General features: G+C 40.4%; 4 protein-coding genes and 1 long non-coding RNA gene across 6 annotated transcripts; 2 read left to right on the top strand and 3 right to left on the bottom strand.

Annotated features, from left to right (window-relative positions):
- Nucleotides 1–22,132: 22,132 nt before the first annotated feature.
- On the top strand, nucleotides 22,133–24,341 carry SP9 (Sp9 transcription factor). The gene is made up of 2 exons (XM_076340759.1): nucleotides 22,133–22,225; nucleotides 22,989–24,341. The coding sequence occupies exons 1-2, from the start codon at nucleotides 22,205–22,207 to the stop codon at nucleotides 24,339–24,341; spliced, it is 1,374 nt and encodes a 457-aa protein (XP_076196874.1). The 5' UTR covers nucleotides 22,133–22,204.
- A 6,664-nt stretch (nucleotides 24,342–31,005) lies between these two features.
- On the bottom strand, nucleotides 31,006–56,093 carry CIRSR (corepressor of RBPJ and splicing regulator). The gene is made up of 10 exons (XM_076342589.1): nucleotides 55,946–56,093; nucleotides 55,001–55,095; nucleotides 54,379–54,452; nucleotides 53,182–53,195; nucleotides 53,029–53,084; nucleotides 52,624–52,672; nucleotides 52,299–52,416; nucleotides 36,474–36,580; nucleotides 34,924–35,009; nucleotides 31,006–32,574 (listed from the first exon to the last, which is right to left on the bottom strand). Exons 1-10 carry the CDS (start codon nucleotides 56,015–56,017, stop codon nucleotides 31,854–31,856), a joined length of 1,392 nt encoding a protein of 463 aa, XP_076198704.1. The 5' UTR covers nucleotides 56,018–56,093; the 3' UTR covers nucleotides 31,006–31,853.
- An 89-nt stretch (nucleotides 56,094–56,182) lies between these two features.
- SCRN3 (secernin 3) lies at nucleotides 56,183–63,615 on the top strand. Its single transcript, XM_076342588.1, has 7 exons — nucleotides 56,183–56,369; nucleotides 56,553–56,734; nucleotides 57,457–57,656; nucleotides 58,348–58,560; nucleotides 61,200–61,362; nucleotides 61,731–61,911; nucleotides 62,714–63,615. The coding sequence occupies exons 1-7, from the start codon at nucleotides 56,202–56,204 to the stop codon at nucleotides 62,867–62,869; spliced, it is 1,263 nt and encodes a 420-aa protein (XP_076198703.1). The 5' UTR covers nucleotides 56,183–56,201; the 3' UTR covers nucleotides 62,870–63,615.
- A 2,844-nt stretch (nucleotides 63,616–66,459) lies between these two features.
- GPR155 (G protein-coupled receptor 155) lies at nucleotides 66,460–97,468 on the bottom strand. 2 transcript variants are annotated; one of them, XM_076342586.1, is made up of 16 exons: nucleotides 97,311–97,468; nucleotides 91,011–91,516; nucleotides 85,461–85,860; nucleotides 83,923–84,088; nucleotides 82,496–82,651; nucleotides 81,299–81,382; nucleotides 79,851–79,971; nucleotides 78,469–78,553; nucleotides 78,297–78,387; nucleotides 76,940–77,189; nucleotides 76,180–76,281; nucleotides 74,298–74,431; nucleotides 72,663–72,758; nucleotides 71,585–71,649; nucleotides 70,684–70,821; nucleotides 66,460–68,511 (listed from the first exon to the last, which is right to left on the bottom strand). In XM_076342586.1, exons 2-16 carry the CDS (start codon nucleotides 91,468–91,470, stop codon nucleotides 68,289–68,291), a joined length of 2,571 nt encoding a protein of 856 aa, XP_076198701.1. In that variant the 5' UTR covers nucleotides 91,471–91,516; nucleotides 97,311–97,468; the 3' UTR covers nucleotides 66,460–68,288. The 2 variants fall into 2 exon arrangements, with proteins under 2 accessions (XP_076198701.1, XP_076198702.1); XM_076342587.1 differs by having other exon boundaries at nucleotides 68,482–68,564.
- Nucleotides 97,469–100,000: 2,532 nt separating this feature from the next.
- On the bottom strand, nucleotides 100,001–103,524 carry LOC143161654 (uncharacterized). Its single transcript, XR_012995568.1, has 3 exons — nucleotides 103,472–103,524; nucleotides 102,627–102,729; nucleotides 100,001–100,118 (listed from the first exon to the last, which is right to left on the bottom strand). It is a non-coding gene; the product is annotated as an uncharacterized LOC143161654 (long non-coding RNA).
- Between the last annotated feature and the right edge of the window lie 970 nt (nucleotides 103,525–104,494).

Raw genomic sequence — 104,494 nt, 5'->3', positions numbered from 1 at the left:
CATGATCACAGAAATCCTGTTGCCTCGCAATCCTATTATTTTTGTGGGTATAACCAAAGTATGACTTAACAGCGCGGATGCTTGGATACAGATTTCGCTAATACGGATTTCAGAACCCAAATAAATTCTGCACAGGGATTTTCAGCCAGAGTTTAACTACGGGCTGCCACTATGTAATTCCTGCCCCCCTGAAGAAACACGAGAGCGTGGCCTACCGCAAATAACCATTCTTCTGCCAAATCTAATCTACATCTTTATATACATTTATGCCAATATTTTATAACCCAGTCTCCCTTTTAAACCAAAACTCTGGCTTACAAAGTATTTTTGTTCCTCTCAATAGCTTTACTTAGATCATTACGTCTTTACTACAATGTAAAAGAAAGGGTAGTGCATTTACAGCCAGTGCAATGAGAACCCTCGAGTGGGGAAGACTACTGCTGATCATCTGTGGGAAGGCACTGAAATAACATCAGTGACCTGCTAGGAGAGGAAGGAAAAACGTGCAGCCACTCTTGTGTCCGATGCAAAACCTTTAATAGTTTAATTTGTTACATAAGTGAAACAGATCAATTGACTGTATCTCTGCGACACCGAAATTTTGCCTGTCACGAGGAATTTTCATAGGGAAGAGCAATCTTTATTGGGAAAGGTACTCGCTCGCTCTGCTTTCTCGCTAAGGGAGATCTTACGACATTTGACATGCCAGTTACAATTTACAGGACTCCTGACAATATCATCTGGGAAATTACACATTTGTGGTGGTCTTTTTTAGAAATCAGGTTCTTAAAGTGTGACCCCTTGTTTCTAACCGTAGGCGAGGTTTCATAACCAATCTGACGGGAAGTGAATACAGTTGTCAGCTGGTGGGGCAGAAATTTTTAATGTCAAGAATCCGAGGATCTCTGAAAGCTCCATAGCCTGTAGTAATGGCTGTCTAATATGAGTGTGTAGCGTAAGTAATTTGGGAAGAAAAGTTTATTTGCTGCCTGCACAGAGCTCTGACTGCCAACCTATATATAACTTTTTTTTTTTTTTCATTTCAAGGTGGGCAATAATATGTCTTTGCACATTATATGAACTCAAAGTGGAATATATTACTAAGGATTTGAGGTGCCTAGCTCTCTTAGACTGCTCGGAAAAAAAATCAAAGGCTGGTACCTGAAGATATATAAGATCCCTTTAAGACGTTTATAGATCATTTGATATCAGAAAATACTCTTCTCCTCCTACTTTCCTGAATATCTCATCTATAAACCATTGTTTTCAAAAAAATGTATGTGCTGGTAATTAATATTTCTATAGCTCTTTTTTAAGATTTATGTTGTGATTGTTTATCACATTTCCCATAATAATGTCTTTTGTGAATTCTGTTCACTTTTGTGAAGATCTCGTGATGCAATCTCCAACCTATTTAAAAGAAAATGCTTTGTGTGCCACTTTGTACTCGTGGTCGTTTGGAGTTCTATTTCAGCTTCATTAATATTGATGCAACTTGTCTCTCCACTCATTCCCAGCAGATTCTTTGAAATTAATCTTCAGCATTTGCTGCGATTTGTTTCTGTTTTGTGCTCCATCCCCGAGCCCAGCTCTTCTCTAGTTAATTTTGTTTTCTTTATTTTTATCCACTTGCTATGACTGTTCTCCTACTTGTGCCACTGTGGTGTGTCAGTCCTTTATGGGATCCCTGTTTCGTCTCTGCCTTTCACTGTGATTTTCCGTCATTATGGCCCTCTTGAATAAAAATGTAGCCCTTGTTTCTGACAAAGTCCATGTTCCTTTTCTTTTCTTTCTGTGTGATTTTCCATCATTACAGTTCTTAAATTTCTTGAATAATGATATATACTATGAACAAATGCATGGAGCAGTAATGGCTTCATCAGTGTTTTCTAAAATATATCTGCAGCTTTTAGAGCATACAGTGCTACAGCAGAGTCTGTGCCATGTTTGTAAAAGCATGATTTTAAAAGTGTATTTTGTAGCCTATTGATGACTATGCCGCTCTGCATTAATAGTTTCCCTTCGTTCTAACATTATCTACTTCTCAGGATAGTGGTTCCAAAATGATATTGAAGTTGAGGAATAAGTATTAGCACTGCATATCTTTGAATAAAATGGTGAAAACATAATCACTTTGTGATGTTTACAGCAATACCACTATGTTATGGAAATAACAGGATTCGTTAGGCCTTTTACATGCAGGATGTATTAATAGGTTTTGGAATCCTTATTAAAATAAGTCAAGGTTTTAATTTGAAACAGTGTATCATAATAAACAAGTAATCAGAATAAATGCTTTAAAAATCTATCTGCAAAAATGTGATAAATGAAAAGTTGTACTTCAGTACTAATTAGTTACATTTGAGTTATGTCAAATACATGATGGAAACCAAAAGTGTGAAGACATTTAGACTTAAAATCTCAATGAATAATGTCAGTTCACTGATTTGAACAATGGAAATCTTTAATATGCCGTAATGTAAATTGGGGTAAAAATAGGGATCGAAATATGATAAAGTATTTCCTACCTTATTTGATAGTAATGGCACAGTAACTTAGTCCACAAAGTCCTTTGGTGATTGTAAAGGGGGAAAAAAGTTAATTACAAAACACTAACTAAGTATGTCAATGGCATTAGCTTTTTTTTTTTTTTTTTTTTTTTACATGCTCTGTTAAATGATATCCATTGGTGTTTCATTTTGGATGACAGATGGAAAGCTCAAAGGTCTCAAAGATCTGGAGTGGCTTGCAGAAGTAAACCATTGTTTCCAAAAACATTTGTAATGGTATTTACAATTGGCTACAGTCTTTCCCACCAAAATAAAGGGGGTTTTTTGGTTTTAATTAGCGAAAACCTGGATCCTATGTGCCCTGTTCTCTTCCATTTGAATTACAAGTCTCCAAATTTCTTGAAGTTCTCTAAGGGAGTGAAATGCTCCAGTTGGTGGCTCTGGCTCACAGCCCAGGGGCTGGGGACACTGCCCCCCTCCCACCAGGGCAGCTGGTGGCCTGGAGCAGGAGAGCCATCCGCAGAACTCCAGCCAGGCACTCAGTGTGACAGCAAGGCCAGCGCAAGCAGCATCCCCACAATACCTGAGCAAGAAGAGCAAAGCAGGTTTGGTAGCAGTAACCAGGATCAGCCAAAAGTCCCGTAATTGCCAGAAAAGCCCAGAGTGACAAAGCAGGTCTGTGGTCAAGCCAGGTAGCCAAGTAAAAATAGGTGGGAGATTGGATCACGAGACCTTCACAAAAGGCCACAGAACTAGGGGCAGGCACGCCTACAACCTCACACCTGAGTGTAAAGGTAGCTCTGGAGCACAGACAACAAGCCCCCAGTGAGGCTCTCTCTCACAGCACCCGAATCCCAGGTCACACCCCTGCACCGCATCAGAGCTGCCCCGAGTGCAGGCAGCCAAGCCCCTGGGCGGGCGGGAAGAGATTGCGGTGCCTTTATGCCTCACTCGGGGCCCTGACTCAAGCAGCTTTCAATAATTGATGCTCCTTACCTTGGTGCCTTGATTTAGCCTGAAACATACAGCTGAGAATGTTTATATATCCCATTCAGTTTATCTTCCAAGAACCAGTGACCGTTTAATAATGTTTGTATTAATGATTTCTTCTTACTACATTCCCTTACAACGCGAGCTTGGTACCTCAATGACAGCTATTGAGCTGCGCTGCTGGTTCAGTGAAAAGCCTTGGGAAGATCGCTAATTTATGATATGTATCTGCCAAATGATGATCCCATTCCAATTTTCTTCCCTCACAGTGTTTTGTAGGTTGGAATGCGTAGGTAGGTGGCCAAGTTTGAATAGCTGTGTTATGTTAGTTCAGTAATGATGAAGTGTCATTATTTTTGGCTAATGCTAAAGCGTAGCTGGTGTATGGCCTGACAGACACATCTGAAAGAGTTACAGCCTCTGGAAGAGAAATCTGCACAGTCACTTACAGGGCTGTGTCCAACCATTCTAACAAGAAGATAGAGATTGTTTTGCAGCACAAAGTGGGAGAAGACTTAATAGAATCAGTCACAGTTTTAGTGGTACCTCTGCTTCAATACCCAATTTATGTGAATTTGTACCCAATTTTCCAAAGTAGATGGTTGAGAACAATATTACTATTTTTTATCTTCCAGGTAAGGGTATTTATCTTTTCATTTTAGCTGGGATAAGTTATGCAGTCGCTTCTCAAATGCAAGTTTCAGTCCATCATTGAATAATAACTTGAATGATTGCCCCTCTTTTCTTAACCCTTAGATTGGAAACATACTTGCACAGTCTGAATCTGCAAGTTTCAGTCCTAATAGTTCTCTGTTTCAGAGAAGTACTGGCAAAACTAGTATTTGACCACTATCCCTATCAATCTCAATACATATCTCAGCCAAAAAGTTATAAAAGGTTTCAAATGTATCTAAGTTGTTTAACTCAGCAGACTCAGGGATAAAACTTCGTGATGAAGGTCTTGATTTTGTTACACAAAGAGCCAAGCAAAGCCATGCCTTGTTTTCAAATCAAAACGATAATGAAAATGCACAGAAGAAAAAAAGGCTCACAGGATAAAAAAACTGCAGTTAAAAATGAAGAAAATAAGTGATTAAGAATTTTGCCTCAATAGCCACTATACTTTAGAACAAAAACAGGAGCTCGCACGTTCATTGCTTATTTCACTGGAGAAAACTGGAAATCCAGATGACTCCACAGCTGAATCTTAGATACAATTAACCATTTTCACAGCAATTATCCACGATACTTTTCATGTTGGCTAATGCTTTCTGCATGATCCCAGCAGAAACACAGGCTACTTTTAAAGGCACTCAACAATCAAGAAAGATCAAGTCATTGAAAGTCCACCCCAATGCAAATCTCAATGCACTTACCAACTCACAGCATTTTCTCGTAGGAAACCGGTAATGATAGTCTGCCTATATTTTCTGCATATTTTTGAGCTGTTAGTGTGTGGCAACACAGGAGATCTCCTGTCAGCTCACTTTCAATCTCATGGGTCATATATTCAAGGGAATTAGCAACAGCAGCAGCAACATTTGCAAACTGATCTACTTGCAAGGCAGAGTAAGAACTCCTCTTGGTTCAGGCCAAAGGTGATCTCAAGTTTCTCCCGTTATTTCTTCTGTCATTTCTGGGTTTTTTTGTTCAGCACTTGGTGTATCACTGGAATTAGATGAGACTGAAATACCATTTGCCTCGGGATTCTTTTGAGCTTAAGATTCCCACTTCTCTGGAGAGATGTACTGTCAAGCACAAAATGCCTAAGAACAGCGTTCAGTCAGGAAAGAGATGATGGTCACTAGTGCCAGTATTCATCTCACTGCTGTGATAACACGAGGGGCTAGATGACCTCCACAGCATTGAAGCTGAAGTTATGTCTGCTGTCAGATCATCAGCTGTGCTAGTCACAAAAATATCTTTCATAGCCAGATTTGGTAAAAAACCCACATTGTTTGTATAGATCATATGCAAATCCCAACCACCTCCCCAGTCTAACCTGGAAGTATGAATGACAGAGCAGTCACGACGCAGTGTCCACTTCTCAAAGCTAGGAGAGGAATAAGACAATTAAAAACCTGAACTGGCCTCTTATCTAGCCTCGTTACCCTTAGCACTTGCTTGAATGCCTTCTGCCCAGTTGAGAAACATCAAGCTGTTTTAGAAACACCAAAGCAAGGGCTTTTGGGGAACAGCCAAAGCTCAGGGACCCTTTGGCACTCTCAGGGCTTAGAAAAGAAAATTTAGAAAGCTTCTCTAGTGTTTCAGAAAACTGCAGGATGAGTTAAAACCATTAATTGCACAATTACAGGTGATGTTCTGTGGATGAACTTAGTTTCTCAGCCATTTTGCACAGATTCTTTTAGAAATAATCCAAAGGTCCCAGCAGCCTGTGAATCACAAACACTGTCTGGGAGATGCTATGTCTAAGAGTATGCCGTGAACAAATGTAATCATTACATTTACAAAATAAATGTTTTCTGGTTTGGTTTTTTTTTTCCTTACTTCAGAGGTCAATTTCATATCAATATTATCTAGTACACAACATAGTATTATATGCTATGCACTGAGATTTTTTATAAAATAGTTTCAAAAGTAGTTTTACTTCTTTTATTTTCTCTACTTAAGGTGAAATAAATATGTATGCACTCAACATTCAGCCATCACAGAACTCAAAAATCCCCTGAAGTTGTGACTTTGACTTGAAAATAACAGGAACGTGTAGCGTTTTGAAGGAGGGAAGAAAGGTAAACCAATGACTTAATTTTTGGTTTTTGCATCTCTAAGGAGATCTGATAACTCCTCTTTCAAAATTTCAGCCTTCAATAAATTTATAAATATGCCTGGCTGCGGCTACAAGTGGGATGCAGAAACTGCAGGATACTGAAGCCACTCCCATAACATTTAAGCGAGGGTGTACATCAAACCAGGAGATTTATAGTAATCCCCTGCTATTAGACACACTTTTCCTGAAAGTGCGAGTTCCCCTATTAGCTGCTCAGCAGGGGACTCCATTTACCCTGCAAGCTTCCTGAAGTGGTCTGAGGCATGCAAAATGTTTAAATTTTGGGAGAACCACAAACAGCAATATCTCCAGAGTACAAAACATGACCTATTTTTTTAACTGCTCACAAAAAAAGACACGTCCAAAGTGACATGGATACAAATAGCTTAACTTGAACTTGCCTAGAGCCAGCTCTGTAAATCACACCCCGTAAGAAGGATTTGGTTGTGAAGCCTCGTCAGTTAAGTCAACAATCCATCAGGTGAAAAACTGATGCTCCAGTATCTGAGAGACCAGCCTCCTTGGAAAGAAGAAATTATAACAACAACGAGGCCGCCTCCGGCTTTGATTAGTCTTCCCGTACCTGACAAAGAGCCCGCTAGTAAAAAGCATTTTGTCAGCAACTTCAGTACTGCAGTTTTATATTCCTGTAATTCCTGGAGACTGCAAGAGTTAAGCGTTTTCAAAATACTTGATATCTTAAGGCTTTAAGGTCTTTCTCCCTTTTTCAGTGTGTACCTTTTAGCATTATTGACTGGAGAAATACCAGCCTACTTCATTTTGAAATGTGAAATTGCGATAGATTGTGAGCTGCGGTAGGTATGTGCTTCTACAGACTGGGAATTCACCCAGGGAAAGCACCTGGGAAAAAAAAAAAATCTCTTGATTGAAAAAGCCCTAAATACTGTTTCTTGTGGATACTCACTAAAATGTGTTTGTGCTTAAGAAGCTTGAGAGACTCTCTTGTTTAGCTGAGATTAAAGATGGTAATCTAAAGTCTCAAAACCCTGAATCACAAAAATTTGTCACATTCCTGCTTATAAAAATGTTCTATTAAAATCTTTATTATATTATCTCTGTGATGGGGTGAATGAACGCTAAAAAAGAAGTTCTGTAATTGATTCTGAAGTTAGATTCCAGGCATTAGATAATAATTTGACTAGGTATCAAGACATTTGATTATAAGGCTTTTATTTATTATTTACATTTTGTTTTCACAACATCTAGTTTCAACTCTTCTGAAAGAGATTAAATGGGGACTACTTTTAATTTTCATACCAACAACTGCAAAATAATCCTTGAGATTTAGTAATACCAATCCAGGAATACTTACAATTAAACAATTTGCAAATGTGGGCTACATATAATTAGTACGCCTTGCTGAATGAGCTCTTTTCTTCGCATTTTTAACAGTCATGGCTGTGTTGATCTGAAGACAGAATCGCTTTAGTGTCAATGTCCATTTTAGATAGTAGTGCACTGCTGAAAGCATATTCATATTGTAACCACTACCCATCACTAACAGAGAACTGCGTTTGGAAGGATTTTCCTCAAACTGATAGATCAAATGTGAAACTGCTCACAAATGCAGGTTAGGAGTCTTTTCCATTGTACATATCTCTGTGGCTACATACTCCTTCCAGCTATTATAAATGAAAAAAAAAGTTGAAATCAATAAGAACTACAGGTACACCTCATCTTCTGACAGTGTTACATCTGGACAGTTGCAGCATTGCACTGGCACGTTAAATGGCAACTTGCATATTCACAATGTTAATGTATTCACAGCAAATAGCTAATTAGTTTGCATTTTGCTTCCGTCATAGAAAAACTGATTTTTAAAAAAAAATAGCTGCTTTTGGCTTTTTTTTTTTCCCTTTGGCTTGTCCCAAAATAGAAATTAAAGTTACAAGTTTTTTCTGTTTGGAATTTAAAAGGTATATATGCAAATGAGGTATAGACTTACGATGCCAGAGTTGGGTAGGTCTTTTCTCCTTTTCATTTAATAAAATAAATACTTGTATGCAAACATCAGATCTCATCCCAAAGCTAATATATACAGCTAATATATAATTACTATGAGATTAGATGTGATCCTAATCTAGTAGTAATTAGGGTATAAATGAGGTGGGATTTTTGAATTAACCCTTCCCTGTAGGCCAGTTCAGTATCACTTCACGTCAGTTCAAGTCCTTTCATTGGAAAGACTCCAAATACATTAGTATTTTACTTCCTTGGACAGAGTAAAACTTCTTTTGGCAGAGTAAAGCTTCTTTTATCAGTAAAGTTTCAACATTTGAGAAGACTGTGAAACTATATAGGAATTTAACTACAGTCCAAGGTTCTGAGGCCCTGTGACTGTTTTCTGTCTGAGCATTGCTCTTCAAGACGGTTATACACTAGTTTCCCTGAGTTTGCTTAGTATTATTCATATGTTACTGTGTTAAGAAATTTGGCTAATATCCCCAAACTGTTCTCTGCTGGGAAGCCAATGTTAACCAAATCCAGCGTTCTGCAGACTCCCACACAATGTGGACATTTGAAGAACAAAGCAATGGTAACCAGAACTCCCTACACTGCTGAAGGAGCATCCTTTCCAACCACAAAGTTAGAGGAAAAGTTTTGGCGCAAGTAGAGACAACAGTTTAATATATTCCTAAAGAATAGTTTAATTGGCTTTGTATAACTATTTCCCTCCTGCTCAGATATTGGTATGCCGCCATTCCTATTCTCCTAACCATGTGGAACACATACTTTTCTGCCACATGTTAGATTTCATACTTTATATTATTTAAATACCACGGCACTGTGTGTTATTAATCAAAATCTAAATATTTTGGACCTGTTTGTTAAACAATTTTCTAGCATCAAAACCTTACAAAATCACAATCTGAGACACTCAGCTGCCTTGAAGCTCTCTTCAGAGAACACTTCAAAGAGGAAGCCTTTTGTAGAGGTCACTTAACTATATTCAACTCTATAAATGCAATGAAACATTTTTTGTTTTAAAAGTTAGAAAGAAAAAATGTTATGTAATTGTTTTAAATTGTTGGACTATTTAAAAAGTCATGTTAAAATAGTTAAGTTCTGTGATGAGACTTGTCTTATAACTTTTGACATGCATAAGCTATAAAGCATGCCTATTATTCATTTCAGAAATAGTTTTGGATACCTACACTGAATTAAACTGTCACAGTTGATGTAATTATTAAGCAAGATTATAGACCATGCTCAGAAGTTCAAATAGTGCCCATTTCAAAAGTCCCCTTGGTAGTTATGAGTCCTAGAGCAACCTACAATGACTGGTCACACCGGAGCAGGGTATGAAAGCTCTTTTTGTTTAAAGCTTGTCTTCTCAATCCTAGTTACAGCAGAGTGGTGTGAATGCAAGAGATTTTAGTTGTTAATAAATTTAATACATCTCATTAACATTTTTTACATGCACATACAACCAATATGGAGCATAAAAAAGGAGCATGTAGTACTTGTCACTTGATTTCAAAACTGCGGATTAGTTGCCTGTATGAAATGATCTCAGACTGAGTAACCCCGCTGCAGCAAATAAAATCTAGTGGACAGTTGTGTGGATGAACATTCTTAACATTATCAATCAAATTGCAGGCACCTATAGTACCGCTTTCACCCTTTTATATCAAGTGACGTGTGATCAAGGAGCGTTAGATCAACCCCGACATCGCTCTGTTGCTAAACCAGAAAGAGATACTCCAGCAGACAGTCTAATGCTGGACCTGCTGCATTCTTAAAAGTGGAATTAGCATTCTTAAAAGCAGAAATACATCAATGTAAATACACTGAAATGTGGGGGAAATTAATTTACTTACAGAAATATTTTCAGCTACACATTAGAAAAAAAAATCTGAACTACACAGGAAAAAATTGCTATCTATTCTGAATTTTAAATAGAGCAACAGGATTTGTGATGCTGTTTCCAACACTGCTGTTTTCAGGTTCGCTGAAATGTTTGATACCTTCACAAACCAAACAGAAGATTCGATCTTATGCTGGTAGTCTCACTGAAACCTTACGACCAGATAACCGCTTCATTTTACAATGTCATTTATGCTTGTGCAAATCTGGAATATCCTCTCTGGAATTAATTTAAACTACTCTTGTGAATGCAGATTTACAGAAAAGAGCATGGAAATTAAAGCACATTGTTTAGCACCACTTTTTACTTTTAAAGATTTAAAAATATTCTTTTTAGCTAGTACAAAGAAAACATGGGCACACAGGCATACATATGGCTGTACACACTTGCACACCTCCCCTAGAAAAGTAGCATGCCAGTATTAGCTGGCTAGCTGCTAGTCATTTTGATCCAGGTAATCAATATAGAAATAACATACAGTTAAATTTTCTTCTCCTCTGAGAAATTTTAGATAACAACATTGAAGTAATTCATGGAACCTTTTCTTATTCTGTGTTAACTGCTTAAAAAAAAAAATCGAATACCTTACACTAAAACATGGTTCTAGCTGATTATAAAATTATAAAAAGCTGGTTATAGAATAAGCCTCGCAAAAATAAATAGTTTTGTCCCTGTTTCCAGAAACAAGACGGTATTAGCAAATTATTAAATATAATAATCTGGACAAGTTTGCCACTGTCAAGTGCGTAGAGGGCCTGGAAAAGTGATTATTTCTTAGTCATGCAAATTACTTGAATCCAAAATAAAACTGCCAGTGTTTCTGGGGCAGCATCAATGTTTAAAGTGGATTCCTCTTCTTTCACTTTTTCCAATTTTTTTTATAGTAACTTTTGTTCGATCGTGATAAACCACTCTCATCTACAGCATTTACCTTAAGAGTTTAGCAAAATATGTACTATAGAATAGGGAAAAAAATACTGGCCTCCTAAAGGTTTTGTACCTCCTTTTTTCCTCCTTCTCCTTTTTTGTTTTTGTTGTTGCTACATATAAGTCTCTAAGGTCTATCTCTTGGTATTTGGTACACTATCGCTATGTTAAAGGAGAATTTTTACAGTTCCGTCTGATCTAGTTTTTCAAGTGTGGGACACATTCTGCTGACAGGTATCAAGTGCCTTGTCTCCTGGCAAATGATCATTTCTGAATCCCATCCTAACTGATATTTTCTCTTTGGGGATGGAAAAAAACCACAACATATTTTATAAAGCTCAAATTGGCCTTATCAAACAAAACATCTGCTAGATTTGTGAGTGACTTGTGACAGCAGGAGACATCAGCACCAGCCTCCCCAGTAGAAGTCACTGCAGTTAATGGAAGCTATTACGGAAGAATTCTGGCAAGAATATTTTTTTTTTCCAAACAACTAAAAAAAATTAAAAGAAATATATGTTATGTTGTTACGGTAACAGCTATTTGAAAAATACTGTAACAAAAGGCAATTGAATATCAAAGTACCAAGCTGCTAGTTTGACTATTTGGTTTTCTTTTTAAGCAGTTTATTTACAGAGATCCCTTCCTTCTTCCTTATGCAGCCACAAGTGTGAGTGTGCATGCTCAGGTAAGACACCATCTGCAAATAGTTTGTGTTTGTAGAATTTCAGTCTTGGAGCTGCATAACTCCAGATACTGCAGATTTTTTACACATCACTAGAACATCCAGTGTTATATGGGCTGAGTCCCTCCCTCACATGGCAATAAAACCACATTTTGTAGCATTTCCAGTCTGCACTTTTGGCACAAAGAGGTGTTGCTGCACTCCTGTTGCTTCATGCGATATGGGTAGCCTCTTTGCAGGTACCACAGCTACTCCCTGGAAAAGTGCAGTATCGCGTCTCTGCGGTCTGGGAATCAGCACCTTCCCAGCTGCTGGGAAAACAGGGTTCCAAAACAGCCTCAGGAGTTAAAGCAGAACGCAGCAGCATACTTTTCCAAAGCCTGCAATTGTATTTTGCACTTTACAATTTTTCAGAAAATTTTCTCTGAATGAACACAAGTTTCTACATGCACTAACTTCAACATCTTACTTTGAATAGGAGCATGTAGTCCTCACTCAGATAAAGCTTCTGTTGAAGTTAGTGCATAACAACTTGGGTAATGACTGAAAGGGCTGGCTACTTGATTTTACATACTGATGTATGTACAGTGATAATGTGAAAGAGCTGGAGGACACTGCCACCTCTTCCTCTTAGACCTGTGCTTTCAGCCATCGTGTTTACAGAAAAACAGACAAACAGCACACATTTTTGTGGTACTTGTCTCAGGCTGAACAAACCTAGGAGCTTTGCTAAATTTCCTCCAAACTGCATAATGGAGGATCAAGTTACACTGTGTAAGTACTGCACAGGAATTGTGAACATCCTATTTCTTAATACGGAGATGAGACTTTAGAAATGTGAAACTTGCATTTTGTTTCGCTGCTTTCAATCCCTCTGAGGTGTTTAACGGTCTGCGTTTACAGGGAGTCCCATTTTAATGAGAGTAACTAACACGGTTTATCTAACAGGATTACGAACGGGGGGGCGGGGCGATATGGATGTTGGCTTCTAGTTGTTTTGCTGTAACTGGGAATTTTGTAGTCACGTTGTTTTCTAAATAGACAAATGTTTGTTAGTGTCAACATTGAAAATTAGTCAAGTTTGTGTGCAATAAAACCCACGAGAAATATTAGATAGCAAAAATCCACAACAGCTTATTTTGCATCGCTTTGCAAAAGAGAAAGAGAGCTATCTGTTCTCTGCGACCATCCAAATTCAGTAACAATGTGCTATATAGGTCCGACTGACACTCATCTGTATATATGGGACTGCGTTGGGAAACTGAATGCAAATGGTGGTATTTTCTAACCCACCCAAAAATCCCTTGAGCATTTCAGACATTCCAGTCAAAGTGATTCTTTAATGTGGGACCTACTTACCACATTTGTTTTACATTAGAAAATGCTGTATAGGTTGTTTACATTTGGAAAAGTCAGTGGAGAGAGATTTCTGTAAGTGTTCTGAAAGAAAGATTGCACCGTCACTGCAACTAGGACAATTATGGACATACACCGGTAATAGCTGTTTAGAAAATGTTAGAAGCATTATTGTGGATAATAGGCATTCTTTTCTTAGCGTCGCCCTTGCCCAAGTTTCATTTTCCATTGGTGTTGTCCGCCTGGACTGCTTAAGACAGCTGTAGTCTTCTCATTTACATAAAGGTAACAAAAAGTTGACTGCTGGGTTGTCCCAGACCGAGTTCATCTGTACAAAGGTCTGAAACTGTGAGGGAATACCTAAAATGTCAGACATGTCCAGTATCTAGTGCTGCTGCGAATTATCACCTCTTCCAGGTCAGAAAGGCCAAAATAATTTCCAGCTCTATTTTTCTAAAAGCCATTTTCATTTAATCTGTCCTTTACAAATGGTAAATTTAATGAGAACTTCAGGAATAATTCAAACTAAAATTAAGAAAAAAACCCTTGATATATACGTATTCAATTCAAATGTATTTTAGTAAGCAACAACCTGGCCACTATTGAAATAGTTCAAGTACTATTGAAATAATAGGTATGTTCGCAAAGGAAACCTGCTTTCTTTTAAAGTGACTGTATGCATTATTTCAGCTTCTTCTGATAATAGCGCATTTAATACCAAGGCCAAGATGCAATCAATCTTTCTTGTTGGAAGAAGGTGTTATGTTGTACCGTATGCTCACATTCACCTAGCAGTTTCAATCCGCTAAGCAGCCTGAAGTTCAGCAGGGCTGCTGCTTGCCTGGCCTCCGCTGCATTCCTCTTGCCTGCTTCGCGGGGTGGGGGGGAGCGAAGGAGGTGAGAGTGGGACTGGGGAAAAGGAAGAGGTCTGTCTCTAAAGAGACACTGAATTAGACTGGAGTGAATAGTTGACATCCTCTGTAATTATACACACATTGAACTCTTTACAGTTGACTTAAGTTACTTCGCACTGCATTGGTGTGGCCCTCCGTATTGATTAAAAGCAGCATCTATTTACCTTAACAATAAATGTGGAGATTAGTAAAAGTTCACTTGATCACAATAAGAAGACTGATAATTAAAGGGCAATGCAACCCAGATGGAATGTAAGCGCCTGAAGCAGCATGTTAGGAAGCATAGGCTGCTTTTGTACAAGAGGGTATACATGTGTAGGTTAAGGCTTGCAGAAAGCCTTTCAAGTAGACAAGTTTTTGTGGAGATACTTAAGGTAGAGGAAGGCCAGAACCTATCCCGAGAAGGTTGGCCCAGCAATTCTCCTGGGCAAGATGACAAATACAAAGGTCTGGAAAAGGAAAAAGGCTTTAAAGCACAATGTGACTAAATGGACAATCTCTACAAAACCTTTGAAGGAGGCCTCCACATCTTTTATTCTTCTTTCGCATCTCCTCTATGAGGAAGAACAAGTTTAAGGTAAGCAGGACACACTGCTGGTTCTATGGGTTAAGATCTTGATGGCACAGGGTCTATAAGAAAGGGAAGAACTGGGTTTAGTATGTGACAGACTCAATAGAAACACTCCTCCTCTCATTATGGGATCTCCTATGGGGAAGGGGGAGGACAGCTCTTACTCCTATTGCATCTATCGTTCGGTTTACATGGTAGACATTGCGTTTTACTAATTGCTTTTTATCAATAAAACAAGCAGCTGATAACTAGAGAAGTAAGTGAATAGTCTCAATCCCACATGGACAACTTGGAAAATCAGATGCTGAAGTGTCTGTATCTGCGCTTTGTAACAAAAGGGTGTTCGTATCAGTTGATAGGACTTGACACCCATCCCTTGTTTCTTTTCTTTGTACCGATATTGATGCGCTGTGTGCTTACCTCCTTGCAGAAAATGGCGTGACAAAATGTTGACTTTTGACAAGCATTGCAGTGACTTCCAGAGACCAGAATGTAGAAAACAGTAGACCAGATTGTTACTGAAACACAAGTGATAATTGGGATCTTAAATTAATAACATTCTCCCTCGTGTGATATCTCAAAATAAATTTCCAGCTGAACTAAAACTTACAAATGTTTTGGGGTTTTTTCTGACAAACACTGTCACCAGTTACACTGGTCCCATCAAAGTCCCATTTTAAAGAATGGCTTAGTTAGTTTACATGTGTGGGCTTTTTTCTTAGTAGTTTTAATTCAGAACATGTCAGAACTGTTTAACACCAAGCCAGAGATTCATTCAGTCACTTTGTAGCTATAGAGAAGACAGTAATTTTGCAGTGCTAAGTAGCAAGGTGAATAAGGTTAGCAAAAAGGCAAGGAAAATGTGAGAAACAGAGGCTGTCCATTGCATGAACGGCAAACCACGGTCCTATTCCTTCTGACCTGAATCTCTGTACCCCTAACAAATCGTTGGCAAGTGCAAAGCCACCAGCCTCTCCCAGCCCCTCACTTTGGGGCTGCCAGGAGGGATTTCTCAGGCGTGAGAAGTTCCCTGGGTCTTCTGAAAGGAGACAAATACAGACAGACCCAAGGCCTACAGGCCGGCTGCTCTGGCTTTGATAGCAGCTGACATTTTGTAATTTTTTCGTTGTAGAATGGTCAGAATAATTATCCACGGTGAAGAAGGCGGTGCGTAGCCCCTTCTTCCATCACCTAACACATCCCAGCCCACTCTCTGCTCCATAGCTGCCTTGGAACTTCCAGGGCTTGGTGGTTCTGTGCCCCTGAAGTCATTAAAAGGCTACAAAAAGCTACCCAAACACTTTGTTAAACACAGGTGTAAGCCACTGCTTTCCTCCTTGCGTTGCATATGCACAGCAGATTAGGGGCTTGTTTCGGAAGCAGTCAGGAATCTCTTTGTTTCCTTCTTTCAGGTACAAGGTGAATTAATCCGTTTGGAAACCGCCAAATCCACCCCTCCTCTCCTCTCCTCCCCCCATATGCCTGAATTCTTCCAGCCTACATCTCTTGACAATAAAGACAGATAAAGCTCGGATACCCTTCCAGAGGAAGGAATTGAGCCTGTTTCTTTGCATGTAAGTTTTCTAAATAAATCGCTTTTGTTGTTTAAAGCTGTGATGAATGGAGACACAGGGCCAGGTTGGTCGCTGGAACAGTACAATGGATGTAAGAAGGTTTTTTTTTTTCTTTGCCATATAAATCATTCACATTGTTTAAGGTACATTGATCAATCTAATGGCTTGTAATAGGCTCCTAATTGCCACTAGGAAAGTACTGCAAGCTTGCATTTGAACGTGAAATGGTTCATGATCTGAGCTGAAATTCACCTTAAGCCTGAGCTCCAGTAATTACAGAACACAGAAGGAGCACAATGAACGGCTCCCAGTCTTTCCTCGCCCTAATCCCAGGACAGGGGGAGGGGGGAGAGGGGAACATACGAATGGGGGGTCCAGCGTATTTTCCTCTTCCAAACCAGCAATTCATTAACGGGCGAAACCTGCAGGAGGATTTATTGGTCATTGTGGACCGAAGAGAACTTTGTAGTGTCAATCATCCCGCCTATTACGCTCCCACATATCTCTATCTGCAGATAGAGAGCTTGCTTAAATCACAGCCAACATTCTGAGTCACGCCGGGCTAAAAACGTGATGTAAAAAGCTAGGACGGTATCAGAAGGAGAAACGCGGGGACAGGACTCTTCCTTCTGTCGTGAGGATGCTCTGGTGAGGCACACGCCTGCTCGCCTGCTCTCCCGTCTGCCCGCACGCTGCTGCTGCCGCTGCTGCTGCTGCTGCTGCTGCTGCTGCTGCTGCTGCTGCTGCTTACCTTCGCCTCTGGCCAGCCCCGCCGGGAGAAGCCGTGGCAGCCGAGGAGCCGGGCGGGCGGAGACCCGCCGGGGTGGGACCGCTGCCGGAAGACTGCCAAGCCAGCGGCTGTGGCCGCGGCTCCTCTGCTTAAAATACGGACCTAATGACCAAGCCATCCGAGCTTCTTTAATAGACTCGTGTGAAAAGGTGGTTTCACGCTCTGCAAACGTGGGTCCAACCGCTTGCTAATTAAACTCCTTCTATTTAGAAACACCTTCATTTTAAGAAAGCTTTATGAACGCTAGCACCGGCTGAATTTCGAACCTGCTGCAGCCTGAGCTTGCCATGTCTAACCTGTGTATCATGACGGCACTGGAAAGCTTGTGAACCAAGAGAGAAAATCCTCGTACAATGTTCCTCATACAATGTTCCTCAGACTTTCCTACCAAGGCAGAAAACAAACCTCTGATGCTGTTGAATAACCTTCCAATAATTGTAGTCATTAAAATCATCATACAGTCTGCAGTCACCTTCCTTCCTTTGACACTAGTCTTTCCCTTGAATTGTTAACGTGTCTTCGGCTGAGATAAACAGAACAAGGGAGGTTTAAAATACACGGTCCAAATAAATTTGGCGGAAGAGAATTAGTTCCACAGACGCGTTTTTGACTGCGCTCAGTAGACGAGAGGATTTCTAAAACTACCGTGCAGATTTTTTAAACGCAGGGTAATATGGGTCGCCCTGTTACTCCTAAACAGTGTCACCTTAGAGATCGAGGGAAAGATGAAAGCCCAGCCTGATGCTCCACCTCGGGGCTCTGCGTGCAGGGGGCAGGAGGAGAGGGGAGCGCATTATGTACCAAACATCGTATGAAAGCTCAAGCAGAAATTGTTGGAGAGTGCCATAATTTTCATTTCCTTTCCATGATCTATTTGATCCCAGTGCTCATTCCCTTTTTATTAACTATAAAAGATTTCCTTCTGCTCAAAAGCTGCACTTCATCTTTACCCACAAATGAAAAACTCTACAGCAGAAAGAATTCAGTGGACTCAACAGGCACCACGGTCTGTATTTTAACACCATCTCTGTATACGCTTCCCCCTTTTAATACCTACTCTTGGGCAGAATAGTGGGGAAGCCTTTTCTTAACTGAAGTTATTAATTTATCGCCAGGTCCCCTTCTGCGTTGCTCTGATAATCAATGGTGGTTTCTAGATCATGTAAATGAAAACTGTAATTGAGGGAGAGAGCGGGGTTCGCACGGAAGTCGGGCTGCTAAAAAAAAAATTAAGAAATCTGGCAGGACGCAATTATGTGTCTCGGCGATGAGCAGTTTGCCTGTTTCCTGCCCACGTCCCTTCTGTTTGGCAGCAAATGAGGCTGCTTCTCTTGAACTTGGAGGGGTTTGCCCCTTTGCCACCCGTAACACCCATGTGTAAAACTCCGTGCCCCTCCTAGGACTCAGGGGAAATTGTACAGCAACCTTACATTCAACTGCTGTTAAATCGATTTATTTGGAAAATATTTGGCAGCTCTTTCCCAGAGCTCTGTTTGAACAGAAGAGCCATTCCATCTGACGCTCCTGAATATGAACCCAGGAGCCTCCCAATCAGCTTTAATGAACGAATTGTTTCCCAGCTTTACCTCCTAAAGACAGCAACTTTAGTAGTTGCACGGATCAAAAGGCACGCGTAAAGGGAAGATGGGAAACAATATTGTTCAAAGGAAGTGAACTGTTGCATTTAATTAGGCTATTCTTCTTTATTAGTATTCATATTGAGATTTTTTTTAAGATTTATGTTGATTTAACGGTAATGTATTTATGATGTAAATATATTCCGAGATGAAAACGTCACGGATCAATTGTAAAGGACCCGGATACATAATTTTAAAAAATCAGTTTCAGTTTATATGAGGTTCTCACCCCACTTTCGCTTCTTAGTCAGATTTGTTTATGCAGAATCGACATTTAATAGTGCTAATTGCACTCCAGTTAAATTGCCCTGATTGCAGAAAGGGAAGCAATTTTCGTGCTCTCTGTCTGGGTTTGGAAGAAATTGTTTTATATTCACCTCTTTATAAAGAAGTGGAGATAAGGCACCGAGCCTTTGCACAAATTGCACTTATGGGCTGACTGGCAGCATTCAGGCGCTATAATAGAGCATTATTTGGCCGTTTTGAATAATGTAAAGCATTTGCTGAAAGCTATTCTCCTGAAAATTGCTTTAACTTTTAAAAGGGTGATGATTCACTCCAAACCAGGCCTTTGTTACATTGTCGTTATCCCCCCAAATGTTTTAAGTCAGCTCAACACTTTAGCATAACACACTGATCTTTGTTTAAAAACTCGATTTTTGGAGTATGAAAAAATCTGCCAGAAAATACTTGACCCCCTGAAGATTTGAGCAGCGTTCCCCCTTTCGCCGCCATTCGCTCAGCCTTTCCACCGCCTGCCTCGGTCCTGCGGATTTTGGTTACTTTTCCGATTACAAAGGGGGCGAGGAGATAGATGTGAGGCAGGCAGAGCCATCCGTCTGCCTCCCGGCACAACAGAAACCCCACTTTGCTGTGGGAGCGCAAGCGGGCAGCGGATGCCTTTACTCGCTGATGCAGAGGCAACATTTTCAAACGTCACGCTCTCGATCTGCCTTCCAGCTTATTTTATTTATGACTTTCCCCGAGGAGAGGGGAAAGACCCTCTCCCCCCGCCGCCCCGGGGTTGGCCAGAAGCGCCTCGCTGCCACTTGACGACCACCTCGGCAGGCTCCTGGGAAGGAGCGGGAGGAAGGAAGGAGGGGAGGAAGGAAGGGAGGGAGGAAGGAATGGAAGGGAGGAAGGAAAGGAAGGGGAGGAAGGGAGGAAGGAAGGGAGGGAGGAAGGCAGGGAAGAAGGGAAGAAGGGGAGGAAGGGGAGGAAGGGAGGAAGGGAGGAATGGAAGGGAGGAAGGCGGGAAGGGGAAGGGGAAGGGGAAGGGGAAGGGGAAGGGAAGGGAAGGGAAGGGAAGGGAAGGGAAGGGAAGGGAAGGGAAGGGAAGGGAAGGGAAGGGAAGGGAAGGGAAGGGAAGGGAAGGGAAGGGAAGGGAAGGGAAGGGAAGGGAAGGGAAGGGAAGGGAAGGGAAGGGAAGGGAAGGGAAGGGAAGGGAAAGGGAAGGGAAGGGAAGGGAAGGGAAGGGAAGGGTGGAAGGAAGGAAGGAAAGGGAGGAAGGGAGGGAGGGAAGGAGGAAGTAAGGGAGGGAGGGAGGGAGGGAGGGAGTCACCTGTTGGGCGATTGCTCCCGGGTGCCCCTGTCGGACTCCTCGCCTCGCCCGCGGGAGTTATGTCGCTCCCCCCGCCACCGCCTTTCAATCGCCTCCACCCGTCGAGCGTTACAGCCCCCCTGGGTAAAGCCGCCGCTTATGATCTGCTCCAGGCAGACCTTTCGGAGAGAGGGTTTGCAATGCGCTCCCCGGACCCCTGCGCTGGCTGCGAGTCAATGTGGAAAGCATTAAGCGCAGAACAGTATTTCCTCCTACTGCCCCGGCTCTGTTCAATACGCGGCGACAAAAAGACGAGCGCCCTTTGAAAATAGCCTTAGGCGTTTAAATAACAGATAATCTCCAGGGACATCCTTCCCTAGCGTGGCAGGCGTCCTGCAGATTGCATAACACAATGTACAACAAAACGCAGTGCCCGCCTTATTTAGGCACGGAAAAAAAATATATCAAAACAAGTCAAGAAAAGCGAAATCCCCTCAAACTCGCGGTTTCTCCATCTTGCTCCTTAGCGATGCCTATTTTGCATCTGCTAGGAGGTTTTACACTGGATGGCCGAGGCGGCACCGAGGAGAAGGAAATATTGACTCAAATGCAGAGCAAGCACCCGGCGTTGCTTGAACGCACTCGTATTTCTGGTTCAGAACTGTACCCAGCTGCGCTGGGGACGGCAGAAGCTGAGGGAAAAGCTCCTGCTCCCAGCCTCACAGAGACGGTCGCAATGATGAAAAGTTGCACGCCTATTGATCTTCCGCGGACACAGTACGGGCAAGTTCTAGCCAATTACTTACGAAGCCTCCAATAATTACAAATCAAAGGGACTAGCTTGCAAGACATTGAGGAGCCGAGGTTTGGACTTACATTTCGCACATGCAGAGAGCAGGTAAAGTCTCTGTCGCTCACTGGGCGTGTGGAGCGTGCACAGTACAGAGGCCACAGGCAAGTGCTGGGGAGGCTTATTCCAGCAGCGCCCTAGCACTGCTAGCAGGGAGCGAGCCTTCTGCCATTAGCAGCACTGTTTCCACGGGGGTATACGAGGCTTGAAAAACGTGCTGCAGGCTGCGAATTTGACTTCCAAAGTATTTTGCCGGGGATTACTCTGTGAAATAAAATCCTCTCTCTTAAGCGACGGGATGTCATATGCCCCTCGTCCCCCCTTCCCGCCCCGGTACGAGAGCAAAGGGATGCCTGTCGGTTCCCTGCCTTTGGAATTTTTTGGCGCTACATACAACTAAAAAGCCTCCTCAGTTCCTTTTGCAAAGAAAGTAAGAAATACGTTGTGCCCGGAATCACTTTTAGCATTTAGCAAAGCAAAACCAAAAAATCAACGTGTTTTCATAAAATGTCATCAGGCGCTGTTAGGTTATTCGTATCCAGCACGGACAGCTGCCCAATGGCCTGTAAGGGAAGCGAAGGGCCTGTTGAATAAAAGCAGTGCAGGTGCGGTTTACTGGACGCGAGGATCGCAGGTGACTGAGTAAGCAGCGGGGGATCTAACGCCTCCTGCACAGTTTACAGGCGACGGCGGAGCGGCGTCAGGCGTGACACCAGCCCTCCGCCGACGCTGACCCCCGCTCTCGACTCCTGCCCTCTGCGGCTCTCCCCGCTCCTCCCGCAGCCCGCCGGTGCCGGGGCAGCGTCACCCCGGCCGCACGTCTCCCGGCTTCTGTCGGCGGGAGTCACAACCCGGCGGGCGGCCGGGGTTTGTAGTTAATTGCGGCGCGATCGCCGCAGTCCGGAGCGGGGAGTTTTTTCCCCGCGCGCTGACTGGCACGCGCCCCGAGCCCCGGCGCCGGCACCTCCGCGCAGCCTGATTGGCTGCCGGGCCGCTCCGGCCCGCTCCGCCCGCGCCCTCATTGGGCGAGCGCCGCCGCCAGCGGTACTTCAAAGCGGGCGCTGCCCGCACTTAGGCAGAGTTTAGCCCCGCCGAGCCGGAGTGTCCTTAGTGCCGCCGGGCAGCGCGGGGCGCACACCGAGCGCCGTCCCCCTCGCCCCACCGCCCAGCCCAGGGACGTGCTATGGCTACGTCTATCCTCGGGGTAAGTCGGCACCGCGCGCTTCCGTGCGGCTTCTCGGCGGCGGTTCGCTGCCCTCTGGAAGAACTGTTGCTGCCGCCGCGTTGCGGCCGCCCCTCGTGCGGATCGCGCTGACCCGCGGGCGAGAGGTAATCCCGGCCCGCCTCGGGGGATTTCACTGCGGGTTTCCCATCGGGTCGTTCGCGAAGAGTTTAGTCTGAACACTGGCTTGGCCGGAGAGAAGTCGGGCCGCTTGTGCCTTGTTTTGTTTTCTAATTTGTGTTTCTGCTTTGTGGTTTTTCTCTTAACTCGAAGTGCTACGGTAGACTTCCAAAGATTTTTTGCTAGCTCGGCTTTGCGCGTGGCGCCGGTCGGAAGGCTCCGCGCCCCGCTTGCCTTTCTGCCATCTCGTTTTTCCGCCGCTCCTGCACGGTGGCTCGAGGAGGCGCCGCGTTTCGTTCCCACGGGATTTTTGGTTGACGGCGGTGGGCTCGAGCAGCCCGGCGCTGCGCGGGGCGTCCCGAGCCGCGCTCTCGGAACACGCGTGTCGCTCGTCCCCGCCGGGATCCGCTTCCGATGTAAATCCCTCGGGCGCCGAGGTCGGTCCCCGGCGGAAAACGAGTTGTGCCGAGCGGGGCAGGGCTGGAGCCTTCCTCCAAAATAAGAGAAAACTTTTCCCGCGGTGCCGCTCGTCGCGCCGCGGTTCCACCCGCGCCTCCGCGTCCCCGCGGGAGCCTGGCGAGGCGGCAGGGGTGAGGCTGACGGGCCGGCTTTGTCTCTCCCGCAGGAAGAGCCGAGATTTGGAACGACTCCCCTGGCCATGCTGGCCGCCACCTGCAACAAGATCGGCAACACCAGCCCCCTGACCACCCTGCCCGAGTCCAGCGCCTTCGCCAAAGGGGGCTTCCACCCCTGGAAACGCTCCACCTCCAGCTGCAACCTGGGCTCCAGCCTCTCGGGCTTCACGGTGGCCACGAGCAGGGGCTCCAGCGGACTGGCCAGCGGCACGGGCACCGCCAACAGCGCCTTCTGCCTGGCCTCCACCTCGCCCACCTCGTCGGCCTTCAGCAGCGACTACGGCGGCCTCTTCTCCAACTCGGCGGCGGCGGCGGGCGTGTCCCCGCAGGAGCCCGGCGGGCAGTCGGCCTTCATCTCCAAAGTGCACAGCTCGGCGGCCGAGAGCCTCTACCCGCGGGTGGGCATGGCGCACCCCTACGAGTCCTGGTACAAGTCGGGCTTCCACTCCACGCTCTCGGCGGGCGAGGTGGCCAACGGGGCGGCCTCCTCCTGGTGGGACGTGCACACCAACCCGGGCTCCTGGCTGGAGGTGCAGAACCCGGCGGGGGGGCTGCAGAGCTCGCTGCACTCGGGCGCCCCCCAGGCCTCGCTGCACTCCCAGCTGGGCACCTACAACCCCGACTTCAGCTCCCTCACCCACTCCGCCTTCAGCTCCACCGGCCTGGGCTCCACGGCCGCCTCGCACCTGCTCTCCACCAGCCAGCACCTGCTCACCCAGGAGGGCTTCAAGCCCGTGCTGCCCTCCTACACGGACTCCAGCGCGGCGGTGGCGGCGGCCAGCGCCATGATCTCGGGCGCCGCCGCCGCCGCCGGGGGCGGCTCGGCCCGCTCCGCCCGCCGCTACTCGGGCCGCGCCACCTGCGACTGCCCCAACTGCCAGGAGGCCGAGCGGCTGGGGCCGGCGGGGGCCAGCCTGCGGCGCAAGGGGCTGCACAGCTGCCACATCCCCGGCTGCGGCAAGGTGTACGGCAAGACCTCGCACCTGAAGGCGCACCTGCGCTGGCACACGGGCGAGCGGCCCTTCGTCTGCAACTGGCTCTTCTGCGGGAAGCGCTTCACCCGCTCCGACGAGCTGCAGCGGCACCTGCGGACTCACACGGGCGAGAAGCGCTTCGCCTGCCCCGTCTGCAACAAGCGCTTCATGCGCAGCGACCACCTGAGCAAACACATCAAAACGCACAACGGGGGCGGCGGGGGCAAAAAGGGCAGCGACAGCGACACGGACGCCAGCAACCTGGAGACGCCGCGCTCCGAGTCCCCCGACCTCATCCTGCACGAGGGGGTGGGCGCCGCCGCCCGCGCACCGGGCAAGGAACCTACCGCGGGGCCCGGCGACTCCTAGGGGCAGCGCCGCCCGGCCCGGCCCCGCGCCGCCGGCGAGCCCCCGGGAGCCGCCCGGACTCTGCTCCGCGCCGGCCGGAGGGACGCGAGCCGCCCCGCCGCGGGCGGCGCCCGGGGCCGCAGCGGTGGCGGGCGGGCCGGCGGACGGCGGGGCCGGAGAGGCGCGGCCCCCCCGACCCGCCCGGCCGGTAGGTACAAAGTGACACTTTCTTCCGTTTCCTCTTCCTTTTCTGTTGGAAGGAAAGCATCCTAAGAGAGGCTTAAGGTGAGAAATCAAGCTGCAAGTCCGAGACGGTTCCTCTGTATCTCATAAACATCTGTATAAATAGGGTTCAAAAAAGAGAAGAAAACAAAAAAAAAAAAAGAAAACCAGATCGTGTTCGCTTATTTTTCTTGTAAATGTTGATCTGATAGGGGGGTTGGGGATTTTTTTTTTTTATTGGTGAATTCCTGAAATTCAGGGAGGTTTTGGGGGTTTTGGTTCTTTTTTTTATTATTATTTTAAATTTCTGATGCACTTTGTGGAAGTCAGTATATATGTAAAAGATATTTAAAATGTTGAGTTAACATTTCACTCAAACACACGTAAGTTAAGGTCTCTTAAAGAAATTAAATGCGTTTATCTGTATGGAAAAAATCTTGACATATTTTCATTTTGGTATTATTAAAGGACTCTGAACAATATACTCGCGGGTTTGTTCTTCTTCGTGCCCCCTCCTTCCCCCCGCCCAGCCCTCGCAGGGGTCAGGTTTTTAGTGGGAGCCCCCGCATCCCCCCCCAGCCCTCCTTACAGTGACCGTGATTAAAAATACGGCAGGCAGTGATAGCCGGGTGGGGAAGGAACCGGCCCCCGAGCCAGCGGGGCTGAAGCGCTCCGGTCGCCCTTTTCAAACCGCCTTAGTTTTGGGGTTTTGTTTGTTTGGTTGGGGTTGTTTGTTTGTTTTTGAAACAAATTTAAACCGAGCCCGAGCCCCGCTAGACCAGCCGGGACCCACGCCGAGCCCTAGGCGCCTTTGGCGAAACCGGCCCCAAAATGGAGTGAAACCGACCTGTGCTGAGGAACTATTTATTTAATTTAAAAAGCGTTTAGCGCCACAAGGCTGCCTAGGTTGGGAGGTGATCTCGGGGGAATAAATCGCTAGAGTCAATACTCCGGAAAAGACATTTCATGCCTAAATGAAAATCTTGTTAAATGTTATTAATTTTGACTTAGAGCACACAGCAGCCCCCTGTGCCTTGTATTCCCTTATTAGGGATTCATGTCTTATCAAATATCTAATTAATCTCCTAGACATCATTTGTTCTGGCCAACTTTATCTCAGCTGGTCCGCGGGGAAAACTCCGAATATTCTCGGTGACAAAGCTCCCTTGAAGATCCTTTTAATTGTCCAAATTAACTGCACCAAATTTGCATGTCAAACGGTAAAGGGCAACCTGAGATAAAATGTAAACGTTTTAAAAGCCCCAAACTAAGCACTTGATTTGATAACTAGGCTTTTTAATGTTATGGAAGACAACTGCTCCTTTCCTTTTCAAAGACAGTTGATCTATGCAAATAGTGAATTGGAAATGCTTATGTCCCCATGCAGTCAAATGGTCCTTGCATGTTATTTGAATATCAGTGGCTCTGCTATTGAAAAGGTTCAAGGATGCTCTCTGACTTCTTTGTGATTACTCAGTGCAGCGTCTTATTCTGAAGAAAAAAAACTCAGGAATAATTAAAGGCTGGGCTAAGGCCTGGGAACACATTTGGGACAGGAATCTCATTTAGACAGGCTCTTTCAAAATAAGGCACAGTTAAATTGACCAGAAGGCAATTATTGAAATGAAAATTATTTTCACTCCCTTTGTCTCCTGACCACCAACCTAACAGCCACAGTATTTTTTTAAAGGCAAATTGTTAAATGAGATAATTGTGTTATTAAAAAAAAAGGGGGGGGGGGAAGGGAAAAAAAAGTTAATTTAGTCTGCCCGGTACAGATTGGAGGAATACAAATATTTTAATCCTCCATAAAACAGGGAATGCAAATAACATCAGGAAGCGGATTCTGCTGTCGGCCACCAACTGGAATAAAGACGTTGCGTTAAAGAAAATACATCTGCCGTGAATACTAATAACCGCGCCACTGTTGCACAAAAGCGGCCGGGCAGCGCCGACACCGCCTGTGCCCCGGGGAGGCGGCGGGAGCCCGGCGGGCCGTTCCGCGGACAGGGGCGAGGAAGCCCGCCGGGAGCCGCACCGCGCATCTGGCTGCCGGCAGCACCCTCCCCGGGAGCCGCTCCGGAATTTTTCTGGCCGAAAGCATCCCGGCAAGGTCCCTTTTCTCCCGCCCCCGCCCCGCCGGCGGCTGGGTGCCGGCAGGTTTGCCGGCGGGCAGGGGAGGGGAGAGGAGAGGAGGGGAGGGGAGGGCGGACAAGGGGAGCGGGCGAGGGGGACGTGCTCGGGCAGGGGTAAAATAAACAGCGGGCTGGCTCGCCGGGCGGCGGGACACGGCTCCCCTCCCTGCCGGCTGGTGTTGGGGTTGCGGAGGAATGCACCCGTGCGGGGTGCTGGGCAGAAGTCAGCTTTGTTTTCGATTTATAATAAAACACATCAAAGGAAACCATCCAGGTCCAGTTTCTGCCAGGCCGGGGTTACAATTCTCAGCTCAATGATCAAGGACCTCTTTGCATTGCCTTTGCCCCTTCGGGTCAGAAAACGTCCATCACTCACAGACTCCCCAGAAATGAAGAAGGGAGCAGCTCTGGGCCGCAGAGCCGGTTCGTTTAACCAGGAAAATAGAAAGCATGTCACCTTTTTAAAAATAAATGACACCATTCTTTCGTACATGTTGGCGATAATTATATGGTCTGGGGAACTTTTACACAAAGAAAAACTAAAGAACAGGCGGTGTGAGAACCGAAAAATAAATCCGATTTCACTTTTTGAATCCGTGGTTCAGCAGCAACTCTTTAGGGGGAAGACGCTAACCCGAGAGCAGGAAAGCACCGGGAAAGGGATTGCTGGCCTCCCGGGCTCCGGCGGGGAGGGAGGCCGAGGGCAGAGCCGGGCCCCCCGCCGCCTTGGCCCCGCTCGCCCCGGGCTCGCCCGTGAGCTGAGCCCAGCTCCCATTTACAGCTCGCTGGAGCAACCGCTTCCCGTTCCCACGCCTCGCGGACAGCAGCTTCACGCCGGCTCCTCGAGCCCGTTCAAACGCGGCTAAAAACCAGCCAGCGGCAGCAACCACAAACCGACGGGAAAAGGTAAAATGCCAGGAGAAATTATTCAGTGAACGTCGTTCGATCGCCGAGTCCCCGGTTCGCAGGAAGCGTGTCCCCTGCCCCCCGCGGCGAATCACAGCCCTAACGGCTCGTTTTACACTTAAAAGGTAACATTAACGTTTTTGTTCTAATGAGATAATATGTAAACACCCGATCCCGTGCCCGGACGGTTTCTTAATTGCGTCTTTCAATTCAAACGGAAACTTTATCTGCGGGAGCTGTAATTTATTTGCAGCCATTATCTGTTCGCCTCTCCCACCCTTCCAAAACGCAGATGAAGGGAGTCTGACGGAAAGCCCGCCCCTTTGGGTAATCGGTGCGCTAAGTGTTTATTTTAAGTGAGAGTAATTTAGCTACAAATTTCCTCAAGGAATAACATTCTTAACACATTAAAAAAAAAAAATCCAGCCTGAACACCGGGGTTTGCGGTCGCGCCTGGCGCTGCCCCGGCCCGGGCCGCACGGCGGCTCCTGGGCGCCATCTAGAGGCCCGCGCCGCTCCGCCGCTCCCGCGGCCAGGCGGCAGGCTCGGGGGCGCGGCCGGAGCCCGCCGCGGGGGCGGGGGCGCTGCGCGGGCCGGGCCGCGGCGAGCAGCCGGCGGCGGGAGCGCGGGGAGGCCGCGGCGGCTGGAGGGGGGCGGGAGCGGCGGGGCCGGGCCCCCGGGAGCGGGCGGGCGGGCGGACTGGCTGGCTGGGGTGAACTTCTGCGGGAGACGGCGGGGGCGGGACGGGCCCGCGGCGGCGGCAGCGCGCACCCACCTGAGGGGAGACGGCGGCGCGGCGGGGGCGCGGCGGAGCGGCCGGCTCGCGCTGTGCAGCTCCTCCGGGGCCGTCACCTGACCGGGCGGGTGGGCCCTCAACAGTTAATGCCGGCACCCCGCCGCGGGTGGGTCACCGCTCCCCGCCCACCGCGCGGCTCTGTGGGCCGGCCCCGCACCTGCGGCCGTCCGGGGGGCCGGGCGCGGCTCCCGGCGGGCACCCGCCGGCGGGCACCGGGCGAGACACCGCCGCCGCCTTCGCGCCGCTGTTTTAACACAAACCCGCGGCAGTGCCTATTTCCGAGATGTGCTAATTGCTACCTGGATGGCAGGGCGCGAAGTCCTTGTCCGTTTCCTAGTACAAAGTAGGTTGCTAGAAAATTTGAAATTGCCTTTCAGCCTAAAGCTGCCTTACCTGAATGTCATAATTACAGTAATTATGTACATCCAAATTACATGCTAATTAAATTAGAATCAAATCGTTCTAAATCGAAATCAAATGAGGTAGCGAGAATTAATCAATGACAACATAAATAGAGAGCTTCCTTCAGGGATATTTATTGTAACGATCCAAGCAGGAACCCGATCTGGAAGTCACCTGTTTATTTACTTTCGGAACAGTAATAATTTACGGTTCAGCATTAACTTTAAACGATCGGTTCCGCGGGGCGGCAGAGCTAAAGGGCGGCCCGGGAACACCCCCGCCTGAGGACGGAGGCTTTCCGCCGCCCACCTCCAGGCGAAGCCCTGGCCGCCCCGAGGGCCGCTCGACGGAGCCGGCGGGGGCGGGAGCCCGCCCTGCCCCGCCGCCGCCCTCAGCGCGGGGCCGAGCCCCTGCCCCAGCCCGCCGGGGCCGCGCGGCGGCGGAGCGGCCGCTCGTTAGAGCCGCCCGCCCGCGGGGAGCCGCCGGCCCTCCCTCGGCTCTAACTTCTCCCGCTCCGGCCCCGGGGAGCCCCAGCTCCTGCCCCCGGCGGAGGGCTGCGCCGCAGGGCCCCGTTCCTCCCCGTCAGGCTGAGGGAGCCACCTCACGGCGCCGCGGTCCCCGGCCGCGCAGCCCCGCCGTGCGGCGGAGGGTTAACCCTATTCCGCGTCTTCCACGAAAAAAAAACCCAGATGCTCTTACCGTCATCTGTGAACCGACAGCACCTCCTACAGGGCCCCGGCGCGCTCTGCCGAGCAGCCGCGCTGAGGGCCCGGGGCGGCGGCGTCCCGGGGCGGGCTGCCCCCGCCGGCCAGGGGGCGGGGCGGGGCGGGGCTCGCGGAGCCGCCCCGGGCGACGGCGCTGCTCTGCAGGTGACGCCGTGAGGGCTCTCACCGGGGTCCCGCGGCTTGTGCGGGGAAAGCCGCGGAAACATCGCCCCAGCGGCCCTCGCCCTTCTCCTTCTAATCGGGTTTTGAACCCACCGCCTTTTCCCGGCGCAACGCCGTCAGGCCCAAGGGTGGTGAAGGAGGCCCATCCCTTCCACAGCCAGACGCTAAGGGTCGCTCCGCGTACCGGTAAGGTGGAACAAACTGGCCTAAGGAAAGAACTGAGAGCAGTGAGCCTCTTCCTCCAAAGCTGCACCGACCTTCCCCGAGGCTGTCAGGGCTGCACTGAAAGCAGGAAAGGTGTCGCAAGGATGAGTGTTTTGTTTCAAAGCTCTTCAACAGAGAGATGCATCCAAAATGTCATTATTCTTCTGGTTTAGTTTTCATTCACAATGGCCATCTGTCACAATAACCCATGCCATTTGCCAGTCTTTTCCTATGCGAAAAGGCAAGATGTACGCAGCATACAGTTTAACTACATGCAAACGAATAAAATGCAGAGCCCACAGAAACACCTAGAACTGTAGATGTCGAGCTGTCCTTCCTTCTTCAGGTAGAAGTCAGTTGCATTGCAGTTGGCAAGACACTGGTGGGCAGATTCCTGTGCCACACACACAACAATCAGACAGACCCGTAAGCAAGAGACCTTTCTTTGGAGTAGAGGCACCTTCCAGTACTTGTCGGTTATTCCTCGTATCTTTCATGCTGCACTTAACATGATAATGTCCTACCAGAATAAGCCTTTTCCCCTCTCACATACTCTGTCAGTCCTCTTACGCAGAGGGATAATAAATTCTTCACAAGAGGTTTTGTTTAGATTGGTCGTACAGGTGTTTTGGCAGTCTCCTCCTGTTCTTTCTAAATCAGAGCTTCCACACGGACATTAATATAGGGCCTGACCCCACTGAATTGTGCGCGCCCTTTAACTCCCAGCTACTTCAGCAAGAACGCTGGGAGCAACCTAATGCAACCGCATTTAAGAGAAGATGATATCCCTTAATGGCTCACCCTTTCAAACTCATCCACATGCGCTTAAAAGATAAGCCAGGTCACTTCCACCATCTATTATACTCTGTGTGATATTGAAAAACTTCTGAGTGACCGTTTTAAGAAGTAGAAGTGGACTAGTAATACAAGAAAGCCCCATTTGTCCTGCGAGTGAGGAGAGGAAGAAAGTTGCTTGCTGGAATACTGAGTACGGTGATGCCTTTTCACCTGTCCACTAATAATGTACTTCATCTGCCACCCTGAAATGGCAGAGAAGCATTTCCTTTGCAGTAAAAACCTTGTGAAGTGTTGCCTTGTGCATTTGGACTGATTCAGAACTCTGGAGAAGGCAATTCTTACTGTTTTTAAAGAATAAGGTATTTTATTATTAAGTGCATCTTTATAACATGTGCAGAAAATGACCAACAATCATTAAAAAAAAAGTTTGTTTCATGAAAACAAAAGGATGACTATTTACATTAACTTTCTACCACAAACAATGAAATACCTGAAACAGTTGAGGCAGTAAATATTCTTTTCATGTCTTGAGAGATTATTGAACAATAACTTGACATTGTACTGACACATACCAACAGGGGTTCAAGATGTTTAGATAGCCCTGACCAAGTTGTACACTGCAGGAGGTCAAAAAATGTTGGCCACACGCTTATGTGAGCTATGTCTCTCTGTTGTTTTAACTCATGAAATTGGTCTCTTACAGGGAACTTTAGGAAAAATGCTTCAGGATGAAAAAAAACCCCACCCTCTACAATACAATGTTTTGATATCTGAAGCAGTGATTTTATCCAGAACTGTCTCAAACATTTGTTATCATTTAACACATCCCAGGACTCTTCCCAAATTACTCTCTGCTTCCCCTCACAATTGCATCTAAACAGAAATAATCACTGACAAAACAAAGAATGCTCTGAAATATTTTAAAACCCTAAAATTAGGTCTACGAATTACTGCATGTATACAAGAGGTATTTGCCAACAAGCATGTTTATACAGTAAGAAAAATACCATAACATTTATACCTAATTTACAAATATTCTAACATTATAGAAATGATGCTGTTGGCTTTATGTAGGAAATGCTAGTTACAGAGGTTGGAAAATGAACAGCAATACATAATTGAGCCCTTGTTAAAGGTATTCATCAAAAAATGGAGATGTTCTTGTTTGCACCTGTCCCCTACACTACCTATTTCTTTTCCTCTCTCTGCTTCTGCTGCGTCTGTTCCTTTCTCTGTGTTCCACTTTAGTGCACTTGTCCCCATAGCTCGCTCTACATTTTTTCTTCTCTCTGTGCACATCTGTGCTGGGGCTTCTGGTTCCATTTTTCCTGTGCCACGCTTCACCAGGGCTTTGACTTGGACTTTTTCGTATTTGCCTTTGCCTGGAACTGCTGTGACTTGTGCAAGGGCTTCTCCTGCTCCCCTCATCCATGCTTTGGCTTCTACCGTCCCTCTCCTTTCTTTCAGTCTCTCTCCTGTTGGTGCTATGGTATCTGCTTTTGGACTTTCTTTCCCCCTCACAGGGGCTCCATTTGTTGTTCTCCGCAGAATTATCTTGCTTTAAAAGTCTGTACTTCTCCCTATCTTTGTCCTTGTTACTGTGACTACTGGAGAGATCTTCATAAAGTTTTTCCTTCCTCGTCTTTGCCTTGCCTTCTGAATCGCTGCTGCTGCTCGCCTCTGAAAACTTGTCTTTTTTTCTTTTCTTAGAATACATCTTCTTTTGTGCGGCTTTCTCTCTGCTGTCAGTCTCGCTATCACTGCTGCTTCCTGAAGTCTCACTGGAGGATGAGGAAGAGGATCTCGCCTTATGTTTCTTGTGTTTACTTTTGCTTTTTTTCTTTTGCTGCTTTTTCTTCTTTCTGTCTTTCTTTTTCTTTTTCTTCTCCAGACGATCCAACTTCCTTTCATTTTCAAAATAGAAGAGTAGTGCAATCAGACTTGTTAGGATATTCTAAATTACAAAGCCATTGTCTTTTAAAGGTCACTACTTCTGATGACCTACACACTAAATACACTATTTTCCACAAAAACATGTTGAATTCCTCTCCTCTTTCAGCAAAGTATTATTTTTAAACTTCTAACCTGACGTTAACCATAGCAAGAATCCTCCTGTAATCCACAGCTGCTCCCTCAAAACAGGAAGAATATGTTTTTTTAATTCTTTAATTTAAAAAAAAATAAGTAAGATATGTCAATTTTGGCCTTGTAACTAGGAATAAATACATTCAGTAGTGCTTTTTTCCCTTTTCAGCCTGCTCTGGAGACTTCAGAAAATCATTGCTGCTTTTGTTTGTGCATTTTTATAAGAGATTTTGAAAATGAAAAAATGCAATTAGCATTCACTTTCTATTAATGATGGAAACTGAGACTCTAAAGCCTACGCCTCTGAGTTCTCCAGGCAAATAATACTGATCTTTTCAATAACCTCTTCTGTCACAACTAGAAATTTGCATTTTCTAGCCAGAAGTACAATATTCCATCATCCATTATGCACACGCATTCACTGCTATTTGACTGCTTTCACCTAGTTTTTATTTTGCTTTCTGTGTTTATTCTCAAAAAATTAGTGACTGAACAGTTAAACTACTTTCAGTGTATTAAAAAAAAAAAAATCCCTTCAGACTAGTAAAATCTAAAGGACCCAAATATTTACTGAACTTCAACTTTCAAAATATAAAGTATTATAATTTCATTGTGTTGGGCCAGCAGAAGTTCAAACAAAATACCGTTTTAAATTACTCAAACTACATACACATTCCTTACTTAAAAGGAATGTAAAATATGCCAACTATTTTCAGAAAATGATTTATTTTATATGCGAACACCATATGTACCTACCTACTCATGTACCTGCTTAGCCATTCACCTTTCTCCCCTCCTCCCACTCCCCGTATACAGAATGTCTTTTAACCTCAAAGGCCGTTTTAACTAGTGATATCTGTATGGGATCTACCAGGCAATAGTTAATAATTTTTAATTTTCCACATTTTCAGGTAATTTCAAGATAATGTTCCAAATTAACAGAGAAAAAAATGTAAGTCACCTGGCATACAAAATCAGTAGGACAGAAGCAAAGAATGAAAAGCTTATTAACTTTTTATTAGAACTACAAAACCATGGGGATCTCCCTCTGCTGGCTTGGCTGCTGGGCTGGTTCTGGCTGGGGCAGAGTTAATTTTCTTCACAGTAGCTTGTATGGGGCTATGTTTTGGATTTGTGCTGAAAACACTGTTGATAACACAGGGATGTTTTAGTTACTGCTGAGCAGTGCTGACACAGAGTCAAGGCCTTTTCTGCCTCTCACCCCACCCCACCACCGAGCAGGCTGGGGGTGCACAAGAAGCTGGGAGGGGACACAGCTGGGACAGCTGACCCCAACTGACCAAAGGGATATTCCACACCATATGATGTCATGCTCAGCATATAAAGCTGGGGAAAGAAGAGGGAAGGGGGGGATGTTCAGAGTGATGATGTTTTGTCTTCCCCAGTAACCATTACTCGTGATGGAGCCCTGCTTTCCTGGAGATGGCTGAACACCTGCCTGCCGATGGGAAGGAGTGAAAGAATTCCTTGTTTTGCTTTGCTTGTGTGCGTGGCTTTTACTTTACCTGTTAAACTGTCTTTATCTCAACCCACGAGTTTTCTCACTTTTACTCTTCCGATTCTCTCCCCCATCCCACCAGGGGGGGAGTGAGCGAGCGGCTGTGTGGGGCTTAGTTGCCGGCTGGGGTTAAACCACGACACTGCAGCAGCAAACTATAACCCCTGATCTGAGAGCAGTGTGGAGCTAGGGTAACCTTGGCCCTGAGGTGCAATGTCAGGTTCAGTTTAGCCGCACAGGAGAAGATAACAAACTTTGCCAAGTTGTAAACCAGTAAACAAGAACACAGAATTTTTAATCCTGGAAGAAGATACTGTAAACAATGGAGTGCAAAATAATATTTTAAAATAGCAACTAACAGCATCTTCAGTCAGCCAATTATTATTATTTCAGTATCCCAGTTAAATTGGAAATGAGCCACAGTGCAAAGGTATCACAACTAGATTAGAACAGCCAGATTAAAACAAAACTACCAGATTAAAAAACCATGCTGCGTAATGCCATTTGTGGTCAAGTGTATGTTAAACTAAGCTGATTTCTTCTGTACTGATGGTGCTAAATTATTCAATGGCATAGAAGAGTTACAGGGATAATCATGGAGTCAGAACTACTGGCGATACAGATCCCCTCCACTAGGTACCACACTTACCTTAGAAGTTTCTGTTTTTGTTTGGTTGACAGTGATTTTAAAAATTCAACTTCTGGATCATCATCTCCTTCACTTGCCACAAATTCCTAGGAAAATGTGGTAAGACATTAAGTTCTTATATAAAAATAATCTCTTCATTCAGATTTCTGTATTAAAAGCGATGCCTCTATCTACCTTATTTTTGCACAGGCACAAATATGTTTGTATTACTAAATCAGCTTAAGACTCTTTGGAAAGAGCAGCATACTCGCTACAAAGCGAAAAAACCTCCCACATTCTGTCTCAAACCTGAGTAGGTGTTATAATGTGAGGGTTATACAACAGGAGTTATTAGTAACACATGAAAAAATCACTGCTAGGGAAAGAAACATTTCTGAAATAGTTAATAAAAATGAGCCAATTTCGGAGCCCACATGATTCCCCAGGATAAGTCACTCCATTGTTACCATGCTTGGATGAATAGGTAAGATGCTAGTCCTGCTCAAACCCAGAGTAATTTAAGCAAATTACTTTTCTGTCTCGGTTTAGTCATTAGGAAAATGGGTATTAACACATCTACCTTACTGTTGTGTTATTAGTCTTTAAATGTTCATAAAGTATTCTAGCAATGCAAAATACTGTAATCATATAATCTACATACAGTAACGCAATCAGCAATAGCTACTTTGAAGACCCTGAATTCTTCAAATTATGTGCATCTGGTACACTACAGTTCTCCATCATGATGTTTTTAATTTTAGCCACACTCAGGAGGGGAAAGAAGACAAAAAGATTAAAAAGCTCTTCCAAAAAAACCCCACCACACCTAACATAAACCAAACATACTGATATCACTGTGATTCATTTAACAGTGCCCTATGCTACATTTTTCTGGGGTACATAGCTTTTTTAAATGCAAAGGTACACCCGCCTGTGGAGACACAATGAATTGTTGATTTACTCAAGATTTCCAGACCAGCTGAGGGCCGTCGTCCCCTCTTTACTAGTGGTTTGACTATCCTGCCATATGAACAAAGGTTATTTCATGGTGGCTCACTCAAGGAGCGCACATGAATTTTTCACTTTACATTTTTATTGAAGCACCTCAATTAGAAATGTACCCTGTGCAGTTTAAGTAAAGACAACTAAACGTTTTCACTCCCAGAAATAACAAATGTAACAATAGTCAATCAAGTAAAAAAATCTTCAGATATAGCATACATAATATAGTAATTATTTGTGCATACTTTCTCAAACTGCATCCAAAGGCTAGCATCGCATCAGAAGTGTGTGGCAAAACCCCTAACCATCCCCTTTATGAAAAATTCGATTTCTAGTCACCCAGAGGAGGGATTTAATTTATTATATATGGTTTTAAAAGAAGTAATTTATTATTCACCATTCTGACTAAAAAAAAGCTGGAAAACAGTAAGTTTTTGGACATTTTTCTACTGATACAGCTATTCAGCTTTCCTATGGATATGCATATTTGAAAACATTAAGTAGCAATTCACAAGCAATCACATTTAGATTTACAGACATTTTCAGCTTACTGGTAAAAAGATCATTACCTGCGATGGATCATTTGTGGTCAAGTTTCTCCCCAGTACATTTTGTTTCAGTGCAAACCCACTGTTTCTCATCTCCGCTATTAGCTCCGAGGGGTGCATTGATGGCCCTGTTCACAAAAATCACAGTTTGAATGTATCATTTATATCTCTCTACCTTTTTTGGACTCCACAGTAGGAATTCAGTTGAAGCTTTGTTAAGGAAAATCACAGCTAAATCAACTCAATAATCTTCTGCTGAGCAAATAATCAGATATGATTTTCTAAAACAGCAGTCTGGAGATTCAGAATAGCAAATAATTGCATTTTTCTTTAAGTACGAGGGGATTCTCTTATGTAACTTCATCATGTTGAAAACAATATATTTAGGTAAGTCTAGTAATATATTTTTATTATAGTAAAAAAGCACAGGAAACCTAAAGAAAGCACATTAAATAAGAATTTTAGGTGCCTCCTCTCCCCTAAAACAATGGCAAAACACTGTTCTAAATTGTCACTAATAAGGCATTTTTCATAACGACACAGATTTTTGAACTTAAACGTAGAACATAACCATTATTAGAAACTCAGTATACATATGGAAAATAAATAAATACATGAAAAAATTATCTATGTCCTTACTTATTCTAGGGACCCCCAAATATGCCGGGTCTCTAGGCTGTTATCTCCTCAGAGATTTCTGTTTTATCAGCTTAAAAAATACACTATATATTGCATTAGAGTAGGTGTTTGGGATTAGGCACGTTATCTTTCTTTGCAAACATCTAACAAGGAGCAAAATACAGGATGTATTTTGTATCATTCAGAGTTGACCGCATATTTATAAACCCTGTAATTCACTCTCTTGCTTTAATTGAATACCTGTGATCATCAAAACCTCGTGTACTTGTCTGATTAGGTACTTTTTCTTCACCCTAAACACACACTCTTTTATTAGGTCACTTTCAGTAAATTTCCTTACCAGTTCATTCACTAACCTTACTGTCAATGAATTAGCACTACTGTATAAGGTAAATCTAAATTAGAAGGAATGTAAAATAGAGCATGGAGCACACGATTACTATTACTTCAGTAAACTAACTGTAAATTATAAGATTAACTAGTCTTACGAAACACACTGATCCTGCTTTGTGGTTTTAAGAGTTTCTCAGTTGTGGAGATGGACAAAACTCACATTTTTAACACAGAAAAGTATGGAAAGTAAAGGGAAATTTTTACTATGGAAAATATATGGAAAGTAAAATAGCACTTTCTCAAAAAAATGTCAACTTCAACTTTTTCTTGGTTTTCCTGTATAATGCACTGCTTACAGAAACAAACAGGCCTATGTGTAAAGCAGGAAGGAAGAAGAAAAAACTTTGAAAATGGTTTAAGAAGCCCTTGCATTACTGACTTTCTTTTCACAAGTTCCTTATTTTGCCAGGCAAAATAATTTTCTAATGAGATACTTTCTCTTGCCTTTCCTGGAGTTTACATTTTTATTAAGTAGGGGGTTATGCCCCCCCCCCCCCCCCCATTTTACCAAAAGCGTTTTTTCTTTTTAGGTGTTACAGTGTAATTATAAGCTCACTGATAGTTAATAAATGTATATGGGCCCCAGTGTCTACATTTTTGCTTATTTCAAATTTAAAACCTTGCTCTGCTTGCCCAAATCTACTCTGGCTGGAACCGAAACCAGCATTAGACAGAAACCTAACAACAGAATTCGGTACCAGCTGATGTCTTGATTTGAAAAAGCTACATAAACCAGCCACACAATTCAGTCAAATACTAAACCAAAACCAAGCGCTGTATGAGGAAGCTGAATGGAGACAAAGTGTAGAGTCATGACAGAAGACTTCACCAAACCAAAGAAACGAAAACATTTGACCAGACTGAAGCCTGGAATCCCCCTGTTATTCAAAGGCAGTAAGAACCACTGCCTAACAAAGTAACCTAACTAATTTGCCAGATATTCCCTGCAGTGTCTCAGCATTGTACACATTTTGATGTGTATTGGATACCTAATTATTCTCATTAGCATGATTAGATAAATAGAGGATACAACTTGTCCAATTCTATACAGGATTTGCAAAAGAACTAAGACAGAAGCCCTAACTTTGTGGTTCCATACGAGGACTACGGGCAGAATCGAGACCAGAGAGGCATGAAGGCCTATCGGTCTTCAAAAGCACAGTTCAAAATTATTTTCTAGAAACAAACCTTTCAGGCATTCTTTGTGCATACCACTGGAAAGAGCTCAGCAAAATAATTTCCTCTTTTACATAAAAAGCTTATAATGAATGCACAATACTACTGATTTTTGTGCATTTGCGCCCAGTGGATGTCAGTTGTGCTGTAATGCACAGATCAATACAAGCGAACAAGAGGCCTGTCAGAGTGGCTGCTCAAGCTGGGATCCAACACGCAAACACATGCAAACTTTTGAGTTAGCTTCCATATGTTTTTTAGAGGTGAAATCAGCATTAGGTTTAAAAAATAAAAACACAGGTAAGATTAGAAGGAAAGCAAGCCAGGCTAAAAACACATTTATATGGTTTCCGTTTCCTTGTTTATTAATGACATCAAGGAGACATTCATAGCTCCATCTACAATATTTTAGTTGCAACGTGGTATTACCATGACAAGGACAGTTAACAAATCACCGTTATTCCTGTTTTGTGGATGTATACAGGTTACATCAAATGCACCTACAGAACCTTGAGAGTGGTTTATGAAATAAAGAATTTCTGATTTGGTCTCCCTTTAATTGTGGTGAGGGAAACAGTAATTTAGGTTCAGCCTAGCTTGTGAGGAGATGCGAGAATCTCCACGAAGCTTTATTGCGTACATTATTTTTACTGTAATTAAAGGTTTTAGAAAACACTAGGAAATGAGATTCAGAAAATAAACCAACCCCATAAATGAAAGTAGAGTCAAAACAACAGTCCTACTTCACAACCCTTCTGTGTGCAGACCCCAGGCAGGCACGACACAAGCACACTGTCCACTATGGTTGATTACAGAGGACTCTCTTGCAGCATGTGATCTTTGCAGTTTAAAAAACATTAATGTTTTTGAGAGAACAACACAGGTGAACCTGCTTACACTTTTTTTCTGAACAGCTGATGCCACTGAACTGCTGCTGCCCGATGCAGCAAGACCGCTTGCTAACTTTGTTCAGGTAGCAATGCTAGACCACAGTAGGGAGAAAACAATATCTGACCTGGGAACTCTAAAGAGACTGTTTTCTATCTGGTGACAAGTCCAGGCTGAGAACTTCAATTAAGATATTATATTTGACAATGGCTACACAGCTTAATAGCAAACCTTTATTACTATCTACTTTCTGCAACACAACAACAAGAATCAAGAAAATTTTTATTCTCATAATTAAACTCCTTTGCTTGGAACCAAATGCTTGGTGGCTTTCTTTTCCCATTCGTGCCTCAACAGACTGCTTTTGATTTATACTTTTAAGATTCTGGTAAGCAGGTCTGATTTTCTTTGAAATATCAGTGACATTTTGAGGTCTTCCAGGATTCCTGGGCACAGCTATTTTATGTGACAGCATTGAGGCTTGTAACACACTTCTTTTTGGGCTGCTTCTTCACAGAGTCTTAAAAGATGTAGATGCCTAAATGTGTGAGCAAACAATCGCATTCCCATTTCCACAGTATAAAATTAAGTAGGGGATTTCTCCTGGCTAATCCAAACGAGGGAGACAAAAACTGTGAAAGAAACCCCAAACACTGAACCTCACTGAGGTTTGAAAAACTCGACTTCTCAGAAGTGTCCTTGGCTTCCTTATTTAGGAGCTAAAGCTTAAATCTTGGAGCCACCAGTGTACTGGCTGGTAGAGGGCCTCTTCGTTTGGTGTGAATTGATCATGGAGTCCTGCTTGTTGGAGACGCGACTATGCCCAGCGTGATCAAATTTGGTTTGCCTGGTAAGCCAAAGAGGTAAATCTTTTCAGCCTGTCTTTGGCTTATGACTACACTTACGTCATCATCCTCCAAGATCTCCAGACAAAACAGTACTAAGTACTGATGGCCATATATCTTCATCTGGTTAAGTGCCAATTAAGTCATAAACTGTAAAACAGATGGTAAGATTGAGCTGAGAGGCTCTTAGTTGGCTAAAATCTTGGGAACTGATGTTAGCTAAGTATTCTTGAACAGCACCCATCAACTTGCAAAAAATCACGCCTACGTCAGGCATAGAAAAAGACTTTGTGTACTATGAAAACTGATGTCCTCATATATGCATTCCTTATGGACTTGTGAGACAGTCTGTGAAGAAGCTACCTGCGTGGTCTCATGCAGGTGAAAACATCTAGAGATGACACTATGCCATGAGTTGACAGAACGTTAGATATAGGAATCCTGTAAAAATAGCTGATTGCTATGACTTCTGACAACTAGTCTCTCAGCATTCTTCCATCAGCAAACTAAAAATAAGTTCAAAGTTACAACGTTTCATCATCTGTTTCTTATTCTTTCTGAAACAAGTCAAATACAGTACCTTGCTATTTTTGAATATGACTGTCAAACTTATTTTCTGGAATTTACATTTTGATAGGGAAAAAAAGAAAAGAAAAAAACCTTTAAAACTTTTCCCGATGACACTTGTTTAAAACTAAAACATTTATCTGCTTTAAAATTAATTCATAGTCTCGGAAAAGCTTTTTATCATACAGTAGAATTAATTGCATGCTGATATCATACTTATTTTTATGCATTAAGACAACTGACAACTTGTTAAGTCTTCTACAGCTACAGGTACTTAAAATTATATTAAGAGCTTACACAAAAGAGGCTCCATAGTTAAAGACCCACCAAAGGATTTTTAAAATATTTTTTCAGGGCCTTTATAATTCTCAAGAAACAGTGTTGTCAAGCAAATAGGCTACAGTTTCTGCCTGCTTCTTACTTCCCACAGAAGTTCTTGCTGCATTAATTCTCTCTGTTATCTTCTGTTTAAGGTACTATTTAAGGAAAAAAATCCAGATAGCTCAGTTGACTCAAAGAATTGGGGCACAAAATCTGGAAACTCAAACCATTCAATGAAGTGTGAAAAGAAGGATTTTAGCTTCACAAAGCACAACCTGAGTGCAACCTTAGCTTGACAGCTGTTGGTGCATCTTTACAATATTCGTACAACTAAATAAACAGCAGAGCTGTAAATAGATTTTTTTTTCTGAAGCGTATATGAGCATCAATTACACTGGATTGCAGAATGATATCATACTAGGATTTCTACAACATATTGTAAATTTGCTTTTTTTTATAACAAAGAACACTCCAATTTCTTACCACACTTAACTGAGATCAATTTAACAGAATCAGTTCTGCTTCTATTAAACAATCGAGGGGGGAATATAATTCTGGATTTCAATTACTTAAATGCCTAGCTTACAGCAAGGTCTCCCACCCTACATTACTACCCCCACTCCCATCCCAGAAACAAGAGAAACCTATAGCTGCAATTAATTTTCGATTCTGTCTGTACTTCTCTTGAAGCTACAAATACAGAGTGTATGTAACACACTGTTGTTGCCAGAATGTTTCCTCTAAGAGGGATGGGCGCAGGACTCCTCTTAGGAGAACAACGCTAGCTGTAACACACCATCTAGCAGGCCTCTATTAAAATGTCTAAAGCACATTTTTCAAATTATTCAATATTAGAGAACAGTATGCTAAAACCTCTTTTCATAACAACTGTGATTAAATACCACTTTTTCTGCAAGTTTCAGTGGCAGTAAGGACAGACCATAATGTTATGATTGCCAGTACCACCAAAAATAGCAGTTTTACTTCTATCTACTCATGATGCATAGTCTTGACAGTATCTGCTCAATTTATTGATAAAAGCTTTCACTACTGTCACCAGTGCAGACGAGCAAACTGAATTATTCTTTGCAGTCAACTAGTTTTAAATGGATTTTCATTGTGGAATACATACGGAAAGCAAAGAGATAAGAAGCAGTAATAGCGTAACCACTATTCCCACCTGTGGCAGGGGAAATTACAGTAACCAGTTGTACTTAGATAGTGGCTGCAGTTATGTATTGTTATGAAATGAAATAGACTACTCAATATAAAAGTTACTGAAAAAGACAGTAGATTCTTCATGGTGTCATTTTAATTACAACTTTTTTACCTTTATTTTAACTAATGCTCATTTTGTGTATCATCAAAACAGAACATTTAGAATAGGGCTTTTCTAGAGCTTGCCCTTCCTGAGAATGTGTTCTGGTGTGGGACATCTTTTAGGTTACAGATGTGATCATTTTAATCTAAAAATATCACCATCATCATACCATCAGACTTCTCCTGACTTGGTAATAGAGAGATAATTTACATGAACATAAATGTAAACAAAGCACACTGGCATATCTGCTATCAATTTGTCAGTATACATCACACTCAGTATACTCCACTCTACCATGTTTAAAAATTAATTTATGAATCAAGGTGTCATGGTTTAACCTCAGTTGGCAACCGAGCACCACACAGCTGCTCGCTCACACTCCCCCCCCGGTGGGATGGGGGAAAGAATCGGAAGGGCAAAAGTAAGAAAACTCGTGGCTCCAGATAAGAACAGTTTAATAATTGGGAAAAAAAAAAAAAAGAATAACGATGATGATGATGATGTAATGAAAAGGAAAACAACAGAGAGAGAAGAACAAAACCCAGGAAAAACAAGTGATGCAACCGCTCACCACCTGCCGACTGATGCCCAGCCAGTCCCCAAGCAGCGATCACTGCGCCCCGGCTGACTCCCCCCAGTTTATGTACTGAGCATGATGTCACATGGTGTGGAATGTCCCTTTGGCCAGTTTGGGTCAGCTGTCCTGGCTGTGCCCCCTCCCAGCTTCTTGTGCACCTCCAGCCTTCTCAGTCGGTAGAGCATGGGGAGCTGAAAAGTCCTTGATTTAGTGTAAGCACTGCTCAGCAACAACTAAAACATGAGTGTATCATCAACACTATTCTCATGCTAAATCCAAAACACAGCACTATGCCAACCATTAGGACGAAAATTAACTCTATCCCAGCTGAAACCAGGACACAAGGACAAGATAGGTTCAAGGCTTATCCTTTATTACTACATAATTTTTGTTAACAAAGTAGGCCTAAAGCATGTTGTCTTCATTCTTTCTTATATGCATCTTGGACAACACGAGGCCGTAACTCTTCCAAATTGAAATTTGATTTTCTACCTAACAGTGATACTAAAGCTATGCTCTGCTGTTGAAAAATAAATAAATAAATACTCCAGGGAGTTAGCAAACAGCTCTTTCACATTAACTAGGTTTTAGAAAACCATTCTGCTGGTGGGTTTTAGTTTAGCACACAATCACATGAAGGATGAATATACTCTGAATTCAGAATGCTGCCTTCTCTGGGTGGTAGCAAAGGCGTAACATGATACAAAGCTTTTTAGGTTTTGCTTTAAAAGAGAAACTAACTTTAAAATTAGCACAGACAGTTCCATCCATACATACATATACTTTTTCTGTGGTCTCCACAGAGTTTCAGACGTCTTTTTTTCATATAGCTTAAAAGGAAATTGAACAAAAATGGAAAAAAATTACAGACTGAGCCTAATCACACTGTATCATCTGTGAACTTTTATTGCTGTTGTGACAGAGATAAGGGTAGACACTTATTTATCCAAGGACAAAGAGCTATTATCAAAATTATGTGATCATGATCCTGGTCATGAAGAACATAGCAAATTTATGCTGCTTCCACTAATTCAGGATTGATCATTTTTTACTAATAACTTTTTCATCTATTTCAGAGATGACTGCATTCAGACCGTATTTACACTTCAAAGCAACTGCTGCAGTTGGCATTGAGAGAAATCAATGAATAAAAAAACCTCTGGCTTTTAATTAGCTCTTCTTCAGAGGGTCTGCAGTTTAACTGAATTTAACACTTTAGCACAGAATTTTAGTATAACTTGCCATGTTTTTGTCATAGGGTATTTCAGAGAATCCTGAGTTTCCTTTTTACTTTTTTTGAGTAGTAAAAACAATTTAATATTATCAAACTGCTATAGGAATCCATATTTATTGCTTACATGCCAAGCACAAGACTTCTAATAGAAATCTGTATTTTATGCATTCACACCAAATACAGCGGCTTCTGAAACATAAATGGAGGATTATTCTAAAATGTGACAGTTCTTAAACTATGTGAAGATTTAGTTAAGGTTCCCACTGTTCACAATCAAAGGTCTCAGCTGCAGATCATAAAGGAAGGTTTCATACACTGTATATTTCTACAGATGACCATTTATACAAATACTCTCATTTATACAAAATATTTTCTTTGTTATTATAGATTCAAGAGAACACTTAAATCAGTTCCTGCATTCCTGATCCAATGCAGATTTTTATCTGTTGGGAAACAAAGAAGTACTGTATTTGTCACTGAAAAAATGCAGTGAGATATAGACATAATATAACATAGATTTCCTTTTTTGCTGTCTCCATGTGACTGATAATTTCAATGATTACTATGGAAAGGAATTTCACCCAAAAGCTAAAGATCAGTTGAACACACTAAATGACAGACTGATGGAAACCACAACCACAATTAGTTTACGGGCACTCAGGCGATGAAAAGAGAGGGCACAAACTCTAGGAGCTGATAGTGAGTCTTCAGAAGGCTTCCTTTGCATAGACATACCTAGAGTTTCTTTATCTTCGAAGACCGTAAGACACTAGATACATATACATGTTGCTCCATTACATTTTTACCATTATTTGCCTGAATTTTCCACAACATGCTTATCACTTTACAGCGCACTCTTTCTTCTCAGTAATTTAACTGGACAGATCACATTGGAGCCAGCCGGCTGTAAAACATTCAAAGTAGTCCACAGCAGAGAAGGATGCCCAGCACTCTCCAGGCTTAGGTTTCATAGGCCAAGAGCATAAGAACCTTTCTTAATCTTAGCATCCCACTTCTTCTAACTACACCATTCATAAGATTACCTCCCCATTTGAGACACTAGCCTTATTTCTCAAGATTGTAATACCTTTCTTCATAAGAGAGTAATAGAGTCCTAGCAGGTTATTCGTTTTAAAAACATGATAAAAGTTGTAAGCATTTAAGCTTTCATAGCTTTTTAGCAATCCCCTCCCCAACCCTCATTGAATAAGATGGATTGCTTGCCGGGGCGGGGGGGGGGGGGGGGGGGGGGGGGGAAGAGAGGTGTTTAGTTTGTCCTCACTTTACCTGACCAAGAAAGTTGCAGGCAATTTTGAAGTGAAGTAATAGTATTACTTAAAAACATTTTGCACAGAAATATTCTAGTAAAGTCAAAGGCTTTTCAGGCTTCACAAAAAAAGCACAAAAATCAACAGATGTTGCTGGTTAATGATAAAAAAAGGAGTGTAAAAATAGGCCAACTTTTAGATGCTAGTGACCTGGGGTTTTTTTCTGGTATATATTACAGATTTTATACATGCATATATACAGAGTGGCACATAAAGTCAGAACCACAACTGATATTTTTATCTTGTCTGAACTTTGAAAGTTAGGATTTTATCAGTAAAAAACCCTGTAAATCAGTTTAGCCCGAAGAAGCATTTTGATTGCCTAATTTAGCTTTGTAAAGAAGAAGTAAATCTTATAAGTTGGTCTCTGTAAGCCTCACAGCTGGAACATTCTAACACTACTTTGCAGTTTCCAGTGATCAAAGTAAGTTACTTTATGTCTAAAACTAAGAATTTCATAATGGAAATAATGCAACACCAGGGGTTGCAGTTATCATGAAATAATTACACTCCTGGGAGATTACAGACAAGGCTGTACCCCAGGGGTGTGATTATCCCATGATAACCACGTCCACTGAAATTGCCTTATTGCAAAAATAATCTCTATTCACTGGTGAGATATGATTCAATAGGCACTTTTTTAATGGTAAGATTATTATTTTTTTGTATGAATTACCAGCTAGATTAGTACAATGGTCCCAAAAGCAAAATAACCAAGCCACCATGCCTAAGCTAAGGTACCGGCTGCAATTATTTTTGTTTGCTAGAGCGCTGCAGTGCATGTCAGATCTTGAAAGACTGCAGTCTTTTCTCACAGAACACAGTTCTGTACCACAGACATGCTTTCTCCTCGCAGCGGTTCCACCGGAGTAAACTGAAGTCCATGACTGGTCTTTGCATACAAGATATTCAACACTGAATCCAAAACAGCAATTGCCAATCAGTTTATGTGCAAAGAGGAAGATTACAATGCAGTCTTCACATAAGATTCAAAGACAAGTATCCTTCTGCTGAAATAAGAGAATCACAGCTTATAGAATTTATGGGAAAGAAAAAGCCTATATTGGTGGTTATTTTGTGATGTGAAAAAAAAAATGTACGTAGGCAATCAATAAGTCTTCTTTTTCCTCACAGAGAAACAGAGCAGGAACTTTAGATAATGCAACTAAGTCAGACATAGGAGTTTCATTTTCATTCATTTTAACTCAAACATTTCCTCCGAGGATGAAAAAATAGTCTGAGTCCAAATAAGACATTTTGGTTTGCTCTCTTTCTGAAGCAGGAAAAATTAGAACAAAACACAAAATGAACTTGTATCAAGTGCTCTTGAATTCAGCTTCTCCATTACTTAAACTTTTTTGCATTCAAATAAGGACTCTACATCCTACTGAAACTCACTGATTTGGGCATTTAAAAAAAAATATACATTACCCCCTAGGCTTTTATTAAATTGAAGTCACCATTCAACTAAGACCTTTGAAAGCCCAGTTTTTGGAGGAAGAAAGGGAAGGAAGGACAGCCGGTCTTGCTGTTTTTAACTCAATAATTTGGTTATCCTAATAAAACAATTTTTTTACCCTCATTTTCTGTCAAAAGCTTTTGCTTTTGACCAAAGAGAAAGATGAAAATGTCCCTCCAACTAGGTAAGTGCCAATCCTTCATATATGCATAAAGATTTGTTAGCAATACTGTGGATACCACTGTTTGTACTGGTTTTGGCTGGGATAGAGTTAATTTTCTTCATAGCAGCTTGTACGGGGCTATGTTTTGGGTTTGTGACCAAAACAGTGTTGATAACACAGGGATGTTTTAGTTACTGCTGAGCAGTGCTTACACAGAGTCAAAGCCTTTTCTGCCTCTCACCCCACCCCACCAGCGAGCAGGCTGGGGGGGCACAAGAAGCTGGGAGGGGACACAGCCGGGGCAGCTGACCCCAACTGACCAAAGGGATATTCCACACCAGATGACATCACGCTCAGCGTATAAAGCTGGGGAAAGAAGAGGGAAGGGGAGGACATTCAGAGTGATGATGTTTTGTCTTCCCCAGTAACCATTACGCATGATGGAGCCCTGCTTTCCTGGAGATGGCTGAACACCTGCCTGCCGATGGGAAGGAGTGAATGAATTCCTTGTTCTGCTTTGCTTGTGTGCGTGGCTTTTACTTTACCTGTTAAACTGTCTTTATCTCAACCCATGAGTTTTCTCACTTTCACCCTTCTGATTCTCTCCCCCATCCCACCAGGGGGGAGTGAGTGAGCGGCTGTGTGGGGCCGAGCTGCCTACCCGGGCTAAACAACCCTGTTTCCTTTCCAGGTTAATTAACGGTTCAGTAATGTTCCTGAGAGCAGTTACCCTTCTAAACTAGAGATTTTTAAAGACTTCAAAGTTATTACGTGATGGAATTCAGTCATGAGTCTAATTAGTATATAATAAACTTCTGTGGTTCCTAAACTTGTACGTATGAGATGTTTCAGTCCTTCTTTACAGCAGAGCATCTGAAGTTTCTACCATTACTGTTCTGTAGATGGAAACACATTGAGTAAACGTATGAAGACAGCAGTGAACAAAAAGACATCTATTTTCCTGTGCGTTAAGTGGGCTTCTCTAAAGCAAAAGAACAACAAGGTTCAGAAGAACAAGGCCTGTTAAAAGTCTCCTACAGGGAAGGCAGACCATTTCTTAAAAGCTACTTCTGCAGAAATTAGTGATGCCAATGTCCTTAGAATATCAGATTCAGAACCATGAGGCTGAGGGTTCCCAAGCACTGATTGCTTAGAGATTCATTACCAGCCAGGATGCTTTGCAGTACACGGACTAGCGTCTTCCAACACTGTGCTGATGCATGGTGTGCTCTAACAAGGCACAGTTTTTTCAAAGTTTGAAGAATCCTAACCTAAATTTAGGTAGTGTGACTGCCACGCACTGCCTAGAAAAAAATTATTCAATTCAGTTTGCACGAAAGTTTATTTTAGTATAAATCAGAGGAAATAAAGTGTTACCAAGTAAATCACTTCAAATCAATACAGCTCTTTTCAAAGACTTTATCAAAAAATTCCAAAGATTTGCTCTTTTAAAAAAAAAGTTTCAATGATTTATAGCCTAAATTTGGTCCTTCTAATACAATTAATTTCATAAACTAATTGGCGTCCTGGTATATTGACTATTGTACTAAAATTTTATTCTGGTTTCACCTTTATTCCTTATTATATCTGTATTTCTTAGATGTACCCTTTCATTTACGAGACCATATTTGTATTTCAATTTCCTGACACACAAGCTAGGAACAAGCTTTCAAAGATGACTTTCTACATATGGAATTACTTCCTGACCTTCAAAAGTATTATTTGCTCTAATAATTTACCCCAACATTTTTCAACTCTTTCTTGAGAGCTAGCTGGAAACATGTTTTTTACACATTTAGCTGTTAAAAAAACGCCAGTCAAATAAATTAAATACACATTCCAGACTTGCTGTATACTATAAGCAATCACTCCCTATCCTTGAAATCCCTATTCATTGTTCTCTTCAGAGGTGCATATTTTCTTCTACATTCTAGAAATGAACAGACAGCTTCTGAAAATTGTTCTTTGGAGTTCAGACCTTAGAAGCCAAGTGGTTTTGTACTTTTTTTTTTTTGGTGCTGACAATCACAAAAAATGAAAACTCTGGACTATTTGCATGTTTTTTACCAGTTTTCTAAGCAAGAGGAGACACTTATTTGTGACACATGGCAGGGGGTGTGTGGGGGTGGGTGGGAAGCAATTCAAGTGCTTTTGTTTTGTTTTGTTTTTTTAAACCTAATCATCAGTCCATGAAACACAGAAAGTTCATAAAAAGATGATATCATAAAAAGTCTCTGTCCCTTACAAAGCAGTATTTTCTGCAGTTCTAGCCAACCTAAATAAGAACAGGGTGGCAACGTACATTTTTGCAGTACTATAAAATAATCAGAAAATAATTAGAAATTTAGTCTAGAGGCATAAAAGCAGCTTAGGAGTGCATGCAATTACTGATAAAGAGAAGCAGGAAGAAGCAGAGCTTGAGGTGATGTGTTGTATAGAGGAACAGAAGAAGGTTCTTAGAGGTGGATACCAATTCACCATTAGGGCTAGTAACAAAGCATTAAGTAGAAGTAATGAAAGGAAACAAAAAGCAATAAAGAGAAATGGTCAAGACAAGATTATATTGCCGGGGGCTGTTGATCAGAACATGATACAATTTGTCTTTTTAATGTTGCAGTGTCTTGTTAGGAAATGCAAAAACACTGTTTTACCCTCAGCGTAGGTTAATTTTACAGTGCTAACTGTAGATCTGCAGCACTGTAACAACTGAGTAGAACTCTCAGCAATGCAAAGATAATTACTTACTCCTATCCCAGACAACACAGGACTGGTATCAGGGTTTAGTTAAAACATATCAGTTTTGTTTTGTTTTTTTAAATGTGTGACGTAAGCTTTAACACGCCACGTGGATGAACTATGAGTCTTAAGAGAATCAGTGAATTCAATGACTTGTGTTCTCACTTAACTGTAGTGCTTCATTTACACACACAGAATTTCCAGAAGCCGTCAAAGGAGCATAATTTAGCTTGTTATTAAATCAGATGAAGTTTTAGAAAAGTTGATGAAAGGATTGTATTCCTGAGGTTAGAAAAAGCAGACAACCTTTTATCTGATGATCTAATTAATGATATTACCACTTCATATAAGCCTTGTATGTGCTATTAAATCAAGAACTTAAAATTGTTTTAAACTTTACCTACAGTGTTTTTACATATAGTTTCCCTGAAAGAAAGAAAGTAGCAGTATCATTACAGCTGACTATTCAAATCCAAGAACCGTGTCTTACAAATTATATATACAAACCCTGATCTGTCGCCCACCCCTACTCCCTGAAATCCTTCCTCAGCCTATAAAAAAGTCTATGCTCAGCATAGCACACTGTCTTCTAAGTTCCAGAGTTGAAAATGAGAGGGCATTGGCACAGTCTGAGAACATCTAAATAGTTTTACAGCACTTTCCTTCATGCAAAATTCACCACATGTGCTAAATCCCTCTCTTTAGGCTTAGAAAGACAGTTTGGAAAGCTACCCGGAGAACATCTCTCTGACTAGGAAACACCCACAGCAGTCAAACGTTGCCTACACCTAGACAGTTCATTTAGGTTTGAAACAAGCAGTTAGTCTTATATGGACACTGCAAAGTGTCCATATTACCCTGTCATGAAGAATAAGGAGTCCATTTTCAAGTTTGTGCAAGCATGTACAAATACTTTCCACTTTCCCAGATAAACACTCCTAAAATTTACCCACACCATTTGAATGGGGGGGGGGGGGAGGGCGCGCGCGGAGTGAGTTCTGCAGCACAAAAGCATATCTGACATCTAAGAGCTGCGCAATATAATTCTACCAAACGCTCCAAGCACAATTTCTTCTAAGGTAAGAATGAGGCAAGAAAATGATTTAATGTTACAACCTACTGAATAGAAAGGCTGAGAATGTCGACTACAGGATGGCTAATACAATGGTATAATCATCAGACAGTGCCTAAAAGAGGAATGTAAGAGGCACTATTTCCTTTAACTTAAGTCTTCCAGGCCTCATCTCAAAGAAATGACATATCTAAGTGATCTAATTCTGAAAAGCAAGATTGTAGTGTAATATGTAATAAAACTAAGAGCTACTACATAAAATAGATAACCTGAGGAAAGACAGAAGAAAACCAGATGTTATGAAGTGTGCAATTGTAATGGTATCCCTTCAAAATTGAATACCCTACACGGCACATGATCTTAAAGCACAGTACAGCAAGTCTGAAGACTCACCCGTGTTACCAGGTGTTTAACATTCCACAATTTTAAGAATCTTAAGTGTTACAAACTTGGGTCAACTTACAGAAAACACAGTATTGTTGGCAAAAAATTATTCAATTTGAATGTTTTTATCCACTTCTTTAAACCTCATCTAATACTAAATGCTGTGTGACTTCAAGTAACGGGAAAGCTAATAGAGGAAAAAGATGTAGTTCAGGAAGCAACAAGAAGCCACCTGAAAGAAAACCAGGCATTTGGAAATCTAGGTTTCAAGTGCTTGTCCACCTATAGAAGCACGATTATGTACACAAAAAACCCAAACCTCTCCTTTTTTCCAAGTGATTAACAAAGATACACTAATGTATTCCAGCTTTTCCAAGCTGTTTGCCTGAATCTGAACTGGGACAGTCTCTGACAATCCATTACATTAATTTTTTTTTGGTGACACAAATATTGTCATTCTGATATAAACAATCTCATTGCAGCTTCTGAATTTTTGCCACAGATAGAATCAAAGCAACAGTCATTACGGAATCTTTTTAAAATGTGTTACTAATTAGAAAATTACGTCCCTGTCATTTGAAATAATTAACTTGAAATTGTGGATCCAACATTTGGAATAAAGAAGCGTTTTCCCCATTTCAGCAACTCTTTGAAATATGATAAACTTAAACCTTCCAAAATTAAATGTGATGAGCTCCCCCAAAATTTCTAACCAGCACCTTTAAGAGACATTCACTGCCTACCTGAACCATCACTGGAGACTGAACTCGCATTAATTCCAGAAAGGCCAAATAAGGGACATTCTCGATCGGTGTTTACATGACCCCACTTGTGGCATTTAATACACCTCACATTCCGCACCTAAAAGGAAAAAAAAAATTGACATAATTTAGTTAACAATACAGTTTAACATTTACAGAAATGTTTATGTTATTAGGCATAAGAGAAGCTTTTAAACTCACTGAGAAACAGATGATAAAATTAAGAGAGTCCATGTGAATGTTCTGCAGTTAGATAATATTTGAAATATACCCAAGACATCCACAGAGTGAAATTTATGTAACTTGCCTGGATACCAAATGGCTGATCTCTGATATTCATGTCATCCTTAGCATATCTGTTACACAAACACAAAAGAAAACAAATACTCAATTCGCCTTTTTTTTTTTTTTTTTTTTAAAACCATCATATACAAAACTACGTTTTATTATTAAGTGAGCATCCATTTCAGAGATATACTTCCGGTAAACGTTAGTTTTAATGTGTTTTCAAATATGGATGTAAAATTCAAACAAAACCTAAACTGATCAAGGAAATAGTTCCAGGTTTACAGGTTTTACTAATTAACTGCTAGGACATGACAGGATTACACAAGTGACCTGCTCAAAAATAAAAGGCGGGGGAGGGGGGGAAGAATATGAAAGGTAAGTAAGAAGAAAAAAAAATTATTCAGATAAAATCCAGACATCTTACTTTTCTCGAGGGGCGACTTTTTGCCATTCAAATTTGTATTCAGTCTCTCCTTCTTGCTATAAAACAGAAAATATGTTAAGTTTGAAATTTTTTTTTTTTAACACATTTTAAGTAAGTAGGAAGAAAACATAAAAAAATGATGTAATAAAATACCTCTTTAGTTTCCTCTTTGAATTTCCAGAAATCATGGAAAGAAAAGAAATGAGACATTAATTATACATGTAAAATGCAGCTGGTGTCTAAGCTGGAAACAAAACATTTTATGGTTTATACTAATACAATAGTGCAAATACTCAGAAAGTAACTTTATTTAAACAGAGCGCACTTACAGATAATCAGCCTCTAGTATATGGTTACAAATCCTGTAAAACCAGAATCATCTTTTAAAACTATATTGATTTGATACACAAATACAGAAAACTTTAAACTTTTTTTTCAAAAGTAGCAACAATACTTAATTTTAAAATCTTAAAAAAAAAGATTCTTTAGCAAAAATCACTGGTTTAAAATTGCATTTGCTCTAAGTTTAAGGGATTACTTTAAGAGCTTTTAAAATTAAATAATTGCAAAATTTGCTCTACAAGAATGAGCCCATCCAAGCATTTTCAAGCGTTTTCGTGCAAATGGGAAAGATGCATTTTAAAGGGAACACGTTTTCTTACTTCTGCACTTACATTCAGATTTTGCTAAAATTAAGTGACTGATATGAGTATCCACCAGGTACTTAGTAACTTCCATTTATGAATCTACTAAATACAGTCATAGTCAGACCCCTCAGAGTCAGGTCAGCCAGCACTTTTGACTACAGATTCTCAGTATTTATCATTCATAAAACTTCCACCAGTTAACTTCTTGCTTTGGTATCTCCTATGCTTGACATGCATCAAGCTGAATTATGGGCAGAACTTCAAGCAAAAGTGACCTTGCTATTTCTAAAAAGGATAGTAGGCCAGAATACAGGTTTGTGTTGTCTGAGTCATTGCCTTGGTAAGGTCTAGTCGTCCTCACCCAATGGCTTTATAGTTGGCTAAAGAAACACTTTTGGTCAAGGACAGAATTTCTGCTGTTGCCAGGAAAGATATTTTATTTGTTTTTCCCTTCACACTGAACTGTTGCTTAAAAAAACAACCCCAACTATTCTCAGTTTGAAAGAAATTAAATTATTGTGAGATCAAAATTATTACATACTATATATCTCTGCATATTTGCACAGGAAGAACTAAAAGTCATACCTTCTAGCATTACCTCACTATGAACACTTTATTTTAAAATAAAAGACACTATGCTTATTTCTTCAGAGGGTTTTTAGCTTTGCAGTACTGTCTACTCACGATCAGGAAACCAGAATACCTTTCTTTGCTCCAGGTGGGGCCTCATACATGAAATTAAGACCGTTCTTCACACGCTCATCACCCATAAGCAATCTAAATAAAAAGGACAGAGTTTGGGGTGTTACACACAAAACATATACTTTGGTATTACTTATTTAAAAAAAAAAAAAAAGAAGAAATGTGCAGCAGGAAATTGTGATAATAACTGGCATTTTATTCATGTTAATTTGAGTACCAGAAGTTGAATATCATAAAACCTGAGAGACCAGTCAATACTTTTGGGTGCTCCATTGTGTACCAAAAAAATCACACATTTCAGTCACAACTGAAACATAACTCTGTGTCCACAGAATCATGGAGGACAGATTTCTGTGTGATCCGAATGTGTTGCTATACAAGGTTACCTGCTGTTCTATGCAACGTAACATATTTTGAAATTAATTACATGATACACACAAGCCATTTGAAAGAAGTTACTGTGACCTCTGCTTAATCAGACATCAATTTATGAGTCACTGTCCTCTCCTACTACTAAGGTCAGTAGGAGCCAGTATTTCAAGTAACTCACAATGTGATGTCCTTCACCGCCATGAAAACAAGAGACAGCAGGAAGAAGTATGTGATCTTATGCCAATTCTCACCTATTATCATAGGATTCCTGTTCTTTAAGATACTGTTGCATTAATTCTTCTTGTTTCTTCTTATCATATGATATTTTCTGTTCCGCCATCCATACCTAGTTAAAACAAGTAAGTTTCTACTTTAAACAAATACAAAACCTACCACAAAACATATTAATGTGTAAATGCTTAACTGGCTTAGTCCACTGAAAATATTTAACCAGGGAAAATTCCCATTCTAATCACATCAAATAAATTATTGTCACCCAGCATTTCAACAAATGAACTTCACACAAACAGCATTTTTGATAGGCTACAACTCCAAACAACGTTTAAGAACGGAAAAAACATGGGAACGTTTAGTAATGCAAAGGGAAAAGCAGGCTCAGAAAACACCCTGGGTGTGCCACCGTCTTCCCTGTAGCGACACTTCCTCACCTAAGTCTCACCAGACCCCAAATCCCAGGTTCTCTCGGGAGCTCCTGGAATGGTACGGTTCTGGGAAAGAAAGACCTGGAAGCAGGTCAAGGCAGGTATGAATACTGGGAAAACATGGGCACGCCGGGACAGATGGGGGTTTTCCTGGAGAGTGTCAAATAAACACTATTTATCCAGGCAACCAGCTGTTGAAAAGCTGGAGCCAGGAAAAGGCGATCGTTATACACACCTGTGAGCAAGTAAACCTGAAGCTTCAAGCATTTCTTAACTTTTTTTCCTGCCTCTTCCTCGCCCCAACCCCGGTCCCACCACGGGAGGGCCGACATGCCCTACTCATGCCGCTGCGGTGCCGGGAGCCCGTCACCCGCCCGGCCCCCTCCCAGACCCCCGGGCTCCCCCGGTGCGCGGCGGACACGGCCTGACAGCCCGCCGAGGCGCCGCGGCGCCTCACCCCACATCAGCCGCCCGGCAAGGACCGCAACGGCTCCCCCCGCCGCCGCTGCCTCCCCCCGGCCCGGCCCCCCTCACCTTTTTGATGTTGGACTTGGAGGCGGGGTGAAAATCCTTCTTGCACATGAAGTTGGCGAACGACTTCCCCATAGCGGCGGTGGGGAGGGAGACATCGGCTCCCGGCACGGGCCCTCAGCCGGCTGCCTCCGCCAGGCCTTCCGGTTCGACGGGCGGGCCTTCCTGCGGGGCGCGGCGCCGCCGCTGCGCAACCCCGCCCCGCCCCGCTGCCGCCGCCGGGCCCCGAGGAGCGGCCGTCGCCCCCCGCGCCGCCAGCATGTTCCCCCGGCCGCCGCCCCGCTCCTGCGACACCTTCGTGGCGCTGCCGCCCGCCGCGACCGGGGGTCGCGTCGTCTTCGGGAAGAACTCGGACCGGCCGGCGGACGAGGTGCAGGAGGTCGTGCACTTCCCGGCCGCCGCGCACCCGCCCGGCGCCGCGCTGGAGGTGAGGGCGCGGGGGCGGCCCCGCCGCGGGGCACGACGAGTCCTTCAGGAGACGGCAAAAAAACTCCTTTCATCCTATTTCCTGTTTATTTTTAGCCCGCGATTGGGCCGATTAACGAAGGGGAGATGCTCGCCGAAGCGATGGCGTGAAAGATAATTCGTTGTGTGCTCTGACTTCTTGCAGTGCACCTACATCAAAATTGAGCAAGTCGAAAAGACCCACGCCGTGGTCCTGAGCCGTCCCTCCTGGCTCTGGGGGGCAGAGATGGGGGCCAACGAGCACGGCGTGTGCATCGGCAACGAAGCGGTGTGGGGGAGAGAGGAGATCTGCGATGATGAAGCTCTTCTTGGCATGGACCTCGTAAGGTTTGCACAGGCTATTTTGGTAAATGGTACTGAATTCAGAATTTAATTTAAAAACATTTGGTTTGAGTCTGTCTTCTGCTGTTCTAGCCACAGTTAAAAATAAGTCTTGGCACAGATGTTAGATCTCTGCCAGGAGTTGGGAGCCCGTGAGAGGTATCAGGCACTAGAACAGAATCTGTCAAGGAAATCATCAAATGTTTTTCTCTCTACAAAGTTTATAGTAAACTGAAACAAGACTCTCAACTAGAGCACAGCTGGAGTTCAGGAACTAGCGTTTGGGCCTTTTTCTAGGGTCTGTTCTCATTTCCCCCATCTTTTACACACATATTTTTAAGTTTCAGCCTTAGCCACGCATCTCCATGTAAATAGTGACAGCTTCTTTTGCCTGCCTTACTGGGTGCCAGTGTAACTCTCATTAACCTACAGCGGGCACTCAATTCTTCTTGGTACTGTTTCCCCCCAGTGCAATACCCACACGGGACTTGGAGGTGTTTCCTAGGAGCCCTGTCCCTGCCTTTCTGTATTTCCACGTGGCTGTTTTTCCCCATGTCAAGGACATACAGGACCCAATTCAAACAAGCCCTTTAAATGACTTGCTCCTTTCTCTTACCAGATCATACAGGTACATAAGAAAGAGCATTCCAATTCAATTTGAATACTCAGGCTGAATAGTTGTATGTAAAGTTCATAGTTCCAAAAATAACATCTTGCTTTTGTTTTAGGCTTGGACTCGAGAGAGCGGACACAGCTGAAAAGGCTCTTACCGTCATAGTTGATTTGCTAGAAAAATATGGACAGGGAGGAAACTGTTTGGAGAGCCACATGGTATTTACATACCATAACAGTTTTCTGATAGCCGACAGAAAGGAAGCATGGGTGCTGGAGACATCAGGAAAATACTGGGCAGCAGAAAAAGTAGAAGGTATGGATGATGCTCTTCGCTTTAAACATTTCAAATGCAGTAACAACTAGCAGTTCTCCACTTCTCATTTACCATTTCATTAAGGCATCAAACTAGCCTCCAGATATGTACATGTGCCTGTAAACAACGGGAGTTGCTTCCTAGGACATCAGTGTGGAGAGGCTAGCAGTTTCACAGAGGAGCTGAGTCACGGGGGGCCTTCCCAGAGTCAGAGATGACCACTTCTGCACTTGGAAAACAGAGGACAGCAAGAAGGTCAGCATGAGAATGACAGCAGCATGTATGGTCTTAAGGATGGTGGCAGTCGATGACAATTTAATTTGGTGACAGGGTAGTACTGACAGGATTGGTGCAGCGGGCCCTGAAGTGGCCGATTCCTCCAGTGGACTTAGAAGGACAAGCTATGTCTTTGGGGGTCTAAGAGGAAGAATGTAAAGATGGGAATAATCAGGACAACTTGAAATACGATGTTGGCAATAGAAGTAAATGAGTCAGAACTGAGTGGCAGTGGAATTTCAATCAGAAGGATACACATAGCCAAGGAGAGAGGGCCAAAAATAAACCACAGGGCTCACAGAGCTTGTAGGAAACTCTTCAGTGCATAATTTGCTTTAGTAAGCTAATTGTAAACAAAATACCAAGAAAAAGCATTTGATGTATTAAAATGATTCTTTCCTCACCTTACAAACAGGAGGCGTACGGAATATTTCCAACCAGCTCTCTATAACAACCAAGATTGACAGAGAACACCCAGAATTGAAGGAATATGCCAAAAGCAAGGGCTGGTGGGATGGGAAAAAGGAATTTGATTTCACTGCTGCATATTCTTATGTCAATACTGCCAGAATGACCACATCCAGAGGCCGATATTGTGAAGGCTATAAACTTCTGAACAAACACAAAGGTATAATTTTTGATAATTTTTTTTTAAGACATGCGAAGCATTTAGTGAGCTACATTAAATCGTAAATGATTAGACATCTGATGTGGGCAATCATTCACATGATTTGGTGAACCACAACTTACTAGAATAACTTTTTGCCTAAAGGAGAAACGCTGAACTTGAGGTCTTCTATCCATTTTTGCCAATTTGTTGATGAGGAAAAATTAAAACAAGGGTCAAATATCAAACACACACAGCTATAGTAACAGCACTGAGAGGTCACGTTATGACCATACCGCTAAATACTCCATAAGACCTAGCTCTGAAATATTTTGATAGGCTATATATTATTACTGTACCTCTAAGAAAAAAATCAAGAGGCTAAAACAGACTCCCAGTGCCAGTGGTTTGCAGCCACAAACAGATCCTTATGAACAACTTCAGTCTGGTACCATTCATATAGGCCTAAGACAACAGCACAGCATTCAGATACATATCTTGCATTTATTTTTTGAGATTGGTTTTTAAATCTTGTAGTTTCACTATAACTGCTACTCTAACCTTGTGTAGTCTAATAAAACACACAGAATAAAATAATTTTCTGTACTCTAAGCAGGTGCTCCTAATAACTAACTTATTCACTGATTTTTCAGACCTCTACAGAAAGAAGCTATTACTCCTCTTTTAACTGCATCCCCCTAGCAGGTTTTTGCTGTATCTGTATTCACTTGCTCATTTGATGTAATTAATCTGAACCAAAATTACGTTGCACCCCTGCGTGTTTTTATTTATTTGGCTGAGCTCTGCCAGACCAAGTTTAGCATTTAGTTAATGTGTCAGAATGAATTACTTTTTGCTATCCTGCTCTAGCGATCATGTAAATCCTGCACTCATTTTGGGAATTGCAGGTTCTGAATAGTGAAAGCATTTTCACAATACCTGTATTTACTTGTATTATAACAATGCTGAGATTCTATCAGTGTTTTCATTCTAAATCCCCATTTTTAAGCATTTACCTGAGCCATTTTAAAAATCACACTAGGTGTTCAGGTTATCAGCCTCATATGGCTTCAGTTTGTTTAGATTTATTTTAAATAGGTGCCCTAACTAAAAGCTATTTGGTTTACAGCATCAGTAAAATCACTGGTTTCTTAATCTGTCCTTCCCAGCTTTTTCACTCAGTGGCCTTACAGTTTTTTTTCCAGGCTGCCTACCATGTGAAGACCATTTTTAGATAAACATTATTTATATTTCAGAAAACAGGGAATGTATTTCAGGAATACAAAATAATAAAAAAGTCTAGTGGAAAATATGCCATACCTTCTTTCCTGCTGGACGAGTTGCCAACTTGCAGTTGACAAACTGACTGTTGCTTCTTTTAATTTCTTTGATTCATCTAGCTTGCTGATTTCTTGAATTCTCTGGCTTTCCCAGGTAACTGTGGGAATACTTAAGAGTGTTTCCTTGCTGAAATGTAGTAGTGCTGCACACCTGTCTACAGGCAATTTGAATCGTGAATGAAAAAAAAAAATTGGGGACATCTGAATTAGCAGCAGAGTGATTCTTTTGAGAGGAAACAGCAAGGCAGTTTAAAAAAAGAATCTCTATGCAGCTTGAACTTCACAGATTCTAATTCATAGATTAAATGGTAGATGACACCTTCAAGTAAAAAAAAAAAAAAAACCAACAGTGAATGAACTAATATTTTTCTGCCATGAGCATACGCTCAACTGGTACACCAAATTTGAAAAGAAAACTACTGCAAGTGCTGCCTGTTAGAATATTGGATTGCCTAGTGATACCATGCCAGTATTTAAGCTTTCATGTACACTACATGAACGGCAATATCATTTGAACACTAGATGCAGAGGCATATGTGGAAAGGGTTTTGTTTCACCTAACTGAGAAGAAAGAATTATTTTCACAGAGACACTTGGCACTATACCTCACATAGGTAGTTGATTAAGACTTCTTTACAAATGGATGTACTATTGTAGTTTCTGTTGATTCTGACTATAGCACATGTTGTTACTCCAGAACATCCTTTCAATTGTCAACTTGAAGCCCAAGTGCTTTGGAAGGTCAGATGATTAAAATAAATAAAATTTAAAAAAAAAAAAAAAAAAAAAAGTAGTGAGAGTCTTGGCATTTCATTTTCAAAGTTACACACAAAACCCATGCACAGTTGTTGTTATTTTTACATTTCCAAAGCAACTTAGTGGTATTAACTGCACAAATACCAATAACCATTATAGTGATTTATCTTAACTTCCACACAGTGCTCAGAAAGTTCAGCCTTTAATCCAAGCTACTAATTTTCATCTGAAGAGTTACTCTGTGAGCAACCATTTGCTAGCCATATGTATTTTACCATTCTAGGAAACATAGTGTCGTTGTCCTCTTCTTTTTCTAGGCATAAATGTTACAGCTCATTATCACCTACTCTTTGAAATAAATACTTTGGGGAAAATGATAATATTTTAAAGTGTATTACGTTTTAAGGTATGCTGTTGGGATGATTTTTTTTTCCCTGTCAACACGGACAAACTAAAATTGGCATTGCCTATTAAAGGAAAAAGCAGCTAGTTGTAGAGAACATGCCATTTAGTTGGTATTACAAGTTGCACTGTGTGTAAATAATTGTATTGTCTCTTAAATAGGATTTATCACTTCTGAAATAATGATGGAAATTCTTCGTGACAAAGAGAGTGGCATTAATATGGAAGGTGGATTTATGACAACTGGAAGCATGGTGTCTGTATTGCCTCAGCAGCCTAATCTGCCATGTATTCACTACTTTACCGGAACTCCAGATCCTGCTAGGTGATGTAGCAGCAAGTAATTAGGATAAAAAGTTGCAAATACTTAAATGAAAAGTGTTGCAATTTGTCTAATTATATTCCTTTTTGCTTTGCTTTATTTTTTTTTTCCTGAAAAAGCATAATCAAAAAGTAGGAGGAACATAATGTACATTAATGCTATCTACCAACCTACTCAGTAAAACATTGCTATGACACTGATTTAAAGACCAGTTAGGAAATTTTTTTTTTAATTTTTTTTTTTTTTTTTTTAAGACTTCTTTCTTAAAAGAAGGAATTAGAAGAAGGGGGGGGAAAAATACAATCTACTGACTCAACAATTTCAACAAAATTGTATCAATAAAGGATCTCTGTTCTATTTTCTCTTTCTAGGTCTGTATTCAAGCCTTTCATTTTTGTGCCCAATATTACTCAGTTATTAAAAACTAGCTCCCCTACATTTGGTCATAATGATCCAGTTAAGAAGCAACCACGTTTTCAGAGTAAACCAGATCGAAGACACGAGCTCTATAAAAAACATGAAAGTGCTGCTGTAGTTATGGAAACTATCAAGGTACCTTGATTAAATTAGATTTCAATGCACGCAGGTGGTTTATATAAGCTCCTTGCTCACATTTTGTTAATGTGATAGCATTTAATGCCCTTTGATGGATTGTGAAGAACATTGTAGTGCACCAGAAGGCCATCGCCTTGGCATCTGGCAGGCATATGTTTCAAACACTAAAAACTGCAACTAGCACTTTGCTGTACTCCCAGGCCTAGCCCCAGACAAGTATCTGTACTGCTCATCTTGCAAAGCAGCAGGCCACACGTACTCCTGCACTAGTCAGATAATGGGGAAATGCTTGAGCAGCCACAGGCAAATATACAGCTCCCGATAAGAGTACTTAAAACTCTTCAGGATCCTGGTCTCAGGCAGTAAGGAGGACATGCCTTTTATCATTGCTTGGTATGGACAGGAAAGGAAGCAAGATCACAAAGATAGCTGGACACAATGGTGAAGCAGGGAGGTAGTTGCTTACTTTTAGCAGCAGCATCTGTCCTATTTACAGATACATGTTCTAAAAAAATAAGACATATGCCCATTTAAGTTTTGGTAGCATAAATACCTAGAGCAGCTTTAATTTTGTTTATTTTCAATCCATCAGACAAGGATGCGGGGAGATGAAGTGAGTGCTAAATATTAGGAAGGATATCTAAGAAAACCTGTCATGGTGCTAACTTCTACCGACACAAATTTGTACCCTAGAAGCTATTAAGAGGTTAAAATAAGGACGATAGAACAGAGTTTTGTTAGGGTGAATACTACATACTCTGTATAGTTTTTAGTGAAATACAGATGTTTCTTTTTGCAGGACAAAGGTAAAGAGATGCTGAAAGAGATACAGGAGTTGGAGAAACAGAAGATAAGTGAAATGGAATCAATCCTGCAAAACGGATGTCTTGACATTAACCAAGCGGTTAACCTTTTTTCACAGTGTGTAGAAGAAGAACTCAAAATATATAGCTAAAACTACTATTTGAACGTTCTAAAATTCAGTTTTATGATTAACTTTTCTAATGAAGTGGCTATATAGATTACATCTTATTTTCAATATACTAGTTAGTATGACAGTTTTAAAGATGCGGATTCATATTCAGGCCAAACAGCTTTTGGTTGTATAAAGCAACGCTGAAAAGGGTCTTAAAAGCTAGGCAGTGACTTTGTCTGTATGTAGCATAAAGCTGTCAGCAGAGATTGATTTCGTTAACAAACAGACACAATTAGAATGTAATAGCTTGACTAAATTGCGGAACAACCCCATCTCTGGATGAAGAACATGAACTCAGATTTGGAGAACTCACTTCTAGTGTACACACATGCAGCTTTTATAGTCGAGATAATTGTAGAAAAATTTCACATTGCCGGAATTAAAATGGTCATGCTGAAGGACTTTCTAAAATGTAGAAGCTATTACTTGCACTGAATAAAAAGGAAAATGATATGCAAGGCAAGTAAGATTGATATTCAGTTGTTTGATAAAACCATTCTAAGATGTTTCATGTATGAACCTTTTACTCCTTCAATGTAAAATGAGGCTAAGAGTTCAAGATATATTAAAACCAAATCACAGTTACAATTTTACCATTGTTTGTTGTGAAATCTGATTACATGGAATTCAACAATGCGAGCATCCTGCAAGTTACCACAGAATTTTCACTTCCCTGTCTGTTTTCCCTACCCTGATACTGAAAAATAAACTATTTACATACAATATGATTATTGTCAAATTAATTCTGCAATACACTTTAAAAAACTCCCACATGATGTTATCATGTTCTTGAATTGTTACTTTTTTAAATCAGGCAACTAGAAAGGAAAAGCTTGGGGTACACAAGTATATACATGTACTCAGCAGGACACTTTAAAGGACTTTTAAAATTTTTTCACTTCATATAAAGCCTTTTAACCATGACTTGTCTTGCCAAAATTACTAGACTATGGACTTGATTTAGTCAAGCTTTTTGCCCTGCCAGGAACTCTTCCTCCCTGATCCTATTTAAAAGTAATGATCAATATGTGACACTACTTTTATTATCTGTGGCAAGGCACAAACTGAGCAAACAACAAAGAAAGAAGATTCTGACTTTACTACATGATCCAGCAGGATAAAAAGTGTGACTGGAAGGAAAAAAAGACACCAACCAACCCAGCACTTCTGCAAACCTTCAGAAGAGAACATGTAACATGAAATGGAGCATTAGAGCTGCAGTAGCAGTATGTGACATGACATAGCAACCCCACAGAAAGACACAGCAGACCACAGAAAGACCATTCTTTGATGATTTTTCTATATTTAGCCAGTTTCTAGAATCATCTCAGATGCTAAAAGATGGGGCTGAACACATGCAGTTTTCTCATTCTGTAAACTGTTCTGTCCCCCCACTAGTAAAAAAAAGTATAGGCAAACAAAAGAAATACGTATACAATGAAGTTTGCAGAATGAGCAAGAAAATTAAGAGCTTGGCAGAATTTGTTCTTCCTGACCCTACAATGAAAGTAGAAGTTAATTTGGGATACTGCGTTCAGATCCATAGCAAGAAACTAATGAGTCACGAAAGGTTCTTGAACTTTCTAGTTCTAGTGATCCTATGCGTACCAAGTGGCAGTAGCAAGTAAGATTGAGTAGCAGGTAAGACTGAAAGTAAGCTTGAGTTGACTGAACGTTTTGTGCCTGTCTCGCCAACAAAATTTCTTAGAAGTTCAATAGTACAGTGGATGTTTGTGAACTGGAAGGTATATTTAATAAATTTTTGCTCTATTTACCTGTTTTCCTCATGGATGTCTATATCTGACAATTGGGTGTATCTTTATCCTATTTTGGATCATCAGCTGTTCCACACTAGCTCTTTGATAACTTCAAAGCAGCAATAAATGCCAGGTAAAACTGTGCTGGAAACCAAGGTATGAGTCAAGTTTACAGGTAGTATAGCAAAACAAGAGAAACAATTTTATGCTACAATGCATAGTGAAGTTACACAGGAATGAAAGTAGTGAAGGTGGTGGAGCAGGCCTTTAAGTGAACTTCTTGGCCACTTAATCATGGGGTGGCAATTAGCCAGGTTAAACATATCGGTCTGGTTGTTATATAGGCAGATACAGTCCAACTGTTCATCTGGTTTCTGTGCTAGAGGATACAAAGTAAAAACAATGTGATGTGTGGAGATGGATCAAGTGATGGCCAACAGAATACAGGATATTTTGGTACCTTTTTTTCCCCCTGGGATTTCATCCTCCTAGAACATATGCAGTGTAAAAATAGAAAATGAAGATGAGGTCAGGAGAAATAAATAACCTTCCCTCCCACAACCATACATTTAAAAAAAAAAAAAAAAAAAAATCAGAATGTCCTCTAGAGGGCAATCTTTGCATGTCTTTCATCTAGGAATACATCTTACAGTTTATTTTTAAAGGTCTAGACCTTTATGAAGGATCATATTAAAAAAAGTACTAAAATTGCTACCTAGAAAAGTAAAAGTTTGATATTCACCCTGTCCATCATCACAATTATTTTGAGATCAGTACTAGAAAAAAGATCCAGTGTTTCACTGGAGACTCCCCTGGACTTACTTGTTCGGTGGATGTTTTCATGGAACTGTAACTTCCAAGTTAATTGAGATTTATCCCAAACTAATCCACCTTCAAAATAAAAGAACTCATTGCATCACTGACCACATCTTTAAAGCAAAGCTATATCTAACCACCAAAAATTCACACATCAGTAGATCAACTATCGACATACATCAAATTGTTAACTATTTTAAAACTTGCCAGTGCTCCTTGGTGGAAGCAAATTTTTATCAGATAAAAGAGTTATTTAACTTTCTAAAGCTATTCAAAACTCTATTCTTACCTTCCAGAAGTACCCAGTGATTTAGAAATAGATTATCATATCCTGTATTTAATTCATAGTTTCTTTAGTCTATTTATTAACCATCATAGACTCTCATCGGACTGACGGGTACGATATCAGCAGTCACAATGTTGTAACAGTTAATCTAACAGAATTTGGTGTCAGTTGTCAATTAAAGGTGTTCTCTTCATTAAATCTGTAACAGGGAGCCTTCTCTAAGCAGAAATTTTGAGCAATTTCTTACTTAAAACAGATATGTTATGTCCAAATCTAGGGAATAGCAGAGCCATTATAAAAAGGGAGGCAACGGCAGGACTTTTTGATGAAAATGAGAAAGACAAGACTGTAAGAACAATGACTATGCATAGGACTGTAAAACTGACCTAAGATCAACTTCTTGAACATTTGAAGGATTTTCTAAAAAAAAAAAAAAAAAAAAAATTGTATTTGGTAAGTAGATGATAATGTGAAACGTTCCTAAAGATCTGTTTAGGCTGTTAGACAAAAACTGGTATCTTTGTGTGAACACCCGTTAACAAGTCCTCTGCCTACTTAAAAAGCATCAAGGGTGGATTTAAGAAATACCAAATTTGAAACCCAAGAGCCACCTTAACAGATCTCTCAGAAAAACACATTTGTCATAAATCTTGACATGCACACATAACCCTCCCACACCTCACATCACATCAAAGCTCAGAACTCTGAAATCAAGTAACTGATTTATTGACAAGTTACAGTATTTAGAAGCCAGACATACTCACGGCTTCTGCTCTTAAGTCACATGTATCTAATTATTCCAAAATATTTGACGTAGCCGTCTTCAGCAGTTGTAATGGAAATACGCTATGGTTTTCCTTTGTGGCCACAGCCTGATACAAATGTCAATTATTTTGTTGCTGGAAAACATTAAAATATGTCAGTTTGTACAGCATACATATGCAGTAGGATGCAGTTATGTTTCTGTGCATGCTGCAGATGTGCAATAAGACTGACAGTAAAAGGAATTATTTTTCCAATATAAGTCTTGCATGGAGTTATAGCTACCATAAAACAACTGTTTCTTGAACAGTAGTTTATGCTGCTAAAATCACTTTTAATTCTTAATACAAAGTAGATGCATAAGTAGCTATAATAAAAAACTGTGTACTAAAAAAAAAAAAGGAAAAAAGAAGTGAAAGACTTTAAAAAAAAAAAAGGATGAGAAGAGTTATTCATATGCTTGAGCAAATAACTTTTTTAATATCTGGGTTCCTTTCCCTCACTATATAAATTTTTTATATAGACATATAAATGCTGTTTTTGCATTTTTAAAAGGGCAGCATAATAGCTATCAGATACTACAGTTGGTCTTTAACCTTTTCAAAATACTGCAGAAGACACACAGATTCTCAGATTCTGCCTTCAGTGCACAGGAATCTGAATGACACTAGAGTAACTAAACATCGTAGGGGGATACCTGAGGCTTATTAGAAACCTGTGTTAGGCAACCAATACTAAAATTTTAGGATCTTTAGCTACTCTAAACCCTAACTTGGATGTTCAGTTAGGTTTCTTTATATAACAGATTTAAAAGTAATTGTATTTCATTTAAAAGGTTTTATGATTTGATAAAATTTTTCATCTTGACTTGCACAGGTATCCAAGGCTTCCATAACATCTTTATTTGAGGCTGGCACTTCTGAATTAAACTGGAAAGGCTAATTTCAGAAGGTAAAAACCTACTCTTGACAAAGCTGTTACTGCCACCATAAGGCAAAACTTCAGAACCAATTGTTTATATGAAATTCCATTATATCATTTCCTAATTTGGGGAAGCGGTGGGTATTTTTATGTTTTTAAGATTTGGTAAGTTTGTACAAAACCATTATTTATTCCACTCAATATTTCCTCAACTTTAATACTCTGACATCGGAATCATCTTCACAACAATTCTACTTTTACAAATGGAGGATTTTATCTTTAAGGGAGAAACAAACCACCTGATCTGAGGTGTAAACAGCTAAAAAAAAGTTCCTGGTGTTAGACAAGAGTAGAGTAGTAAAAACTGGGGTATGATAGAAGAAATCCTACTTCTATGAAGTCAAGGGGAAGCCTGACCATAAACAGGAATCAATATTTCATCACACTAAAATATGGAAAACATACAGCAACATGAAAAATACCTCTCACTCATATTTTGGTTGGCTGGGTTTTTTTGTGACACCAGCCACTAAAGCTGCTGTTATAATGCCTCTATAATATGACAGCAACACATATAATTTTACTACTTGTTTTGCTCAAAATGGAAAAAATGCTCTAAATCCAGAGCATGTTGTTTTGTTCTAGTTACATTCCGGTTGGAATGCTCACTAAATATCACTTGCTACCATTTCCTTCAGAATAGACACAAGTAGAACCACATCTCTTAACTTTACAAGTGAGAATAACACAATTCTCTGAGAGCCCTGAGAAAGAAAATCTTGCAATTTCAGTGGTGAAGGCAGAGGAGATGGTCACGTTCACCCCTAACTGCCCATCCTCTGCCTACATGCTCAGGTCAATGGCTCTCAGCTGCAACTGATCTCTTAGAAATAAAGCGGTAATACAAATATTCATCCCGAAATTCAAATTCATTCGTAATATGCTGGACGACACCTCCTTTCATCAGTCTGTCACCATACATCACAGCTTCACCACGGTCAGAGGCAAGGCCAACTTGCATGAGCCAGTTCACCAGGTCACAGCCAAAGAAGATGCCAGTGGAGATCTTTGCACCACACCTGTATGTCAAAGGAATGATTCACCCACATGTTCTGTAAATCTGGTATCACCACTGCACGATGGGGAAAGGCAAGGAAAAATAGCAGGAAACAAGGAAAGACATCATGATAGTTAAGAGCATTGTTAGAAGAGAATTTGCAAGTTTTGCATATTAGGGACATGCCAATGCTCACTACCTTTTCCTACAGACACTTCAATGAGAAGCAAAATGTAGATACAAAGTTATTTTAGGCTTGTGCAAATAAACTTCAGTGAACATAAGTAGCAATTTTCCTAAAAACACACACAATGTAATTCTATTTCTTGGATACTTACTTCCCATGTACTCATTAGCATGACCATTTCTTCAACAAAATATCTGATTTGAGTGCAGCATGCGGGTAGCAACAGGAACTCAATCTGCACTTGAATTCCATTTTATAATTTCTCTACAGCTTTAAACAGACACTAACTGCTTACATATATTGTAAACAAAAACCATTTAACTTGCATATCTGCTTAAATATTTACCACACAGGCAGTACTAAGAATAAACAAAACCTTTACGACAAGACTAAACTAATTTGCTTTTACATATTTATGAGGCAATGCCACTAACATCTACCTAGTTGCAGTAAAAATACCATTCATAAATTTACCTGCAGCAATGAATGTTTCTGGTTATCTAAAATCTGCTCTATGGAACCCAAGCACAGGGTTTCTGAAGATTAACAGCTACACAGCAAAAAACAAACTTCTTTCTCTATTTTTTTTTTTAAGTTAAAAGCAGCAGTAACACAGAGCAAGTGTTAACATCTATTAGCAGAGAAGCAAAAATTAAAATAAATAACAATCCATGATTACAAGGTCTCAGTTACAGTACGTTTAAATCAAAGAGGATAGGATCAAGTTAGATGAATATTTAAAATGAGAAGATAAATGCTTTCTTTGAACTCACAAGGAGAAATAAGACATGAAACTAATTCCACACAAGCATAATATTAAAACAATGAAGCAACAAATGTCAGTTTGATGTATTCTCAGGTGATATACAATTAAAAAAAACCCCACAAAACCCAACCAAACGAACAGCCCAAAGCACAAGAAACCACAATAGCAGCAGAGGCACAGGAAACAGCTGTAAAACCTGTCCTATTTCAAAACAAACATTTTCTGATACATCTTTTCTGTCTGGCATGAAAGAAACAAGTCCTTGAACTGCCATAGTTCATTTTTCCTAAATGGATAACTTCATTACTTTATTTCTTATGGAACATTACTGATTTCTGAGGAGACTGAACAAAATCATGATGCTGTCAAAAAACAGTTCTGGAATGTGATTTTGGACTATCTGACCATTAAAAGACCACCCCGTCCCACCAAACTAGTCCTACTTAAAAGCTCACACAATAAGTTGAAGTGTCCTGTTAGAACAATTCTTCATGTCTCCATTTCATGCAGTAAATATTTAAATAAAGGCAGAATCTTTTTCTTGTTCCTGCTGCTTCTGTCTGCATTTCTCTTCTCATCCACCTACACGTACCTGAACACATAATCCTTGATTTGGGTATCATAATTTGCATCTGAAAGCTTTGCTGATCTCACAAATTGAGGATTAGGCCTCACGAGAGGAATGAGCAAAAGAAATTGTATGAACTCAGAGAGGTAAAGGTCCTAAAAACACTGTAATCTCACGTATTGAGTGGCCTCTGAGTACACACTGACATCAATTGCAATAGTTTTGCCTCCTGTAAAAGCTATTTATTAGTAAACAATCAGTCACATAAATACTGACACCGTCTTAATCTCAAAACAAAACAAATGAAGGGTCTCAAGTTTGACAAAACTCATAGACACAGGCACGCTATTACAGGCATTACCATATACATTTATTCAGAAAGATTTTCTCTCCTGAACTCCAGCTAAATGCAAAAACTAGGGCCATGCCTTAATGATATAAAACTTTTTATAATTTATATAAAATCTAGATGGGACAATGTGATAACTTGCACCTCAATGGTTCAGTTTGAGACTAGAAACATTTCTCTGCTACTGCTAAATTCTTAATCCTCACCTTGAGGTTTGAATAAATATGCCACAAAAGGAATCGCCCACAGACAGATTAAACTGCATTTCATTATTTTCAAAAGGTGACCTTTGTAACAAGTTATATGTGCAGGGAGGAACCTTACCTTCTGCCTCTGACAATGCTTTTGACACAGTGATCTCTATGATAACGAACAAACTGTTGACAGGTCATCCTGATTTCCTCAGGTACAGAGGGATCTGTATGCCCTGCTGCTTCTCTTCCTCCCCAGAGGAATTCAAGTCTTTTAACAAAAAAAAAAAAAAAAAAAAAAGGAAAAAAGAAAAAAAGAAAATAAATTAAACCAACAAATCAATCAAAGGCATTTTTAAGGAAACTGCAAATGATAGTTGTGATAAGATTCCCATGAGTTCTGTTCTGTTTTACTGTTTTTGTGCCCAATACTTTATATACAATCTTCCTAATAAACTTGTATGGCCTTTGAACACTGAGAGGTTTTATTCTAGGCTCAGGCAGAAGGAAGGACAGAGAGTAGTTGGGAGCCAGCTTTAGCTGCTGGATTCACACCGCAGCCAGTTAACTCTAAGTCAAAGATGGCTTTGTACAACTTATGCCTCCACAGTGAGGTATCAATGAAAGTGTCCATCCACACAAAGCACTTGCATGAGGTTATGAATACAGGACTTTAAAACAGTCATGATAGAACCTGGTTCAGCATTCGCATCAAAGTTTTAATTTATCAGCTGAAATTATTTCTCAAGATCCATCATCTCACTGATCCAATCACATACTTCGCTATTATTTGCCAAAGATTTTGTCTACAGGGAGCCTGTGGGATTTTTGTCTTTGGGAGTGTCATTAGGACAGCAGTAAAAACTCATGCACAGTGAACTGCAGTTAGCTCTCCACAACTGGAAGAGAAAAGAAATTTGGAAGATCAAACAAATAGGAAATGGAATGCAACGGCACCGAACACTCAGTACCCTTTAAAAATTATTATCTTTAATAACTAAGTTTTTAGGTGTAAGTGTAAAGTTTCTATTTACCTTCGCTTGAATGGTAGAATGATTAAATGCTTATCTAAGCCAAAAATACCGAAGGAAATGAAGCCCTACAGGAAAAAATACAGAAAAAGCAACTTTAAGCAAAACCTTTGGTTTCTAAAGAACAGAAATAAAATGTTAAAAACTCATTGCCAAAACACACGTGAGAAGTATCCCTCTTCTCTAGATATCATGCCAAATGCATTTTGTATCTGCTTTGATTTTTCATTTGGGCCTTAGAAAGACAGATTAATACATAACAGTCCATCAAAGAAACTGTTCCAAGAACAGTTCAGTAAACCTAATGCTGTGACATGGCATCTGACACTTAAAACATCAGTAACCTTACATAGCCAGTTATTTAAATGTCTTGGTTAATGTCAAGAAAAGAACCAACTTATTCTAATTTGAACACTAGAATGTTCTCTAGTTAATTCATTTTTCTGTGCCGCTTTTGTATCAAAACTACTATCATTACTTGATACTGCGGTGCATCTTGTAGGCACATCCACGGATCTGTAAAACATTCCTCTAGTATGTGTATTAACACTGCCTTGCTTTCACCCTCCTAGATAACAAAGCTGTCTTGTGTCAGTTTGCACTGAAATAGGCTACGTGCAGCTGGAACAATTATACATCTAATTGTCAGCTATTAGTTAATGGTGCTGTAACTGCAACTGAAGAGATAATATCTTAAAGCCTTACAGCGAAAGTATCCATGTAGCCATCTTGCACCTATTTAGTTATACTGGTGTAATTCTACAGAAGTGACACCGGTGAAACTTTCTGGTACAAATAAGGCTAAAATCCTACTCAATTTCCATAGGCATTTGGCACCCAGTTGTCATTTGTACCTTTGAAAGTGTTCATGCACACAAAACACGTTCATGCACATAAAAGACATGCATTATGATAAGAAAGCTATCAAAGCAAAAGAAAAAGCTTGAGAAAAAAAGGCAAAACAACATAAGGAGCTGGTGACTTCAGCATTGTTTGAGGACTTCAACTTACAGTGCTTGTAAGAGCATGTGCTGCAACACCCACTAACAAAGTCATTTTCAGAACAGAAGTTGATAAGTACCTGACCAAAATTAAACACAGCACAGAAGAACTGCAATTCCACATATAGCCTTCCAGGCTCTTGGTTGAACAGCCACCACAAACAACTGGAAAGATTCTGTTAAGAAAAAAAAAAAAAACAAACCAACAAAAACCACAAACCTAGCCTGACTGTTAAAAATCACAAGCACTTTCTTACTCTTCACATGCTAACAGATTCTTGCACATTTTCACTGTCTTTATTTAACAAATGATTCAGATAAAGACAAATAAGAGGGAATAAACACCTTAAAACATCAGTTTTAGTTAGACTTAATAGTGGGCGGGGGGAAGCTTGTTTGGTTTTAAACAAAATAATGCAAAACAACCAGTGTAGAGGTCCTGCCCCTTCATATGTTTACATCAGGAACTTGCCTTAAGCATACTTAAGTATTCAACCTAACACAGACAATATTAGCCCAGACAGATTTGCAGTATTTGTCTTTAGGCCTGTTTGGCTGAGACCAGTGCTTTCTACATCTTTTCTGCATAGTTAAGATTGCGTTAAGCTGAAGCACATACCACTTCAGCTATTTTAGATGCCTGACAGAACAAAAAAACTTCCAAAGTTAACCCCTTCGGGTGTAAAGGCTAATTCTTTAATGTAACTGGTCTCAGTTCATAGTATATATGTAATCATTCAGATACAACTAAAATAGAGGTTAACATTTGGGACACCTCTTAAATACAGAGGATGTAAAAAAATATATTAGCATAGAATATTTGATACAGGAAATTTGAGGGAAGGAAAACTTCCATTTTGTAATTTAACAGGACCTGAAAAGCAGTAACTATTACACTACATAGTTGTGCCACACTGTCCTGCTTTGCAGTATTACATATTTGTGCCATAGTATTTTCCATTTCAAATAAAAATACTTCCCCCTTAATTGTCATCCGCAAGAAGCTCAACTTTGAGCATTACACTCAGAGAGAGTTGTTCCTCATCTTTGTCACAGTTAAAAATTCAAATTATATCCCCAATGCATTACATTCTGGTATTTCACACTTTTACACAGGAGCAGCCACCTTCACAGCTGGGAACTAGTCAGTAATGATGCTTGGCAATACCAGCTTAGCTACATTGCCTCCAAACCACCACTAAAAGCAACAAAACTGCATTTTCCCATTTCAAATAAAGTCTTACATTATTCTTCATTATTAAAGCACCTCAAAGAAATCCAAGTTCCAGATATAAGACAATCAGATTGAAACAATTTTTGTACAGTCTCCTTCAGAAGTAGAATTCACTTTATATTTTTAATTGATTATTGTCTCGGGAATAAGACTAGCTCTTGAGAAAAATGGGAAGAGGGGCGGTAGTGATGAATTAATTATCAAATGATAGAATTCCATTTTTTTTCCCCTTTAGGGTTCTCCAGTGTGGCTTGCTCACTAACATCATCAATCTTAACTTGCCTTTAATTTATGATGTGGCACAGAAAAATTAATTTTATGATATCCCTCTTCCAGTAAGGGAACAAAATAAAGCCTCTAACTTATTTAATGAATTGTTACATGAGGAACTGGAAGATTTTTACTGGACTGTCTACATAGCTTTCCTAAAAATCATTCCACCTCAATGAGTTAAACAACATGGGGAGAAAAAAATATTTACAGCAAACAGGCCGACAACAAGAAGTAAGCACAGCAGCACATGTCTGGCCAGCTGTTTGTCTCCAGTCTGTAGAAGCTGTTCTTCCTGAGCCAATATGCAGGTTTGAGCACTGCAACAACTCACACACTGATCAGCTGAAAAACAAACCAGAATTTTTCATTAGGCTTCTAACTTACGAACTCCATGAACAAACTTGTTAATGTAACCTGCTGACTTAAATTACCTTGTAAGTATCTGTACTGAAGTCACACACATAAAATTTAATATGAGCTTTGACAATAACCTGTTCAGACATCTGATGAATCAAATGAAACAGTAGCTTACGTGTGCTCCTAAAATGAAGAAACTTTTTGCAACAGAACTCTTCTTTCAAAGGTTCAATGCAAACTTAAGTTGTGGTTAACATTTAGAAAACACTACTAGAAATAATGAAAAAATAGCATTTTCTCAGAACAGTTTTTAAACTTCAAATAAATTTCTGGAATAAATATTTCAAGTGTACCATCAGCTCTGATGTTTTTATTCTGTATCTCAGCGTTGTTGAGCTCTAGATCAGACAAGCAACCGTATTTATTTCAGTTCTGTGACTGTATTTTTTAACATGGTATATCAGAACACTGTCATAATTCTATCAACCAAAAGAGCCAAACACACAGAGAATGGATGCTTGTCTTCCAGCTAGAGTTCTAAGGAATTCTGAATATCTTCCTCTAGATGGCAGTGAAAAACTTCCTGGCAAGGACATACCTAAGTATTTGCACCAGATACCTGTCATAGCAGTTTAATGGGATAGTAGAAGGATTAGTAATTATTACAGCCAAAGTTACACAAGTGTATCCATTACAATTTGCTTTTACCGACTTACAGTTTTGAAGTGTTCACTCAGTAGGTCGAAAAAATTGCCACTCAATCATAAGATATTTTCTACCTTATCTTTTAGGGTAAGAAAATTAAACTGGCCCTCCTCCATCCTTGGAAGACATTCTTATGATGCTTGTTTGAATTACTTAATAGATAAAACAGTTGGCAATAGGTGGAAAGCTAGCATTTTATGACAGGAGACATAACTAAATATGTTTCAGTGTGAAATATTTGGATTTGTTTAAAGTTATTTTGCATCCAAACAAAGCATAAGGATATGGACTTCCTTGTTAAGGATTTAAAAAACTAAGAAAAAGAAAATAGAAAAAAAAGAAAGGTTCCACTGCAGCTAGTTTTGATTATTGAAAGCGATGTACGATGAGAATGGGCTGAGCATGCAGTTTTCCATCAGGTGCTGAACAGTCACTTTGATCCATTTTTTCTATTTTAGTGACTCCTAAGGCCCCCTTAAGACAATTTTCTACATCTACTCTCCCCTAGACATGGATCATACAGCAGCATGGACATTTGATCTAATCTCCAGTAAGTGCTTGCTCCTCTGGATCTAAAGTTTCTCATTCAAAACCTGTGCATGATTACAACAAAGGCTTCAAAGGCCTTTTTAGAAGACACAAGATCTGAATATGAGAATGTAAAAAAGTGTGTTTAAGTTGAAAACTTGAGGTGAAGTAGGGTTACGCATTCAACTTCCCAGTGTCCAAACAAGGCAATGATGGAGAAGTAAAGTCTAAACACTCAGAAGGACATGTTAAAGTAGCTTAGTGGTAAAAAACCCAACCCAAAACAACTGTCCATCTTGAGCACTGAAAGATTACTAATTAACTATCAGGCAGAAGAGAACAAACACCTAACATATTGCCTAATACTTGAATTTAATATGAAATATAAGTTATCCAGGTAGAGTTGAGAGAACAACAGCCTAGTTTCTTTGTGTGAACAACACACATAAATGTTGTGGAAGGGTTTGTAGTATTAGACCAAGGAGACACTACTGCTTTACCTGTCTCAATTGGAGGAACCTTGCTTTCAACAGCATTTGACACTCCTTTGCTCTCTCTAGCACAGGATAATTCACCATTTGTTGTTTGACAAGAACAGCAACCTATTAAGCATATACAGTAACAGGATAGTTAGCTTTCTTCACTACCATAATTTATTTTCCAAGTATAACAATATATTCTATACAGCTTTAACTATTATGCTCAAAAATAACCCAAAAGGAGAAACCAGACTTAATTTTTCCAATGTGCTGAGAGGGTAAATGGGTTACACTACTAATATATAGAAATATTTAACATAGCACTACCACCACAGAAGCAACACAAGTACTTTTAGCTAGAGGGAAAATATACAGGAGGTGATCAAAAGGGCTGCATACAAACAAGGAGGATTAGAAACACATTGAGTAGCAATGCTGCAGGCATACCATTCATTCTCAGAGAGATGGTTTAGTGGGTAAACAATCTAAGACACCTAGTGGACTGCATTTATCACATCCTTATCAAGATACCATTACTTACATAAAAACAATACACATGCTTTTTTTCCTGTCCACTTCCCCCACCCTTATAGTGATAATCATCAAACTTTCCTTAGAAACATAAACCTAAATCCCTGGGCAGTTATATCTAGATTTTCTTCTGTCCTAGCGTAATGCTTGAAGGTGTAAACAGCTGTCCTTCCCAGGTCAGAATTAAATCTGGAACATTATTTTATTGTATCCCAAGCCACGTATTCTTTTGCAAATCTACTTTCCCCACCTCTTTCTGTAGATGGCTGTGCAGAAGATCCTCGAGAAGGCTGTGCAGAAGATTCTGCAGAAGGCTGAGGCACAGTGGCTGAAACTCGATTCCCCTCACTCCCTTCCACTTCAACTTCCTCCACTTGGCTACGCGGTGAATATGGGTTCAATATCTCATAGCTTGACTCTTGCCTATTTCTGTTCATGCACATAAGTGAGATACCTGACATCAATATACTGATGAACAGGATCACTGCTGTGGTAATTATCTGTTAAGAGAGCAAAGAAAATACACTTAAATAGAAAATAAAGGAAAATATTTGCATATATCTGTCTATCTAACTTCTGTACTTTCCTAAATATACTAACAAATGCATCTGAATAAGACAGAGTTTTTATATTTGCATTTGCAATGCATCTTATGGCATTGAAGGAGCAATCAGTACACGAGACTAATTTTCCTTGCCTGAGTAACTCAGCTCTTTTTTAAAGACCCCTATTTTCCCATGGGGACCCCTATTTCCCATGCAATCCAAAAACATCCCCTCACCATCATAATCTTTCCCCTCAGGATCATTAGTGCTCCAGTTTAAGTTCTGTTCAGGTACCTTTTAATTCCAAAGAGGTATGTGCTCTTGTCACCCTCTGGCACAGCTCTAATTTCCACGCTTTCTCCAATGGGGAGCATCCCATTAATTAACCTTTCCTTCTAATCATCTGCCACTGATAGCCTCACAGTAGACTCTGCGTATTTTAGTACTTGTGAAAGTGCCACATGAATAACCTTGAGAGACTCATAGCCTCTCTATCCATAAGAGAGACAGACGGAAAACACAACAAATATCTATGCTGGTGCACTTCACATCCTCTGATAAGAGGAATTATTTATTGGTAAAAACTGTAGTTCAGGCTCAGGGACTTTCAACGCATGATTGTGCAGAGAAGTCTCCCATAGTGCAAGCAGCTGCTACACATGTAATGTAGATCCTATCTATTACAGACCAAAAGCCATTAATTAGCTATTGGATGGTAACAATTTTAGATAATTATCAAGTGAGACTACAAATTAGTCACCAGGAAAAGGGCTCGGCAATTCATTACCACTCCTAAGCCTTTTCTTTGGGAAACCTACTCCCTCTTTTTCTTAGTCGCAGTTGCCTAAATGTGAAGGTCCTTGTTCAAACAAGTTTTCCTAGTGGTTCATTACAGAAATACATTTTTGTATCAATCTATAAGCATTCTATAATGATACTGTTATTATGGTAGCCTGTACTTTGACTGAAAGCTACTGACATAAGAAGCAGAGAACGCAATTTCTCAATAATGTATTGGACATGGCAGAAGTCTGAGGTGATGAGGATAGAACATGTTCATACCTGGTATTTTCCATAGAAAAAGGCAGAGTCAATACTAGTGTTGTTACGTTCGCCAACAATTAGTAAGATTCCCACCAGAAGTGTTGGGACACTGAAAGAGCAAAATACAAACAAAGTAACCTATTTAGCATGCTCCCACTAATTCTACAGGGAAACATCTGAATTAACTTACCCCCATCCAGCTATGATGATAAATCCAATGGGAATCTTTACTGTTTCTCTCTTCCTCAACAGAAACAAAGAGAAAGATAGAAAACCTACAAAAAACCAAGAAATGCCTTGTTAAAAAGGGAACTGATAAATACAGAGCCTAGAAACTCTATGATATGACCTGCTCAATAACCAAGATATTCTTCTCAGACCTTCAAATAGTCCAAAATTGTTTTTCTAGTTGTATTCTGAGAAAGTAAAATAGAAACATCTATTATCTTAAAAAAAATCATATTAATAATGAAACATTGAAGAAATTCCAGGACGTTTTATATTAAACATCCACTTCTAAATGCTTAGAAAGGTTCACAAGTGTATAAAAGATGCTGTAAGAACATTTAAGACACAAGTAACTAATTTCTTAGGGTATCAACAGCAGTTGTTCTAGACTGACAATCTTAAGTAACCAAAAAATGTTGTATTCTGTTATAACATTTCTTTAAAAACTGACAAGTCAATGATAAATTTAACAAAAAAGTTTTACATATCTTTACACATATAGCTATATAGAGGAGTATCTTCTGGAACTGCCTATTCTATTCACAACTCAGAAGCTCAGAAACATTCCCCATGCTGAGGCAAAAATAGTGTTTATGTTAGGCTATACTAATCACGAGCTACCTATTTCAGCTAAACACAAATACAACTTACTCCACAAAAACACCACAGGAATTAAACCCTTAGACTTGTGGACTCAAGAATGGTATAAAAAGTCTCCTGAATACCCAAAGTCTCTTTTTTAATCATACATGTAAGGTTCTCCAAGCTTCTTGATGCATCTTTCAATTCTGCCTATTTCAAGTAATCCCTTCATTAATCATCTACACCTGCAGAACACACATTGTTTTTAGAAATTACAATTGCCGGGGAAAAAAAATGGTAAAGCTACTTTGGTATTTCCTTTCATTCTGTATTTCCTAGTTTTTTGAGGCACAAAGTTTTTAAATCTACTTAATGCTGAATAATTAAAATCTTAAGCTCTGCATTAATTAAAAATCACCAATAAGATTTCGACTAGCTGAAGGGCAACCAACCACATTCACTCTATTTGTAATCGCTTCTGCCTTGAGAGCAGGTTCTTGTCTTTTGTTACAAGCTAGTAAGGCTGCTATATCTAGCAAAGACAAACAAGACCTGCCCAGGTATAAGGTTCCAATAGCAGAAGCAGCGCCTGACACGGAGCCCTGTGTTGCTAGTGCTGCAGCTTGGCACAGCTTACAAGTATGCATATTTGTGGAACTACATACAAGCGAAAGGAACAATTACTCTGAAGAATATAATAAAATTATTTCAGTATGTTAATCTTTTATTACAGTACCTAGGTTCTGCCTAGAAAAACCATACCTGTCCACAGGTAGGTGCTATAAAGTGAGCTGTAGAGAAATATAAATACTAGGATCTGCATGGTGATGTCTTCTTCTTTAACAATGAAATTCCATACCATCATTCCAATGCAAGCAATAAACTGGAAAGAAAGGTAAGATGCCATCATTTAAATTGGGAAAGCAGGATGACAAGAAAAACTGAACGCAGTGTAATGTAGCTACAATAAGCTTCAAAACTCCACCCCCAGATTCATTGAGTGTGATTTTATGAATTGGATAGTTCTCATAGCAGTAAAGCAGTGCAGCAGTAAACTCAGTATTACAGTTATGTCACTGACTACGGTACCCTATTTTCAGGAGGGGTTTTTTTGACAGCAGTTATATAGCTCAGATAAACTGGGAGTAAGGCAAATCAGAAAAAAAAAAAATAATCTTCATAGGTCTTACAAGTAGTAAAATGTAAAGCTTTTGTTAAGTACAAACCATTTATCTGAAATGATTTGGATATGAAGCTGAGGTCAACAGATGTTTGCTCAGCGAAGAATTATACAAGTTTTCACCCAGTGATACTGCATATATGACAGTTTTAGTACTGAAGGAATCTGAAAATGTAGGCTGAAATATTATGGAAACAGTAGTACAGTAGTTCAAAATTTTAAGATTAAAGCTAACTTTGCTGTTATAGACAAGAAGCACCTGCAACTCTCATATGTGACTTTTTTGAAATGTGACTCCACGATCAGACCTCAGACACTTTACTATATATATATTTGTTTTTTTTAAACTATAGAACACTTCAGAAAGCACTACCACGCACATGTATTACAAGCACAGGCTACTCTCACTGAATTTAACAACAGTTGCGCAGTTAACTTCAAGGGAAGAAGGAACATGTACTCTACAGCTTTTTCTCAGTTTAAATAATAATTAAAATTAATCCAGAGCTATTCGGCTTTGCCCTTCCCTAGCCACCAGCCATGCATTCCCACACGTCTTCCTTGCATCAGCACTGGCACCTGTCTGATCCCTCAGCGAGCCACTTCAGGGAGCTAAACCAGCATGGGGATTAGTTTTCTATTTAGCTCCTTGAATCAGGTCACCATAGAGTCAAACACACGCTGCTGCCGATCCTGGCATTGCTGACTTCAGATTGGCATAAATTGATACAGAAGTGCACTCAACAGTATTAGGTAGTAACTTATAATGCTAAAAATATATTTCAGAAGCCACTCCCCATTCTGATTGCTTATAGTTCTGTTTGAAAACCATACTACCAGCATCAACTATAATTTTCTTCAAGGGTGTATTTTAAGGCACAGAAATTGTTTAGACAAGTCGCACAGTAGATTCCCCTGCCCTCCCTAGATGGCTACAAAGATATCACTGTAGAAACCAAACCTATAAAAATGTTAAAAGTAAGACTTAAAAAAACAAAACTCACACAACAGCATGCTTCTTACTACTGACCTGAGCAACAAGTAAATTTGTTGTAATCATATGAGGAAGCTGTTTGTATTTCTTACTGAGAACAACAACAATAAGAGACCAGATCTGTAACGTACAAGAAAAAATTGAATTTAAGAGTAAAACAAAACCCAAAAGAACAAGATGAGTATTCTCGCAGACTACGGTGAAATTAAATTTACAACAAATCTTCTTGAAAAGTTTCTTGGCAACATGACTACTGTAGTCAGCTCCACACCATCTGCTGCCAGTCCCTATGCCTCAGCAACTACGGCCAGAAAAAGCAATGCATCTTTGTGTTCTCATGATGGTGAAATATATCCAGGAAGCACTAAGAGCTTGCCTCTAGAGTGCAGAAGCCTGGTTGTTCCTCAGGACATAAATGACCACAGAGTAGCCTGGCAATTTAGAATTTAAAATCCCCGCCCCCCTCCCCCTCCCCGAATCTCCCAAAATGATCTGTGACAGCAAGAGGCAGCATTCACTTGTGGCTTCCCTTAAGGCACAGTTTCAACACAAGAGGACTTCGGTAAGACAACAACTTAGGAAAATTCCAGCTCCGTCCAACACGGGTGTTTTTATTTTAAAAAAGCCAACAAAATAAACTACTATCTGTAGTGCCTATAAAGCCAAAACACAATTCACATTGGACTTCTGGATTATCAACCCACTTTTTAAGAACTGTGCACCCAGAATTTCTAGGAAAGGAATTTGATAAAGCTAAATTAAAACTTTCAAATTAAACATTTTCATTAATACTTATTACTATTTCATTAAACAAATATTCACTGACATTTCTGGAGCTGAAGTTTGTACACAGCCTCCATTACTGTGATAGCATCACAATGGCTTGATGTAATTATTCCCTGTGGTGTAAGCTAGTAGTGCTATTCCCCCACACCTTATTATTTAAAACAAAACAAACCTCCCCCTCCCCCCCAAACCCCAAACAACGAAAAGGAACAAACTTTTAAGTCCTGCACTAGTGCTCTAATTTATTTATCTATCTTTCTCTACAGTGCAGCTTTCAAGCTCACCCACTGCTAAATCAAGAAGATTTTTAACTCCTTCCTCACCCTTCTGCAACAGGATATGATGAGGAAACGCGAGTCATCTTATCATGACTCAATTTGCTGCTTATGTACTAACGCTACCCTGACAAGACAGTGTGCTTTTGTATGTCACTTCATCAACACCTACCAGAGAAATGAGGCTGACAATACTTATGTCAAAGCTAACATTTTGGAGTGCAGATGCCAGTGGGTTGGGGTCCATAGATGGAATGGTCAACAGCCACGCAGAAACATACATAATAGGTGCAGACACGAAAGTGCTTATCACCATGCCTGAGGTAATCTGCAAAGAGTCAAACAGAAACAAGAACTGAGTGAGTCAGATCTCAAGCTAAATAATCTGCTTTCAGGAATATAACCACTGGCAAAATTGTACCTTTGAATTAAACATACATAGACCTTTAACAAAACACTGAGTTGTTTCTACAACAAATTATTTAGAATTTGAGCCAGAAAGTATCTATTTTATACACACAGTTAAACTGAAAATTTTAACAAGCTTCTGAAATAGTAGGAATAGAGAGTTCCCTACTGCAAATTCTTACAGAGCTTTTTCATGGGTGTCAAATATACTGATGACTACAGTCTAAGGGTGGATTTACAATGTCACAATTTACTTTTGGATACAAAGATTCTCACTGTAAATAAATAAGAAAACATGTAGTTATGCAAATACTAATGCACCAATTAATGAGAAGAAGCCATATATATTTACATTTAAGTGATTTCTATTTTGGTTTCTCATTGTCTTTCTGCTTTCTAGAATTTGCACAGTGATGGAAGTGTGAATTGTTACTCATACTACAGATACGACAGATCTCTCTTGGGCAAAATTCTATCTTGTAAGGTTTACTTTTAGCGTCTTTTTTTTTTCTTTTCTTTAAAAAAAAACAACTAAACAAACCAAAAATAGATAACATTAGAAACAATGGAAGTCAACAGGAATGTTTTAATGTCGCTTCAAGCGGAAGAAAGGAAACAGTTACAAAATTTGTATTTTAAGTTGAAAAGGTAATTGACACCCTCTACTATAAAAAAAAAAGTAAAATACATTTCTATAGCAAGATTTAACTGAAGGGCAACACAATAGAATCAGTTAAAGCATAAGTTCTTCCGTAAGTTTTCAGCATTAAGCTAACACTTTTCCTACTGAAGGCAGTAACATAATTTCTGTTTTTTCCTACAAAAACAGTAGCTCAAAGATAAGGTCTTCAAAAAAAAACAAACCAAAAAACAACAAACGCACAACAAAGATACAAGTTCTTTATATTTAAAGTTATCCTAGTTCTTCCTACTAGAGTCACCAATAAGAAAAGTATGAGGACTTATTTATGAACGTGTACTATCAAGACACTTGAGACATCAGGAAAGAGTATTTTGCTTAATTAATAATCTGAAATATAATTTATATTTGAGGTCTAGGGAGTACAAGTAAATCTGAGGAGTCTATACCACAGAAAAGCAAAGTCATCAAGCCTACTTATTTATTTAAGTATGTCATCAACAAAATTAAGCTCAAAGTTAGTACATGTTTGGGAAGAGCTAACTACATACAATTCCTACTTCCATATTAAATTGACTTGCAAATATTGCGACACCAGGTGCTGCTGGAAAAACTCCATAAAGAAATGCATAGTTTGATAAACTGGTGTGGTTGACTATGCTGTCACTCTTGTCCAAAAGTTCCACCATTTCTCTACAGAGAAATGGCATCATAAGTCTGAAAAGAGAGGGAAAAAAGTAATTAAAAAAAAATATTACTCGAGCTATAGCAATAGACTCTTCTTTACTCAGAAAATGAACCAAAAGGAAATTTAAGGCTTGTTTGAGTACTATTTATGAAAAGCAAAATACTGACATTGCTTTGAATGATTGCCTTTACTGTTACCATGACATTTACCAGCTGTTTAAAAATTTTGTGTTACAGGTTAAACCAAAAAAGTCCATACACAGAAAAAATGGTAAAAATTACAACAAACTCTGGGATATAAGAACATTCTCTGATTGTGCAGACACGTTCTTTGTATAAACCTCAGATTTAGAAAGGTAAAATATAAAACCCCCCCTCATTTTTCAACTGTTAAAGTAATAGTAGCTATAAGCAGTCAGCAAGCTTAAGCTTAAGCACCTTTCTGCAAGCTGTCTGAAATACAATAAGGGCTCAAGCTTAAGTATCCCATTCTGAAAGTTTTGGCCAGCAAAAAAACCCCTACATCAATGCTATTCTGTTCGCCTTTAGCAATACCCCAGATCTCACATAGATTCACTACGTAAGCCTTACACAGGCTGATTACATAAACTCACCAGTAAAGCAAAGTGGTAACATTAAAAAACATTTTTTCCTCATGTTCTTAGAAAATTTGTCATCGAGCTGGTTTACAGACTAGGTCTTTAAGTTTGCTAGTTAGTTGTACTAATATTCAAACGTACCTTCAAATTTTACAGTATAAACTTAACCACCAAACAATCGTTCTATTATGTTAATTGTAGCTCCGTAGCAAATAAAATATTTAGTTCTCCAGTAACTGAGATATATTCAAGGGAAGATAATGATGGCGTAAGTTCTAAATACAAATTGTCATTTATTCATGCTTAAAAGTCAGACAGTTTAAGAGTGTAAAGCGACCATTTTTAAGCTCTTCCAATATAGCAGTTTCAAAGATTTATAGACAAAGCAAGGAAAACCAACTAATTTAGAGACGTGTTGTGTAATCCAAAGAAAATACAAATACTAATCAAATAATACTTAAACTCGCTCTTGTCTAACTATTTAACCAGTAAATTTTAATTTAAGCTAGTAATTCACCAAACACCCAATTCGTGACAGATGGTCTGTGGGCAGTCCATGAAGCCACAGCACCCCTCAATTTTTTTTTTTCTGCAGAGCCTTACAACAGGTTTGTGGTGTGCAAAATTTCTTTTAAAAGTTAACAGTTGTATGCTATCAGAGTTTGGGAAGCAGTCACCCAAAATACTGGAAGTGAAACATACTATCACTATAATGATTTTGAGAGAAAAGCCATCTGACCAGTATAATCAGAGCTTAAAACATCTAGAGAACAAAATTATAAAAGTACATAAATCGAACTTACAGTTTAGCTGTGATGAGAAGGATCAGTGCAACAAACATACCCTTTGTCAGTTTTTTTGTTTGTCCCACCATAGTTAGTCCAAGGTAAAAAAGTGCGGAGCCAGAAAATGAACTGCCCAGTCCGTCAAGGAAGTTTTCGAGGTATTCGGGAATTTTCTGGCCAAGAACAAAGTTTGAGGCAATTCCTATGAAGACCATGAATACAATTGGGTTCTGCAAAACTCGAAGGAGTGCTAGGCCCACTATTTTGATTTTGCTCTGTGACACAGTGCGATTATCTCTCCACTTCTGGATTTCACAGAAGATAAACCCGAGAGGGTTTAGCATCATAAGAGATATTGGAGCCACTAGGTAAATGTACTGGAGATATTCTGGGTAAGTGGTTTGATATAAAGCTTCAACTAGAAGACAGGAAATGAAAAGTGATGAGTGATAACATTTCAGTACAAAAATACATTAATACTGAAATTAAGTTTTGTTGTCTGAAAAGTACAGAAAAATTATTTCATTATCCTTTAGAGGTAACTGTATTTACAATCAATATAAGATGAGGTAGCAAGAGAAGTATGCCCAATCACCATTAAGCCACAGTCACGTAATGAACATGTTAAAATATCAAAGATTAACTATCCAACACTATTTAATGATTCTACGAATATTCAAGATTTACAGGAAAAAAAAGAAAATAATATAACAATCCCACACGCCCTTTGAGTCATCCCAAATGCTGAAAAAAATCGGTTTTTTTCTGAATTGCTTTTCTTCCCCAGAAACATGAGAGTCATGGAGAATTACATGCACCTTTGCAGGACACAAGTTGCTCCTCATCTTAGGGGAGTCTCACATCTCTGGAATTTAACCAGTTTCCGGTGGGTAAGTCAGGTATAATCTTTCTACACTGATTCCATACAACACAGCAAAGCAACAACCAAATAAAAAAATACATTAGCACATAATTATTAGTTCATTTTCTGGGACTACTCAGGACAAGAGTTGTCACTGTAGTTCTAGTCCCTCAGGGAAATTTAAATCATGAGCATTTGTTTTCATTGCTACTACATACTTGTGAGTCAAGGTGGAACTGCTTCTTACTTTAAGTTTGTGCTAACAGCACTTCAAAAATCATGAAAAGACTCTGGAAAGATATATAAGATTCTATCCTAGGGTGAATAAAAAAAACCACCAATATTTTTAAAGTAGGATTTTGTTTTCTTTTAATTATAATACCCTATAGTAAAGTCACTTGTAAAGCTGCAAGGTCTTGAATCCCGCGGAATGCAGATGGTTTTGGTCTCCCTATCATAATTTCATTACTTCATATTGAAAATGGAAAAGAAGAAAGAGAAATGATGCACATGAAGCATTTTCTCACATAAGCAGTAAAATAACATTTAAATTGCCATCACTGCTTCATGTTTGCATTTTAAGTGTGTTTTATAAACAAAGAGTTCAAGTGAAATTATTTTAAAACTTCTAGGTCTATACTGTTGTATTTCCTATATATGTATTAAATGATAAATTAAATCTACCAAAATTGCTGTTTATCTGGTTAGCAATACAGAGTTTATCTGTGTAAGAATGCCATGTTAACTTTCCAAACTTCTTTGGAAAGATAACATTTACCTTTTACCTGCCTTATAATGTTATTTCCAATAATTTTCAGAAATATGCAAAGTGATGCTTTCCATTTTCATTTTTCCTACCCAAGTTAGAGAGAAACACATTCTTCCCTGGCAGAAGTATCTTAATATGCAGATGCAATTCTGTTTGTACTACAAAGAATATAAAAAAAAAGAAACACTATTGCATAAGTACACCTACTAGACCTTTCTATGGGATAACTTTGCACTCTTAAAGTACTAAATAAAGTTTAAGATCACTAAGCAGCCAACTGTTGCAGGTATTTCCATTTCCCCATATACTAAACCTGTTCTTTTTCTGAAAAAGTTTTCCCTCGTGACTATGTTTTTCAAAATCCAAAGGATTTTTACCTTCATATTCAGTTAAGCATCTGGAATGACAGGATCTACTAAGTGCTAAATGAGCATTTACTGTAAACAGCCTCCTCTTTAGATTGAATAAACCGACATTTGCAATTAGTCGATTTTCAATATAAAAGAAGAAACACTAAAGGTGCTTTTCTTCTTACAAGCCGTGATTAAGGTATGTATACAAGAGCTACCTGTCTTAAAATCCTGAATAAACTGCTGAACCAAGTTAGTGGTTAGTTACTGCATTTAACAAGCCAGTTTTAAACACTGAATATATTCTGATAAATAAAACCACTTTAAACATGCTGAACACTTTTTATGTAAGTCAAAATTTTCTAAAACCCCAAACCTTAGAGCGATGCTTTTATGCTGCTTTATGCAGAATGCCCATTTCAATTAAATGCAACTCAACACAAGTCACATGTAAATACTGTCGGAGTAAAAAATGTAATAAATCTTTTTTTGGCAAAGTGAAACTGTATTCTTAATATATTACGCTCTATAAGTAATTTAACTGATGTATGAAGTCACAATGCATTTTCCTGGGTAGCATAAAGTGGAACCAATGCAGATTGCTGAGTCAGTGGGAAAAAAATAAGAAATCACTCTTAAGGAATCATTAAGACAGTAAAAATAATCCACAGGTTCTATCTCTGATGAAAAATTTTCTCTTTATTTAAATCAATGTGCCTGCTTGCTGATCGTAACAAAAAACTGAAATTAAAGATATTTTAATACTTTTTTTAAAAAAATCAATTTTCCACATCCCAGCTGCTCAAAATTACATAAATCACACACCAGTTGTTCACACTTAATACAATTAGCACCATTAAAGTCATGGTAACTGAGCCATCATCCACACGGCACTTCTGCTACACCTATGCTTTAACAATACAGCACCGGTGAGTAGATGAAGCTGTTCTGTCAGAGTTGTATCATCTCACGTAGCAATAACAACCAAACAGACAAAGCTTTCTATCATAGTAATTCTATCTATATCAGGGGATCTGCTAGCAAGTTTCTGTACCAGTTGTTTTTCACTCTGAACCAACATCAGTTTGTAGTGTAGAACTGTCATAACAGCGATTAGAGAAGAACAGAGTGGTGATCTTTGAAAATTTAATCTGTATTTTTATTTTCTTATGTGCAAATCTTTGCTCAACAGCAAAAAATAGCATAGTGGTTATTAAAGAAAAAAAATTACATGGGATGAAAACTCAGGACGTTCTTTATCTATTTAAGAGTTCAAACTGCCTTTTTAAATAGCGTAATTATAATACATGAATTTGTCAATACTGATTTTTTTTCCCTTTACAAATTTCAACTGAAGCAGCCTTTAAAAACATATTTCATTAAAAGATCTGGTTTTGCTCAAAACACTACCTATCATCACACCTGAAAAGAAATAAGCAAGGCATTCTTTGTTGCCTAGTCCTGCAAACACTTCAGAGAAGCCACTAACAGTAAAAAGTTTGCACACCTGACAGCATGAACCAAACACTGGTGAGAGTTTGGGGATGGGAGAAGGGAAGGACAGGAAAGGAAATAAACAGCTCTGAGAAATTAACAACCCTTAAGTGTTACTATTGTGTAAAGTATTCCAGTAAAGCTCCTAATGAACTAAGTGTTGTGAATTTGGCTAGATTGTACATAGAAGAAATATTAATCGTATTTTATAAATCATGAAATACTTGAAGAAAAATGCAATCTGACAAGAAAGTCATTCAAAGTAGAAAAAATGTTTTAAAATGGAACTATGTTTAGACAACCTCAAAATAGGAAAAAAGAGAAACCCTAACAGACATTTTAATCCAGTACCAAGAAACAAAGACATAAACCTCACAGCCTTATTTGTGATACGCTTCTGATTTCTCCCAAGAGGAATAAATCTCAGGAGATGCAACTGAGGGAAACTAGGTATTTTCATCTAGGGAAGAAAAAGTTTGCTATTGCATTTGTCTATATTTTATACATATCCAGCAAATTTGAAGGGAGTAAGAAAGATTCAAGATTCTCCTGAGCGTGCTGCCCTGGAACAGGGAGAATAAAACTGCCAACCCTCAAGTAATCTAAAATATGGAGCTACTTGTTGTTACGTATAATCTGGAATTGCATGTTTAAGCTTCTCTTTTGTAACTGTATTTTCAATTCGGTAATCAAATATCTCACTTTTCGCTTTGCTAGAACAAACTTGCTTTCTTTTTTTGTTCTTAACCTTCTTAACCTATGTCTGGATGATAAGAGTGATCTCAAGAGAATTTGAGAGGCACAGAGTACTTTCTCTTCAGGGAGCAGCAAACAAATAAAACATAGTCCAGGCATCCTCTCCAAATGCCTTCCACTCGAGGTGTATTTTGAAGATCCTGATACCTGCAGTGTGCATTCCCACACCAGCCACACGGGTCAGCCTGGGGAGAGGCAGCGCTGAAAGCTACATTGGCACAAAAGAGCCTCCCAAGGCAGGTAAAAAGCACTGCAATTCAGACAGCAGCAAGTGGGAGAAGCCTGCTACAACTCCAGATCACTTCCTAAGTATCACAATATGTATGGCTAAAAGCATATTAACATACCATTAAGAAAACCTATAAATATTAAAAAGAAAAAAACAATCTTCCTTAACAAAAGAAAGAAAATATCCAATTTATCCCAATAGATTGGGATAAAATTAAGTTTAATAACTGATATTGCTTGGAATTCAGAATATAGGCTTATAAGAACAAGAGTACACAGCCACACAAGTTATACTCTGAATGCCTCTTTGTTTTTTGTTTGTTTGTTTCTTAGCTCCACTGAACTAGTGGTTAGTTAGACATCCCAAGAATGGCACCACAGCCGCATAAAATTCTGATTTGAGATACACAAATGCAAGTTACCACAAATCACACAGCAATCTTGCTTTTAAAAGACAGACTTCTTCCAAGACTATATCCTAAAGCATGTCTACTGGCCACAATAGAATAAAGATTAAGGGATAAAACATGATTGGCTACATAAATTATGTTAAGTAGCACAAAAATTAGAAGTTTCTTCTGAACAGATTTGAAGTTTGTCACACACATTCCACAACCAGTAGGCACCAACATTATGGATAGAAGTTTTCTTTGAGCTACACTAAGAGGTAATGCCAAATTAGTAAAAAACCCACTACAGCTATTTCAGAGACCACAAGTACAGGCTTATACTTTGCAAAGCAAGAAATTTTGGTCTTGAGGGAAACTCTGGCAATTTCCCATAAGGGCATTCTTAACCTGCAGTAAGTGGAAGGTAGTTTATACCAATTTTGAAATTGTATTTTAAATCTTCCCCCCCCCGCATCTGATTTACTTTAACATGACAAGATCACAGACAACAGTAGTTGGATTGTTTTCAATTCTGTCTCATTCATATCAGCTGACAGTTTTCTTCCCTTACGTGGTCTGAGGTCAAGAAATATGAATTGAGAAATTGCTTAGATAACTCATAACTTCAGAAGTCAATTTCAAATTACGGAAAAATAAAAGCAAACACGTCTAGAACATTGAAAAATAGTTTTAAAGAAGAAAGCATAAGGAACTACTTACCTATCGGATATCCCAGTGCAAAGTCATTGCTTTGTGTAGCAAAAATAGGGAACAAACCTGCTTTGCTAAATCTATTCTCAGGACTGGCTACCAGCAATGTTAAAACACAGACTAAGAAAAACACAGCAGCTTTGGCAACTAAAATACTGTACAGGAAGGACCAATTCACATTAGAAAAGTTAAGTACCACCATGTTTTTGAACAGCAGAGCTGGGAGTGCAAAACGGGACACAAAATTTCCCAGTCCTTTGGCCTGAGTTGTTGTGATAATGTTGGCTCTTCCAGCTATGTAGCCACAAAGAATTATTCCAAAGCATTCTAACAGGGCTGGGAAAAGCCTGCTTATTGACATAGAAGGAGTACCGCCAGTGGTGTTGAGTCCAACTTGTCCAGGCAAAGAAATAGACATATTAGCTGAAGATGAGAGGTTCTTTGTATTGAAGTCTGAATAGTTATCCATTTCCTTTGACCACCTCTTCCAAAAAAAGAGTTTGAAATGATCTCATCTGTAAAAGAAAAAAAGTATTTATTTATTAACTTCCAAAACTGTGTTTGTGAATATTTATGGTATCAGGCTTGCTGACAGAAGAGTTTACACTTACAAGTGCATTACAAGTAAATAATGAGACAAATAATAAGTAGCTACAGAGAAACAACCCTGAGAAAGAAGAATGCTGAAAAATCATTCCATACACGCACCATCTTCACACTTCTTTGTCTCACAAGTCCACACAATTCAACAAGACAATTGATAGAGGCTAAAAATTCCCAAAGAAATTTGAGGGTAACACTGAAATATTAAAACTAAATGTAGATTGGGCATTCAAAAGGCAAAAAATCCATTGGAAGGAAAGGAGATATAACAAGGATTTTTTTTGTTGTTATTATTCTAGGATCTAAACATCATTTAGAATAAATTACAGCCCTTCAGCACTTTCCAGTCATTTCAGAAAACAGTAATTGCTAAATTCTCGGTGTACATTCCTTGCTTTCCTGGACTACCATTACAAGCCTAGCTAACTCTCTAACAGGAACGCATAAGACTCTTTACATATTTGTTAGCAGCTTGTAACCTTTCTTACCTCCTCAGCTCACTGTCAATTCCCAACTCCAATTCTCACACACTCTTTGCTTTCAACTATCAGATTGTTAGTTTTCTTTTCTGACTCCTTTTGTTTGCCTCAAGACATCTTATCTCATGTTCTCCCTAAACCATGTCCTACTTGGTTCTTTTTCCTTCACAATAAAAATACACTTTAAACTCCCAACATTAAAATTCCATCCTTGACCTCCCTTTAACTACTGCTGTTCACCTCTGCTTCCACACGCTCAGTTTTACGCATGGTCAGGAGTCCTCCTTCACCTCCATCTTTAGATCCTATTTAATCCACGTTCTGCCCCTGAAACAGCTCTTACCAAAATCCTGAGAGGCCAAAATCTTCTTAAGCTCTCAGAACTGGTGTTCCATTTTCATCCTTTGTGACCATCATACACCTTTATCATAATCATCATCATCTTGAAATTTTGCCCTTCCCATATCTTTTGTAATTATAGCTCCTCCTAACTCTCCTCCCATCTCTACTTGTTCCTGTAACATTCACATGGGAGGATCCCTCTAAATTTCTGTGGGTGCTTATAGGACTCCTTCCTTGTCCATCTTTTGTCTTCCTACATCCTCTGCCTGTGTACTTTCATAAGCACTTATACCATTATAAATAGATGAGTCATAGATCTCTCTAATCCAGACCTATCTTCTTCTGTTAAAACTATCATTTCAGCCTGTCTCCAAGATCTCTTTTGTGAATATTCTGCTGTCAATTCAAGTCCAATGAGCCTGAAACTGTTCTCCTATTCTCCCAAAAAGATGCTCCCTCAGTTACTCTGTGCCGTGTATCTGTTTTCCTAGAGGCGAGTGATAAAGGTTACAAAATCCTCTGATTGGAGGGAAATGCAAACTTACTGAGCTCATATTCATCTGTAACTCTGTTGCAAGGAAAAATCTTCACAGTCTATCAGTATCAGTTCTTTTTTTGTACATCCTTCTACGGACTCATTCTCCACACATCAAAAACCCCTTGCTTTCATATTCTTTTACAGTCTAAGCTTATGCCCCCTTAATCTATCATGGAAAAACAAGAGGAATAGCTCTTACAAGAACATGAGCACCAGGCAAGGAAGATAAATTTGGCCAAGAATTGTAGCTTCTCTACCATGGCACAAAAACATTTGGCAAGACTCTCTCTACCTTCAAGAAATATTGAGAGATCAAGTCATCATATCACCCTTCAAGCTTGTAACTTGCTTTGTGCAACTTTGACCTCTCCCAGCATTTCAGTATCATGTGCTAATGATACACTTTTCAGTTAGCAAGAGATCCACATATGACACAGTGGCTGATGATCTAATTCATCACGCTGTTGCTTACCTGTATTCCTACATACAGTTCTTTAAGCCCCTAACAGTGACATTTAAGTATGCATTAAATTAAGTATTTATGTACAACAGATATGTCTCGTGACTCCTGATCTTCACTTGTTACCAGTAATCCCCTTTGAAAGGGCTGACTATAACACAGCAGGTTCTATATGCAAGTAGACATATAAAGTCTGCAAATTAGATGAAGGGAGACGACATCAAACACCAATATTCAGTGCTCAACAGCAAGGTCTTGCCAGAAACAGATATGGCTTTAGTGATACAGCTCTGAAATGTGCAGTCCATCAGCTAACTCTACATATAAAATTTTGACACGACTAAGTCCTAAAGTACTCTGGAAAGGAAGTCAAGATAATTTACCCCATTTTGTAGAGATAGAAACTAAGGCAAAGGCAGACAGATTTGCTGTAAGCCGTTTAACATACCAGTGGCAAAGCTGAGATTCCCAATTCCCAAACCAGTGCTTTGTACAGCACAATGGCTAGATCTGTGCAAATTAACGCCTGGCTAAAGAGTCTTCCCAGCCTCTTTGTATCCTATCCTCAGGGAATAGAGAGCTCATAACAGCCAGGTAAATAAGCAAGTAAATCAAGTCAGAGCAAAGGTGAGATCTTGTATGCTGTATTTCATACCCTGGCATCCAGCATACACATATTCACATGTAGCATAAACTCTTTGACTCATTACTTTTATTTATGCCTGAAGCTTCTAGTAAGCAATCCTACAATGCTGTTGTAATTTATCTGGACCGAGCAGCTGCATCATCCAAATCTGTCCAGTGGCCTCGCCTACCTCTTCTCCCAAGGCAAATGAGTCTCACTCCAAGAAGGGTTTATTTTAAAGGTGGTATTTTTCTTATGTTATAGATGATACATTCGCCCAGATGTATTTGGACTGGGAGCCCAAAGCATTATCTATCATACAATGATGGAAAAACTTGCAGTAAATAAAGCAGACAACAAACCATTTCTTCTACTGGCAAAACTTAAGGAAGTTGTCGGGATTTGCAAAATGTCCAAAAGAGGATCAGAGACAGATTTCCAACATTGCATTCTTCAAAGAAGCCAGCCACATTCTACACTAGCTGCAAGGTGAAAAGCAGGTTTTTGGTGCAGCCCCACCTTGAATTCTTCAATGTTGCAGCAATGCATAGAGGTAAGGCTCCTGGCAATGCAGAATGTTCAACCTATGCCCTGCTCTGTTGAGGTACTTTTTCAGCAATAAGATAAATGTGAAGCTTTTTTAACCAAATGCAACATTTGATCTGTAGTGGAAGAGTACTTTGGCTGTATCCATTCTTAAGTTCTGCCATTCCTTCTCATCCCCCATGCCTTCCTATCCAAGGCTGTATCTTTTACCATCGTGCCAACACTAAGGACAAAATTTATTTTCTGATATTCTTACTCACAAAAGCCACAGTCTACATACAGTTATCTAGACTTTTACCACTATAACATCTCCTTCCTCTCTTTCTCTCCTGAAAAGTTGTTTGAGCTATCCAGGCTTTTTGCTTGCACAAACTAAGCCTTCACAGGTGAGTCTATCAATATAGCTACACAAGCCCATACTTTTAAACCAAAATTGTGCCTAAATTAAACACACCTCTTCCCTCTGTATTAAAATTATTACTTCTCCTCATAAAATCGCTACAAAATATACAAGTATCCTTGTCCCCATTTTATAACTCAGGACTTAAATAAATATGCAGAAAACTGACTCTTTAGTTGTACCAGTCAGTAGCACGTGCTAAATCCCGTATCTTCCTCACAAGATCAAAGAGCTTGTAGGTATTTTCCAGAAATGCAAGCTCTTGCACAGTGTGCTGCTTAGCACAGTGAATACACCTCTCAGCCCCTTTTGCTCTATAGGATACATGCATTTACATAACTGTTGTGAGATTATGTAATGACTAATCGCAGATTTAACACACAGCCTTATCACACCTGGGGCTTAACTCAAACTAGCATCTCACATGAGCGAAAATGTCTTCAATTCACAGTTCTTAATGAAATCAAAGATATTGATCTGATGTAAAACCAAAACCTTATATATTCTACACAGAAACTCATCTGTTCTTACAGTAGATGTAACTAGTCAAATGACACTAAAATAAGGAAATATAACACAGTTCCAAAGAAAAGCACTTAGCTTTGACTCCATAGGACATATGATTTGTGGTTATCCCTTCAGGGATTGAGGATTGAGATTTGAATCCTCAAAAACTCAGACGCAGCTGCGTTGTTGGGAACTGCAGGCCCATGAAGACAAAGCTTTTAGGAATAACGCTGCCTCATCTACTGTAGACTGTGTCAAGCATAGCTGCTTGCAGCCAGATTGTCAGCTTGCATTCGTAAGGCAGGACAGTGCAGCCAGCACGAGGGGAAGCCTGGTATGAAGACCAACAATAGACAGAGAGCAAGGAACAAGTGCAGTTTACAATTCCTTTGAAACAAACTGGAGCACTGATATTTGCCCACTTCTCTCGAAGGTTGTCAATATTTGTAAAGTGTTAAAATTCACCAGACCAGAAAGTCAATTCTCCAGCAGCTGTGAGTTAAGCAACATCTGGTTCCTCTCTGAGTACCAAAATAGAGAAGTTGTCTCCTTTTCCAGCAGGAAAATCCCTTTCATCTTCTTTTTTAATGAAAGTCCAAGACGGTATGAGAGAACACAAGAGATACCTCAACATACATCTCTCTGGTCTCTCACTCTCAAGCTTTCAGCTGATAATCACTCTCAGAATAATTCTGGTGACACTGGCAAGGCTGTGCACATTGTTCATAAATTATATCCCACAACATGACCTCATTTCCTACCTTAATGCAATGTAGAAACATCCCAAGGATGACATATTATTTTATTCAGGAGGCTGAAAGTGGAATCGGGGCAGGAAGAGTTACCATTTATGGCAGCTCTAGCACCTCATCCTCAGCTCAGATAAGAACATACCATATGCACGTTCGCGTAAAAGTTTGTACAGTAAGTCAAAGAGGAAGCAACTTTAGAGAGTTACAATGATAAAAGTGGGAAGAAGTGTTTACTGCAGTTCCTATTCCTGCAAGTTAACCGCAATTTTTACTTTTCTCTCTACTGGGCTAAGAAAGCAGATACAGGATAATATCGTAACGGCAATTAATCCCAGAAGTGGGCCACCACTAGCTTGAAATCCAGACAACACGACAAGAAATACTAGACCTTAAATGTCTCTGAGCAGTTGTTCTTCAAGATCACATTTCCTTTTTCATTTTTTTTCCTATGCTGTCATTCCAAGAAAGCACCTGGGCAGTGAAGAAGCTGCATGCACAGGAAGCCCAGAGAAACCGAGGCCTGCCCTGAGCACAGGACTGGCAGAGCTCGCAACAGCAACACTTAAAGCTACATCAAAATTTGTCAGTGTGGGTGTTCAGCCAAGACCAAATGAAGCAACAGTTGCCAACAGCACAAAACACCAAGCCAGAAAAATGAATGGAAAACATACCTTCCCTTAATTCTCAATTAGGCTCATCTTAGGGCTTGTCAACAGATAGATACATACTTTTGAAGCAAATGGCAAAACATTTTTCAAAATACAGATTATATTTTATTGTCAGCACCCCTTAAGAAGCGCCTCACTTACCCCACTTGCCAAATAGGGATGAAACATCCTTTGACTTACAGTGAGAAAGCCACGACAAAACAAATGCCTCTCTCCTGCCCCTTCCTTGCCCATCACTGCTCTCCTTTCCATGGTCACCCCAGCTACGAGCACATAGCATTTTCATTCAGAAACACCCAAGAGATAAAAAAATAACAGCACCATCCTGTGTGACAGCTGCCTCATTAGAAAATAAAGCTAGAAGTCGGGGGAAGGAGTGGACAGCTTACCTACTCAGCTTTTGGTAGGCGCCTCCGCACAAGGGTATGTATAGAGGATTTGTACTCTGCCAAGGTGAGAACCTCTCTAAGGCCGAGGCTGCCAGTACCGAGGCCCAGGAGCAGAGGGCTGGCCCGGCCTGGCCCGCCCCGCCAGCCCGGCACTCGCCGCCGGCTCAGCACCCGGCGGGGCCGGCCCCGGGGCCTCCGCCCCGGGGGGAGCGCCACTGCCGCGCACCGCCCCCCGCCGCCGCTCGCCCCGTGCGCCAGAGGCCAGACCCGGGCCGGCGCCCAGCCCCGCCGTGCAGGGTCCGCAGGCGGGAAGGGGCGCAGGGCTGCGCGGCGAACGCTGGCGGGTGGGAGGGATCAGCCGCAAGATGGCGGCGGCGCTCGGCGGGTCCCCTCAGCCGCCGGCTGAACCTCTGCGCGGCGGCGACGGGCGGGAGTGCGGCCCGGGTGCGCTCTGCACCCGCCGCGTCCTTTACCCCGAGGGCTTCTCCCACTGTCGGGGGCCACCTTCCCTGGCGGGAGCGGAACAAGCCCCTGCCGCCTCCGGCTTCTACCCGGGACAGACCGAGCTGCCCGCTGCCACCTGCCCTCAGCCGGGCCCAGGCACGGCGGCGAGGCGCTGCCTCCCCGCGGGGGTATGGAGGCTCGGGGCAGAGCCTCCGCTCACAGATGCGAGGCAAAACACAGCTCCCGACTTCAGCAGAGGCCAGTGCGGGGCTCACTGACATTTATCTGCCCGAGCCAGGGCTGCCGCCTTCAGCTCGGCATGGGCCGATAGCAGGGCTGGCTCCCCGCCTTCCTGCCTGGTGTGAGGACAGCCCCAATCCCTGAAACGTCTACAGTAATTTCAGCTTTTTTAGCAGTTAGAGTGCTTAGAAACAAAAACAGAAATAAAATGCCATGTTTTCCCCATGGCATCAGCTCCTCAAGGCTGGTCAGGCAGTGAATAATTTCCCCAGTAAAAACTAAAAGCTGGTAATTGCCAAAGATTTTCTTGCTGGAAAAGAGGATCCAGCTTTCTCATGGCTTCTGGTTTTTAATGCAGTTGAGGAGACAGCGATTCAAGCTGCCCATTTTCTAGGAACTAAACCAGATATCACTGCCACAAAGAGAGCAAGTGTGAAATTCTATTATGTACTTTCTTCCATAGTTTATTTGACCCAAACCAGCTTGTCTTACTTGTTAAGGGTGGCAGATACATGGCAATAGGAGTCCTAACTGGAGTAAGTGAGCTTTCCTGGTAGATGTAATGCCATCCAGAGTCTGCATGCTCAGTAGTTTCCCCCTCCAAATTGGAAGCTTCAAGCAAAAGAAGAACCGTTCCTCTTCCCCTTTCAGGTAACATCCAGAAGAGGCCAAAACAGCAGGGAAGGGAGAACTATCTCAACCAAAAAAAGATGTGATTGACAATTTATGAAGCGCTCTCTCAGAGATGATCTAATAAATTCGCCCATAGCTGGTTCAGTTTACAAGGTCTACTGCCAAAATACTTACAAGAACCTTACCAGAAACAAATCAGATACTATATATTAAGAGCAGCAACATCAGTAGTAACAACAAAAATAACACTTAAGGGAATTAAATGAGAGGCCAGGAAAGGGTTAAGAAAATCCCATAAAGAATGCAGACAGGGATAGAAACTTGTGGGGATAAAAATGACTGTTGGAAACTTTTAGAAGGTACTATATTGTTGACATTGTATGTCTGCTTTCATTTTAATTTTAAGGTACTGATGCTTAATGAGCTTTGTGTTGCTGCATTAAAAATGTTTATGCTTAATACAGACCCCAACTGACATTTAGCAGCAATGATGCAGAAGTCAGTGCCTGCCTCCTCTCAGCCTCTCATTCCTGTCCCCATCCTGTCTCTACATTGGGCCAACACAGCCCAACCGAAAGATCAGTGAGGGCTTGTACCAAATACGTGCCAACAAATGTTGGTGAGACTTTTTTTCGTGCAAACACTAATAAAGAAGACTCTTCTGTTAATTTATTCAATGACAAAGTTTCTCTGTTTGGCACCTGACAAAGGCCACTTTGAAACTAATTTGGATTAGTTTTTGGAAGTACAGTATAATGGGATCTTTCAGATTTTTTGGCTTTCTGCCTTGCACTCTTCCCTATAGAAATGACATGCCTTAGAGGGACACGCTCTGAGGAGTAGCAAGGGAGGCATACCAGACTGTACTAAGCAATCTTGGTAAGAATTTACTGAACTAATTTCTTCCTCTTAAAAAGATCACTAGTGATTCAGCATTTAATAAAGTGTTTTAAAATATGATCATCCTTCAGTGCATTATTTTACAAGAGCATACATTTGGCAGGATAGGCTGCTCATTGATTGCTATTGATATCCACCAACAAATGGCATGATTTTCCAGGGGATGAGCAGTTACCGGAGAGAGGGCTGTATTTCCATCTCAGCTCTAGCACGTACACACTCCTAGATCAGGAAAGTGCACTTGACCTGGGTCTTGTGTTTTCTTTCGGGGAACACCGAGGAATGGAAATACTCAAAAGTATGAAGTTGTAGTACCAAAGGCACATGATGAGATTAAAAAAAAAGAAAAAATACAATAAAATTCTATTTAGAATTTAGATTAAAGAAACTTGTGTGAATTATAGCTGCTAAGTAAAAATAAGAGAAAATGATATGCAAGGAAATAAATAATTAGGACTTAATATAGTATATTTCCTGTTGAAGATTTTAATTTTTTTAAACACATTATAAGCAGCCTAACAACTCTCTGTCGTTGACATGCAGCCATTTCTGAGGTGAACAGAGAAGAGCACCAGGGTTTGACCCCATACCCTGTTAAGAAACATGAAATCTTTATTAACCAGACTGTACCACCAGAACAGCACCATGAGTAACTAAAACGCTGGATTACAGGACCAGTTCTCCACTTGGTTGGGAACTGTTAGGAGCACAGTTTGTTAGCATGTTTTGACCTGGATAATTAGCAATGATAACTTGATGTTGGAGCCAAGAATTCTTTCTAATGCAGTACTGAATACACAGGATACTCCTGCATATTCCCAAAGACTGTACAAAGTCCTGCTTCCCAGAAGACCAAAGGGACAGTATGTTCTCACTGTTCAACACCTCCTCCCCACTCACCAAATACTTAATCAAAGCTCTGTAGACTTTTTCTTTGAGCCACATGTTCTTCTCTGGCCTTGAATGTACCTTTGTTTTGGGTGGAGCTTCTTTGTGTTCCAGCACTCTGGGTTTATAGTAGAGTTTTCTTTTAAGATGTTTGTAAACTAAGGGTGACAGTCATGGACATCAGTTCTCATGGAGTTTAACCCAAGCCATAGAAATACCAAAAAGCCCCCCTGCATTAATAAAAAACCCCAACATTTGGACTAGCGATGACCATAGCTATAATAGTGTGACTAATGTATGGGAGAGACAAGATTTTTGTGTACAAACTACTGAGAGGACAGATTTATACAGTCCATCAGCTCTTGATCACAGCTATACTCCACCACTGGCAACTCAACTTCAGCAGTTCAACTGTAGATCACAGAAAACACCATTACTGGCGTTGCAAAGCCAAGCTTTCCAATAGCTACTAAATAAACATAAAACTGAAAGTTGTCCCCAAAATCTTAATTTGATCCTCTTGAGCATTCCCATGCCACCCATTACATAATCATGAACTGCTTTCCCCCTTGATTTTTGTTCCATTTTCACTGGAATCGAATGTTTCCATCCATTTACGTGCCACCAAAGTAGTCAAACGAGTGTATGGGAGAGACAGTTCCTGCTTTTTGATCTGGGCAACAACTCAACCAGTGAAAAGCAGCTGGAGCAACCATTACATGAGTCGTCCTGCTGACCTGTGGCTTTTATCATACTCATTTACCTACAACAATTACACATATATAGGCTGGCCCCACACAGGAGCTGCAAGAGGCTTAACCCTCTCAATGAGGACAGGCTTCAGATAATTTACCTTTTAAGATCTAGCAGTGACCACATGCAAACGTATTTTTCAAAGGCATACAACTGAGCCAATTTGGACAGATTTTCAGGGGATCACAAATGTATCGTTGTACTTGATGTGAAGGCTACTTTACTGGTAAACTGCAAGCGCTTGTTGTAAAGCCTGAAACACTGGAGTATTCTGAAGAAAAGCTCTCAAGAATTTACTGTAAGCAAGTACCTTTCTCCAGTTTGTTTCTGAAAATACTAAAAATAACGGTGGTTTTTTCTAGAAAGAGTCAGAGAGGTAGCATGGAAGTTGTAGCCAAATTGTTAGGGTATGGTGATAACTGAAAGACCACACTGCCTTACAATAGGAAGTGTCAGGTGAGCTTCAAAGCAGCACTATGGATTGAAAATGTAGCACTAACATCTCTCTAAATAACCTTTCAGTGGGATATTACAAAAAAGTGACTTTTCCAAGAATAGACAGAAATAAGAATACAGAGGATGAGCAGACAGCAAGAATGTTGACAAATGCATCAGGATGAAATCTGTCCCCAAATCTACAGGTATAATCTCAGTGCAGTTTCCCCACAGCTGTGCACCTAGTTTTCAACAGCGTAGAAAAATCTACATATCTTACTAACACAATAATTACAACAATGGGTGGAGAGACTAGCACTTCTTAGGTAACCTCCTTATATTCAGTTACAGGAAAAATACTTACTCAATGCTCCTTCATTATTGACAACGAGCCAAATTTTATATGAAAATTGGAATTATGCTTACAGACAACATGGCCTTGTAACTCTAGTACTGGAAGAAGTACTGTTCTCATACTGTTCATTGCTTACCAGGTAAATGGACAATACAATGCACAAGGCAGGGACCTGCGTTCAACCTCTGTTAAATGTTCTTAGCTGAACTTTGGTTATCTAAAAATGTAGTTCAGGATTTGGAAAGTTTGTTGTTTTCTAACGTCTGTTCTCTTGCAGTTGTGTGTAGGATGTTCAGGAAGAACATGAAGTTCTTATCTGTGTCTGATCACTTACACTGACTCACATGGTTACTGGAAAATAAGCTATAGCTTACAATATACCTATGTTTGATGAGGCAGTTAAGCAACAAGGGAAACCTGAAGCTTGTTAACACAGAAATGATGAGGGATGCACTGGATGTTTACATTCACTTCGATTACCTCGGAACACTTTTGTAAAACATCTTTCATCTCAAGAAAGCTATTTATCTGCTCATCTACAATTTCACAGTAGTACCCCTCATTATCTACGTTGGTTATGAGAACTTAATTGGTATTTTTGGTATAGCATGTTTTGTAAGACAATGTGTACGTTCAAGCTGGTTTTGCAAAGTTCATGTTTACTGTACCGTACTCATTCACTTCCATGTTGTTCTGTGGCTGAGGCAGGGGCATGTGTTACTGGTATGTCACAGAGCTGCAGGTGCAATTATAGTCTTCAAAATATTGTATCTGCCAAAAGAAAATACATGAAGCTAATACAGTCAGCTTGCAGAAAGTCAAACTAAAACGTCAGCAATAATTACGTATGTTCAGGTCTGTTGAAATGGACTGCTCTTGTAAGCAAGAGCAGTAAACGCCATGCATGTTGAAATTCACCTCTCTAAAGCAAAAAGTAAAGAAAAAAAGTTCAAATTAGATTGCACTGAATTCAGTAAAGTTCAGAATAGCCCCATATGATTTCAATACTATGAGATTTTTTTCTGAAATTGCTTTCAGGGGAGACAAAACAATGTTGCAGAGACCTCCTAAATGTATAAATTCCGTCATTGGTGCTAGGGTATCAACCTGTTACTTGGCTCAGCAAGAAGGTGAGTTTGCTGAAGTCAAATACAAGTACTCAAAGATGAGTTAACACGTTAATCACTCTGACTCGGGGCGGGGGGGGGGAGGGGGAAAGAAGTATGCAAGAGTCACGCAAAGAAATCACTATTTTAACATAGCGGTTTCGAATGCTTTATCTGGAAAGTGATTATCAAATCTTGTCCATTTGCCTCATATCATGGTTAGAGCTGTATCTACTACATGTAGACACTTAAAATGTTTTTTTAAAATGTTTTTTTTACATTTTCACATACCCACATGACTAACAGTATGTAGTGAAATTATTAAGAACAGGACATAAGAGTTAAAGCTCGCTCTTGACCTCAGAAAACCCATTCATTCATTTTGACACAGGCAGCTTGTTACTTACATGTTCTCAGTACTCTTCCTGCTCAGTCACTGTAAGACTACTCAAATTCAGCCTGATTCCTCCAAAACAAAAAAATGGAAGAGTTATCGGTATTGCACACAAGTCAGTAAATGCTGCTTTGCTCAGGAAAACTGTGTTAAAGCAAGCTGCACTGATTAAACAAGCTGTTTCTGACGTGTGATCTGCTGCACCTGTTGCTTATTCAGCAAGCAATTGATTAGTAAAGAAACACAAACAAACAAACAACCCCTCCAAACGAACAAATAAACCACAAAAACAATTTTGACATCACAAATTAAAAGCTTTGGAAATATTTTCAGAATATGACCCAAATCTCTGTAAACTCTCTCCACTTACTAAATTCCCATTTGTGATCACATCATATCCCACCATTTTTCAGGCCACTATTTATTACTTACACGAACACAGCTCAAATGTTATCCGACAAACGCATTGATTGCAGTGTATTGTCTCCTTTGGCAGAAATCCAGTAGTTTTTTGTTCATTTATTTCTTCTTCATTTCACCACTGCTATAGCATTCAATCCTTTCTGTTGCTTTGTCACAGGAGAGTATTAATATACCCTCTTCTTCCTGAATTCTTCTGCATAAAGCTACTGTACCTATACTTTTTTCATACTTCGCCCTCTGTAACCTACAGATTCTTCCCTGACATTGTTTCTTCCTCATACCTTTTCCTGATTATGTTCAGCAATTTGGCATTTCATTTAAATTCACGGCCAATATTTTAATCTCATACGGATTGCCAGACTGATTGTGTTTTCTATTTCTTCGACTCACAATACAAAGGAATTTCTGTCTTCTGTTAAATATTTGAGTAAATATTGGTTTTAAGACTGCAATATTGTCAGAGTGGCTTTCTTACAACTATCTGTTACTTCCATTTGAGATTTTCAATAAAAAAAGGTATTTTGTTATAATTCTTAGCTTCTTCTCCAGCTGCAGTTAAACTTTGTTAAAGACTTTATTTGTTTAGGTCTAATAGCACGCTGCTTTTGGTTGA

Source organism: Aptenodytes patagonicus, chromosome 6 (assembly GCF_965638725.1).
Source record: "Aptenodytes patagonicus chromosome 6, bAptPat1.pri.cur, whole genome shotgun sequence".
NCBI lineage: Eukaryota > Metazoa > Chordata > Aves > Sphenisciformes > Spheniscidae > Aptenodytes > Aptenodytes patagonicus.
Note: the sequence above shows the minus strand (reverse complement) of the source record. Positions and strands in the feature narration are given on the sequence as shown.

Coding starts and splice junctions, on each gene's coding strand:
- GPR155 (XM_076342586.1), bottom strand. CDS start 91,470: ATGGATAACTATTCAGACTTCAATACAAAGAACCTCTCATCTTCAGCT. Junction 79,972..81,298: donor CAAATTTACTTGTTGCTCAG/GTCAGTAGTAAG, acceptor CTTTCTTTCCAG/TTTATTGCTTGCATTGGAAT. Junction 74,432..76,179: donor GGTTCCTCCAATTGAGACAG/GTAAAGCAGTAG, acceptor TTTGTTTTTCAG/CTGATCAGTGTGTGAGTTGT.
- SCRN3 (XM_076342588.1), top strand. CDS start 56,202: ATGTTCCCCCGGCCGCCGCCCCGCTCCTGCGACACCTTCGTGGCGCTG. Junction 57,657..58,347: donor GGCAGCAGAAAAAGTAGAAG/GTATGGATGATG, acceptor CCTTACAAACAG/GAGGCGTACGGAATATTTCC. Junction 58,561..61,199: donor ACTTCTGAACAAACACAAAG/GTATAATTTTTG, acceptor TCTCTTAAATAG/GATTTATCACTTCTGAAATA.
- SP9 (XM_076340759.1), top strand. CDS start 22,205: ATGGCTACGTCTATCCTCGGG. Junction 22,226..22,988: donor TGGCTACGTCTATCCTCGGG/GTAAGTCGGCAC, acceptor TCTCTCCCGCAG/GAAGAGCCGAGATTTGGAAC.
- CIRSR (XM_076342589.1), bottom strand. CDS start 56,017: ATGGGGAAGTCGTTCGCCAACTTCATGTGCAAGAAGGATTTTCACCCC. Junction 55,096..55,945: donor CCAAGTCCAACATCAAAAAG/GTGAGGGGGGCC, acceptor TGTTTTAACTAG/GTATGGATGGCGGAACAGAA. Junction 35,010..36,473: donor CCACAAATGATCCATCGCAG/GTAATGATCTTT, acceptor ACATTTTCCTAG/GAATTTGTGGCAAGTGAAGG.